The sequence below is a fragment of the Buteo buteo genome, chromosome 4, assembly GCF_964188355.1.
Source record: "Buteo buteo chromosome 4, bButBut1.hap1.1, whole genome shotgun sequence".
Classification (NCBI taxonomy): domain Eukaryota; kingdom Metazoa; phylum Chordata; class Aves; order Accipitriformes; family Accipitridae; genus Buteo; species Buteo buteo.
The window spans coordinates 5,453,786-5,597,964 of record NC_134174.1 but is presented as its reverse complement, the minus strand read 5'-3'; the positions used below and the strand labels follow the sequence as shown (position 1 = coordinate 5,597,964).

Here is a 144,179-nt window from a genome sequence, read left to right as displayed (position 1 = left end):
TCACTGTTCCATACCTGTCTACAAAATGCTGGGGGAGGAGGGGGGGAGGAATGTAATAAACTCTGTGCTTTCTCTGCAAAATTAAATTATTGCAGTGAGCTTTGGGTGATGTTAGGAAAGTGACACAGTGAGAAATATAACTTTTTTTCCCTCTATTGCCTTGAGTCGGTTGATAATTCACAGCGGTGAACAAAAGGAAGCCAGTGGATAACACATGTTAGCAAGGTCCCTGCAAAATTACCATCTGTATTAGTCTTTTTCACTGAGATCCTCTGCCAGTTCACATTAAAATTCAGAAAGCTGACAAATACATTTCTCTTAACAAGATCACCATTATTTTATTCTTTTTACCAGGCAGGAGCAGGGCAGCAACTGGTAAGCAGAGCTCCTGACACACCTGAAAGTTGTGTTTTCGGGGGAAGGATCTTATCATTTCGGGACAGCTACATCCAGCTCATGTGGCTGAAAGTCATGTAACCACCAGCATGAAGAATTCACTTGTGGTCCCTCGTACCATCAGGGAAGTGAAGGCATCATCTGATGCACTGCCCTCTTCCGTGCTCTCCTCCTTCCCATCCTCCCCCCGGCACTGCTACCCAGCACGCATCTTCCCAAACGGGGATTATGATCGTGACTTTGCACCTGGAAGTCCAAAAGGAGTTCAGGGCCCCACAGCGATGCAGATTGACCCATCTCAGAGAAGGAGTTTTGGCTTCAGCTGAACTCCATCTCCTGAGCTCTGTTCGCTGGTCACCAAAAAGGCCTAAGACAGAAAAAAGATTTTATTATCATCATCATCATCATCATCATCATTATTATTATTATTATTATTATTATTATTATTGTTATTTTTCCTTGGAAAAGCTATTGTGATGGCCTAACATGATGCTGAAGTTGCCACCAGTTGCGGCTGATTTCCTTCTGGGGAAGTTTTATAGTTTTCCTACGCCTCTATCTTGATCCTCAGCTGTTACTAAGTCACCCAGGCAATGAACTCAGATACCACACTGCGTATCTGGCTTTTACATGAAAATGTTTTGCTGTACTAGACTCAAAGTACATATTAAAAAGAAAGGTAGAGAAATCTTTATCAGGGACTCATATAGGGAATCAGCACAGAATATCAATTTTGCAAGATTGTTATAACGAGTCTCACCTTTTGATCAAAACTATCAATCACACCTCCTTTCAATAGTAAAAGTTCCAGGGAAACAATTTTCCCCTGACTTGGGGTAAGAAATCTTCCACACGTTTGCAAGCACTGGAACTGTCAAACCTGACAACCTGCGTGTACCTGCTGTAAAATCCGTGCTGATAATCAGTGTCTTGATCTTCAAAGATCTGAATGCTTTCAGCAGATCATCTAACCTCTCCAATACAAATATCTAACCTCAGATCATCTAATCAAATCCTCAAACCTCTCAAACCTTGCTAGCTATTTATGAATCACACACATGCCATCAGAGTGCCTATGCTGATAACAAATGTAATACTCCAAAACCCAAAGAGAGCATTGGTATGACAACTATCTGGACAGACACTGAGGCCCAAATTCTCCTCTTGGGGTGGCCATCATGAATTGGATATAGTAGGGAGCAATCCATGGCAGCATCTCTCACCTGCTGATACGTGGTTCAGATTTTTTTTCCCAGGCTTGCAAGCTCAGTTTTCATTTTTCATTGACAAAATCTGAAAAAAAAAAAACCACCAAAAAACCCCCAAAACACCCACCCAAAGAAACCCAGGAGAGTAAAAATACTGAATATGTGGTCACATTTTTATTCTTACTAGCTGTACTGTGCACCAGCGGGTTTTTGGTATTTTTGCTTTGTTATTTTTCTGGCATCAGGACAGTTAATGTTCGGTTATGGAAAAGGAGAAACCCAGGCTCTGCGCACACCATATTTTGTGTATCCCACAGTTAGGTATCAAACTCATGATATTTAGGTGAGAGCTAGAATTCTTTTGAGGCACCTCCAATTTTGCAGAGAAAAAGAGATTAAATTTGAACTACCGAGTCTTTTTGCAGTTTCAGTGATGGTTGGTGAGAGAAAACCTGAAACTCTTGCTTTACATTCACCGTTGGTCATACATAGTCAGGCTCCAAGTAGGTAATTAAGAGTCATTTCACTGTTTACTTAATATGATAACCATGGCTCTAATCTAGAGTTTTAAAATGTTTATTGCGAGGCAAGAGCATAAACATTCAGGGAAGTTTCTTTTGTGATTTCTCAGTGCACTAGATGGCACTAAAGCATGGCTTTTATATATAGGGGGAAAAATCCCCGCAAAAATTGATATGTAGGTTCAGTAAACCTGAACTATTTTGGTCAGGTATATTTTATGAAAGTTCTTTGATATATTATTTGTAATTTTTCATTTTAATTTTCAGATCATCAGAAACAGAGAATTAATTACACCCACTTTGATATTAAAAGAATTTCAAATTGAAAATAAATAATGCTGGAAAGTTGAAAAAAAACCCTGAAGAAACTAATTTACCCCAGGCTAGATGCAAAATTATTCTAATGTTCAAAGATTAGGGGGCTTGATGCAAGTAAAAAAAGTTCTGTACCAATTACATGGCTTTTTCATGAACTTTAGATATCAAAAACATTAAAGTCACAAAAAAATGAATAAAGTCTTCAGGTTTTCTATATAGAAAAATCATTCTTAATATACAAGCAAATAGTTAGCTCCATACTGTCTTCCAGGCATATCACGTTCAAAACAACAGGTAGAACCATCTTGTAAGAGCAGGGCACTTTTTCTCCCACATAAGTAGCAAGGAAACAAAATTAAACTTTAATTTTTCTTTACTTCTTCCCCTCCCTTCAAATGAGGAGCTATGGTTCAGCTCGTTCGAAGTTTCTCTTAATATATTCTTATGTGTTGTATACAGCACTGTTTGCTTTCTTATATGTTCATAATAAACAACAACAAAGGAAATATGAAGGGTGGATCCCTTGTAAAACTAAGCCTTCTAGACAAAACCATAAAGAAATATGTCTTAGGTCATCTTGGGTATTTTTGCCTTGTTGTAATGTTGAGGGTGCTTACAGAGGCATTTCAAGTCTTTATGATGTTTAGATGATTCCAGGGTTATTCACTGAGTATTTCTTTGAGAAAGGAAGCAGGAAGAAAAGAATGAGGAGTTAAAAAGAGAAAAAAAAAAAAGGCAATAAGGTGTGGACTGCATTTGAGTTTGCTCCAGCAGTGATCTTGCAGCGCTTTATTTCCAGCAGCTATGTAGCAAAATGGTAGTTGCTCCATTTATGCTGCAATCACAAAGGTGAGATGTGAAGTCCAGGGTCTAAATACCAACAGCCTGGGCCATATTCGGGCTGCAAATCTTATTGTTTCATGCTCGGGACTGTCACTGATTTGACATCAGTTTCTAAAGCAGTTATTTACCTGCAGGGGCTGACAGGATCGGCTCCTCCACTAAATGATGTAGCTTCATTTAGCTGGAAAGCCAGTGAAGGGTCTGATCCACCAGACATGGACACTGCCATGAGCAGCGCTGTTTTATTTTGGGAGGAGAGACCTGTGTATCTCTGTTGAGAATTTGCCCTCATGTTTATAACAGAAAGCCCATATATACGCACTATTGAATTTATTGTTTTTCTGTCAAGTGAATCAAAGCCTGCATCTCAAGAAGAAGTATTTCATGGGAAAAAGCTAAAATGCCCACATGAAACTATTAAATGCGACCCAGGAGCACACAAGTCCTTAAATTACAGTGTTTGCAGCAGTCAGTTCGTGCTATTCTGAGGGCTAATATTTTTAGCACCTCTACAGAAAATAACTTCCCTGAGAATCAGAAGTTAAACAGTCTCAGGAATACTTGTTCTTAGCTTCCCAAACACTCATTTTCCACACTTCAGATGCATAAGTGCAGAGAAGGAGAAGAGATGAAGAGAAATGCACCAATTCAACATTTATTTTTTTTTAATATATATTTGGGCGACAACTTAAAAAAAAACAAACAAAAAAGAGAAGATAGTAGAGTTGCAACCTCACTAATGTCAATTAGTAGAATTTCACTATAGAGTTGGGACTTTACTGTTTTAAATATGATAAAAGCCTTGGCTGTTTCATAGGGATACTATCGATCTAAAATGAACATCTTAAAAAAATTAATTACAGACATTATTGATAACAACTCAGGTTATTAAAAATGAAAGAATGCTAAACTTCTCAATTTACTTTTCACTGTGCTGCCTGCAATGCATTCAGTCTAGACAATTTCACTTTTTTTCTCATTTGGTTTCATTTGTTGATTCTAGTGTGATAAGTTAAGGCTGCAGCTAACAAAGGGGACTTTTTTAAAAATAAAGTTTCTTAACAAGAAAAAAAAAAAAAACCTAAAAGCAACCCACTTGTCCTGATTCTCTCTCCTCTTGCTTTTGCGATACATTTTTTGTTCACACGCAAGGGGAATTACAGCAAGTAATTATTATACACTCACAGCCTTTCAAGTGCTTGGCTCCAAAGCCACTACCTTCACTGCTTTGGTGGAAGGTTTGGACACTTCAGGTCCTCTCCCAAGCTCAACAGCGTAGGTCTTCATTCCATCTACCTTCACACACCCCACTGGGGAACCTTCCTTGGAGCAACATTCCAACTAAATATCCAACATGGGTCCACTTTACCTAATTTCCATACCTACTGAACACTGGTGGCACCTTTTTTTTTTCTCCTGCAAGCTCCCAGGGCCATCTGCAGGCTCTTCAACCAGAAGAGAGTCACCCCCAAAACCGGTTCCAGCCCCAGGGTGGGGAATATCCAGAGTAAGAGCACTGCAGACCCCTCTTCTTGAAGCTGAACCACAGGAGCTGTGGGGTCAGGAGGGCACTTGGGTTGCTGGTGGGATGAAATGTCTCTGATCCTGTTATATCCTTCTATTGACTTGGGAGCAAGGCTAGAAAATCACTTAGATAACTAACTTAAATCCCACACAGAGACTTGCCACAGAGTTAGAGGGCCTTCGGACTAGTCCCCAATTCAGCAAGTAATTAAGGATGGGATTATGATTATGAGCATGAGTATTCAAGTACATAGTGTTGATTAGTGACTATGTAAGTATGTCACATTGCTGTAGCATTTGTATAACTTCAGGCATGTACCCAGTAGATTACTTTAGTATTTCAAAACAAGATTCCTATATTTTTCCACAAAAAATATTGCCAGCTTTTTTAATCAACTAAATTAATTTTCGTAATGATTCTTCCCAAATTGTGTCTATTGAGATTTTTCCTATTTTTTCCTTCTCCAGTTCCCCTTCTTTCCTCTTTTTCAACAAGGAAGAAAACAGATAATGGAAAAGTAGAGCAAGACATTTAACCTAAACTATTAGCAAACAATGTTGCAGACTTTGGTTTCAGGTTTTAATGTTTTCCCTAGATGATTCACACACAAATAAATTATTTTATTCAAGCAGCCATGTGTTAACACAGCCAACAGCTAAGGTCTTAAATAAATATTAAAAACAGGTTTAATTTTTCATTTTAGAAATAGGTAAAACAGCATCAACGAGAAGGAGGCTGCATACTTTGAAACAAAATACTGTTCCTTTCTTTATAATTTAGGTTGGTGTTAAAAATGTGCATGTAGATTACACTGCAGGATAGAGACATCTTTTCTTTGCATTTCCATTATCTGTTGAAGGAATTAAATTCTGAAGCACCAAGTGCTATGAACAACTAATGAACACCTTCAGAGAACTAAGTTAACTGAAACAGCATCACATCAATACCGTATTCTGATACCCTTTTTTTTTCCTGTGCCAGTTGTATCCTTACCGTTGCTCTCACTACTTAGTGGGAAATGTTATTAAATAGGGAGAGCTTTTAGATCACTGATGCTGAGCCAGCCTAACTCTGTAAAGGCAGGGAGAGAAAAGAATAAAATTTAGAGAAAAATCAGTGCAGCATAGGAAGCTGTTTTATTTCAATATTTTCAGTATGCACCAGCCCAACCTCAACTGACAGGATGCAATGTAGGAATTACTGCGTGGTATTCTGTCCTGTGTTTGCAGAACATCTGGCTATATCACAACCATCCCTTCTGACCTTCGAGCCTATGAATCAATGAGGGGGAAGAGTGGTGAGCTCCGGGGAAAGAAATGGGTAGCTTGCAAATGTCAGGTTAAGGAGATTCTGCTGTGTGTGTGAGATTTTTATAGACATACATAATGTGTACGTGTGGGTCTGTATGTGTCAGAGTATATCTATCTATAAAATAAAAGTTGGTTACAATAGATGTTCTTATCTGACCTACTTAAAATTGTACATGAAAGCACAGTTAATTTCATCTCCTATCTGTCAGATTGATATAAATCTCCTGTTCATTATTAATTATTGTAAGCATGAATATTCTTCACTTTTGGGGGAGACCTGATGATTAAAGCTACTGCAGACAGAAATCCTGAACTCATTAAAATTCCCTCCCACACCCCCTCGGTGAATGTGCGTGCAACTTTTCAGACAGGATTCATCACTGCTCTGGCTGTCACACAGTCGTTTGCACCTTCGGATAAGGAGTGCAAAATGCTACCGCTGTGAAGCATTCATGTTTTTAAACTCAGTTGATGTTCATTGTGCTGTGAAGTAAGCAGGAGCAAAGCGGACTCGATTTTCATCTGAGCCTCACCTAAATGCTTGGAGCTCATTTTCCTCCTGTTTCTTTCTGCTTTTAAATCCTGTGAAGTAGCTTGACCTCAATAGCTCTTGAGGTGATGCAGGGTGTTAGTGACATTTTTGTTCTTTTCTAATGAAATAATATGTTCCTATCCAAAGCTATGTCAGTGATAAGTGTAGAAATCAGGAATTCAAAGCTAAGGTTAATTAGCCATAGAGCTGTTGGGAAAACAAATCCAGAACAAAAACTTGCTTTACATCTAGGTCTCTGTTTATGGCTTTAAATCCTATAGGATGGGGTTTCCTTCTACCTGGAGGTGTTGTCTTCTACCATGAAGGTCCTGAAGCTCCCAGGCCCTGATGCCTCCCAAGCTGATGCTTCCAAGCATCAATAGGAGTCTCACAGACTTCTGTCCCCTACTGAACAGGAAGATCTGCCTTTCATGGGGTCTGGGATCTGAACCAGAGTCAACACTTTCAAATGAGGGTGTTTGGGGAAAGGAGTAGTGAATTGTGTTTTAATGGTCAGGAGCGTGGACAGATTTTAGTTATCTGCTTTGTACCTGTTATTTTCACAGGGAGAAGTGTATTGGGATGAAGAACAGCCTCAAAGGAATAGGGGGGCTGCAGAAAAAGTGAATACAGTTTAACTCAGAAATGCTGAACTATTAACGGGTTGTTTTCATTAGACACTTTAAATTAGTGTCATGAAAAAAACCTAATCAGACACAATTGCCCCCAAACCCAAGAAAGACACATCCCAGAATAATCAATAGACTCATAATTACATGTTCAGCCAAGATGACTGAAAATCACGTTTGGGTGCCTACTCTGTCAGAGCTGAAACTAGAACTGTTTCTGACATGTTAAGTGAGTCTTACAAATGCTGGACTGCTGTGGCTATGAGAAATATTCTGAAAACAGCACTGTGAACATTGATAATTTTTTTTGTGGAATTACAGTGATTATAATTTGATTGTTTTCCTTAAAAAATTAAGTTAGGAAGTGCCTGCACAGGTCTCGCTCTAAATTCTTGGAGCCTGATTTCTCAGTGTCCCCTCAAAATTGTCTTTCCCAGGTACATGAACCCTTCCTGTAGTGCAGATAAGAAGGAGTGTCACTCCTGAGCCCTTTAGAAGATGCTGTCCAGAGAGGTTAATGTAGCCTCTAACATGAAGATGAATTGGTCATGAGAAGAAGGGCTGCACAACCAGCACTGAACAGAAATCTGCATCTGCATTTTTTCTCTGTGGTAAACTTAAAAGAAAAAAAAAAAAGAAGAAGAGGAGAGTGAGAAAGAATACATTTGCCTGTTGTGCTAAAATGAAGGAGAAAATGTGCAATTTAGACCAGGTAGTTCTAGATACCTTTGAGTGGCTTCCTCATTCTCACAGCCAGGCATCTCTGAGAAATATTTAGTAAATAGTCTCTTATGCTGTAGTCAACAATCCTCATGCCACCATTTCCAGTGGGAAAAGTACCTTTGCAGTGGCCAGCTCATAATATTTGGTTTTAAAAGTACTTGGTCAGCACAAAGCATCTTCACTGAATTAGGCATGTCTGTCAGGGTCAGATTTGAAGGTGAGATTTTGAAGGAAAAAACAGAACAGCAGATGAAGGACAACATAAACTGGTTTAATCTAGATATCCACTCCCTAATCTCACCAACATCTATGGTTTTCTTTAACTCTATGTGAACCTTTGCACAGTGTGTTTAGCTGCATAGTGCACTGTTTTTTTCAAAGCCCTTTGTTTTAAGAGGAAAAAAAGAAAGAAAGAAAAACCTCTCAGAGTCATTCTACAAGCCATTTATTCATCAGAAATAATTGTGGTCAGACATTTAGCTGAGAATGCTGGTATTTGTCCTAATGTTCTGTAAATGTTTATACCAAACTTAAATGAATGTAAATACCCCATCTCTGAGCTCTGTGGTAAATCGTTTGTTCTGCACAGAGAGTGTTTGGCGGCGAAGTTATGCTACAGCCCATTCCTACTGAAATAGTTGAGACTGATGGCAACTGGCCATCTAATCCCTGAGCTCAAATGTAAATACTTTGCTCCACAAGCAAAGCTGAAAAAACCCAAGCCACATTTTGGTCACTTTTGTTCCAGAGAGAAAATAATCTGTAGCAACCCTTTCCCTGACACAACTTATTTATCACTGCATGCTGCTGAGCTCTGCAACCTGACGTATTAAAAGTCAAGTCTAGGCTCTTCCTCTTCTCCCTCCATCTCAGAGCTCCAGTATTTGCTTGTCTCCCCATGTTTTAGCTCGTGAGTCAAAGGCATGAGTAGACAGCAAAAGTTTCAGTTTGCTTTGCGTGAAACCTTGAACATTTGTTTTCACTGCAGGGAAAACTCCCATTGATTTCAAAGGGAAGGAGGACTACAGGAGTGCGCTTCCCACTTCAGAAAATCAGAGCTCTCTGATGCAAATTTAAGACTTGCATTAGACAGGTATCAGTTCTGCTAATTAAGTCTCATTTATCTTAACCATTTCACTACTTAATCAGATAGCACAGTGATAAGACGCTATAAAAATATATGACAGATAGTCAAGGTCTAGACTTCTCTAATGTGGCAATTTTTTATATTATGATCTTTCTTTGTATATGCAGATGAACCGCTCTTTTATTAACTTCCCTTTGTAAGCATTTCACACGCAAAAAATCAGATAGGGCTTTGAAAAAAAATCCTTTCCAAAGTGATGAGAATGAATTAGCCCATAATTGGACTGATTGGTAAAAGTTCAGTACAATGCAATAAAAGTGCACCACTATCAGGATTTAAACTTACTATGGGGAAATTTTATTGCTGCTCATTTAAAAAATATCTTTGGCTGCACTCTGCAGGGACTTACCAGTGTTGAAGTACCTAAAGAAATCTGTAGGAGGAAAGGTCCCGTCATACAAATGTAGGTAGAGCAAACATTTAGCTGTTAATATTTAATATTCAAATTACATTAGTTTTCACGGGCTGTCATCTGAGGTTGAGGATTTGCATGCCGGGTGCTTTCCATGGATCTGCATAGTATTTGGTGGACAGAAATATTAAAGAAGAGTGGTCATCTATCCTCACAGAGCATCTCTGCTACAAACCTAAACAACAGTCTAAGAAAGTCAGCATGTTTCCTCCATTAACAGCATGGAGGAGTAATACACAAGAGGTCTACTCAGTGTAGCAGAGAAAGAGGTCACAAGATTTAATGCCGAGAAACTGAAGCTAGGCACCACCCTGACAAGAAACGCATCGCACATTTTTGGGTTGGAGGCAGATCAAATATACAAATGATGTGCCTGGTCTTTTGTTAAACTCTTCAGCTCCAAATGGGAAGCATTTCTCACCGTGTTGCTTTGTCTCCTTCAAATGTTGCCAGGGGAGGTGTATGGCTTCTGCTTTGCAGATAATCAGATTCCCTGTGGTTTTCATGATCCTCTGATTTTCAAACTTCTGGAATTTCCAAATGGACAGGCATCCTGTGATGAAGACTTCTGACAAGAAATTTCCTCAAGAAACTTAGTTCTCTTGGTTCCTTTTGGGGGCTCCCACAATATTCTTGTGATTTCAGTGGATGTCAAGGGCCCTTCAGGATCTTACAATTCATTAAAGGAAGTTTGCCAATTTTCAATACCCTAATTCCCTCCCAGACTCTTGGAGAAAGAGATACTCAGTGTGACTTAAAGGTTATCTCATTGGGAATATTTCAGAGAAGGGGAAAAGTAAATTCAAAGTGCATATAGTAAACATAATAACTCTTTCTTATTAATGCTCACAGAGCTCCAGTTAGCCCATAGTTGTGTCACCAAAAAAGAAGCAATATTTGGGGTAAACAAGCAAAACGTAAGGGAGCTACCGAGATGAAAATTAACATCTCGATCTTAACCTAGAAACTTTCTGGTTCTCACGGAAAAGTCTAGTGGCAAGTTAAACAAAAACAAAAAGAGTGGGCCTAAGCAAAAAAACCAAACAACCCAAGCGCAAATCATAACATGCTTAGCAGGAAAGGAAATACGCAGAATAGCCAAAAATTTAAAGGTCCTTTTTGGTGAACAGGAACTTCTACAAGCAACCGAATGGTGACGAAACTACTGAGCTACTGATCCCGCTATCAGAAGCGCATCTTTTTTTCAAGGCAAATTGCCACAGCTTCTCTGTCTGTCTCTCAGGCTGCTGAGTATGACCTTTGTGGTGGTAACAGAAGGCAAAAAAAGAGGATTGCAAGGCTTTCAAATATTTTTGCGGTAGAAAAGTACCTATGTCTTACATGGCCCTTTCAATCTTGCCCTTCAAAATTGAGATTTCTCCATTTTACAAAGGGATATCATTGACAACACGAATAGGTCTTCAGTCTGATATTGTGATATTGTAACTTTTGCTTTTCTACAAAATGGGGAGGTTATTCGCAAAAAAAATTTGCTTCAGAGAAAGGGTTTATTATTACAGTTTAAGAATTACCAGGCTACTTATTGACTTACTTCATCCTGAGCCTTGACACTGTAAATAAATGCTGTCATATAGGAGAAGGAATAACAGGGTGAAGTATCACATCTTTTTGCAAAATTAGTTTGTTAGGTAGAACAACCTGAAACTTCTGATCTGAGCTTTAAAACAAAAATCGAAATGGTTTTATTAATGTTTGTAATTTGTTCTGTAGAGTTTTAATCACTAATTGAGATTTCATGGGTGAGTGAACTATTAAGATATTAGTATCATAACTATTATTAACATTGATCCATTAGAGAATATAAAACTTCATTTTCTAATAACAATCAGAGACTGTAGCTCATCATTCCCTTTTGAGATTTGGAATACCGGGCATGGTTCATAAGTTTTCACTTACTGAATTCATATAGTTCCATAAGAATTTCAGCCTTTATGATGGTAAAGCTTTAGACCTTAGGGCTGCAATGAGAGAAATTTTTATTGCAAATGCTCAAATACAAGAAAACAAAAGAAAATGCTTAAATACAGGAAAGCACCCTAAATTTACTATCTTTCCTATTTTTAAATTTCATGATTGTGTGGTTCACCTCAAGATTTAAAGAATGAGGTGTCTTATAAATACTGAAAGAGTGAATAATTAAAATTTCAACAGCAAAGAAAGGCCTTCTTAGATCTTGATGAACTAACTCATGCTTTTTAACTGTGCTTTGTAGACTATTTTTATTAAAATTATGATGATTTATGATTAATTCACCCAAACCAGAAAAATGTAATAAAAAAATCAGAATTTCTCACACTTTTTCTTCCTCTTCTTATTTCTTGACATTTATGTCTTTAACCATGAAGTTATTTTTTCCTTGTCTGACAATCTTCTACTTATATTGGAAATATATTTGAATAGCCTATGCCTGTTTCTTTGAGATTGCATTAGGCTATTGATGACAGTTAAACCAGAATGCATTTTTAAACTGAAATTCAGAGCATGTCAGAACAGAAACTGAAGTCTCTAAGGTGTTTGAATAGATTATCAAGATGATATTTTATCAGCATTAGGGATATTATAAATGTATTTATATTGCAGGAAAATAGATTCTAAGGCATTTAACACAAAAGATACATTATATTGATTTCTACCAATCCCTCAGAAATTCCATTCAGTAATATTTTTTGTCCTGTGGTTCTAAAACAATAGAAGTTGTGAGGAGATGAGAGTCCTGCAGTTTTAATTGCCCTTTCTGAAAGGGAAATTACTCTGTAAAGCCCTTTACCTAATCGGTGTCTGAATGCTTCCAAAGCAGAAGCTTATACCGAAATAGTAAGACATCCTGAAATTGTGTTATCTTCATCTTATTAGAGAAGAGCTGGGCAGATGTGGCACAGACAACCCTTCCCCGATGCCTTATTCTTACACACTGACTAAATTACATCACCCATTTTCATCTGACCATAGATAACCAAAGAACAGAGCTGCAGCAAGACACTGTGAGAATTTCAGTTTGTTTATTTTTCTCTCCACCTTGTTCTTCTTCTGCCAACAGCTGCTCTGCCAGAAACTGAATCTTGTTCCTCGGGCTTCAACAGAGTTGGACATTGGAGGGACCTGGGAGCCAGAATCCACTGGATACATTTCCACCATTGTAAAACATAGAAACTCGTTTCCCTCCTGGTCCTGGTGTCGTTGGTGTCCATATTTCATGAAAGTTATTTTGCTCTTGGCTTCTCTTTGGGAGTGAATCTAGTCTTCTGCAGAATTAAATGCAACGGCAGTTCCAGGGACAGCAAGTGAAACACTTGTAAGGATGAAACTGCTCCAGATTTGGGTCATCTTGCCTTATGCAATCCTCCAACACTGTTCCAGTGAGCTTTCTACCCTCACACACCTCACAGCCTCTTAGCACAGGCCAGCTGGGGAACACATATTTTCAGGTTCTACTACAGAAATAATGCTTTGGTGGACTTCAGCATAGCCCTTGCATTATTTCAGAAACTTTAAAAATAAACCAGCAGCAGAAGAAGCCAATAGCTATGTTTTATGACTGCAGGGCACCCCGTGGGAAGCAAGTCTTTACAGATGGAAACGTGGCATGGCACCATGCTACAGTGGCCGTGTGGTGAGCTCCAAGCTCTGTGAAACCAGTCGCTTTGCATCATTTAGCAAGGGCTACAGAGACTACCCTCAGGTGAACGAATTTAACAACCCACATGCAGTCAGAACCTCTTCCATTTACGTTTGCGTCCTTCATAACCCGTCCTTGTTATGACCTTGTCCTGGAAGGGGAAGGAGGAGATATGGGGTTGTAGCAAAGTGACCCTGAGTACGGCCCGTGTGCTCAGCTCAAAGCCACAGGGTCCACGGAGGGAGGCGATGACTGCAATCGTTTTGCCATGAGCAGCAAACCTCCGCGTAGGCTGTTAAAAGAAAGAATTGCACCGTCCCTTCTCTTGGAGGATAGCGCAGTGACTCATAAAAGCCTTGGTATTGCTCAGCCTGAGATCGAGGAGTGGGAAGGGAAGAGCCCTCACAAATACTGAGTTTACAAATAACAGTGAATTACTGATTCTGATACTGGCTGTCATGAACTCAGAGAATGTCACTTTTTCTCTGCGTACAGTTTTGTTCCTCCCTCTGGAAGTCCCTTACAGGCCAGTGCAGGTTCTCTGGAGGATGGCATCCTCTTACATTAGGTGCTCTTAATCCATCCCGCCACAGCTTGCTTCTTCCCTAAGCACCTAACTTTAATTAAGTGCCTGACTTTAGACTGTATGGACAATCTGCCTCCTGTTTCCCGAAGTGATGCAGAAGAAAGGTGCTGTCAAATTGAAAGCGTTAGTCATTTTCAAGAAAAAAAAAGAGTTCTAAGGAATTTCAGAAAAACATTATTTCTGTTTTACAGGAGAGTAAACAGAAACCTAGAAAGATTTAAATGAACTGGGCTAAGTAACAGGCTTAGATAGGAAGGAACCTAATTTTTCTAATGTGAACCTGCTGTCTCTCACTGTCACACCACTCTCACTAGTAAATCTATCAGAGAACCACTCTTCCTTCCTCTCTCATGCTTTGCATGTCCTTTGAAATGGCAAAACATCTTCTTGATATAGACATTAGTGAAATAACTCTGTCTAAATGTTTCTGTAGGCGTCTTTTTAAAATAAGGTGGACCATTTAGCTTGGCGTGTTTGGGTCTTAACACCTTATCCACACATATAAATATTCCAGGCCTTGGAGGGACCAATTAAAAAGGAATTTCCCAAGTGTGGGTTTTAACACAAAATTGGATGAGCAGCAGCCAAGCTTCAGATTTCCTTTCATTGGCTCTTTGTCTGCTACATCTGCATGTAAAGTTATTTTATGAGCGGAGAGGAATGAACCAAAGACCAGACAAAGATCATAGCCAGGAGCTAATCTGCGCATCTTAAAAACATTTGATAATTAAACTTTGTTATACCAGTAAGGATGATTGTGACCCAAATTTAGGCAGAGAATCCTGCACCTTACTCCTCCTGTCCAGTAGGAGAAGCACCAGCACCATGCTGCTCTGCAGAGGATGCATGATGGACTGGGAGAGCATGCACAAACCTCCTGGGCTGTCCTGGGAGAACTGGGGGCTCCCGGGGCTGGAGAGCATGCACATAGGACAAAAGGCCATCTTCTCTCTTGGTGAACTTAGCAAAGCAGGAGTTCACAGTGAGTGGGTCTCCTTGCAAAGAATGGGCAAGGTCAGATATTACAAAAATTCTATCCTTGTGTGACCAAGGTAACATTTGTTTAGCACCTGCAGTCTCGCAAGATGGGCTTGCGTGGATTGGCCTCATTTGCCCTTTCCATATGGCAGAATAAAAATGCTGACCTCTGTTTGCAACCACTGATACAGATTTTTTTTAAAAAAGAAACACTATATAAAATTTTATGAACATGAAGACTCATTTAAGGATGCAGTTGGCTGATGCAGCTACGGTGCATCAAGTGCAAGGTCCCAGACTTCACCGAGCTGCTGAACACTCCCCTGGTTATATCATATCTGGACTAAGGATTTGATTCTCTGGGCTACTGCAGGGCAACTACACAATGTTCGATTGTGGCAGATACTGCAGTGTTTTCTAGTTCTCCTCTCCCTCTTGCTATGAACGCTGCAGAGAGATAAAGAGCAAAGGAAACAAATATGAGCTGATGGGCTTCCTCCTTCTCCGTCATAAAACACTAAGGTTAATTTACCAGGAGGAACTGCCACAGCTTTCATGAGATATGTAAAGCTTTAAGCCCACGTAATCACCGTTGCTGAACTAGTCTGCTCAATGGGATAAAATGTCTTCCCCATGCCCACCGGGTGGGAAATCAGTTGATTAGAGGCATTTGCAGACCCCAAAAGCTTTTTTGCACGCTGTCTCCAGGTGACCTTTTCTAAATCCCACCAAATCCTAGCTTGCTTCCCACCATGTTGCTAATAGTTTGATCTGTGGCCTGCTAATGAGGTACATATTGCTTCACCTCCAGTAAAGGTATTAGGGTGTCTACTCCGTTCTGCAGCACCACGGAGATTATAGTTGTTTGCGCCAGGAGGAAAAGGAATTTCCAGGGCATAAGTCATCATTTAGAGTTATTAACAAAAGGATTTATTATGTTGCTCTGTTTCAAACGGCGGTATACACGATGCCTAGAGCATGCCAGAGTGCAACTACCTACCACATAATGTCCTAATGAATCACCGCTCGCTGGAGGAGCTGCAGAACCTCAACATTCAATCGCGCATTTCTCCCCCACACACCAAATTGACAAATAAGGCCATAATGGCTTTGCACTTTTATCAGGTAAAACCAATCTCAGGAAGATGAGTACATTGAAACCACATTGAGAACTATGTGGGGTGGGGGGGGAAATCCACTTTTTGAAAAAAAAAATAAAAGAGAGAAAAAAAAGCGAGAAAAAGTATTGGTGCAGCAAAACAGCTCTAACACAAAGTTAAGTGCTAACCCCTAACCCCATGAGGGTCTGTGTCCGTGCCCAGGAGGTCAATGGGATTTTTAACAATGACTTCAGGGCTTGCAGAGTCAAGTCCTACTGTAAAAAGAACCTTGCTTTCCAGAGTTGTGAAGATGAGGCTGACTAAAGGCTATTGAATCCTGCTTGTTCACGCTTGCCCGCTGTGTAATTTATAGTAATTGAAGGCCAAAGGCTCTCTCCTCTAAAACAAGCAGTTAAGAAATAATTCTTCTTTTACTGAACCAGGGTCCGGTGAGGTTTAATTAAACAATGTTTAGAGTACATTTTGAGTTTTCCAGGTGGCAGGAGAGACAAATTATTATTTATTTGCTTTTGCTCATTTTATTTGCATTTTCAGGCTTAAAGGCTAAAATGACTATGTTTTGTTCTGATTTTGCTTTCAGTAAAGGTGCTATAAATTTTTGTATTTAGTCCATATGGAAGCAGACTCAATTAATATTTATTTGTCCATGGTTAATAGCTAAAATAATCTCTGAAACGCCATGGTCCTCTCTGGTTGTGTTTTGGGAGAGGTGAAAAAAAATCCCTAACGTATCATTTAGCCCTGTTTGATAACTGAAGAAATGTTGGCATTTTTCAACACTCTGTTTTAATTTCAAATTCTCACTGATGCTTTTTTAGGGACAAATCTTCCCCTTGCAAAACCTTCTTTCACCCTCATGAAAGTAAGTCACTTTATCTTGGAAGACAGACAGCCTTTAAATGAACTGAGAAACAAGTTCATCTCCCTCCATGTAGTCCCTCATCCTCTTCCTCGCTCTCTCCTCCCTCCCCTAACCACGCTCTGGGTTAAGAAGTAGGCTTGAAACAAGTCTTGTAGTCAGTCCCCTTGGCAGATTGCAGTATTTCTCCTGCCTCCATTTATTTATCCTTCCAGCTGATGGGCTTTAGGAGTGTGGACTTTTACCTTCTTGGTAAATTATTGATTCCTTTTGATAGCTTGTGGGGAATAAGGCTGATGGCATCACAAGCAATGATTTTTAGGACCATTTAGCATCTCAAAAAAAAGAGTTTCTAAGAGCGAAGAGCAGAGGTAACAGTCTATTTTTAAAGGAAAGCACTGAACTCTGTGGCACAGCTCCCAAAGCTTGTGCTAAGAGGAAGCTTGGGCTCAGGGGATGATGAAGCCAGTGATTATACAGCACATTATGCTAAAGAAAAATTAAATCAAATGCAGCTGCTTTTATATAATTCAAAGACAGAACTCGGTGTTTTCTTAAATTATTTTTGGTTCCATTTCCCCTCTCCCCTCTCCACGCACTGATTTCTTGCCTACAAAGAAAAGCTTCAAAGACCATAAGCAAATCCAACCCTTTTATTTAAGTTTTGTTTTTTTACCCCCCCTTTTTTCCGTTTAAAAAAAAAAAAAAAAAGAAAAATAAGTTTCCTCTACTTGACTCTGTTGCAAAGAAATCCTGCTTTTTAGTTCCTTTGGTGATGCCTTTGTGGTGTTAGGGACTCAAAAATGTCTTAATGGGGGACGAGGTGATGTCTGAACCTCAGCATTGGAAAAGCTCCACCATCCATTCCAGTCAAACGAGGCTGGCACTAAGTCATGTCCATTCAGAAAAACTTGTTTTCAAACAAGAAACTACATGCTGCTGGTTACTGGAGCTTAACTTGGCTAAAAGGTAGATCAGAAACCCACAGTGGGTTTGATAAAAGGTACATAAAAAGAGCTCAAAATTCAAATGTTGTTACTAAGTGGGAAAAAGTCACCAAATGAAGAGAAAAAGAGCTTTAATGCAAACAGATGCATTGCAAAGTGCAGAATATTATATCTCCTCCTAGAGGAAAGTCTTCAGCTGAAAGTATTTGAGTTTTTATTGAGTCATTAACATGATTCCACAGTTAAGGGCATTTTCTTCTCGCTGCTCAGGTGCTGATTCAGCAAACTTCTTAAGTCCTCATGAAACCTGAGCGTGTTTGTGGTTCCACTGAGTTCAGCTGGGGAACAATTGCATGAATAAAGTGAGATATGTGAGCGCCTTTCTGAATCAGGGCCTTATGCCAATGACAAAACATTCAATTCCAAGATGAACCATCAGACAATTTCCACAAGAAGCTTAATTTTTGCCTTGTTTTACTAAAAGTCAGTTGTAATCGGTTCTGCAATTGAATATAAGTAGACATTATTTTTAGCAGGTTCTTGACAACCGGTGTTTGCGGAAATAACATTGATGATATAATCCTGATAAATTTTAAGCTTTGTACACTTCTTTGTCTTACTTTACATCCCTCAAGAAAAAGCAATAACAATCACGTAAGCAAATTCCCCACAGACCTGGAAGAAAAATGTCTGTGATGTAACTGTGCTATTTTTAATTATTTGTGAGATGTTCAGAGCGGTTCTGAGAGCATCTGAACTTGTGACTAAGTAGATAATTTTACCCATATTGAGATCCAAAATTTAACACATGTATTTTTAAGAATCCAATTATTTTATTTTGTTCTGGGAGAGGAGGAGATAGAAAACTGCCAAGGGAAAAAAAAAAAAAGTAAGAATAAGAAACAACTTTTTCTGTGGAATTGTTAGGGAAATCACACACTATCAGGTTGTGTACATTTATTTTCCACATATAAAGTACTTTGTCCTAGAAGAGATGTTCATAAAAGCCTCTCAATTCAGTCATTTGACAGATGAGATCTGTTCTTGGTGTCAGTCACTGAGTTACAGGTCTTTTCCTCTATTCTGCTACTGTGATTCTTATTCTGTTTATCTTTGTGCCCACACAGTATATCAGTATAAATTTATATGTGTGTATGCATATTCTATACATACAGCCTATCTTTATTATGCAGATGATAACAGTGTTAAGCTTGCTGCAGAGGGCATCTCTTTCATATTTCAGAGGAATGTTAGGCAAGGAGATCTATTCTTGAAGCCCACAATATTAGAATAAGAATGAAACAATTTTCATAGCAATGCAGTGGGGAAAAAACAGTAAAACTCTGAGAACAATAAATGCGGGGCCTTTTTTATGAGATGCAGCAAAACAAAACCTGGTGTTGAAAACATTTAGAGCAACCTCAGCGCTCAGGAATGGAGTTACTGGGGTTGATTCACCACTGCCCTGTGCTCCTCACAGTCAGAGAGCAAAGTGGGTGGAAATCGTTACCGTCCTCCATCCCGGCACAGGCTCGTTCTACTCCCACCTTGCTTGGTGCAAATGAGTACAAAAACTACGCAGTGGAAACATATAGCCATGGCTCTGTGCAAAACAACAGATTATCTTTTTTTTTTTTAAATACCTTTCTGCTGTTTTGTTTGTTTTTAAAATGATGCTAGCGCTGCTGTTATTATTGAATTAAAACTGATACAGTCATATTATGGGTTCATGTTTCTGTTTTCTACTACACATGCAAAAGCCAAAACTATTAAGCAAGTTCTGTGACCTCTGAAACTACTGAAGCCTGTTTCTGAAGATGTTCAGTGTAGGTTTCCCACAGGTTGGACGTTCAATAACACCTGTGTCTTCCATGACTTCCCTGGCACCAAGATATACTGAGGCCTTTCCCTTAGTCCAGACTAATTGGAGTTTTCTCATTACTTAGCTGCCTATTTTTAAAGAATTCCTCAGGATTCAATATCTTCTGAACTTCTACTCTTTTGTTGAATTTTGTTTAAATCAATCAATAAGTTTAAAAAAAACCCCAAACAACCAAAACCTGTGGGGGAGGAATGGACAGCAAACAGACAATCAATCAATCAGCATGATTGACTTGTTTTTTTGACAAAAACAGATTTTTAATTATTTGTTTTGCACACAAACCAATTTTTGGACTTTTTGTTATCATCCCCAAAGGTGAGGATTCATCTGACTTGGCCCTAGCTGCCTAATAGTTAGGCATCTATCTGGAAGCTGTCATCTAGGATGAATAGACATGGATGGAGAGGGGGAGTAAGTACCACCTAGTCCCGAAATAGATACCTCAAGCAAACAGCATGACTTGACACTCCGGGGTAGTTATGTCCCTCTCCGTTTCCTACCAAGGAAACTCTTAAGTCTGGTTTACAGTAAATGTCAAACTCTTAGATGAGAATAGTTAGGTGGGGTTTATCTTTTTCCTGGACAATACCATAGGAAACCGCTGTGAGTCACAGCAAGGATATTCTGTATCTCCTGCAGTACAGATCTGATGGCTCTTCTGAGCTGATTGTTCAAGAGTCCAGTGGTGCCTCGCTCTTACTTTGGCTGGTATCAACAGTGGTACTTGGTGACCCACAAATCAAACCCACCAGCACCTTTGAGATCCCTACTGTAAACCAAACTCTTTGCTAAGTTGAATGACGACTGAACTACTTAAGTTCCATTCGACTTCACCTTAAACTCTAATAGCACACTACAGATCCCAATTACAAGATAAAGCAAAGTGCCCTGAATCCAATTATCAATCACCAGCTCCTGGGTTTGCTCATTCAGTCAGCAACTAGGCATAAGCACAAGGTGTTTCAGTAGACCTCTGAAATGGCTACTACATTCCCTAGGGTCTTGCTTTTGAGGTCTTGACCCCTGTGAGATTGGAAAAGTCAAGACAAGATTATGGTAAGTTCTTCTGAAATGGATGAAATAGAAACCACAGAAGAGCTCCCTAGACCTAGATTTTGAGGAGATTCAACCAAGTGCTACTCATATGCAGTTCATAAACTGAGTGGGACAGTTAGTGGGTCTAAGATGAGGTTACTTTGGGGGGGGGGGGGGGGTTGGTTTTTTTTCCTTCTGAAACAACTCAACAGATCAGCTACATAACAAATATATCTGTAAGAAATTACTGAGATAGAGAGGAGTCCTGTAATGTCTAGTGCTTTCTGAGGGCTGCGTCCTAATTTTACCACAGTGTCCACTCACACCTATTGAAGCATAGCTGGCTTTGGACTGGACACACCAATGTGCATAGAAAATGTTGCACAAAACTTTCCTTTGGTTCTTGCAAACCATGCACAGTCAAGTCTCAGAAAATCCAAACCACAAACAACTGCAAACTCTGGCGCTTAACAGAACAACCTTTGATTTTGATTGCACCTACAAATGCAAAAAGGGAGATGGAAAACTGGCCTTCTTACTTTTCATGGTGTTTTTTCATAAAAAAAAATAAATCTCTGTAATTAATTAACAATGCAAGAATTCCAATTTGTGAATGATAATGTGCAGAAAAGAGCTGTTGAGAAAGGATTTTAAAAGCTGTGCCACTATAAATCATTGCAGTGTAAGACTTACTTCTACATAGATAATATATCCCCAAATGCCTTTGAAATTCTGCAATAAGTGAGAGGAATATAAAATGAAGGGTATGAGATACTGTAAGCAAACTGCTTCTTAACATCTCTATCAAGGCAATACATTTTAACTTGGCGCGTTAAAAATGCAAACAAAACCTTTAACTCCTAAGATCAATTGCAAGCATAGACAGACTCTGGGTTTAGGAAGAGCATTCTGTCTTGTCAAGCTCACCTTATCATCATGGAAGAATAAACAGCGTAATTATTCTCACCTTTTTGTTTGTTTTCTAATTGGATCATTTATTACTTTCAGGAAATTCAAATCAACATCAGATTTATAGCGCAAGGCTTCTGAAATATTGCTTTGGTTATAGAAATGTCAAAGCTGGCAGGTAAGCTGTCTTGTTGCCTCAGGAGTCTTTTGCATTAGCAGAAATTATGGAAAAGGCCTTTAGAATTGAATAAGTTTAACAATTTGTTCCTGTGTTATGTGTGGTTAAAAACTCTGTTCTTTTACCGATATTTTAGCTCCATTTATCAGCTTATGGTTTATAACATTGCTGTGTTTGAATCAAATACACAAAGGATGGGATTGTAACCGTTCTGTTTTGCAGAATGTATTCTACTTCTAGGTTGGCTACAACAGGTTTTTGGATGACTGCTAGCACAATTTTTCCAGTTAGTTACCAAATATCTACCAACGTAAACCATGGATGGTCCTGAAATGGCTCCTCTGCATTCCTTGTAAGTTCTCAAGTGCTCAGAGTGTATCTTATTTACCACTGAAGGAAGGTTGCTTTCTGCTTCTCAGCAATGCATGTTTCTGCTGTTCCTTTCTCCAAAAATGCAAAGCAAGACCTAAACCATAATTATCTCAAACATGTACGTTAGGAAATCCAGTTTAACTCTCTACCTTATGATCTTGAGGAAGTATATTCACAGATTTATACCCTCATTTTGTGAGTCAAATTAATGCTTCTAGTTAGCATATAGTATCTCTTCCAGCCATGCATATACTGCCACTTATGCATTTTGTGTGTGTTAAAGGGACTGATTTTCGATGTTCAGCAAAAAACTGGAGATGAAGGAGTTTGGCATTTGATCTCAATCTCACTGAAGTCACTGGAAAAAACAGAGTTGAAATCAGCCTCCACCCTAATAACCTGTCACGACATAAAGAAAGATCTTGCCACAACTTATGACGTCACCGCGCATAAGAAACTCCCATTGACACGAAGTGTGGTGGTGCAGGGAAGTGGCTTTCCAGTTGATAAGCGTTATCTCTGCCCTAGAGAGGAAGCTGTTGGGGGAGGGACAACCGTGTGTGCATACGTACACCGCGCTGCTCACCCTGGATGCTCTTTACAACCAGCAAAGGCAAACGGGTGTTTTTAAGACTTGGTTCATCTGACTTCGTTTACAAGTTCACTTTTGAAAAACAAGATTGACTAAATGTAGAAGAGTTCATTTATCTTCATAGTCTATACTGGAAGAATAATTTGGAAGTAGGTGCCCATAGAAGATGCACCTGTGAGCTTTCAAATACTCCCTAAAACTAAGTAATGTTACATAGTGGGGGCCCAGAAGAATTGCAGGGAGATAGGGGAAAATGGAAATGAAAAGAAAGAGTATTCTGCTTTTTTTTTTTTTGCTTTTTTTTTTTTCCTGAAGAGTGATGCTTTAGAACTAGTGATAAATCAGGAAGATCAGAACTTTTTCTTTCTCTTCCTTTCTTCATACCTACATATGCAGTTCTTAAAGGCTGTGAAGTTTTACGAGATAACAGGCAAAGGAACCAAAAGAGAAAGTAACCTTTCGTGTATCTACTTCTCCTTAGAGCCTCTATTACAATTACATATTTTTAAATAGTGATTGAAAATGTAATCCAATCCTTACATATAAAGATTATTCAATGTTGCAATTTTCTCCTTTCTCAAAACAACACCAAATATTGTTCAAAAAATTGTTCAAAATTAACATTTCCAGTGGGGAGAGGAAAACATACAAAAAGCTTTACAGTTTCACTGAATTTAAGAAAAAACTTTCTGTTGTTCCTTATCACTTATGAAAACTTTCGGAAATGAGTTATTATTCAGTATATTTTGTGTGAAAATATTTTGTGTGGGGTAATGTGAAAATACTTCTCAGGCAAAATATCTCATCACTCCAAGGTATACAGGACCATTTGTAATTAAGACATTAAATGTTATTAGGCATTAGGAATGGGAATGTTATCAGTGTGTGTTACTTAAAAAAACCCACACCAATATATCAAAAATAAAAAAAAAAGAAAACAAAACAAAATGAAGAACTGTAGGAAAAGGAGCTGTAGAAAATACATTAAAAACAAGCAGACAAATTACAGATTAGCCATGGGGTTTTTTTAGAGGAAATTAAAACAAAAATGGAGAGCTTGCCTTATATTTACACAGATAGTATGGAAAGAAAAGCTGATCAGAAAAATCATAGATAAAAACATGGGATAGTATCCCAAAAGCCAGTGCTTTCATGTGCTAAGTTAAAATGTTGCAATACTCTCTGTAAGTATATATAAATGTTTTTTAAACAAAGCATGACAACAGAACTACCCGAGTGTCTGGACAGTATTGCAAGAAAGGGACAAATTATTTCTGAAGCCCTAAACCTCTGTTGCTGCAAACACAAATACATACAACAGTAAATGTGTATAAACAAATTGTCATCTCTTTAAATAACAGGATTTGAATGTTTATGCATTTGTTCTGTTATTTTGACGGATCAAGGCCAGTTTTCAGCCCTGGTCAGGAAACAGCACCTAGAATATATCCTAGCACTGACAAGATTCATTAGGGTTTTATGTCACATTTAGATCCATGATAAGAAACCCCCTAAATGTTACAAGAATGAAGATTGATTCTTAGCTTTAGCTTTTATTCAATTACTTGTCTAAATGACAACCAAGAACCCTGAGTGCAGGTGGGACCTGCTGTAGTTTAGTTATTAAAGCCTAAGATTAGTAGTCGTATCACCTTGATTTTAATCCTCATTTTTTTCTGAATCACAGTAACCTTAGGCAAAATGTATTCTTTTTCCTTTGTTCACCTGCAAAACAACAGGTTGTAATAATTCTGAGCTGCCTCTGGGTTGCTGCTTCGTAACTATTTTTTTTTTTTCTCAAGTGTAATAAATACTCTAAAAATGCTTTCAGATGAAAACTGAAAAGCACAGTAGTATGAAGTACTATCACCGTAATGACCCACAGAGCTTTGTCTAGCAACTGAACAAGCCCTTAATGACAAAGAAAGCCTGTATGTATAATATAATCTCTGACTGGTGCTGTTCTCTGATACCTACTCTTGGAAGCTAGTTTATCCCAAGTGAGGATGTGGCCCAAATCCTTTTATTCTCAGAAATTTGAGCCTGTGGTGAATCTTTAATAGCCCCAGTGGCTGTCCTGTTTATTTAACAGCTGTACACACCAGAGCATGAGACTCAGCATCGCTGGGCTGAGCCGCAATTTCTGCCCTTTCCAGCCCAACCCAAAGGGTCGGTATCTCATGAAGGTAGGATTGCATTTTGCCAGGGCATGCCAGGGTGTGGACATGGACTTTTCTGAACCCACACGGTGATCAATTCGTGATCCGAAACGCTAAAATAACTAAGTACGGCATAAAAACAGCGACCGATTTGTGGCCTGCATCTGGCAACCACGTTCTTTCCCTATGCAAATCAAACCACGCACAGTGCAAAGGCCCTTCTGGTCCACTTTATTACAGGAAGGAAAAACCCACTTTTTACCGGCATTGGTCGGAAAAAAATGAAATATTCAAATTTCATCCAAAAAAAATAATCGGCACTGTTTTTCACAGAATTTCTTTTCGCCCTTTTCAAAGTATTCCTTTAAATAGATCTTTCCTTTTCTGTACACTTTTTCCTGTATAATACTTATTTTCTTCTCTACCCTTTTCCATGCACATCTTTTGTTCTAAGCAGAGAGAAAGCAGTTCTTAAACAAAACAGACTTAGTCTTAATTCGCTTAAGGTCTTGCTCTTTCTCCTCATTACAAGCTAGTTTAAACAATATTATTAAAGCATTTTCTTTAATGTTTTTGAACTTACCTTAATTTTTCTTTTTCCCTCCACTAATGGGAAATGCTGTTACCCATTCACAGTCCATCTGCCTAATAGAAACTAGCTTCTGACAATTAAAGAGCTAGCATGTAAATTCTTGTATGCCATGCCCCTATCTGAAGATTAATTTGTGCAATTCATGACTGATGAGATGCATTATTATCTGCAAACTTATCACCTCTCTTACCCAAGTTCCAGCTCAATCTGATCTTTGTTAAGACTTAATGAGAACAAATGCAGTTCTTAAGAACAATGGAAAAAAGGTGCAAAATGCAATACATTTTGTTTAAATCATTTTTAGAGATACTGTCTGTGGGTGTTAGTATAGTTATGAATCATTTTATAACCAAACTCGAAACAAAATAAAACAAATCAAAAAGCCAGAAAGGACACTTGTTCTTAGAAAACTAGCAGTCTGTCAAAATGTTTCCCACCTTAGCACCAAAGAGGGGAAAAAATGGAGCTTCAAAGGATTCAAAACTGTAAAATTATAATTAGGGAGCATAAAGTCAAGCAAACAGTCGTTGACATTTGGAGAGGGGTTACTTTCATTTTAAAGAAAATTGATCCATTCAGTCAACCTCCTTTGGGGATTGTCATGAAAGCCTTCAACAGAAAACACCTTGTTTTCAACAGTTTCTTGTAAGAAAACCGAAGATGATGCTTTATTAGCAAAACTGATACCTTATGGGATCTTGGGGTTGGTCTGAATGACTTGCTACGGCTGCCGGGTTTTGGGAGTACGGATGCTCATACAGAGCTGACACGAAGGCTGGTCCTCAGCCCCTGTTGAAACACGGCGGTAGATTTGACAATGGTCAGGCAGAGCAGTAGAATCAAGATCATCAGTCCAGCCCTGGCTGTCATGGTCCATGGTCAACCTTACAGCCCAAGCAACACACACATCATTTAGTATTTTGTGCTTTCTGTACCAACCTTGCATTTAGCAGTGGAGGCCTCAGCTTGCAGCTGGGGGGTGTTGCATGAACATGGGGGCAGCTGAGAGATCTGAATTCCAGTTCCACATCTTCTGTGGACCTACCTTGTAGGGTGGTTATTTCATCTCCTTCTGCCTCTATTTCCCCTCCCATCCTTCATCTGCCTTGTCAATTCGAGCTGCAGTCTCTCTGAACCTTTCTATACTTTTTCAGTGTGAGGTGTTGGTTTCTAGAGAGCTTCTCAGTATTTTCACAATAAAACCAAATCACTGTGCCTGGGAGATACCAGGGATTGAAATGTGGTCTCACATGCCAACACAGTCATCTGTTGCAGTGGCATATCAAACTAGACTTGAGCTTCTCTTACTAAGCACTGTAGTAGGGTGATACTTTCTTCTGTCAAAGAACTGTTCTGGTTTGGGATGGAGCAAAACCTCCAGTTTCTGTGGTACAGACATAGTCTCAGGACACGTGATTTCTATAGCCCTTTAACCCAACCGTCTTGACCACAGAAGTGAAGAAGAATGGCTAGAATGAGCAAAAGATTAAAACAGCAGAAGGAATCTGAAGACTGCTCAGTGGGGGGTGTAGAGGACAGATCGAGGTCTTGCTGAAAAAAAAAAAACCAGGAGCCTTTACATGGGTTTCAGGGAGCTTTGGAGGAAGCCCTCAAACAACTCTGCTACTTAGTTCTGCTTTAATTCTTCCCTCGATGTGGAGAATTCCTCTGTAGCTTACAAACATTACTGCCAAGGGCAACAGTTCGTGTTTAATATCACAGGGGAGTGAAAGGGCTGGGAGGGGAAGAGAAGCCTAAAACTTCTCAAAGACTCTTGCAGTGTCTTTTCCTTCCTGCGCTGTGCATTGATCTCCTTTGCTTAGATTAAAACCTCCAGCTTCTGAAAGACACCCACAACTGACACCTATCCCACTAGACTGAAAACCATTTGAAAATGATGCTGCGCTGTGGTTTTTTTACAGCTACGCAGTGATCAGAGTGGAATAGATTTAAGACAAGGTTATTTACATAAAAAAAATTTGATTGCTTGTCTAACAGCAAAACATTGTTATATGCCATTAAATGATAAGGACCGAATACGGCACAAGGATATCTGTTCATTTCATAACACTGAACACATTTCTTATCCTTCTGACATTACAGTAATTTAACTTTGCAAAGTTATACTCAGATCCTGCTAGTTTTAAATGCTTCTGTACATGCTTATACAATTCATATTATGATATCCATTCTCAAAATAACTGTCAAGCCCTTCTGCTTTAAAGAAGACAGTATATTTCCCTGAAATGCTGTATATTGCAGCACTAGAGCAAGGAGACTATTAAAGAATTTAAAAACAATGATGTGGACTATTATTGCCTTGCATGGTAGAATCATCATTTATCAAAATCTCATTCGGAAAATTGCATTTCAAAAGAGATCCTGCCAGCACAGGATTGAGACTTTAACTTGTTTGGGAAGGGGGGAGTTTGAAGTCTTTGCCACCTTTTTTTTTTTTTTAAATTTCATGTCTAGGGACATGAGTAATATCCCTGGATATCAGAAAAATGAACACTGCGTTCAGCCCTGGTTTAGCCTGGTTGAGCGAGAAAATGCAACGCTGAATCCTAAAAAGCAGCATCGTGTTCATAATCTACTTAGTAACCCTCAGGCTGCAATTCAGCTGGCTTGGGTTTCGGCAGCCACTGAGTCACCTTGAGCAGGATCCTGGTTGCTGATGGCTCCCCCTGTAGTCAACGAGGAAAGAGAAGCTCTTACGGAGACTGACTCACATGGTGGGAGGCCTGAATCACCCTGGGGGGTGACATCCGTCCTGTGGAAGAACCCGCACCCAAGAGCACGTGAACCACCCCTTGAGCATAAAATTTGGGGACCAAAATGAATTTTGGTAGAAAAATCCTTCCTCCTCCCACCCTTTTTTAATGAGGAAATATGTTTGGTTTTGAAGGGCAAAACAGAGAAATAGTTGTTGTGCGGTGAGCAAAGACTGGGGAAATGAAGCGGATGAACTTCAGAGAGCTCTTTCATGGCAGGAAAGGGAAATGGGTTTAAGATCATACAGCAGTACTGTAGGTTTGCTCACCTTTCACTTCAAAGGCTCACTCATCTAATCTTCTATTCCTTTTTGGGTAGTAGGATGGATTTATGGGTTATGCCATTTGCTTGACTATATTTAAAATAGCTTTCCTTACACTGGACTATGCTGGCTAATGCCAGCCATGGTCTGCAACCTACTTTCTGTAGTACTCTGTGCCAAGTTTTCTTGAGATAGCACGAATATAACCCATGGTACAAAGCACAGGAAACTTCTAAGACAGCCCGAGCTAAAAACAAATGTAAAATAAAATAAGTACATTAATATCAAACCTTTTGCTTTCACTGGAAAATGCTATTGCAAGAGTGATCTAGGTCAATGAAGATCTGAATATAGTCTTCAAATACCACCTCTATTAATAGCAGTGATTCCCTGAAACTCTCAGGGTTTGGTGATCCCAGACAGCAGACCATAAGTCAAATCCTGGGGACAATTTTTTTTTCTAGTCATTTTCTGATGCACATTGACTCGAAAATTTTTTTTGAATTACTACATTCTGGCATAAATTAGAATTGGGTTAATTCATGTGTGAAGTGTGGGAATATTAATTTCTGGACTGTTTTCAGCCTCAGTGACAAAATATCAAGACAAGAAGGAAGAAGTGGTATCATACTATTGAGGTGAAGTAGCCCTGAAGATTTGTCTTCATACCTCTCAAACAGGCCAGCGTTGTTCAACAGTAGCTGAAATCCAACTGGAAAACTGATAAATTTAACAAGACTGGCCACTACTGTTTATCCTGGCCTAATGAAGAACAGTTGAGGAGTTTGATGTGAAATAGTAAATGTTACACAGTGGTGGGTGACCCAGAAATAGATCGTCAGCTGGCCACATCCTTGAACGAACCCACAACCATCTGCAAAATGTATCTGTTCTGAATGCCTACGTGAGATTACAGTTTAGTACAGCAACAGGCTCATGAAAACCAAAAGTCTGGGTGCAGGCATCACTGTAAACCTCTGTGGTTTTGTCACCTCAAGATTAGGACGCTCCATACACCTTTGGGTTAATTTTAGCAAACCTGATATAAGATGAAGGTCTTGTGATATTTTGTTTTTTCAACAAACATGGGCTAAATTCTGGGATGCATTGTGTGTGGATGGTACTTTTCAGCTGAAGAGAAAAGAAATGGGAAATAGCAATACTGTTAAGGAGAAGTCATATAATTCTGTGCAGGCCTTAAAGGTTTGATTTTCCTGGATGTATGCAGAAGATAATCCATAACTGATAACAGACCCTGGATAATTCAGGGAGAGATTTTCTGGATTCTGCCGGGGTTGGGACACGCACCCATGCTGGGTTAACAACATATATACAAAGGCCCCATTTTAAAAGTTCTTCCATTTTGAAAGTCTCTAAGATACTTTTCCCATTGCTTATTAAGATGAGCAGTTAAAGAATCTGGTAGATTCTTTTGACCCTTACTGGACATGTCAACTTCACTGACTAATTTAAAGAGTCAGGAAGAGCCCCAAATAATCAGGTGGGGGGAGAGGAAGGACAATTCTGTTTTCATTGCATGTACAGATGCTGACAAATAGAGAGACTTTGTAAACTACAGTTTTATATGGTTGACTGAAATCTAGGGTACCATCAAGTTTGCTATCCTCTATTTTTCCTGTCTAATGACTGTAATGCATTCGGGGGAAAAAAAAAAAAAAAGAGATAAACAGATAAAACAGGTCTTTTCCATCTCTGCATTCTGTTCTTTGAAGTCATGCACACAGTCACGTGGTAATTTCTTTTCAATAACGCTAGCTTTTCTGTCAAAATCGCTACCTTCATCACTGTTGACCGCAAGTGCAGCAGTATGTGGTAGCCTTGTGTTAAATACTGATAATCTACTGGGTTGCCTTTTCATTTCCAGGGTGCATCTTCTGTTAGGCAAACAAGGCAACATCAAAACGGTTAACAGGAAAACATTTTGCAGAGACCTTAATAAGCAAGGGGTTTACATATGGGTTAGAAATGTTCATGGCAGAATTGAGCTGAGCACAAGTCACTAGCCATGGTTGAGGAGCAACACACTGGGCTTTGCCAGAGAGCAGTGCCAGGGTACTGGAGTGTGCACAGTGAATTGTCAAAGACATTCTGGGAAATGTAAAAGAAAAAGACTGGATTCTGCCCCATGTACCACCAGGCCAATTAATCAGAGACTGCTTGACAAGTCATGAAAAACAGATTCTGTGACATGGAGGGAAAAAAAATATAAAATAATCAGAATCTGTCATTGTGCCAAATCAATCAGAATTTGTAGGCTGGATCCTGAAACTCATTTGGCTATATTTTTTTTAAAAAAGGGGGATAAAACTTTGGACTCTGCCAGAATGCTAATTCACTGGTCGAAACTGATAAAAATGGGTAAATCATATGAATATAAGTTGTGGCATTCAAATATGGGACTTAAGATTGAAATCTGATAGTCTGTAAATCATAAACATTGACATGCTTTAAGGTACACAAGGATTTCTTTCATATTTATCAAACACCAAAAGAATGCATTGCAATGAGCTGCTGTTATCGGACCTGTGGCTTCTGAAAATTGCTGATGTTAAGAATTTTGATCAGCCTATCTGCCTCCAGTGCAAAATAGTTATATTCCTTTCCTGGTTTTGCACAAAATCATAGAAGGCAGTAGTTTCATACTGATTTACTAGACATAAAAGAGCTTATTTGTAATTCTGTAACTATCCTAAAAAAAAAAAAGAAAAAAAAAAGAAATATCAAACACTGAGAAGCTAGAAATTCTAGCATTTTAAGTTGAATTTTCAGAATTAACTACATGTCAAAATTCAGTTTCTCTTTTTTACCACTCGTTATTGTTTGTCAGTTAATACAACAACAAGAATAATATGAACAGTAACACCTTTTACAAATTCCTGTCATGCTTCCTATTCAAATTGCTGTCATGTTAAGCTATCTCAGACTATGGGAAATATTGAAATGTTTAGGATGCATTTGTTAAGTTTCTCCTAAATTGGATGCAAATGCAGATTTCAGGCATATATGACTTTAGACCTAGTTTTCTGGTTTCTTTCAAACTTGATTTCTTTTGTAGATCTCATTGAGACTCTAGGAAAATTGTTTCAGTGTTTCCAGTCTTCCAGCTGCTTAAATTTGGCAATATATAGATTAAACTGAGATTAAGTTAATAAAAGAACCACTGTAAGAAAAAAAAAAAAAAGGAAATAAAAATTCCTTTGCATACATTTTAATAAAACTGTCTGGGAAAAATACCTATGCTTTTCATATTTCTTAAGCATTTTCCTACACATTTTGCTTAATAATGAGGCTACTACATGAAAAGCTAAGAATGGTCCCCAATTTTAAGACAGCTGTGCACACACTCAACTTTCTGTATACAACTGCAGCCGCTCGAAGCCTTCAAAAGGAATAGAACTACTCCCTAATGCACCTAGGCATGTTCACAGGTCTGTGTTTCAAGTTTTGATTGTTAATCACTTTTTATTTGTCCTAATTACATTTTTAATTGAAACATACAAGAAAAAATGTGTTGGGTTCACTCTTCAATAATTCACACTCAATCATCTTAACTTAAAAACAAAAAAATGAAAACCCAAACATTTACCTTTCAGTTGAATCCAAGCATGGATAGTTCCAGCCCCTCAAATTTATTTTGAGAAATTTATGAGTGTCTGAAAAGAAAGGGGAGGGAATAGGCTGGAACTGACTTATGAATGCCGTATTGTGTAGCTAAATCCTGTTTCCCTCTGTTATTACAGAATGTTGCTCCTTCCCTGAAGATTAACAAATAAAGAAAAATATATACTAGAAAGATTCCAGTCCTTCCAAACTATGTATTATACACACTGCTTATGATTGCTTTGATCTTTTCAATTTCAAAATTGTAAGTCTATTAAAGGTTTAGTATACTAAGAATCAGGAGCTAATCTTACATTAAAGTGATTTGACTCACAATAGTGTAAAATGTTGATACAACCATATATGCAATTTATTTAGATGCCATGCAAAGACCTCTGAAATGGTGGTCTCAATTTTCAATAACTTAGAGAGAACATACCTGAGTCTGATAGCTTCCTTCTGTAAAGAAGCCAGCGGGGTTTTGACCTGAGACATAGGCAACCTCAGATAAACGAACTTCACTGAAATGTCCATGTCCATCACTTTCACTGCAGTGAGCTTGGCCTGTTACCTAGGCAACTGTCCACAGAAAGAAAGAATAAAACAAACAAACAAAAAAACCAACCAGGGCTAACATACATTTGGAGTCGCTAGTGTTATGTTCTTGGTAAAATGAACCTGGTTTCTGTGTAGTGAAGGGGTATCCTATCACATGAGTAATGACAACTCATCGATGCTGTTTCTATAGTTCCTTGCAAAGGACAAATCAACTCTTTTGTGATCCTCAAGATGAAAATGTCTCAGACGAGGACTGCCAGGCTGTGCCCAAGATGTATTAATATGAGTGCAGAAATCACAAAACTATATAATTCACTGTGGGGGTAATTCTGCCGTTCAAGCCCTGAAGTCAGTCATTCATGTTAGCTGGACAGTGAAATAATTCCTTGGAGAGTGTGTGATTTGTTTCCTCTAATGAATGGGCAACCTAAGTGGTTTATGTCTTCTAGTCCCAAGACTTAGGATTTGATCCCACAAGATGTTGAGCAGTCTGGTTCTGATCCTATATTGACTTAAAACACACATATCAGTGCTTTTCTGGGTCATTGTTAGATTAGTCAGCACCTTCCAGGACCAAACCTTCAGCATTCTCTGAAGAAGAGGTAAAAACTTGCTCCTTTGCTCTTGCATGTCTCAGGTTCTAAACCCAACTGCTAACATGCAAGGAGTTAATCACACCAGATCAATTTCCCCCTCTTTCCTCTCATGAGTTGTATTTATTGGTGTGATAAAAAACAAAGAGAAGTCTCAGGCTTCCTAAACTCTACCTTCTCATGCAACTACAAACATTTGTACAGATGCAGAAGCCAAAGCCATCGCAGTGGGCAGCTGGGTTTGTTCCTCCCTATGCAGCAGTAACAGTGAGGGAAACCCCAGATGAATTAACACATCTCTAAACTGTTAATTCCCTTCAGCTCGGTTTCACTAAGTAGCACACAGGAAAGGACTCTTAAAAAATATTGAAAATTTAATGGTGGAGTTGTAAATATTTCGTCTTTGTGTGCTATATCCTGAAGTATATATTTGATAAAGATGGCATTTTCTAAGACTGCTTTCTTTTAACTGATGATTTTAAATACATGGATAAACTTTCAGATTTTTTTTGGTTGGTTGGTTTGGGTTTTTTTCAGTTTTAAATGTATCAGACATGCTTTGGTCCTTAGTAAACCTCTTTATGATGGCCTGCTATGTGACAAACACAGGGTATGTCATCATTATGTCATGAAGAAGCAAGTATACAATTATCAGTTTCATGTGTTTATGTAAAGAAGCCAGCGGGGTTTTGACCTGAGACATGGACAACCTCAGATAAACGAACTTCACTGAAATGTCCATGTCCACCACTTTCACTGCAGTTAGCTTAATCTATAAACTATTAATCTATAGCTTAATCTACAGCTATTAATATATAAGCATGATATGGGGTCTGAATATTTCTGAAATCCAGTAACTACAATTTTTGTTAAATAATAGAATCATTACTAAGCAACTTGATAGTGACCTTTGTTTACAGATTTGGTGTTTCAAATCATGCAGGAAAAGCAACTCCTTTGCATTTTGCCTGACTAAATAAAACCCTTCTTCATTACCTGGCTTTGTTGGTAGTCTTTCAGTGTCAGAAATAAATAAATAAATAATAACTTAATGCACCTCTGAAGGGATAGAAATGGCATGTAAGGAGTTCTTTTTCAGTTCTCAAAATGATAATAATTAGAAGTGTTGCTTTGAACCCAAACCTGAAATCCTCAGTCAAAACAAATGCTGATCACAGTGATGATGTTGTGCTGGAACAATTCATCCATTTATTTCATGTCAAGTGCTGCATGAATTTTGCTGTTGCTCAAATGAAAAAAACAAAGTTCCCTTTGCCAATATGTATTATTCGCTTTCTTCTAAAAATCAGTGTCTGAGCATCACACGCAGAGAAAAACCTTCAGAGAAACCACCCAGAGACAGAGCTGTGTAATATATATTAGTTTCAAATTGCGAACATATCTGTATAGATTTTAACCTGATCTTTTCCAAACAACTAAAAAAAGGCAAAGAATCTGTATTTAAATGGTCTGGAGGGTTGATTCTAGGCAGAATGTGAGAGTACTAGATTCATGAAGAAGGGTCCTGAAGGAATGACTTGATAGGAAGGACGAATCAGTGGTAGAAGGACTATTTTACTTTAGGATTGTTAAGAAATAGCAGAAGCATTTATGTAGCAGTAAGATCTCCTTCCTCCAGCTGCTACATAAGCAAAGTGCAGGTCCTTCCAAGGTCTCATTGAGACAAAGGCATGGTACTCTGTTGCAGTTATTTCCATGACCTAATATCATTTTATGGAAAATTACTGGAAAATAAAGAGATGGCTTTGAGAACAGAAATATTTAATTGTTATATGTTTCTAATCTACAAAATTTTTGAAAGATTAGTTTTCCACTTTCTGTTTGGTTTTATGGTTGGTGGTATTTTCATATCTTTTTTCAACATTCCAAATTATTTAATGAAAATCTTCAGCCAAACCTGTTTAGGTACCCTCCTGACTACCAAAACCATATTTTATGTTTAACGCAACACAAATTAAAAAATTGAATTCTGATTTGAAAATAAGTAAGAAAAGAATTCTAAGTTAAAAACTGATTAAAATTTGTCAGAGAGTTAAAAAAGAAGGAAGTGCCAATGTGGACATATCAAAATAAAACGTTGTGATTAATCTGTTCTTGCACTTGGGGCTGTTGCAGAGGTGAGGGGGTCTTACATGCCAATACTCTGTTCTATTTGGGTGATGCATAGGAGCCTTTGAAGATGAGTCTGTGAGTAGAGAATTTTTTCCCCTTGTTTATCTCCAGAAGGAACAAAGCCCAAGGTTTAACTCATTCTTGTGAGACTACACCTCAAGTGCTGTGTTCAGTTTTGGGCCCCTCACTACAAGAAATACATGGAGGTGCTGGAGCGTGTCCAGAGAAGGGCAACAAAGCTGGTGAAGGGTCTGGAGCACAAGTCCTATGAGGAGCGGCTGAGGGAACTGGGGTTGTTTATTCTGGAGAAAAGGAGGCTGAGGGGAGACCTGATTGCTCTCAACAGCAAAAGGAGGTTGTAGAGAGGTGGGGGTCAGTCTCTTCTCCCAAGTAAAAAGTGATAGGACAGGAGGAAATAGCCTCAAGTTGTGCCAGGGAAGGTTTAAATTGGATATTAGGAAACATTTCTTCACTGAAAGGGTAATGAAGCATTGGAACAGGCTGCCCAGGGAAGTGATGGAGTCACCATCCCTGGAGGTATTTAGAAGACATGTAGATGTGGTGCTTAGGGACATGGTTTAGTGGTGGACTTGTTAGTATTAGGTTAATGGTTGGACTTGATTTTAAGGGTCTTTTCCAACTTAAATGATTCTATCATTCTACTGTGCTATCAATTAGTGGTCCCAGAATCACATAGTTTTGTGCCTTGTTTACCTATTGGCATCATCAACCACTGGGGTAATAACTGATTAAGGGAGACTTTCAAACCTCAGCTATTTTAAGACTGTCTCATGAGATTGGCCTCTTCTGCAAAACACCTAAGGAAGAAGTGACTCTCATCTTGCCTGAGACCTTTGAAATCTGTTGAAACAACTAAGGAGAAAATACAGAGCAAGTAAAATTTGGTGAGGAACATATTTCTATGAAAATGTCAATAAGCAAAAAATAGACCTTTTATCAGCTTCTGGCTTCTGATTTGAAAAGTGGTTTAATCTGAACAGTGACTGGAAAGGTTTTTGTCTGTCTGTTTCAGAGCCATTCTGCCTTATTGAGCTCCCCTAGAGAATTAGAAGGAAGTTGATGGGATGCTTTGAATTAGAGCTCAAGGTGGAAAACTCTGATTCTTCATGGCCAGAAAGCACAGCAGGATCTCATGGAGCTGGTATTTAATTAAACAGTTTGGTTTGGTCTTCTTAATACTAATAAAAAATAGAATTCTGAAAAAAAGAAAGACAGGGACAGAAGTGGAAAATATCTTTAGCTCTGTAAAATCAGCCTCTCCTCAACAGCATGTTGCAAAGATGCCTTCTTTTTCTTCCTGAGCTTGTCTCAGAACTGGAGTAGGGAAAGCACTACTGAGCCAGATCAGGTCTTTGCAGAGTTCTGCCATATCTGCCCCTGTGCCTGAGACAGTAAGTCTCATAGAGAGGTGAAACTTATTTTTCTCTACAATGCACCTTATTAGCCTACTATACTGATTCTGGACCCCAAAGCCCCCATACTGGATTTACCAGTTTGGATTGTCACTTGCTTGGGGGCTTCTGTACTTGGCTCCTAGTCCCTTGCTAGATGTATCCAACAAAATTTTCCTCATTTAAAGCAAAGAAACAATAGCTTTATGGCTCCTCTTCACAAGGTAGGAGACAAACTTTCAGTGCTTTGTTTGTCTCTTGGGTGACTTAGGTAAATTGTAGGTGGTCATTGAAATCTGTTGAAATGCAGAATTCACAATATCCTGGAGAGGATAGAAACATGACCTTAAGAAGAACATAATTTTGCAGGACTGGCTCAGGCCTGAGGGCCATCTAAGTTCATGTTCCTACTCCTGATAGGAGATAGATCTGGTATTTCAGACAGAGAAACAATATCCCTTCCCTTGGGGCTAATTAATTCCCCCATCTAAATCGAGTAAAGCCTCAACTCCTCAGGATTACTTCTGAATTCTCATAGTAAGATGCCCTACTGCAAAAATATGTGCATACACACAAGCTAAGATTGTAAATAAGTGAGCAGGATACATTTTTAATAATGATTTCTGCAAGTGCAATTCAGATTCAAAACATTCTTTACTTCATCTAGTATGTCTGATGAGTCATTTGAGTTTAGCTTTTGGAGACAAGTACAGTTGGCATTGGAGGTGGGTTTCTGCGGTCAAGCACAGCATGTGTCTGCCGTTCTTTGCAAAAACATTGGTCCTTATGATGCTGTAGGGTCAGGCATCACTCCCAATGAGCTATATACAATACCAGCAGGAACGGTTTCTCTTCCAAATTTAAGCTTCAGTCCAGACCTACCTATACATTAAAATATAAAACTTTCTGAAATGATTGCTAAAAACAACAGGTTATGACCTAAAGATTCCACTTCTTATAAAAATAAAAAGGAAAACAGCAACAGCTGTTGTTAACAAGTTTCAGATGCCCAGCTTGCAACGCTGCAAGGGAGTGGATCTGATTTAGGATAATGGCAGCAGGTTTCCTTATAAAACATCAACATCAACAAAACTTTTCTCAGAGCCCTGGTGGGTTAGCTCAGTCACATGTCCTTGATCCTATGATATATTATCTTTTCTTTTTTTTTTCCCCAAAAGTTTAGCTACAGTTAACATTAATCAAAGAACAGCTATAACTCCAAAGAAGCCATCCTAGGTTATATATGAAATTGAGTAACTACTGAATAATGGGAATGTTATAAAACTCACACTGGAGGCTGAAGGCTTATGATGAGTGAAAAGATCAGGATAAAACATATAAATATGTCTTTGAGGTCAAACATTTCTGATCAGATTTATTTGCCAGGCTGAGTTGCGGTCTCACCCTAGGTAAGGTACTATCGTGTTACTGCTCTATCCCTATAGGCAGAAACCAATCCTGTGAGAAAACCCCTATTTCACCAGAGGTAGACCTGCTCCTGCATCTCCTTTACATGAATACTCCAATGAAACTTTCAACTTCTAAACTTGCATCTACAAAGTAGAACCAAGTAAGAAAATCCAACTCTGCTGGGCAACAAAGATAAAATAAACCAGTTCAAGAACAAACCTTTTCCCCTTCTCACTGTGTCCTTGCATGCCAAACCCTTTTCTCCCTGCTGCCCAGCTGCAGACTCTTTATTAAACCACATGGCACTTCCACCATGGCCATTACTGCTCAGATAAACCATGAAAAAACTAATCAAATATTCTATTCTATTCTGAATAGTTTTGCATTCCCTCACAGTGATGAAACCTTATGTGCCTGGATGTACCTAGTGTATTTTTAACACAGTAATGGCTGTATGAAAAAGCTTCACACAGGACGTCAACAAGGACTTAGTTCTCCAGCATCGGACACCTTGTTGACTTGTAGTGTGAAGGATTGGAGTTCAAGTTCTGCTGATTCAGGCCACGAATCTGGACCACAGGTTTTCAGAGAGCCTGTGAAGGTATGGGTGAGGTTTTTTATGTGCTTGTGATAAGACTATTCCATTTTCTGTATAATCTTTTAAGTATAACTAAGCCAGAAGAAGGGGAAAAAAAGGTGCCAAACTGACCTCAGAAGTGTAGGTTTTAGTCAAAGGGTGGCAGGTTATACAGGACAGGAACTGTGACAGCAGATTATATGGTATGATCGTTATGGCATCTTCTTACAATGTAGAAGGCTTTAGATTAAATCCTTTCTTTATGGGTACAAGTTACTCCTGGGGATATTCCGATCTGACATAAGAGGAAAATTTTTCATAATGAGAACAGTCAGCCGTTGGAATAATCTCCCCAGGGAAGTGGTGGATTCCCCAACATTGGACACTTGTAAGACTCAGCTGGACAGGGTGCTGGGCCATCTTGTCTAGACCGTGCTTTTGCCAAGAGAGGTTGGACCAGATGATCCTTGAGGTCCCTTCCAACCTGGTATGCTATGATTCTGTGATTTAAAACCAGTGTAAAACAATTTGGATCTGAACATTGCAGATCAAAGTACCTTACTCACTGTTTGTAAATCGGATACGATCTTCTTATTTCTGTTGTTGTGGATGTTGCTTTTGAATGTTGTCTGAAAAAACCCCAAAACAGAATTCATTATGGGAAAGACAAAGCCAACCATACTGGCGAGGAAAAAAATAATCCTTGCTTTCCATCTGGTTAGAAGAATTCCCTACAGTTGACCTGGATTTGCAAATACTTTAAATCAACTTACTTGCACTTTTTAATAGAAAACTGGTTTAGGTATTTCTTTCTTTCTCTCCTCTCTCTGTGTTGCCACAGTTATTAAATCACACACACAACACATTTTCTCACACATAGAAATGGAAAGAATTCTACTGTCTATCCAAAAGAGAATTATATTCTTTTGGTAGCAATTATAAATATTCTTCCCAATTCTTCCCTAGGACAAACACTGATGCGTTTCATCCAGATGATGTTGAATCCCTTAGACATTAATATAGATTCATTATATCCAAGCAGGTTACTCTATTGATTATGAATTGGAGCAAGATCAAGCACTCATGCTTTCAGAGGTTACAACTCAATGGGGTTTGGACTCGCACAAATATTAAGAGGTAGGATGTAGACTGTAGAATAACATAAGAAAATAAGTATTTCAGTGAAAAACAGAGTCACTAGAATTTTCACTTCACTTAAGCTACGCAGCAACTAGAGTTCTGCATACCCACTGTTTTGGTGAATGAAGACATTTCTGAAGGTCTGAGTCACTTTCATGCTGTGTAATGTCTGGGGGTGGCTCGCAGGCCACCGCTTCACACGTATTGCTCGGTTCAGATTAGCACCACTGAACCTGTCCCAGATAGTTTCAAAATCATTCAGAATCCCAAATCTTCAAAGCCTGAACAGTGAATGAAAGTTGAAGTCATTCAAGCACACTCATGAAAGGGAAAGTTTCATGACAATTTAGCATTTATTATTTTTCCAAAGAAAGGATGAAGCTTTCTTCTCTCCACCCTGTCTAAGACTAACACACTAAAAGAATGAATTCATTCTCTGTGCATGTGTGTGCAAAACTAAACTCCCTCTTTGGACCTTCTCCCTTTCTCTTGAGCACTTCTTTGCTCCAAATCATGCAATATGCTTCCCATGTTTTGACATTAGTCATTCTTATTTAAAGCAACTTCTAGCATCTAACACAGATCTTATTAATGGTAACATAATCCTAGCTGTGTTATATGGTCACTGGGGTCTACGTTCATCCCTCTGAACTCCAGCTGCCTGAAAGCAGCCTGAGTTACCCATCCGTGATCTCTATAGGCATGAGACAGGCACCTCCAGAATACAATTCCTCCCAGTCCGAGAAAAATTGTCCAAAATATATAGGTTGACACATCCTTGGAAATGCCTGTGCATGTGTGACAGCATTCAAATCTCTTTTCCTCAGTTAAGCCATTTTAACTCTGGAATTATTATGCTACTTTGCTTCACAAGACTGTCACTCAGATTGTTCACAAACTGCTTTGAAGGTGGAAAGTGTTGAGTTATGACTCAGAACGTGTGATTGTGGCCTCCCACTAATGACAATGGATACCAGTTTCGGTTGAGGTGCTAAATAGGAAATAAAGACATAAGTAAAAAACACAATGTGTTTGTTAGGCTGTGAAATATGAAGTGAAAGTATCCTCTGTGTTTTAGATGGGTAAATGATTCTTCAGCTCTGTGAAAGTGCAAATATTTCTACCTGAAAATAATGTACCATTTTAGCAGTGAATTTGTATGAGATAGCTGTAATCACCAATTTGTATCAGCTTTAGAATTCAAGAACAAAATTGAAATTTACATCTTTATCAAAAATGGATTTTTAATCTTGGTCTTTACACTTAAAGACAATACTTTGCTATTGAGAAGTCAAACTGTTTGTCTATTGAATTGCTTCCCCCTTTCAATTGTTAAAGGCTATTTTTAGCTCAAATTTAGAATTATGTCAAAGAAAGACAAATTCTTGGGAAAAATAGTTGCTTTCTAAGCAGTTGTAATGAAATCAAGGTGGTTTAAGGACAACTGTATCCAGTGCAGTGACAAAGTACAAGGGATGTGTATATCTCATCTTACATAGAACGAGAGGGGAAGAATTGACTTCATATGAGAGAAATACAGAGACAAAGAAAGAGAGAAAGAAAGAATAAGGAAGAAAGAAACACAGTGCTATCTCATTTAAAAACAACAAAAAAGCCCACACTAAAAGGTCATTCTTCAATATTTTTTTCTTCTTTTTTTTTTTTTCTTGTTGAAAGAGGGGTGGTTATGAAAAAAATTAAACCAGAAAATTCAAAAATCATAGAATCATAGAATGGTTTGGGTTGGAATGAACCTTCGAAGATCATCTAGTCCACCCCCCTGCCATGGGCAGGGACATCTTCAGCTAGACGAGGTTGCTCAAAGCCCCATCCAGCCTGGGCTTGAACACTTCGAATGATGGAACATCCACAGCCTCTCTGGGCAACCTGTTCCAGTGCCTCACCACCTCATCGTAAAGAACTTCTTCCTTTTGTCGAATCTAAATCTACCGTCTTTCACTTTAAAACCATTGCCCCTTGTCCTGTCACTACAGGCCTTGGTAAAAAGTCTTCCTCCATCTTTCTTATAATCCCCTGTTAGATATTGAAATGCCACAATAAGGTCTCCCCACAGCCTTTTTTACTCCAGGCTGAACAACTGATAACAACCACAACTAACTTTGATCAAAACCAATGAAAACCTGAAGAACAAAGGAAACTTAATTTAGTATTTTTGAGAGTTTCTTCACCCTTGGGAAAATTTAAATTTGTCACACATACACACACACACACACACACACACACCTTCCTCATTTTTGGTTTTTTTTTTGTTTAAAGAAAGGTTAAGGTGACAATATATGCCTGTCTTTATTTCTGTATAGACAATTCATAATAATGTGTATACATAGCAAATTCAGATTATGTGGGAATGCAAATGCCTGTTCTTACACAAAGGAGTGAGAAAATCAATTGTGTTCGGCATCAGCACTTGTAGGCAGGAGTACAGTTAGAAACAGGTGGGCGGCTTTGTGGTAAGAGTTGGGGGAAAAATCAGTTCTAAGAAATAAGAGGGTGTTAGTAGCTATCTGGAAAAAGGTGTGTTATTTTTAGACCTAAGGAACATGCTGTGCTAATATGAATGTTTAAGGCTTGAACATTGCCTTGGTGTAAAAGGTCAAGTTCTCAAATCCCGTTTTTTGGACTGATTTCTTATGTACATAAAAAGTGGTAATAATATAAAAAAGACAATATTAATACAATTTAATTTGTTGTGTAGGATTAAATTGCATTTTACTTATTATTGTAACACCATTAATTTCATATTGATGGAAAGTGTTGGATTAAGGTCTGTGGTAAATAAACAGCAGGTAAGGCAAGAAATCTATTCTTCACTGTCCATTCTTGACAGAGATGACTTTCAGGTGTCCCTAAAATTGATGTATCCTTCCAGATCATCTACCCCTGTTTTCCTGTCCAGCAGACTGGGCTGTGCCAGCCATTAATGGCACAGAGTAGAATTGCCACCTGGACAATCAGCTGCTGTAATGGAAACCCAAATGCAGTGTTCAAAACATTTAGAAATACTGTGGAGGGACAGGGGGACAGGGGAAAGAAGAAGAAAAATCTCAGTAGGCACCAGTTATAAGCTCTCTCCTCTTTCTGGACAGATGACTGATTTCCTAAAGTGCCTCTGTGGCAGACGGACAGGTTTTGGTTCAGTTTAACCACTGAGTACCATCCAACAGAACTGAAGCACAATCGCTAGGTCATATTTACAGTATTTCCATGGACACAACGTGACAACCACTCTGGGCAGACATATAGGGGAACTAAGGACCCTCAGTGCTGGAAAAAAAAATTAATTAAAAAACATCCCCACAAACAGGTACAGTTTGGGTTAATAATCCTACTCCAGGCATATCCCTGCTGTAAGAATGCATATAGTCGGTGCCTCAGTTGTAAGCAGGGGTTTGTATTCTTCAGAGGGTAACGACAACACTAAGGTGTTCCCAGTTGGTTATTGTTTGCTGACTCCAAGCTCTGCATAAAATACTACACAGACCATATGAACCCAATTGCAGGACCCCGTTGCGTTGACCAGTCTACTGAGATGGAGGTACCCAGTGCACTGCATAACATCGGAAAGTAAAAGTCTTTGGCTATAGCTCATTGAGTCGTAGGTAATATCAGTATGAACTAGATGACAGTGTTTCTCTCCCCCCCCCGAGTTCTTACCACAACACGGCAGTGTTTCTGTTTCATGTGTGGGGACATATGAGCAATTTTTTCCTATGAAATGGCATTCAGAGAGACGTGGGTGATCTAGCTGACCAAGGAGAGCTGAGTTCTTCCATTTTAACTTAAGTCATGGTTGGTGTTGAGGTTAAATGAGAGAGTCCTAGAGATATTTAACCTCATCCGAAAAAGGTAAAATTAAACATGTTCTTGAGGTGCCTTTTCCTGTCCTTTAGATTGATAGAGAGCCTATACCATTCACTTACTTACACTTGATGCCTAATTTTTGGATGTCAAAGGAAAATGAAATCTTTCCCAACTGGAATGAAAATGAGCCAATGAAGCGATTCGGCCATGGAAAAAGCAATTAGCAATTTAAGGGTGTCGCATCAGTTGTTTCTCACAGAGACAAGGAAGACAGTGCCATTTAAAAGCACACCTCAGCCTTTGTGTAGAGTAATATGGACAAGGCTGATTACGCATTTACAAGAAAATTAGTTTAAAATAGGAGAGGAAAGCTGGAAGGGGTCACAAGTCTAGGAATAAGTACAGTGGTCTACAAATATGTTTGGGAGTTGAATGCAAAAGAGAGACAATATAAACCACAATGTTATCATGAATAAGGATGATATAAATTGCCCATTAGTACATTTAGTCTGGAAATAGGGATATGATCATATGTTTTAGCAAGAGGCTGACCTATATAAAGCAGGATTCACCATCCAATTCCATGTGCCTATGATACAGGCTGTGCAATCTCCTTAGCTATTCATGTCTCATTATACATGACACATCCTTCTTGATTCACATTAGCCACAGAATGCTGGTTTTTGCTGACTGCATCTTTCTCTTAAAAGACATTAAAAGGGGTGAGGGAAGTGAGAAGAAAACCCTTAACTGTGAAAGTAGGAAAAGAAAAAAAGGAGCTTAGTGCAATGTGTGCATGTGTGTGCTCATTTGCAGATGTCCCTAACACTAAACACAGTGTAAAACGTTTAGTCAGAAATGGATTAAGACATCAGGCTGGAACTGAAATTCAATTTTTTATCTGTCTCACACTTCTTAATGGATTTGAGATTTCTTAGCTTATAAAGTATCTCAGAAAATGCGTTGAACGCTAAGACAAAACTTCTAGTCGGCCACCTCACCTTATAACAACCTTGTCTAAGAGCTGTGTCCTCAGACATATGCTAGAAGTAATTTTCCTGTTGTTTAAACACAGAACAGGTAGATGCTGGGCAAAGACTCAGAAAGAGTTCATTTGTTAGGCTCAATGGCTCCAGCTTGGGACAAGGTATTGAATTTCTAGGCCACAAAGACCGAGCACTTAGTCTTTGACCTAGTGACTAATCCAGTTACTCCTTGGAAGAACATCCCACCCAGAGGCATATCTTGAAAGGCAGAGCCCATGCTAATCAGTGCAATAGCATGACCTACATCCTACCGCAAAAATCCATGTATGTGAAATATCCCTGTGAGGCCTGGGGCACTCCAGAGGTTAAAATAAGAAACATATTTACTTAATAGTTAGCTAAAGCCTAAGAAAAGCCCTTATAATTATAAAAGCTCCCAACCTCTTTTCCATCCCCCTTTCTTCCTCCTTCCTCTGAAACTACAAAGAGAACACACACCAAAATACTGATTTAGGGCACAGAAAGGCATCCAGTCAGGTCTTTTGGGGTTATGTGATGAGATGCAATTTACTGTCTCAAGGGTCAGAAAACGTGATGAAAAATCAAGAGACCAAGAGAGAAACCAAACAAATTTCCGCAGCAGAGAATAGCAGTGACTCTTGCAGATGTGACTAAGGCAGGGTAATGATACCTTTACGGAGCAGAACAGGGGTCCAAAGCCTGTTCAGTTCACCCTGGTGACAGTGCCAAGATGTGTGCCTGAGTAAGGTGAGCAAGGGTCACACAAACAGGTATTTCTTATAGGCAAATGCCGCAAAAAGTGCTTCTGTTTATAGATATAACCAGCTCTGGTTCTCCCACAGACTGCCTTTGAATTGCATTATTTTGCTAAGCAGAGGCCAAGTTTTAGCTGCTGAACCTACAGTGGAAGCACATGGAGCACCTTTTGCTCAACAGGAATACTGTATTTTAAAAGCAATATACTTTAAAAAAAAACCAACTTCTCAAAAATCCCAGCAAGAGAATAAATTTTTGGTTTTGCCCATACATAGAAGATAGAAGTAGCTGGAGAAGGTGGATCCCTAGGACTTGCTCCAGACACCAGTGTACTCTTCTATTCTAATAATGTGCCCAGTATTCCCTGAACAAAGTACCAGCATTCCCCCTCAGTGCACCCATGGAGAGATTTCCAAGGGCTCCAGTTAACTGTGATCTAAGATATGGCTTCCCTGCCTCCAAACTTGAGCACACCCAGAACTTTATGCTTTTACCATCACTAAAAGACAGGAAGGGCAGTGTTGTTGTGATAAAATTACAAGTGGGAACCAAAGGTGCGGAGAAACTACATAAAAAATTTTCGCCAAAGTGGGGAACCCAATCCAAGTAGTCCTACAGCCAAGAATAATCTTCCTTATTCTTTTCATAGTCTTTGGTCTGTTATAATCTCAAAATATAACATAGTCCTGAAATACAGAACCTGTGTGATTGCAAACTACTGCTATGTATTTTCCACATATCCACATATATAAATAAATCTGTGTTGGGTTGACGTTGGGTGCTCACCAAGCTACTCTGTCATTCCCCTCCTCAGCAGGATGCCAGGGGAGAAAATAAGATGGAAAAAAACTTGTGGGTAAAGATAAAGGCAGTTTAATAAAGCAAAAGCTGCATGTGGAAACAAAGGAAAACAAAAGATTTATTCTCTACTTCCCATCCACTTCCCTGGAAGCAGAGCTTCAATACAGGTAGCGGTTTCTCCAGAAGACAAATGTCGTAATAACGAATGTCCCTCCCTCCTCCTCCTTTCTCTTAGCTTTTATTGCTGAGCAGCCATCACATGACAATAAAACAAGAATAAACTGATGAACTACAGAGGGGTTCAGTTCTCCCTCAGGCACCAAAATTGTGCTTTCATATAGTAAGAATTTGCATAAATTCGTTACGATTTTATATTGGGTCTGGCTGAGAAGGAGTTAATTTTCCCCACAGCAGCCCTGTGTTGAAGCTCTGCTTCCAGGGAAGTGGATGGGAAGTAGAGAATAAATCTTTTGTTAATGAAGCTGGTGTTGAGCAGAGAAGGGATAGAAACATTGATGACACTGAGAAATTAGAATCACAAGCAGAGGATATCAGCATGGGATTAAGATTGGGTAAAGGCAAGACACATAAATAATCTGTAGGGAATAGTATATATTCTAAAGAAAGTTTACTATGGACTGGAATTAGGAAAGGAAGCCAACTCCCTTTAAATCTGATCTTCATTATGAAGCCAACATTTCAAGAAGGGAAGCAATATGCAGAGAACCAAGATATCTAGTAAAAAAAAAAAAAATCCAAAGAAAACCAGCTTTTGAATATTTTCAGTGTGTCATGGGGTAAAGCAAGCAAGCAAGCAAGGAAACAAACATAAAAAAACAACAAGAAAGCTACAAGAAAAGATTTTAAAAAAGCTAAACCATTAAATTATTCACCTCTGTCATCCTTGTCTTCAACCATTTGTATGCCTCATTTTTCCCCTCACTCATTAAATACCCCTCACCTCTATCAGTTTGGCTAAGAAAACCATCTTCTCCAGGGGACATTAAAATTTAAAAACCCCAACTTTTTATGTGACTTTGCTGATCATACCTTACAATTTAAAACCTGACTTTTCTTTTCAATCAGAAGAGAGTAGAGAAGTAGAGAAAAGTCAGAGGAAAGAAAAAAAGGAGAAAAGAGAAAAGAAGAAAAATAACGGGCAAACAGATGGGCATTACCTGGCAAAGCCATCTTTTACACTGCAGTAGAACTGCTTACATGTTAAGCAGATGTTGAAGCATTTATCTGGACCAAGATCTGAAAGAAGTCAGGGTGTGATGAAAAACTCATTGGAGTCAGCAGGAAGTCTTCCCTTGATTTCAATGGCTATCAGTAAGCCCTACATTTGACATGCTATAGAACAAGAGTAGAGAGACAGAGGTACCCATACATATTTGCAGAGTTGAAGTCCATCCTATAGTTCATGTGTAGAAACTTTAAGGGTATTTCATCCACACTGATTTCTTTTGCATGCCACAGTATGAAAGACATCTGAACCTCTCCTCCCTCTTCTGAGAACAAACACATTACCCTGTGATGTTAATACATCTTCTGTCATTTGACATTATTTCAGGTGACTTCTCTGCTATTCAATCATGGGAGATAGCCAGAAAGATAAATGCATTTGGGGATAGCAAAGAACAATACAGCAGTATTTTAATCTGTGTCCTGGGTTTCTCTCTTTTTTCTTATTTTTAATTCCCCCCTTTAAAGTTTACTTGACAACTGCATTTATTTCATGTTGCAGTTGTTACAGGTTAACAATATTGTTTTATCGGGAAACATTTATCTTCAGGAAGAAAGTTATCCTAATGCAGGAGATATCTTATCCAAGGACAAATAGAAAGGGGAACATTTCCAGAGGGTAATGTTAATGTCCCTAATGCTATAAAAATAAATGAAATCTGATTAACACCACTAGGAAGAGGTAAGTCATAGCATGTATATAAAATATAGTTGCCTTGATTGGGAGCATTATTTTTTGGCAGTTTAAGGCAGTGCATTAAAAGATGTGATGGTATTAAAACTATGAAAAATATCTTAGTGCTTTGGCATTATAAATAGAGCTTGAAATCTGGGAACCTGGCGAGCTTTTGAAATCAGCTTTTCTGCAGTGAGAATGAAATAACATACCGCACATCCCCATGTCCTCAGCTTTCTGGGAATGGGATGGAAAATGACACTTGCACTGTGGGGGAAGTTGGGCTGTATGACAACGGGGACTTTGGGCACCTCTTCCTCCTGGATGGTGATTCATCAGAGGGCTCCTCCAAATGCCAGTAGAGTTTAGAGCAGTCTCTGATATGCTCCAAGACGTGTTTTTTTAAAATGACCTTACCTTATACAACTTCTGAGTGGAGTGCAAAGAAGTGAGCAGTTTGCATGTACCCTTCAGCCTCCCCATCCCTGTAGAGGGTGGAATGCCCAAAGGTGAACGCTCAGACCTGCCAGCACATCGTTAAATCAGGGTGATCTTCTAACCAGAGACAAACATCTAAGATGTGAAGCCAGCCAGGGACAGCAGGTTTGTCAGGAGAGGTGCCACCTCGGCAGCAGAGCCCAAAGGCTGTTATCATCCTGCTGATCGGAGAATGACGGGACAAAGGCAGCTGAAAGTCACAGAAGAGACTGTGCTGATCTTACTCAAGAGGCCATTTTTCAAGTGCTTGAGATAAAGAGGGTTGCATGAGGATCCTGGTGAGGCACTGCTCAGGGAGCAGACGCCTTTTCTGTCTGAGCACAGAGTGACCTTTCCTGTGAGTCTTGAGGCTGTGACAAGTAACAGCAAAAGACTTTTTGTTCAGCCTCTGCACCATTTATTCTCTCTTGTATTCTGGTAAATGCACACACAGCCGTTCATGCCCTGCATGCAGATTCACTAAGAGTTATGCTATAGGGCATATGCTCAAGAGGCTTTAAGGAACGCTCTGAAGACCCCTAAGGAATATGAGGAGGAATAGTGAGGAAAAGGTGAAAGAGCATTACTACGTGGAGTCCAGCTCTTCCAAGGAGTACTTGAAAGGGAGCCTGTATCCCAGGAGTGTGCCTGGAGGCTTCAGCCAGGGGACTCTAGAGAAGTTATGAGCACAGGACAACAAGCGATTGGATCTGCTGGTGAGTCTCTCACAATTTCATCCACTAGGATAAAATTTCAGAAAGGAAAAAATGTGTATCCAAAAGACTGAATAATAGCCATCACCAAACAGGAATGCAAGCAGCAGTTCTTCTTCAGGGCCCTGAGATCATCTATTTCTTCCTTTTTTCCCTTGCTCTTCTGTTTCATAAGAGATTCAGAGGTATATGGAAACTGTGTCACCATTAAGGATTCTGGGCATCAGCAACTTCCAGGGGTATTTGAAAGAAATTTCATCAAACACAAAACTGAAATCCTGGTGTTAGATCCAGACGCAGTTTTCAGACTCAGACACTTGCTTGAAATAAGCTGGAAGCTAGTCCACTTCTGAGCTGGAAGCATAAATGCAATCTTGTTCTTATATTAATTCCTGCTGCTAGTTGATAATCATTAGTATGAAACCTGGGTGGAATCAAACAGGAATGGATACCACATTCCCACTGTATCCTGTTATATCAATTTCAGGATACGATATTTGAAAGAAGCTGGGAGGGACCCCAGTTTGTTGAAAAGATTTGCATTGTGACTGATTTGCATTGTGTAAGTGATGTAAACACGAAAAAATCCTCTTCTTCCCTCTCCCCTTCAACAAATAAATTAACGGGCCAGATTCAGCTCTGGTTTTCAGTTTCCATGAACATTCCTGTGGCTCCTGTGGTAGAATTAAATAGAGAGTTTACAAGGTCTAAAGGTTTTGCATTGGCTGTTACGATAATACCAAAGCACTAAAGCAAATAGCAGATGGGCATGGCTACAGGGATCTAGTCAACAACTTAGACATCCACTATGGATCTAAGTTGTAAGTGTTAAGTAGAGGAAGCTTTCTTAAATACCTAAATTTCCCATATGGTCAACAGAAAGAAGTAGGTGGCTTTGAAAGCCTTCAGAGGCTTTCTGTCTTCAGAGGCAGGTCTCTTAAGGATTTTAGGTACCAAACTTAGATGGATGAGATCTCACTCTGGAGAGCTTCAGAGATTTGTAGCTCTCTACATTGCACATAGGAACATTGTAGTAGGTGCCAAAAGTGTTGATACACATAAGATATACAGTTATATGTCCCGCACTGCATGAGCATCTGCAGAACAGAAATGGAAAGCTACATTTTAAAATCATAATTACACCTGCAGGAGACTCTGGTTTTCTGCAAAATGTTGAAGTTCTCTGAAATTCATGTCATCATTAGAACTGGAAAAGATGGATTTTCGCTGAGAAGTGTCACACAAAGGAAACTGAAAATTTCCATGGAAATATATGCCTCATCTTAGAAAAGGATGGAATTTAAAATAAAGATTTTCCTTCTCCAGTAGCCTGGTGTACAGGAAATTTTAGCAGTGAAAAAAAATTAAGATTCAAGTCCCTGCTCCATGTATCCAGACCAGAGCACAGATATTGTGGGTGTCCTATCCAGTAGGTCACGGACTGTTTTGAAACAACGGCCATGAACCTCCAGTGAAAATTCTGCATATCTGGAGATTTTGTTGTTGTTGTTGTTCAGCTCAAAAGAAAATTTCATCCATGATTATTAATCTGTTGACACAAGCCATCTGTGTCAATCTGAAAACAAACGAACCAAAAGAGTTCACGTCATCTTTCTGTTTCATCTGCCCCCCCCGCCTTGTATTTCTATATTTTTACTGTATTGATCAAGTGATACAATGCTCCCTTCGTGAACACACCTTGAGTACAAAATAAAATATTTATATCAAAGATTTCATACCATAGACAGGAATGCTATCAATTTCTATACAGAAAGGGGAATAATTATAGCCATATAAGGTGCCTTTATACTGTGTTCACATGACAGCTCTTTCCTTTAAGGAATGACAGCCTAACTGATGTTAATTGAGAAATAGTTATTCCCCTGTGAAAAGAGAAAAACCTTCCTACTCTGAGTAAGACATATCGCTTCACCTTTATTTATTGCATTCATGTGCACTTAGGCACATCTTGGGGCTGCAGCACTAAGCTGAACTAAACTTCCAGGGCTGTGGGGTCAATATTTAAGTCCTTGGCTCCGGCTGGATTTTCACAGCGCTGTGAGCCAGTGGCAGACACAGCCTTAAGCTTAATAGGTGAGGTCTGCCATTGCAAGCCTGCGGCTGGACTAGTTTGAGGCACGAACCACGCGGAGAAGACTCCGACTGCTGGAAAAAGGTGAGTGTCTCCCCAGTAAATCCACGCCTGCACTCAGCTGCAGTGAGAAGGAGAGATGTGAATGGAGCCAAGAAGAAACTTTCAAAAGACAAGCTGTATGATGAGATGCTGGAACAGTTTGAGGAAAGAAGCCTGGCTCGTGTTTCACATCCATTCCTGTTGCCACAAAATACATAAGCAAAACTGTTTCTAGAAACAGGAGAGATTGAGGCCCATGTCATTTCTCACCACTGAATTCATTTACATCATTAAGAATTAAAATCTTCATATTTCCATTATTTAAAACTTCCAAGTTAGCAAAGCCTGTAAGCTTTTGCTATTAAGCTTGTCCATACTTCAACATTTACATTTGCATCTCTTTTTCTGGTACATTATTCATTAGCTTATTTATCTATCTTTTTAATTTTTATGCCCATCTGCTTAATTATCTTCTTAGAGAGATTATCAATGCTTTCCATTTTCTTTGATGTCAATTTGAAAAGGGACAATGAGTTTAGAGACAACTATCATTTCAGCCATTTTGATGACATGCCTTGCCCTTTGACCAGCTTGGCAATCATCTGACCCTCCCTCCTGACCTTTGCATAATTACCTATCCAATTTCCTTATCACCATTCTCACTTTCAGTTCCTAAATGCAGTATGGCTGTGGTCACTGTCAAAGTCACGGTGACCTTGTTAAGACTCCTTCTAAAGCCCTAACAAGATAACCGATTAATGACTTACTCCTTTATCTCAATGTCAAGTAATTTCTAAAACTCCTGTTATGTCTTCTTTTTTTCTTTGACTAAGTGTTAATTAACTTGACCAACTTTTCCTCTTTTGTATTCACCCATTATTTAAAACATAATAAAATATATCTGAATAGTTTTGTTCCTACTTTTCCTCCAAGTGTTCAGAAAGTCCAGTTATTTTCCAGACACATTTTGTTGCTCTACTATGTACTTCTTAAATAAACACAAAGTCTAAGGAAACTTTGTGGAAGCAAAGTCTGTGAAGCTCTTCCACAAATCATTCCCAAGAATAAGTATCAGGTCTTTTTCTAGATGGAATAGATGGAAAAAGTGTCAGCTTCAGCTTGTTTTCAAGATAAGGTTGGAGGATATTCTACCTGCTTTCCCCACTGATTTCCTAGGTCTTTTGAAAACTCCAGGAAAAACAGATGGACCACCCCTGGAGACCACTAGAGAAAATTATAACTAGCAAAAAAATAATTTTGCTTACAGATTTGCTCATTTGCCATCCCTAAGCTCTTTCTCTGCTTCCAAAACTTGCAGAAACCACTAAGTACATTCCAAACTTTTCAGAGGAAGCTGCCTCCATATAGAAGTTGCCCCAATTTTTATTTCTCAAAAGGCAAAACGGGGGCAGGAAAGAAATAATGGACTTACGCTGTGTTCAGCTTGAGTTAATAAGCTTTACACGCACACGCAACTGGCTCAATTAAAGTCAGCTGAGCTGTCCCTGGCCCGTATCTCCTCTCAGGTCTGATTCCAGGGGTAACTTGTGAGGAGCCAACTCAGGTGTATGCAGCCACAGGATACGCATGCCTCAGGAGAAGGTGAATCGAGGCTGAGAGTACAGGATCTGGCATGTTGTTTGAGGATATCAGGCAAGCTGGTTTTCAGAGAGGAGACAGCCATGGAAAGGAATATCTTCCAGAGGACGTCAGGTGAGACAGGCGTTCTGTAGTACTTTCATGTGAGTCCCAGACAAGCCATTACAATGAAAAATTGAAGTGAAACCTTTTGATAGATATATAATTTTTGAGGTCAAAAAGGACTATTCTGACTATTTACTCTGATCTATGAAGAGCAGTGCTGTGGGCTCTTACCACTCCACTGTTAGACTATTTGCCATCCAAGAATATTTGCCTTGAAAGAGGTGAGGTGTCATCAGCAAAATTTCTCTGCAGCAAGTGTTCTTAAGTTTGCCATGAATCCCTCCAAAACCACACATAAACAAAGTGAACAGATGTTAAATGTATGATCAATAGGCAAAGGCTGTAACTGAACAGCATTCATCTTTCCTTCAAAACTGACATATTCGTGGAGGGAATCAGTGCCAAAACACATACAAGCAAAGCAATAGCCTGGAAATACTTTAAACATATTATTTGAATTCTCAGAAGTATCATTTTTAACTTAAAGTAAACATTGGCATGCAAACCTAACAGTCTGCGTAATCCAGTCTTGAAGTGTAACTTTATTTGTTATGGGGATTTGCTCAAGGAAAGGGGGAGGGAGGGCGAGGTGGAAAAATAAAATAAAAACACCCCTCCTTCCAAAAAAAACTCCTCTTCTCCTACTACAAAGAGGAACCGGTTGTTTCTGCAACGCTGAAGACATTTTACAAGGTCATGGAAGTGTCTGTCTCAAGCTGCTTTAGCAATTTGGGAGGAAGGAGGGATTGAATTGTTATGCACTTGGATGTTCATTTGGCACACCGGGATGGGTAGTCTTTGTTGCTGTTTTAATAGGAGTCAGAGGCTGGGACATGCCAGCCAGATTTCCACCCTCGCAAGCACAGGCGCTGGGAGCTGTGGGATTGCTCTTATGTGAAGAAGGAAGGGCCATAACCCTCCTTCTTTGGGAGTCTCTTGTGTCATGCTGCAGCCCACCAGCTTTTTCTGAAACAGCGCTGGCTTCTGGCAATCTCCAAATAAAGTCTTCAATTAACAGGGAAACAAAAGCCTCTGAGGACTCTAGCCAGGAGGTGCTATTAAATGGGAGATGTTGTGAGCACCTTTTCCAGCTGTGAGAGAAATGAGGAGAAACACATCGATAATATTTTAACAAGAGACAGTTGGCAAAACAGCCCTCCCTTGCTGGGGATCAGTTTTATGCACTAGGGAAGAAACAGAAATCTTTATAATTTGTCCCATCTAAATACAAGCCAATAACCTTCATTCATTAATAAAGTAGATGAGTCTCCTTGGCTTTATATGCATCAAGTCTCCATCTCAACAGAGTTATCTGACTTTCAGGGCTCAATATTCCTTGACCAGGCTTCCCTTTGACTGTATTTTCTTTATTGCAAAACTAAAACTACCTAATTTAATACCATGCTCGTTGTTATACTGTGATACCCCATTTATACTTACACCTGAAAAATAGGTGTTGACACTGTCAAAGTTGAGCAATTTTGAAGGAAAAATGACTTTCCTCTCCCTTAACTTTATGTATCTAAAATTGAGATGTCTAGCTGAAGCTTACTACCTGGATTTTCTCTCTGGACAGAGAACTAGAAGCAATCTATGAAGAGATTCATTCTGTCCTGAGGTATTTTACTGAAATGGGTAACACAAAACACCCTCGAGAAGTATCCAGCTCTCCTCAGTGGAAGAAAGAGGGGTCCTCACAGACCAGCTTAAACTAATGTCTTGACTTCTAGTTGACTAATGGTGAGGTGGTGAACCCGACCCATACTGGCCCATTTTATGCACAAGGTCATGTTGGAACAGGTAATATTGTCATTTACCAGTGGGAAAGCACCCAGAACTGACAGCATGTATAACAGATTACATAGCCTACAATAGATTTCTGCTTTCATATACTGTTTCATATAGAAAACTAAGGGGAATTTGCCTCTACTTAATATTAAATAATTAAATATTCATTGGAACAAAGAGACAACCTGGTTAAGTAGTTAATGATTTTGTATAGATCATATGGAAGATGATATTTTAAGTCTCTGCCTTAATGATTGTTTAATTATTTATAGAAACTGGAAGCACTTCAGTAAGAAGTTCTGAGAGACATCTACCTCCATACTGTCACTGTCACAGGAACTCACAAATTCCGTGTGTTTGCGGCTCTTATCTGAGTTCTGGAACTAACAAGAGAAGGACTTGAAGTTAGATTCTTCCATTCTTGATGAGTCCCAGAAGCCATTGTACATGTCAAGACAGACATCTACAATTTTCCCCCCAAATTCAAAACAAGTGTGCCAATGTAGAATTAAGGGGGGGGGATGAAAGCCAGAAACAAAGGTTATATTCAACGTTTTCACATCTTGGGAGCTCCTGGTTTCAACTGAAAGAGCCAGCAAAGAAGTTTTTAACTTGACATTCTCAGCACTACTTTCAAACAGCAACACATTTTCATAGTGTGAATGCAGCCTCACAAACTACTGAATGACCAGACACATCTGCTCTGATTAAAAAGAAAATTATAGACATTGTTATTTAAAGAAAAGGAAAAAAAAAAGATTTAAAATCCTAACCCTTCTCTTCCGCATTCTCTTAAAAAAAAAAAAAAAAAAAGAAAGAGTAGAAAACAAAAACTCAGCATAACTGAAAGCCAACTCACCTCAGGAAAATAATTTGGCATCAGCCTTTATCGACAGCTGCACTTCAGCACCTGTGTGTATCATTTCAAGTGATGAATGATTGGGGAGGCTGTTTTGTATTAATGAAACACGTTGTGGCAAAGCATGTATTTATATTTACAGGATGAGTTTGAGTTGAACCTGTCTTATGAGACTCAGAACTTGGTGGTAAAGGTGGGATGCATTGGCTGTGTCTATATTATTAAACTTAGGAGTGCCTCCAAATTCTAAGGTCTGAGTAGATATGTTGGCCACTTCCCAACTTGGTGTTAAGGTAAGACCATCTCCGCCCTATCCCAAAGTCCTGGTTTTCATTCAAAGGTAATACAATTTCATTAGACAGAGGCAGTGCTGCTTGCCAGCTGCTCTGTGATCCTGGTGATCATTTAGCTAAAATCCCATGGCGTTTCATTTTGCACTCAAATTGTAGAAGCCCACAAGAAGAAAATCAAGATTTAGCTGTAGGAACCCACAAAAAAAAGTTAGATTCCTTTCTGCAGGGGGAGGCAGAAAGATAACCTGTATAACTGAACTTAATGCAGAAGGAACTAAAATTTTGTAACTAACTTGTGTGAGACATCAGATTACCCTAAATACTCAGACGACCTTAATGATAAGTATTGAACATGATGATTTTACTAAACTCTCAAGCATGGTGTCTATGCAAAGCATGGAAAAAATAGATGGCAAATAATAACTTGACTCAATGACAAACTTGTGCAGAAATCAAAACTATTCACGGTGTTTGATGCAAATTTAGAAATAATTTCAGCCAGGATAAAGGTGGGGAGTGGAAAGAGAACTAAAAGAAAAAGTAGTCAAAGTAAATCATGTTACTATTGTATTTCAAAATGCCATTTTCACAAAGAGATTAACTTGAATCAAGGAAGAATCTTCAAGCAAGGGTAAATAATAAACAAGGCAAACATTTCATAAGGCATTGGACAAAACACTTGTCCACTAAAACTAGAGAATTGTTTCACACACAAAAAAAGAAGAGAAATTGTTTTGGATTAATCCAAGCTGAAAATGCTTTTTCTGGAGATTTTTGTTTTTCTCATTAAATTGAAAGCTCTTCTTATTTGTACTGCTTTAAGATATTTATTTCCAGAAGCTTACTTCAAATCCAATTGAGATCAGCAAAAGACTATCAGGTGCCATTAGTGAGTGTTTATTTGAAGTCCATGAGAGTAAACTTTCCTTTTTTCTTTTTGTTTCTTTTTTTCTTTCTTCTTTAAAAACCTTATAAAAGGTCTGTGAAAGAGTGGTGTTGTCAAAATCAGGGAATGTTCTTCATCTTGTTCTTCTTTTTCTTTATTAACATTGCATTTTGGAGAGATTATGTATGTTAATTGTTTAAAGTGCCTTACAAAAATACAAAACAAACAACGCTTTCTTCTCTTCTCTCAGTGGTACTTATTTTTGGATATACTTGGCCTAACATTATCATAATGCTAGAATTATGGATTCTTGGCCAGTGAAAATTGCAACAATCTAATCAATGGATCAACATCAGTTTAGACCTCTTAAAAGTCTGCCCCACCATTTCTTCCAAGTCAGACGGTCACAGCACACAAAACAGGCTGCAGCAGACTGGAATAACGTTTACTTCATCAAGCATGAACTGATTCCAGGATACAGGAATACATTTGCTATGCATCAGTTTTGTTACCCAAGCTGTTTGCCTAGACATCAGTGTTTAGATAATGCAACATTCACGGTGGGAAAATGTGATCATTGATTGACAAGTATTTACTTTGATACTTCTGTTACTGAGGTTTTAGATTGTGAAATATAGATTTGCTCATCAGTGCAAAATCAGTACTACTCCCAATAGCTACTGTATTTTTCTCAATTCATGACTACTATTAAAAATAATCATATATTGGTTATCCAGTACTAATTAAGAAATTCTTAAAACCTAAAGTCTAGAGGGCAATGCAGTCTTTGACATGCACTAAGCTGTCTCAAACACATCTCGACCCCCACTTATCCTCCAATTTACTCAGCTGAGTTGTTTAAATGTACAACTTAGGTTGTCTGTATTAGAGTTTGCCAGTGCGCTCCTTGGGATTTGAAAACTGAAAAACTCTAGCAAAACAGTTTTAACCTCAATGGAAGCAGCTTTAGGTCCCTTCTGTCTTGCTACAAATTACCTTTAAACATGAAGCAATTAGAGTGCTTGATGACAAGAAGGATCTCAGGTTCTTGAAGTGACGATGCCCATGGTCTATCAGTGAAGTTTTGGGGTTGCATATATTCCAGGGTACCGTGTGATCCTACCTGTGGTAAACTAGCTGATATATCAGAATCAGTATAGCCACAAAGAAGAGAATACTAATTTGACCTACTAGAGCTAATTTCACAGTTAATATCTTATGCATATAAGGACATTTTTTTCTATCATTAGAATTGTTTCCCCATCTTTCTTTTTATATCCCTCAAGCATGAATATGCCCACATATTCATACACACACAGGTGTATTTAAACTGGAAATGGTGAAGATTGATGAAGGGTTTTTTTTTTAAATAGGGAAGAAATGGCTTTTTCTGAACTGGAAAGAAAAATCCTTTGGAAACATGTTTTTTAAGCTGATCAAAATTATATTTCTACACTTTATATTATACTGCATATTTACAGTACACATAATGACAAGAAATTCAAAATGAAAAGCCATTTAAAACCAGAAAAAAAATATTTTTTTTTCAGGAATGGTAAAATTCAACTGTTTATATTGTCAGAAAAACGTTTCTTTTAAAATTAATTTCTGGTGAACTTCACTCTAGTCTTTGCATTAACTTTCAGTTTAAAGAACTGCTTAAGATGGAGTTACCAAATGCAGTTGTAGCCATTGACCTAAAATTTATCTTCCTGAATAATATAGTCTAATCACAATTTTTGTCATTGTACTTTAAGCCCATATTTGAAAATTAAAATAAAATATATTCTCACTAATTATAGCAACTGTAATATTATTTTTACAAATGGTCTTTCATTTTGTCCATTTTTCAAGGTAATTCCATGTGTTACCCAAATAATTCCTTCTGAGAATGAGATGCATTTGCCTAATTACTACAGGTGTGATATTCCCAAATGAAATGAGTGCTTTAAAATGAGTCTGATGCATGCCATTGGTGTCAAGGGGATTATCTATTTGCCTAGATCTAATTATGCTGAAGGGAATCTCAAATGCAATTAGCTGTTTCTCCCTCTTTCATACGGCAAGAGAAAATTAGCTGCTTAATTAATAATGAAATCTTCTTGATTTTACCAATGGAAATTAAAAGTGTGTGTTGATACTCTAAATGAAGTTTGGTTGAAGCTTACTTGCTTGAGGAATGCTGCACTTGTTTTTATTAAAAATTTACATACAATATTTAGATGGGAGATCATCCTCCCTGACCATTAAGAGTTTAGTCCAAGCTTCTCATCAGATATAGTCTTTTGGAGTCAAGGAAGACAGGCAGGGATTCACGATGTCAGTGGCTTCTATGCTCTGTTTAGAGGACACACATGGAATAATACTTGAGTTACCTAGGAATTAAATAGGTTTGAGAAACTGAGATTCACATGACCTAACTCATGTCAAACCGTCTCTGAAAAAGATAGTGAAACCTGATAACACTCATCTACAATACGGGAGAGCGGCACAGATACAGAAGGAACCACTCAGCTCTTCTTCTTTGACTTTTTGGAAAGGGTCCATACAGGGATGGAGGGTCTGACATGCAGCATCTGCTGCATGTGGGACAGAAGGCTTGGCAAAATTATTCTGGCTGCTAACTACAGGGCCACTCACACCTTCCGCCCTTTCTGAGAAAGTAGACACAACAGTAGTGGTGGTGTAACTTTGTCCAAAAACCTAACCTATTTTGAGCAGCAGTTTTACAGGATTTTCCTCCTCTGGGTTCTTCCTTGGGACTATCGATTGCTGCAGCCCGTCTCTGTCCATCACCTTAAGAGCTTTCTCTCTGGTTTTCTCTACATATGCTTTCTCCATGTCATTCTCTTTGGAATGTACACATAGATATTATGCATTATTAACTTTTTTATTTTGCATTATTAAGTCTTTTATGCTACTTCAGAAATTTGCCCTGTTTTCAAGCTGTGATGCCAAGTCCTCATGTCACCTTTTAAATAAAAATCTTGACATGTCTCCTGAAACTTCACCACTGCTTTCAAATCTCATAAGCAGTACTTTCTCTGGGCTGCTCTTGATGAAGAGGTAAAAGGCTTTAGTGGTTGGTTACTGGCTCTCAGCCATGACTATCAATATATTTTTTTATCCAACTTAAATTTTTTTTGTCTTTTTGAAGGGTTTGGTAGATTAGTAGAAGTCACAGAACTTCCGCTGAGACCATGTCCTGTTTTCTTGTTACAGGCTTTAAGCACTAGAAAGTCAAAGATCAGTGTATGCTTTCAAGGACTCAGCCTATCAAGGACACATCTTTTTTGGAAAGAGTCCACCTTATTTCTCTAAGGTATGTCTATGTGAACAGAACCCCTTCTCTCCTGCTCTATTTCTATTAGATAACTCTAAAATTATTTTGACACTTGTATTTCAAAGGAGAGGAATTCCAGAAAAAGTACCTGTTTATTGTGGTTTTACATATATTTTACCTACAAGGAGAATATAGGAATGAAAGAGTTTCATTGCTCTGAATACAGGCTGCACATTATTCCTAGTCTTTCTCCATGAGTGTCCAAGTTTGCGTAGTAAGGAACTCATGTAGACGCAACATGGGAGACATACTTTTAATCATACACTAAACTTCACAACGTTGGATTTTGACCAACCTTTCAAAAGAGCTTTTAACATGTCCAGAGTTTACCAAATTCATACAGATTTAACATATTTTTCTCTGACTTAAGTTATATCTCTCTCTCTGTTGCCAGGAATTAATTATTTAAAACAAGAACATACCACTAACAGAATTACCAGATCTTTTAATGAAATAAATTCTATGTAAAAGCAATAGAAGAATCAGATGCAAAAAACCATCTTGATACATATATCTGGTACATATCATGTGTATATTTCTCTGTTACATTTTTTCTCTTCTGCTTCCTCTGCTTCATCCTCACTCCAATCCCTTTTGTATAAATTATCAATTTTTTTCACTCTGCATTCCCTTAGGAATCTTTCTTTGTGTCATCTTATTTATTCCTTTCTTAATAGTCTAATTATGTTGAACTTCAAGGTGTATATCTAGTCCTTCAATGGTTCCTCAAATTTTGAAGAAGACAAACATGATTGCTTGCACTTATTACAGTACCCTTATTTTACTGCTTATTTTAAGGACTTTTACTATGCTGCATAAGATATTAATCTATTAGTATTTTACTTTATAATCACATCATCTGTCAAGGCTGTTTTCTTATCCAACAGCCTAGGGAAGCTGCAAATAGGTACGACTCAAGATGGTTAAACCAGGGCATGTTCTTTGGGACACTGTAGTTGGTTAAAGAAAACTTTTAAAAAATCCTCCATACCCTGAAGGTAGAATTTGTCAAGATGCTCACGTAATTGAAATTTTCTATGGCTGTTAAGAACCAAGAGAATAGTAGTTCTTCCCTCCAAATGAAATCTCACTGCCAGATTTGTATGACATTTCATGATCCAAGCTTAATTTGTTATACATTGTTCCCAGAAGGTGAGATGAGATTACATGGAGCCATACATTAGTTAGAAGATTTATTTTACACTTACCCACTCAAAGTTCCTTTCTAGTTATTCAAACAGAATAGAGCGATCTTGATTAGTTAATCTCTCTACATCAGCGTTTTTTCCACAGAGCACTTCACAGAAATGTTTTAAATTTTCACCACAATTAAAAAAGCAATTAAAAAGGATTATCAAAATCAAAGTTGATCTTTAATTACTGCCTATATCTAGATCTTTATTCCATGATATACCAGATAAAATACTCTTAAAAATGCTTTGTTAATAGCTTTTTATTATTGAGAACATAAGAAATTTCAGTCTTTTGAGGCGCATCCCTTTTTAGACCAACTTCATTTTCAGGTTGTCATCTAAAACTTTATTTCCATCAATCTTGCTTTAGTATAGCTGAGTAAGCCATTTTTTTATCTTCTGCCCACCGTAAGAATTGGCCACCTTGCAATGGCTTGGGTAGTGTGGTCAAAGTACAGCTGTAATTTCTCCATTGAAAAATTACTCTCTATGTCCATCTTAGTGAGCAAATCTCTTCTGGCATCTGTTCAGTCAGGTCTGCCTATGTGAATGCCTGCAATTTTTGGTCATTTGGACTTCTAGATATATTCAGGGCCATCACTGCTCTTTTTCCTCACACCAGTGCTGGCATAATGGTGTGTTAAAAGGCTTCACGGTTTTGCAGTTCTTGCTGGAAAATAGCTGTTGTTGAGCAGAAGCAATAGCAAAATAGCAGAAGCTTCTCCAAGGATGATTTCAGCCTGACTAGCTGTAGTATTTGGATGAACAGTAGACAAGAGAAGCAAAAATGCTGGTACTTGGGACTGTTCTGTGTTTGAACATATTCACATTTAAGATTGTATCATCAGTAAAAAATTCTTCACCTTTTCCCTGCTCTCTTCTGCTAGGAATAATGGTGCAGGATTCATAAGGGATGTGCCTTTTAATCCATGTTGTTTAATCCACAGAAAGATGTTTTTATCCATATGGCATTAAAAAAGTATTAGAGGACACTGGTAAAAACAACCAGTACCTACGTTACAGGTTTTGTCTTTGGGCTTGACAGTGGGATTGCATCATCACAGAAAAACTCATATGCATGTCCATTTTATAGTTAAAGCACAAATGTCTGCCTGGCTATGGATGGTGTTAATGTCTTATCATTTGAGGTATTTGGGGATAGACTGTCCTAAGTAAACCTTCAAAAAGCCGAAAAAGAGACTCGTGTCAACTACAGGAAAAGACGGCCCTGTTCTTTCTCTCTAAAATTCTTCAGCGGTCTGACCTTGCAAGTCTTCACAGAACTGGATGTTTTCAGTCAAGTAGACTATTCATGTAGACAAATGCATTGTATTCCATATGTCACTGATCATATTTTGATCATGAGCAGTGACAGGGAAGACCAGCATCTAAAATGAAAGACAACCTGCATTTTGCATTTTTAAAGCATTCTTGCTGAACTTGCAGGAGGTACTTAGGCACATGAAAAATAATGAAGATATTTTGCTTATTAGGTTTTCCTTCACCGAGCCTTTTTTAGAACAGAAGAATAAATGGACAACAAAGAAGGATTTTCTGTCAGATTAGCCAGACCCCCCAATTAAGCAGAATTCAGATGAAAATAATCTAGAACTTATTATTTTAACATATTTCTGATGACCGGCATCATTATGGGACTGGTGACATCTAGGAATGGGATAGAAAAGAGAAGAAGAAAACTAATTATCTTACTTCTACCTCAGTAGAGGCTAGAGCTCCCAAGTAATATACAGGCTATGATCCTGAGCATAGAGAAGAGAAAATCATTTTGTCCTGGACAATGCTAAACTCAGCTATAAGGTCACAAAGTCTCTCACCCTGCCCAAGAAAGGATCCCCTCTACCTAATTCTTGATTGATATTTATATAGGCCTTTTTTAAAACTACCACTGATAAGGATTCCCACTGCCATTCTCCAGTACTCACTTATCCTTATATGTAGGAAGGTCCTCCTCCCCAAGATTTAGTCCAAGTCTTCTTTGCTATAATTTAAGCCCATTACCTCTGATCACAGTAGACATGAAGAGCAAGCTATTCCCTTATTCCTTTTTTTTTTTTTTTTTTTTTTTAATGAGGATCATATTTTTTTCAGAACTTGGTTTTTGGAGTAAACTGTAAGAAGAGTAATTCTTTCAATGCTTTCTCAAGAGTTATATTTCTCTTATTCCTTCTTTTGAAACACAGGTGATACTCCAGTCCTTGTTTATCCTCCATAATTTCTAAAAGGTAATTCCTCAGTTGTGGAGCTTGCTCCAACCAATTCCAGAAGTAGCTTAACAATTTGAACTTCAACGGGTCCAGTCAATTTGAAAAGATCCATGTACTGTCTAACCTGTTTTTCCTTATGTATTCTCAGTTGGTTTACACTTTGTTAGTGGTATTAATTATATTAGCTGCTTCATTACCCTTCATCATTTTAGTTTAGAGGTGAAAAATACTCTGGTGTTCTCAGCATCATCTGTCTATTGTTTTCATTCTGAATAACAGATAAACTTTCTTTAGTCTGGTTCTTGTTAGTGATCTTACAGAAGTTTGCCTTCTATTTATTCTTTATATCCCTGCTAGCAGTACCTCAGGCTGCCACTCATCTTCTCTAATTTTACCCTTACATAGTCTATCCTTTCATTCCTGTGTGTTAGAGTAGGTTTGTCCTTTAGTCCTTTTTCTTTGAGGAGTTACCAACCTTCCTCCTAACGCCCTCATTTTCCATTAGATCTTACCTCCCACTTCTTTTACTTTACTGGACCTACTTATTTCCCTCTCCTCTGCCTTCCTTCCTTCTGAAACACCGTGAACTCTGCTATGCAATGTGCACTCTCGTGCAACCTGCTGCTAGGTGCTCTGTTCTCTACGAGTTCCTTCTTCACCAGTAGTGACTGGCAAAGACCATCCCTCTAGCTGCTTTCTCAAAATTCCTTGTCAAAAACTGTCACCAGCCCATCCCATGAGATACCTGACCAATGTACTTCCTATTCTATTTCTTACTCCAGCAAGTTTAATCTAGCTATGAAAAAAAAAAAATAGATAAAAGACAAGAGGATAAACAGATACAGAGATATGAAGCTACTTTTTTCAGGAGGCTAAGTGACAAAACAAGGTCAGATTTCTTGTTGATGAGCAATTCATCTAGGATCTCGCCTTGAAATCTTACTGCACCCAAAACTTCTCATGGTCATTAACTGTATTATCATTTAAATCATTGATCACTTAAAAACAGACAATAGCCTCTTTCTTTTCTGGTTGAATGATCATACTTTTTTTTAAAACAAATACAGAAAAATCTTGAGGCATAATTTTTGAATCAACAAACTTCATGCCATATTGATGAAACTTTCATGTTTCACCATTACTTTCAGATACTCTGTATTACATAAGCAGTAAAAACATGCTAGTGAATGCTGGCAAACTTTGGACCTTCGAATCCAATCTACATTATAATGTTAGTATTTAAATTGGTTCTGTACACCTAGGTAGGGCAGAATTCAGCTCTGCATTTAGTGCATCTATATTTAGAGTTGGGATTCATTTATCATAACTTCAGCACCAAAAAGACACCTGGGCTCAATTCAGTTCCCATATGTTAGTGCACAGTGCTATTTGAGATGCCTTAAGTTATCCCACCAGGGCCACTGTTATTGCTCTAGAAAGATATCAGTCCATTATAGGTCCTGTATTATAGCTGCCATCCCCACACTGATGGGGATGAACGTTCTAGAGCATCTTAAATGACACTACATAATTTTGTATACAGAACTGGATCAAATCTTCCTATGTCTAAGCTTGTAGCTAGGCTTTTGCTATAGCAACAATACTAACACATTCTTTGTCTTGCTTTATATTCATTAATATATATGCCTTCAAATATCTGCATTTATAAATCTTACACTGGCTAAATATTTTGAGTCTTTTTTTTTCTGTGAAGCTTGATTGAAACCGGTAACCGTTTCAAAGTCTATTGGAGGGGACAGACAGATACATGCATGCCCCACTGGAGTTCATTTCCTGAGCAAATAAAACTTAAAGATCAGTAAAAGTGTTTTATCCAGATTCCTAATGTAACAGTGTTTGTACGCAAGGTCTTATAAATGTGAAGTTTATAAGGATCACATTTGCACTTTTAAATTAAAATTCTATGGACATATAGGTGTGTCTAGATAGATGAGGCTCCAGCCTCATGGGAACCGGCACATCCATCTTGCTGGAATCACACAGTGCCTCTCAGTTTGATAGCAATGGTAGACCCAACAGCCTCTCTAGATTCCCTGGTAAATCTGTGCCAGGTGCATTGAGGACAACTTTAAAAGGTACACTTTGAAATGTATTGTCTTGTCAAAGTCACTAAGTATGCAAGCAACAAAATGCGAGACAAACCTCAATTGCTCCTGATGAGAGTCTATGAGAAACAGCAAGTAATTCAAACCACTAGAATGCTAAATAAAGGAATTTTATTCTGGCTTTAGGGGTAACACTTCATGTAATATGTACCATGATGGGATAGTAGGGAGAAAACTGAAGTTTTCAAATGTGGAGAAAGTAGTTGTGGGCCCTAGTCTGGTAAGAGTTATGTTTGAGATTTAAAATGAGTTAAATATTTGCGTATATATTAAAAAATACAGAACACCCTCCGCAAAAATCACAGTACTTTTATTGCTTAGATGTCAAAGAAACTTGTGGACTTTGTGAATTTTAAAACAAGCCCTCTACAAGTGTTTCATCTGTCCTTAGGACTACTTTTATGCCAAATGATCTCAGTCATAAAATAACACACTCTTCAAATATCTTATGCTGTTCAAATTCACGGGGATCTCAAACATGGACAATAGTGGAGGTTTGTTTTTATTATTTTAGGACAGGTTATTATTTTTATATTTTTTTTTCCCACTCTAAAAGTTTGCTCTTCAGCAGAGATTGAGAAAATTGTCTATTCTGAACAAGTCTGTGTAGAATTTCTGCAATGGCTTGGAACTCCCACGGTGCTCAGTGGAACTGATGTTTCAAGAAAGGATGCATTTTCTCACAGTTCATCTTCTGACTGTCTGACAGGATGGTTGGCCTCCATGTCATCTGAATGAATGTTGGCTTCACTCCTATTAGGAATAAAAGCAAGACAGTCACTTTCAAATAAGCCTGTCTACATACTTAAGAGTATGTCTAGTGTGTAATAAAAATACATGGCTGAGTTAATGGAGCCTGATTCTTGAGTTAATGGCTCCATTATTGTGCTTTTTCATAAAACAACAAATTTGGATTTCTAATTTTGCAATACTTTCTTTTCTGGCTGTGTGCCTTCAAGATATTTTATCCTGATATTATTTAAGATATCTAAGAAACATATTTTCACTTCAGCATGGTCGTTTACATATAACATCACTATAATCATAGTATATGTATTATGTAAAAGTATGCACATACCTAAATACATACACATTTACGCACTTAATAATACATGAACATATTAAATACTCTAAAAGAGCATATATATTATACCCAAACATACCAAGTAGTCTAAAAGTGCATGTATATTATAACCAGTAGTTTATTTTCTTTTGAATATTAAAAGAAGGATTTTGTGTAAAAATGAAAAATATTAAAAACCAGGAACATATAGGTAAATATAGATATCACTGGAGTGAAATTCCTCCTTTGTTCAGTTAAAGATTATTATTGTCTGCTAACCTCAGGTTGTCAGTAAATTCTGATTTCTTAAAAAGACCCCCAGATTACATAACTCTTATGTGGAAAATAGTGAAGGTGAGGCTCAGCTCATCAAATTTCAGCAATCTAAAAACTGTGCATCTGGTCTACTCGAGCAATCTAAGGCTTTACTCACGTGCCTCAGAGTGTCAAGTGCCATCTGAGGTGCACTTGGTATCCAGTATCTACTTGGCCTCCAATAGTGTCTCCAAAGGGGCATCTCTTTCGGGTCCTGTATCCCATCTACCAGGCCCATATGAGTATCTCAGATTTATGGGAGGCTTTCAGATGGCGCTAGACACTTATTTCAGGCAACCTGAAGGCAGACTTTTTTTCCAAAATGCTCTAGAAAGTTTGCACCAAGGATGTGAATTCGTGAGTCGTTATCTAATTTGAGTATCTTAATCCGCATGACAGATCCCCTAAATTTTAGATGCCTACAGATAGGAGTGTGAATGTGAGATGAATGTCTGAGGTCAGCAAAAAGTTAGATAAATGCCAGGGAAAAGAGCAGAAACGAGGTCACCGTACAATTATAAGAATAATTATATAATGAAACTTTCCTAAAGTTCTTCAGAGTGGAAAAGACAAAGAGAGCAATTATTCTCAAATCCCCTCCCACCCATTTTGAGACACTAGAGAAAGCCCTGAATCATTACACTATACTACATCCTAATATACAGGAGATCAAAAGCTCAACTTTTGCCCTGCAGCCCTTGGAGTTTGTGGGACCCTGAACCCAACTTGTTTGGACTAGTGCAAACTGATATATCCAAATCAATAAATCCCTTGTTGCCCTCTTTAACTCCATCTGAACTCGTTCAGATCCCAACCACACTGAACCCCTACCAAGACAGTACAAGCATAAGGCAAATAACAGATCTCAGGGCCAGGTGAAGCTTTTCTGAAGTGACAGCTGAGCAAAGACTTTGTCAAAGGCTTTATTAATGTCACTCTCCTCTCCAGTAACAGTGCTAGGCCATCAGGCAGCGTTTTCAGACTCTCTCACACATGAATTTTATGCTGCAGTAAGACCTGAAATCCTAATGTTCTCAAAATCTTTCATTTTTAATATCTGGATTCTTTCCTAATTATTTTCAGATTAATTTCCAGCTAATACATAAGGATGAAATTTGGCGCATGACCTATAACCCCAAGCATGTTGTAATTCTGTTACCAATCTCCTGATTTCATGGGGGGCTTAACAAGCACCATATGTGAAGCACTGTGTTCCTCTGCATTAATACGGCCTAACGATCCAGGGAATCTCTCTGCTACTATCCTGCTTTGCCACACCATCAGCAGCTGAACAATGGCAATATCGAAGCCCGCTGAAATATTTTTTTTTCCATATCTATGTCCTTGAGCCTGCAAAGAACCCTAAGGCACCACAGGTTTGGTCTGTTTGCCTCTAGTGGTGCTTTTCCTTAGATGATGCACAAGGTAAATGCCGTTTTCCCATAACCCTTGTGATCATTATGGTCGTGCTGTTCAACTCAGGCGCAACTAACTGATGGTGTAAGAGCAGCAAAATTGCCCTGAACTGGGTTAAAATGGCTCACACTGGAGGGGAATAGGGACAGTCCTGGGGGGCAACTTGGAGGCAAGAGCCTCTCAGCTCTCCACTCTTGGCTCTGACCTAAAAGAGGAATCATTAACAGCAGTAATGAAGAGGTCAGCATGCAATATCATATCAAAGGGGAGAACACATTCGGCATGTTAGCAGTCGAGTCAGAAAAGAGACCAGCGTTCAGAGCTGAACCGTCCACTGATCCAGATGCCTCCCTGAACAAACACGCTTGACCCCAAGGCCAGAGATGTCCATGGGAGCATTTCTACCAGCTTCCGTGGGCTTTGTGGATCACACCTGGTGGGCATGACACATTTCTTGCTGCTGGAAGGAAGTTTGGTCTCATGAGGTAGAAACGGCTATTAAATCACAGGCTGTTCCCCCACTGAATGTTAAAGAAAGTGTCCCAAATAAGCTTTGCTCTCTCCTGGACCTGTTCCCTCTTTCAGTAAGGACTCCATTTCTGTGCTTGCTTCAGAGAAGGACCTGTTCCCCCTCTCCTTCTTCCCGGTTTGCCAGATGTTGTCCTCTCCTTAATCGCCTGTCCCTGACACCAACCCATAAAACTTTGCCAACCATGACTACACAATTACAATGACTACACCATTAATGCTTTCTTAAACCCATATATGAAACAGCTCTCAGAAACCGCCATGAATCTAGAGTATTGTCTGAAAATGAGCTTCAAATCTTAAGGTTTGCAGGCCTGTGGGGGAGAAAAACCATTATATTTGATAGCCCTCTGTAAATGTGGGCAATTACAGATAGAAAAATCCTCCTTAGCACTGCTGAAACTCTCTGTGATCAGCTGCATTCACGGTTTCAACCTATAGACTGTAGAACTAAAAAGGCTTCACTAATGATTTCTACATTGGACCAAATGATATCCTTGACAATAATGTAATCCCGAGAACCCTCGCTCACTTCCATTTGTCACCATTGGGGCCACAGGCTTGCACAGATCAGCCAACATGCTCCTCCAGACCTGCACTTATGTTTCAATAATAAAAGCCCAAACGCAGAATGTTTTTTCTCCCTCTCCTCCCTCCCAAATGCTACTGATCGCCCTATTACCATGGCAACCAACTCCTGCTGGCATGATCAAGAAAAAACCTGATTTGGGATTTTAATTAATTGCTTGGAAATGGAAATGTAACAGTGACTGGCAGTTCAACTAAGCACGTTTGCAAAGTGAATAAAAATAGAGTTTCTGAAATACTTGAAATTGTTTCACTGGATATAACCCACATTTTTTACGAGACACCTTAATTTATTCTGCTTCATAAAATAAATCTGCCAAATGTACTAAGCCATTTTGTCAACACAAATCATTTTGGCAAATACTTTAATCCTTCTTCTTAACAAAATGTATTGTATTAAAAAAAAAAATCTAACCCATCAGTATAAACCCATAGGTTTCATCTGAACGTATGCCTTTTTCACCAGTAGGTCATATTTATAAAAGGCTTTCATCTTGTCTTCACAAAAGAGGATGTGCTTCTTTCAATGCACGTGATCTCTCATTAACATTTATGGCAGCTACACCCCCATACTCAGCAGAGAATGGAATAGAAATGGCTTTCAGTTGATTTTTATGACCTCCAGTCTTCCTATTTTCAAAGAAAATAGTGGTCATTGTTTGCATATACCACCGCCCTCTTCTGGGTGCTGCCAGCACTGCTGAGGTGGGTGTCATAGGTCCTGTGTCGCTCAGCCAAGAAATAACTCTATAATCTCTCCTGATTTTTAGGAACAAGAGATCAGGAAGATGCCCTTGTTGTCTCTATGCAGTTCTGATTGCCCATAATTTTCAGCATCATCCTAATTTTGTAGGTCTTGTAGTTTCACACTATTCATTACATATATATATATAAAAATGTATACATGTACCACTTTTTTGTTTAAGAAATTAGGAGAGGTTGTGAAGGATTCAGAAGCCCTGCATCACACCTGAAACTGGAAGCAAACTTGATCAGCAACACCAAGAACTTCAGGTAGCTCTCCACCTTGAAATGTTGGCCTGGTGGGAAAGCTACATAGCATAAACATCGTTGTGCTGTAAACATGGCATGGACAAAGCATGATAATGCAGTGCCACATGCAGACAAAAAATTCCAAGACATTGCTCAAGGACCTCCTTATTCACAAGCAAGGGTCAGGTCACCTGGGTGGAATCAGAAGACTTTACCACCGACAGCTGCCTTACCCTCCCCCTTTGAGATTTTAGCTTTCCACCTCCTTTTATTCTTTACAGGCCAATGAACTCTCCAACAATCAAAGGTAAGTGTGAGCAATTCTACATCAACCTGCTTATTTTCACATATTTATTAATTTTCCTCCAAGCAGCTTTTGTCAGGCTTCCAGATTTAAAATGCCCTGCAGCTCCCACTGCCAGCTCAACAGTTCACATCACAGGATCGTATCGTTGACCCAGAAGATACTCAACTTCCTTACTCACTGGCTTAATTACATTTGAGAGGTGACTGTTCTTGCCAGTTTTCAGACGTTCGCAATGTTGCTCTTTAGTGCACGTTATTCACTCAGCCCCTGACCTGTACTCCAGTTCATGGTAGACAAGCTCAGTGAGCAGAGCGCCCTGAATCAAGGTTAATGCATTAGCTTTAAAGATTACATATCACAGGGTTGGAAGAAGCTCTGGAGAGGTCATCTTCTTTTCACTCTTGGGCAGTATTTATTCATCATACTCTGTTGCTTTTCTTTTCTCCCATGACATCTTTACAATGCCGGTAATAATTTCCATTACTGGAACATATTTTAGGAGCTAAACATCATTAAGCCAGTAGAAATTGTGACGCAAAATGAAAACACAAGAAATCTGGTGGTTATCTCTCTCTTCAACTCTCTATCATCTATTGGTATTTCTAAGGCAACTATCTCTGTGTTATCTAAGCACTGTAATATAATACAATCACTTGCAAGTTGTATCTAAGTGCAGTGGGTTTTACTTATTAATAACATAGCACTTATCTTCAAAGTGCTTCACAAACTAATTAATTCTCACAGCACCTTCTCCCTGTCAGGCAGGTGAGACAACTATTATTCCCATTATAAATATCATTATGATTATTACTTGAGGAAACAAGGTTAAGTTACTCATCCTATCTCCCAAAGGAGACAGAGAGTGTTAGAAAGAGCACCTGAGCTCAGATATTAGGGAGCAGGGTTTTCTGACCTGTTTTGAGACCACCTCATCATGCCTCATACCTGGGCAACATCACTGGTAACATCATAGTTATGTGCTTCATTAAACACTAGCATGGCAAATCATGATGGGATTCTTTATCTAAGATCAACTACTCTTTTATTTTAAAAAAGGACCCCAATGAACCAGCCTGCTCCATGCTGTTGCATGAGTCATCCAGATTCATCGGGCTTGTGAAATGACTGACTTGGCTGCTTCAATTTCGTGTGCTTCATTAGGTTGGCATTATTCCTTAGCCAGGCAATTGCTGCACTCAAGTTTCTGCATCTTCAAAGCAAGGAAGACACATGGGAAGGGTATTTAACTACCGTGGAAGGAAAGAAATGACAATAATAGAGCCTACTTTGTTGAACTATTCTGATTCCTTGATACTACAAAAGCATATCTGCCTCATCAGACCGTTTACAACTCTATCTCTCAAGTTTATCTGAAAGTATTGATATCTGATGCCATGTGAATATGGATTTAAGAATTAACTCCACGCCTCCCAGCTTCATTGGCTAACTTTGATTTAGGATCATGCCCAGGGATGTTGCCTAACCATTGGCAACAGCTAACAACATACATCATATGAGCTGGTTAGAAGAGGTAAACAAAGATAAAGGCATAACAGTTGCCCAAGTGATGGAGGTCTTATATTAATTAGCTGCATACTACAAAGTAGCCTTATCAAGCCGTAGGATGGCCTATAAGCTACTTAAGCTCCCACTTGTTGTGTAATGATGATACAATGGGCAGAAATTTGCCAGCTGCCTCCTTGTAGGAGAGTACCTTCTCTGGGGTACCTGCCAAAAAAACATTATGCAGCAGGATTAAAATGCATTCTAATTATTTGCTGAAGGTCAACTTGACAGTGTAGGCATTAAGTATATACACACACACATATACACATACAGACATACATAACTTTATTTCTATAGAATTAAAAACATGAGAAATTGGATATTGGCACACCTGTATTCTATAAGGATGAGGTGTGAACTTCAAAAGGTTGATTTGAGTTTCAGGAAAACACTCCAAGCCTTTGAGGTAAAATTCATCTGCCCTAACTTGGACGTCTTAAACCTAAACAACTAAGGCTGAGCTTGTCACCCCAAGCTCCCTTCATGGAGAGAAATGGACACCTCCTGAGTGTGATCCATCTTATCCCAACATAGGTGCCTGAGATAGACTGCATGACTCCCTCTCTGGAGGTCCCCACTTGTCTCTGCTGACTCTGAAGCGAACCTAGATCAGATTTAGACATTTAACTTTTTGATACGTAACATTAGGTAAGATGAATCCCACCCTTATATCCTCTACTCAGACTTCGTTCAAGCCCTTTCTCAATCAGTTGGTGCTGATAGGGAAAATGTAGAACAGGGTCAATGGGTATTTGGGGTGGGTTTGCTACTTTTCTGTCTAGGTAGGACAGAGTTTCAGAAATAAAGTGGTACAAGAATAGGGAAGGAAAAAATACATTCTTCCTCACAAGATTCAGGCAGAGTTTGTGACATTCCATAATTTAATAAAAGGGGGACTTGCTGGCAGGACACTCTCCATTTGATATTTACTGAACCACAATATACAGACCTTTATTTTAGCAGATGAGTAATGTCTTTGACTTCAGGAAGATCACACGGCCAGTGAAAGCTGAGTACATACATAAATGTTTTCAGGATCAGGCATATATAAATTAATTAGAATTACGTATTTAAATACCTTTGTGGATCTTGGCCTTTGTTCATAACCTTCCTCAGCTGAGGCTTGAGTCTGTAACCTTCACCGAACATGATACCAGACTTACTTTTTCCGTTTAGAAGAGTGATGCTGAGGCTGGAGGGGAGAGGGAAGCAAGGCAGGTTTACAGTTTTGGTTGGACAGTGTGATCATGATTTTATTGGCAAGGTTTTTAGATTGTTCCTAAAGTATTGCTATTTACGTAAAATTGCTGGAGACTATTTCAGAAAAAAACAGTGGTAAGTATTTGCCAGGGGAGGTCTGAGCTTTGAAAGGAAATGAGGGTACTCTTTGCATTTCTAAGCATTTATTTGCATAAAGACACAGAAACTGGTGGGGGGACAAAGACTTTCAGCCTATTTCTACTCAAGCTGTTAAGTCACTTGTGAATCTTCTTTAACGGTAATAAACTTTAACTGTATAGAATCAGCTTTGCGGAGACTTTTCATGTAAAGGCTACCTTTCTGTTCTGTGTTTGCAGAGCATTTAGAACAAAAAATAATAAAAACGAGAGCACAGTCACAAAAAAAAATATTTTCCGTGACTGAGTCAATGCAAAGGAGAGAACCCATAATAACGCACACACCTTCATCTCACAGACAACCATTTTCTTCACATTTCAGAAGAATGAGGTCTTGCAAAGGGTCCCCCACTACCACTTTCTTCTATCTCACTTTTAAAATGAGAACTTCAAGGTCAGTGGAAAGCAACAATAAAAAAGCAACCAATTCTTGTTAATGTAGCCTGGAATAGTGGGTGGGCTGTCTCTCAGGTGAGAAAAGGCAAGCTGCAAAGCAAATACCTGAGGTGATTTCTGCTTGTTTGAGTCTATTACCCTTAAGGCTGTGTTCTTTTGGCTAGGGATATCTGTTGATCTTACCTCTTAACAGTAATTATGCCAGACAGCTTTTTGGCTTTCAGTACTGCTCCATAGGTAACATAAATCATACAAATTATTACCACAATACTAAACTATAATTACCCACAGACCCTGACATGCCAAAAGGTGTATTAATTTGATAATATAATAAATACTTTACTGCATAAAACTGTAATTATTACTTCAAAATTGACACTTATACCAGCTTGAATACTTTTTTTTTTTTTCAGCAGGCGACTCAATTGTACATTGACCAATATTAGAAATGTTATTTAAATTCAATGAGAGACATTAAAATGTAATTTGGTAGCCTGTGGAAGGCCTTTCTTAAAGGCAAATATCACTAGAGTTAGTTTGCTTTTTGGAGATTATAATTCCATAAAGCAATAAATTACTCAGTAGTTCAAGAGGAAAAACATATCTGACAAATAGCCCAGGAAATGGGAACAATATCAACAAAATACCTGAAATACTACTAATGTGAAAATAATTCACAGATCAACATAAAAAAACCCACCCTTATTTATGTTCCTTCAGATGCTATTGGGAAAAACAAGTGAATGACACTATAGGAGAAAATTCTACTTTTTGCATGAAAGGATCGACAAACCATATCTGTGGGAAAGACTGAGGTCCCAATTCTGCAACTGCCTGGGTGTGGACAACCCCTGGCACAGCTCCCAGGTTGGTTTTATTCAGTGACTGCCTAATGCAAAACACATCATCAAGCCTGGGAACAGAGGTCGTAATCCAGCCCTGCTCCTTCTCAGCTAGGCAGCCTAAATGCTGTAAGATCAAGTCAGGCTCCCATTTCCTATTTTCTTTACATTTTTCTTCTTCCACATTGTAAATATAAACTTCTGGGAAGTGAGTCTTTTATGTACAAAGCTTCTTAAACTCAGGGAAGAAATGAGCTCATTTCTCCCTTCTTCTGAATGACCCTTTTAACTGCTGGTTACTGTGCAGAAATCAGTCATATACACCTTTGTGCTATATTGAATTGATACATACCTACTGAGTGGTCTTGTGACAGTCTCTGTTTTAGTTTGTTATTGTTATTAGTATTTTAAGAAGTGTAACTAATGACGGAAATCTTCATAAGTAGTTGTTTCCAACTTTTCTTTAACAAGCTGAATACCAGTGATTTTTCATGTTCTTGCCTCATTTTTTTCCCCCATTTGTACTTTGGCTTGCAAAAGGAGGAAAAAAAAATTATCAAAGGAAAAGGGAATATCAAATTTATTTCAAGTTTTCATTCCTGGGTGGTATTGCTATCATTTAACTTCATGTATTTACACTTAGATGTTTGAGTATGAACCAGTTGCCATAGGCATACTCTGTATTCAAAGGACAGCTATAGGCATCTTTGGAAGAAGTAGCAGCTAAATCAGAGGATCTTCCTTCTGCAGGTGCTTCCACTGGGAAAAAGGGAGACTACAATGATTAACTCAGCATTGCAGCAAATGAGTCTCATCCAGAGTTTCTGGGTTTTTTTCCATTACCAAAGCAGAAGTGAAGGGAGGGGGAGAATTGCTCAGAAAGAAGAAATGAACAACAGGGGAGAAATGAAGGGGAAAAACATTAAAATATTAATATTAAAAAACTGAAAGCTTCTTAGTTTTTCTTCTTTGATTAAAAAAAAAAAAAGATGTAAATGCTCTTGTTGAAAGAGCTTAAAATGTGTTCATTAAAGAGACTGTCATTTCTTTTAAAATACTTGAAAAAAAGAATTAACAATGAAAAGTTTATAGGGGGAAGGATAGTTTGGTATCTAAAACATTTGCCAGTGAAGTAGAAAACCTCATTTCAATACCCTTGTCTGATACAGACTTCAGTTGAGAAGGGATTTATTCTCTACCTACCTACCTGCAATAAGTATATTGTCAAATCTGAGAGATGTTGGGAAGACACATAATTTGAAGATTCCTCAATATGAAACTTGAGACCATACAAATTAGTGAAAAGTTCCTGATTCTGTTATATGAAAATATTTATTCAACATCTGTGTAAACAGTCTTAAGGAGAGTTCCTGGGTTCCCCCGAAGGGTCAGTGAGAATGGCTCTTGTACAGATTTTTCATTAGCTTTAGTAGTTGCTCTTCCACTGATCAGATTGAAAGAGAAAAACAGGTCAATGAAACCGCTTGGCAAGCACTCTTAGTCTGACCTACTAGATGTATTATATCAGGCTGTATTGATATGGTTCTCCTCAATCACCTATTAGGAATGTATTAACGGCTTTGGTAGAGCCTCGGGTGACTTTCATCCTGGTGGGACGAAGAGTGAACTGTTTCTCCCGTATGGGGAGAGCAGGAAGAGGAGTTTTCTACAAAGGCATTGTTATTTTCAGTGAAACATGAGCTGAAAAATCACTGTATTGATGCTCAGATCTGGGCAGAATCATTGGCCAAAACTGAAAAATGTGAGAAGGAAAAAAAAGAAAAAAACCCCAACATCCAAAATAACTGAGAATTTGGTGCAGAAGATGTGAAACAGGCTGTTCAAATACCTTGCCTAACTTGGAAAAAAAATAAGACCTAAACCTAGAGGTACGCAGACTACCTTAGTTAGCTTCTTAGAGAATAGCTAGTGCACACTGTCCAACAGGAGCCTAGAGGTGAATTTCCTTCTAATAATTTTAAAAATTGAGGATAGATGAATGTGCCTTTTTAACTGAATTTTTTATTCCTTCTGCTCAGAGATATTCTTGATCTCAGCAAATTGCTTGTTTGAATGCACATGATGACAGTAAATATGATAAGTTACAGAAAGTCTTAACCTATTTACCTATCTGTCTTAGGTTTTTCCTATGTAAATGATTATGGCTATCATTTTGATGTATCATGTTGTTTGATGAAAATAACAGCTGACATACACAGTTGGAATTTCCTTTTCTTCTTACAGTACTTTGGGGGAAGGAGGGAAGAAAATAAAAAGGTAGTTGTGATTACTTAAATCTTTCCTTTTAATAATGTGGCAGACAGTCAGCAATGATGATGTGATTCATTACTTGCCTATAATGTTAATTATACATTATTAGCTGTTTCACAGTGTGATAGCTGGCAATTGGTGATATGATTCATAAAGTGCTATTGTTAAGCAAATCTGCAAATCTGTTTGATTTAGGTTAAAAGAAAGGGCGATAGGTCATAAGAAGCAAAGAAAAAAAAAAAGAGAGTGAGAATAAAGAAAAAGACACCGACATAATTTGCGGTTCTATTTTTATATGAACAACAAGGTTTACAGTGAAGAGCTGTTGGATACAGTTTCGGTGAGCAAGGATTTTGCAGAGAGATTAGATCAGTTACAAATTGCTAAATCTGATGACTTAGATAAAAATTTAACCAGAGGCTTTGAAAGAGGTAGAACATGTTTCTGTGGAGAAGTGATTGCCCTGTACTTCCGAGATAGAGCTAATCAGAGAAGGCCGTACTGACTGTACCTGCAGTAAAAACTGAACAGGGAAGAAATCATTCATTTGAGAATGGAGATCACTTTCTCGTGTAACAGAGTGAAAACTACACTTCACTCTGCAGATGCACCCTATAATTTGAGGAATCCCCAGAAGCCAGTCTCACAAGTGTACTATAATGCGTTCCCTTCCAATGTAGCTTTATCAGATCTGTGTTACCAGCTGAATAAATTGAATAAAACAATTATTTCTTCCTGCATGGTCTTTGTAAGATTCCAAAACCTTTTCCCATTTCCACAAAAAAACCACCAAGCTTAACCAACCACTTAAAAAACCCAAAGACAACAGATTTTGCCCAGAGATAACAAATACTTTCAAGGTTAGACATTCATTCCAGACTGGTTCATATCTGCGCTTTATCTGAGCTAGGAAGGAGAATTGAACCTTCATCTTCCTTGCTCCAGCAAGTAGCGACTTGTTCAGAGTGGACCTCATCCTTTCACTCCTGTAAGTCAAAAGCGAGTTATAGATCTGAACTTCTGTTTCCCAATAAGGGTACTGCCCATACAGGTGTGTCTCACAAACAGATTTCAATTTTTAGGAGTAAGTACTATCTGTGTAGAAACTTTTTGTTTTAAAAAATAAAACAACAAAAAAAAATTTTAAAAAAATCAAAGTAGTAAAACAATTCAAACAAATAGTTTTTCTTTATTAGTTTTAATATACCTTTAACTCCTAGAGGAAGGACTTAAGACTGAAGTCATATCACCTTGTTCTTAAAGGGGTTTATGTCTTTTCTTCTCCCAGATAATGCTCCAAAGGAATAACATAAATGCCACCTACCACAGAGTTCTCCCATCCATTTTCTCATATACTCAGCTCTTCTGCGCAGCAACAAACCTTATCCTAATTCATTTATAGAAAGAAAGAGAAGTGCCATGTTTTCAGAACTTCAACTGCATTAAAATCCATGACCTAGAAATTCTTCATGGAAACCTTTAAGATCATTTACTGCTATGTCTTACTTCTTAAGGCAATGGTTTTGTGGGACAAAGATAGGCCTGGGAGCTAGGAATTCCTGAGTACTGTCTCCAGCACTGGTTTGACTGTCTCTTGCCTACATATCACAGTGATTGGGTGATTTATTTATAAAACATAGATTAGATTAGCTCAAACAAGATTAAATTAGATAGAACAAGTCTCTTATACTCTCACTATTTCCTCATCTGTAAAACAGCGATATCTATATTTACCTATTACACATGGTGACTGTGAGGATTACTTAATCTCCCTAAAGAATTATCATGATTATCATTAATCTGGAACACACGAAGCAAGTCCCGATAAGGAAACAAGCTTGTGAATCAGCTGAGGTGGAGTAAAGGTACCAAAGCAATTCCTCTGCTGATCTGATAGTTAAGCATTCTTGATAAAGGTTTCGGGATGGTTTCATCTTACGTTAGGCATCTAAAAATGTAATGTTTAATATAAGATAGTTGCCTAAATTCCCCCTGTAGTCAAAATGTGTGTAGATGGACATTGTGTATTAAATGAGTCAATCACCTCATGATTCTGGGATGAATCACCCTATGGATTGTCTTCATTATCTGTAGAGGGAGCCTAGACAACTAGACAAGATGTATTTTAGATAGTTAACGTTATGTGAGACCAAACTGAAGGATTTATTAACTCCCTTGAAAAACTACAGCCAGATGTCATGTCCGCACTGGAGCAGAGTAAAATAACGACCAATGCCAGTCTGCTCCCAAATGCTTGTCACCAACTTCCTACACCCTAAAAATTTACCATCCCTTTTGAATAGTCAACAAGACCACACAGCAGTTTTGGGAAATGTCATTTGAAATTTTTGTTAAGTAAGATACAACAAAGTAGCACAATATTGCCAACTATCACAGCATGGTTAAGTATTTTGTACAAGGACCCCCTATATTTGGGGGCGGTGGGGACAGAAAGGAAAAACTTAGGGTAAATCTGTGTTTCCTCACTGATCTGTTCTTTTGGGAAGGAGCAGGACTTGTTCCTGGAAGAAGTCACTCCAGTTTGGAATCTGTAGTACAACAGGTCATTAGGACTCAGTTCTTCCCTCCAGAATTTCTTTGCCACTCCACAATGGAGTCCTTTTATATGACTTTCCACCCCAGCTATTTTCTGAAGACTTATGCCCCTTTGTTCCATCCTTAGGGAAAAACTCCATTTTATTCCAGTGTTAACCTAAAGACAGAAGATCCTGCCTCTGTGAGGAGGAAGAAGGAGCATCTCCCACTTTGGCTCCTGCTCTAAAAGACAGGTAACCAAAGGACATCGGACAAAAGGTGGAGGATGTGAAGCCATGGTGGGGACAGACATGGAGTGGGGCTGGGACGAATCTTGTTTCCCGATTTGAGTCAGAGTTGGGCACAGGTTAGTGTCACATAAATTCTAATTATACCAGTGCCTGTGTATACTTTGGTATCACACACAAGTAGAGCTGCACTGTGGTACTGGTGCTGCTACATCACACGGTCCCAGGTTTGCTTAAAAAGCAAGAAGATATTTCTTCTCCAGAACACACTAACAAAACCTGATCAGGCAGCAGCTGTCCTGACGGCACATTTTTATGTACGTTGGGGTGCGAAGTGAGAAATACCTTCTTAGGGCTGCAAGGGAGGGGGCTGGAAGAAAAGAGTGAAAACAAGCAGGTGGGAACAGGCTAAGACTTACCACCCCTTAGCAGGGCTCAGCTGCAGAAAGGCTTTTAGGTTAGATCTAAAGCTTTTCTGAGTCAATAAGAAAGCTGCTATTGATGTAAATCAAAATATGTGGGTGAAGATTATTGGAAAGGAAAGTTCCTTATGAAGAAAAGAAAAAGCAAAAAGCCTACAAATATATATTTATGCAGAGAGAAGCAGTTTAAAAACTACTGTTTCTTCTTAAGAACAATGACAAAAAGAGCAATAGGATTGAGCAGACTTTTAGAAGTTTTAGAAGCCAAAACATGGCTGGCCTTTAATTTGTTATAATCTTAGAATAGGGGAGAAAAAAATCGAATCCTAAACTATCTCTTTGTTTTTCTTAGAAAAAGGAAAACTATTTCAGATAAAATAGAAACCACCCTGAACAGCCATCTGGAACTTGAAATTAATCCAGACTACCTGTGAGTAAGATCTGCAAAGAAGGGTCTGCCTTCACTTGTGTCTTGTACTGAACTAAGCATGCTGTCAGCACTTAATAAATAATGTTAATAGTAATACTTCTTTTCACACACCTCTTCACTTCTTGGTGCTGGCTGGGACTGGAAAGAGCAGAGTATTTCCAAATGGAAACAGAGAGCACTAAAAAGTACATTTTAAAAACAAAAACAAAACAAAACCAAACAAACTGAGGCTGCGCTGAAGTTTTCAGTCCTTCAGTCCAACTTTGAAAACTCATTAGGGGTAGATAGTTCAGATAAGGTATGAATCCAGATGTTTCTGTGTTTATCTTCAGCAATACTGAGTCCAAAATTTTACTAAAAAAAATGGCTAGACTCCTAAATCTGAATTTAAACATGTAAGAAAATGCCTTGATGGGTAAGAGCATGAACACATGCAGCTTTTCTTGACCTTAATGAGATGTTCAAGGTACTTAACACTTTTGAAAATCAGGCCACAATTCAGCAAAGCATTTCAACATGTGTTTAACATTAAACACATATTTAATCAGATTAAAGCATATACTTAAGCACATTCCTGAACCAAGATCAATTTAAACATGTGCTTATGATCTTTGCTAAATAAGGTTCTCACTTAAGTTTCTAAATAAGGGTTTGGGAGCCTAAATTTAGGTTTTGATTTTATAAAATCTTCAGTCTGTTTTGACTGAAATAAAAATTTAAATGACAGGGAAAACACCTAATACCCTTATTTATTTTGCTAATCACATTCATCAGTGCCTGACAACAACCAGGTAACTAAAAATTTGAGTCACTTAAGGAGAATTAAAATTATCATTGTTGAAAAATGTACATCTTTCATATGCCATCCAATTTTGAATCCTTAGAAGTGTTTTATGTCAGATATTTTGACCCAATATTATCCAAAATTAGAGATGTAAATGAAATTTCACTGTGTTTTCTCTAATTTTATCCACAGTATTTCTGTTGATAATATTGGCACAAGGAACAAAAGGATTTTTTTTCTTTCTTTAATTTTTCTTCTCCTAGTTTTTCTTTTGCTTTAATTTCTTTTCTTCTTTACTTATTTTTTTCTTGTTCTTGTAACAGAGCAAGCTACATTCTGTCCCTTTCTGTTAACACCCCTGCATACATTTGAGTTTCCATCAACCTCCCATCAATCTACCAGTTGTGCAATTACATGTGTTAAGACAAAAGCAGTGTTGAATGCCACCATTTTGATTAGGGTAATAGTGACTCATTAGGACAGCAGCAATTCAGAGCGTGTCTATGCACACATTTGCATGGATGTAAGTCAGCCAAAGCAGCGTACAGACACATAAATAAGATTGAACAAGAAGGGTGAATTTGCAGTTTGTTAGTGGTTAGACACACGTCAGGCTGGATGGTATCCACCCTCGCTCCGTCCTCTCTGTCATTCCTGCAAGGTAGAGGACTGCAGCCCAAGCTATGGGATAGTCCTTGCCCAAATATCTTCCCTCTTTCTCCAGCTCACATTGGACATATACCAAGTCTCGACTGCTTCACAGTGTTTAATAAGTGCGTGTTTTCACCCTGTGTTAAAGAGGGTAGTAATTGGAGGGAGGTTACCTCTTGATGAAAATTAAGGTTTTTGGAGAGGAAGAGCTGAGGGGTAAGTGCACTAGCAGGTACTGCTTAATCATGTGCAAGCTGTAAATTCATTTTCTAGCTTATGCCACTATAACTTGTGTGCACATTCACAGCGTTGGTTAAACTAGAGCAAATCCCTATGTGGGCACACTAATTTCAGTTTTAGAGTGGCTTATCTCAGTTTATCGTAAACTTGTTCTGAATCAGCTTATGCCAAGCTGAAATAAGCTTAATTTAAAATTGAAATAAAAGGATTAGGATAAATGAAATTGGTGTAAAATCACACCTTTATTTAAACCAATACAACTCTGTATGCAGATAAAACCCTAGGCCATGTATATTTATGTAAAAGTGAGTGTTAGAGAAAATAGAAAAAGACAATGAATGGGGTAAATATTTCCAACCCCTGTTGAGAGGATATTAGTAACAACAAAGAGTTAAAAATAATGCAATTTGAAAAGAACTGTTTTAAAATTGCCTAATCTCCATGGTTCAGAACCTCTCCCATTCAGTCACATTAGACAGCAAGACCCTGCAGGCACTTAATAATACGTTTATATAGTAGCACTTTACATCTTCAGTGTGCTGTAAAAGCATTAACTAATTAATCTTCACAACAACCATCTGAGGTTGAAAAGTAAGGACTAATATCTCTTTCTTAAAGATAGAGAAGATAAAATACCAGGCATGTCAAGGGCCCCCGTTCCTGAGTATTATGTGCTTTGCTTTGCAAGTGAGAAGGCCTCTGACACCAAATATGATGGGATAAAGTTGGACACCCAGAGCTGGAGCCTTCCTCCCTCCCATACGACAGGCTGCTGTTGAAAATTTGGCTTGAGGAGATATATTTTGCAGACTCCAAGCCAGGAAGGCCCTTAAGCCTATGCTTAGCATGAAATGCAAATAACATGGGCAAGCCAATGGTCCCCTGTGAAAAATACGTATGTAGTTCAGTGCTTTAGTGGCTCAAGCCCGGAGGGATAGATTTCTAAAGGCTTAAGTGCCTAAGGCCCACTGGGGAGATGATGAGACAAAATCCCAAACTCCGTGGCCTTGATTTCCAGAGCCTGTCTGGAAACTCAGAGGATCCTGGTTTAAATTTTAGTTTGCAGCCTTTGGACCCTCTGGACTCGCATGGGGGGAGGAGGTGTTCACAGAGGCCACCAGTCCCCTAGGAAGGCCAGGTCCTCTAAGGCAGCGGAGATGTTCTTAACCACCTTGAGGGATCCTGCTCTGAACCGTCCTCTGGTGCAAATTAATCACTCAGCCTGCCCCACAGACTCTCCAAAATACGCAGTCTCATAAAACGGTGATTTTTTTTAAGCTAGTGGCATTTCTTTATTTTTCTATCAAAATGTGTCCCTGAGCTCCCTAGAAGGGCTCATGTCGCTGCACAGTTGTGTTTCATTTAAGGGAATGGGCCAACTTCACTACCAGACTGCACCTGTCTCAAACTTGAACAGACGATGCTTTGCAACCACACCTTCTCCCTCAGCTCAGCTTTAAAACCAGGCAAATTGAATCTCCGAGCTATTATGACAGATACACCTCGCTGGCCTTTGGTCACCTAAATGCTAGGTGTTTAGTCAAACCTACTTGGTTGTGGTTCCTTTCTTGTCCTTCTCCAAGACAATTAAGCCCAACTGAAGTCACCATCTAGATAGTCAGCAACGTGCCTCTCTCTCGCTCTCTCACTCACCTGTAGAGGCACTTTGGATAGTTAGGTTAGACTAAATATCCAAGGTTAAGATAGCTAAAATTAGATCAGGCAAATGTGGGTGTGAGTGGGTTGGATATCATTCTGTATTATAGGAGGTTGAAAAAATCACTCCTGATAAACTGACAGGGTTTCTGATGTTGATTCTGGTAAGCATAAATGGTTATGTGGTGAAGTAGTTCCCAATGTCACCTGGAGTAGGACTGACATGAAATCTTGCTCTTTTTGGAAACAGGCACATATCAGCATTATATCACACAGCCTCAGTTTAATCCTCGTACACTTTTCCAGTTATTGCTCTGTGAACTTCCTCCTGAGTATTTATTTTAAAACATATTTCACTTACCAAATCCTCCTTTTTAGTATTAGTTGAATACAACAGGAGCATCTTGTCTAGCAAAGTGAAGGTGGCTGAGAAGGAGAGCTCTGATCACGTTCTAGCATGCCAAGTTGAGATTTTGGCTGGCACTAACAAATGTTGCAACATTTATTAATTCATTACTTGGGAAATTGTCTCACCCAATTTCTTCAGGCAGCACCTCACTCATTGCTACACGTTTGGAGAATAAGTTAAAGGTGCCTCATGTTATTTCAAAGTCTTAGTCACTGTTGTTTGGGTGTGGACACTCCTTAGCCTGGGCTTCAGAAATTGAAAATAAATGAGAGGTGGAGGTACAGAAACTACTCTCATCAAAACCAGGGGGAAATGAAGAAGCAGAAAGATGAACCCTCAAGTAATTTATAAAAAAAATAGTTGTCTCCTTAATTCAGAGGCCATAAAAGAACCTATATTAGATACTGAAAATACTGGATATGTGATATCCTGGGAGACCAGAAGTAGTTATTGAAATGTAAAGCAGTATAGTGCACATGGTATCTGAGGTACATCGTATTATACAATCTGATATGCCTCAGTATTTTGGCATTCTTTTCAATGTAGACCTTAGGTGCAGTGGAGACAAATGCCAACAGAAAATATATAGGTAGTTAATAAGGCAGACTAGGCCTCCAAAGTGATGTAGAGAATTTTATTTTTCTGATGTTTGTCTGGTGTGTCTTCTTCTTTTACCAGGGTCCAACAGGTCTGGGAACATTTCATTCAAGCAACTACCTCTGCCTGAAGGGCTGCAAACGTTTTTGGTGGTCCACAGCCTTGACTCACAAAAGGCAATGTCTTAGTTTAGGACAAATGTGGTGGTTCCTACCATTCTTCTCACCTCCCCATCACTCTCTGAGGATATCCCCCAGGGACCAGCCATTCATACTCCACCACAGTTCACTGCAGAGCACATTAACATAAACCAACAGAGCCTTCGTGTTCTTTTAATAAGCCAAGCCACAAACAGTGGCTCTGTAAGCAGCTGAGATCTCCCTGAAACACTGCTGAGGACAAAAAGTGACACATGGACAAGTATGAACAGTTCCAAGTCATACCCACCTGTAAGTCCAAGGACTGAGATCTTAGACAGTTAGGAGACTCAGTGTAAAAATAGCCAAGGAAAACTTAATAGCCTGAGTTCTACAGGATCTCAGACTCTTGTTCTCAGTTCTTCTTTGTCTCTTATGTTTGATGAATCTGTATTTTTTCTATGTGATTTCACAATATCAATAAGTTTTTGGGAGTCTGTTAGCAAACTAAATTGAGTACATGCAGAAATTATATCCTAGCAGTAAAAAGAACCTTAACAGGTAAAAATATAAAAATATTAAATTGGCTTTCTGTAGCCAAACAATGGAGTATGTAAATTGCAAATCTAGACTTAGGCTAGGCTAGTCCATATTAAAAATAAATGAAAAAAAATTATAGACATTGTTAATTTACCATGAAGGCAAAAACATTGCCGAAAGATTACTGTAATGGAGTATAGTTAATTCCATTCAGTTCTTTTTCATGGTTCTTAAGGATAGGTCAGAACAAATATTAAATCCACAGGAGATTTATTGCTTCCTTGGAAAATCAATATGCCATAAATCCACATTAACATGAACTTTGGACATTCTGTGTGTTTTCTTTCCTGGGAAATTTTTTCTAAGTCTGACTCTATCTGTGGAGATTTTGACCACAACTCATGAAAAACTGTATTTAACATCATGGCAGCTGATTGTGATTAATACATGGATTTAAGTAAGTTTGAGGCTTGTGAGATCTGAGAACATTCTTAAGCAAGGTGGAGAATCGAGAGCTAAGCCTTGAATGCAACTGAGCTTGGTTTAAACTGACTTGAAGTCACAGTCAACATTGTGCAAGTGACTCAGACTTCACCAACATGTTAAACACAGCCAACATTTGTAATGGAGACTGCCTCACCTGCCCAGCCTTCGCTAGTATTGCAGATAATTATATGTCATCAATATTACCACCCTCCTTTCCTGGTATCTCCTTTTTCATCTGCTCTTCTGTTGCCATCACGGATTGAAATTTTGCTTAGATGTTATTGGAATGTAGGTTGGGTTTGTGTTGAATTCCCCAGCATTTCATATAAGGTTGGTATATATTGTTAACCTGTTTGGACCAAAAGTTAGGGGATTTGGGCCATATTTCCCCTTGTGTACTACCTGCCCGACTGAAGTGTACTACTAATATTAAGTCTGGTTTTGGTTTTGCTTGGCTGTTGGGTTTTTTTGCCTGAAAAATCTAGTCTTCTGTCAGATGTCTGCTCAGCACAAGGCCTCATTAGATGTTATCCAGCTCCAGATTCAGACACCTAAATTTAGAGGTATAATTATGTGAACATAGACTTGACTCAGTTGCCCACACAGGTATTTAGTGCCATTTGAGACACCATGGCATGCCTGAGACCTGCTTGTAGGCCTTGCATATTTGACCCGGGACTTACAGGAGACCCTCAGGCCCTTCAGGCCCTTCCTGACACCCTGGGGTATCACAAATGCCAGTAAAAGCCCATGTTTTTTTGCATTTGGTCAGTTGAACCACTCTCATATGGACAAAACCAAGAGTTTAAACACCAATTGCTATAGACACCTGAATGGAGACACCTAACTTGGGTATCTGAGCCTGGAGTCAAGATATTCTTTGTCTGTTTCTTGTTCTTCTTCTTGTTTCTGTTGCTTAAATAAAAATGTCTTGAGATATGCAAGGGTATCCCACCTGATCCCCCCACTCCAGCTGATATGTCAGTCGGCTGATAGCCTCCCACAGATCCGTTCATGTATCTGCCATCCACCCTGACTACCCTAGAGCATCTCAAATAGCAGCAGATACCTGTGTTTAGGCAACAGAACCGTGTCCCTTCTGTCTTCAGGGCCCAACAGCCACCCTGCAGCTTCCCTGTCCTTCTGCCTTCCCCACCTTTTCCACATGAGATAACAGCCCATACAACACCAGTCCTTGTTTCTACACCACAAGGCTGGGCAGCTTTACAGACCACAGTTAAGACACGTGTAGCCCACAGGCTTTTTGATCATGCTGCAGGTGAGCGCTCTACAAATTGGCTCCGGTGGGAAGAGGCTGGAGCTTTGATTCTTGTTATCAGAGGTAAAGCATTGCAAACCTGCAAGCCTGATGAGGTTACTGCAATAATCTCACTGTTGTATCTTGTTATACAGAAATGAATCATGTTTAGGAACAGATTTATTTGCAGGTGGAGTGAATAAGGAGGAAGGGAGAACTGTGAGATATTTAGCTCTTCTAACTGACATCTCTTGCTCACCCACCACAACATCGATCCCACTCATGTTCCTAATCCAGTGCAGCACCAAAGCTTTCAATCCCCTCAGACAGATGCAGGGAGCTGGGAAAAAGCTTCTTATACAACAAATGCGAAGGATCTGTCAGGGGAGCTGGACTTGGAGGTTCAACTTCCCTCCAGATGATGCCTTGGCCATCCCTTCCCCACGTGAAACTCTCCCCTGTCTATATATTTTGTTTTCTGATAGTGAACCATGCCAAACTAGTTCAGGGTTAACAAACAGGTTATGAAACAGTTATCGGCTCCAACTGGAACTATGCAGGAACTATTTCAATTGCAGCTAAATACAAACTAGAATGGAATTGAAAAATGCTTTGCTAAACTCTCTCGGGCAGGGTTTACCTCTCACCACTGAAATGCAAAGTAATACAACAATTGGCCTTCCAGGTGTCTCCGCATTCCAAGTAATGGTAAAAATAATAAGTAAAATGATGCTGATGTTGCTGATGACAATACAATAATGACAATAGAAGATATGATTAGATTAATTTTTAGAAGACGCACTGCCTGAAAGTACAGAGCATGACATCCAGGTATCATTTTTCTTTTTTAATGTAATTCAACATTATTATAATTACTATTGGCTTTTCAGTTATCCGTCACCACATGGTGGGTGGAAATAACTTGGGGTGTGACTGATGGAGCTAGTTGTTCTTTTTTTTTTTTCTGCTGAATTTCTTGATGTGTATGCTTTTCCACGCAGATGGCACCTTTGGCAACAGCCTGCCTGGCAGGATTTCAGGGCACCATTAATCTATCAAAGCAATGCTAATGAAGTTGGACTCTTAACAGTTTACTCACCATCTGCTTCTAACCGTCATCCTTCTCTGTGCTGTCCCTAATGCTTCCCTTGTGGAGGATGGGAACTTTGAACAGCACTAATTAATGTTCTTTAGCCTGGTGCAGCTACTGAATTCCTGTAATGCTTTTGCTGAAAAACAATGTTAAAAAGTCAAAACCACAGCCATTGAAAAACCTTGCAGAAGCCAAAGGTCATGTTTCAAACCTTCACAATTGCCTAATTTTGTCTAACCCTGTAGACACCTAGGTTTCCATCAGTTTCTACCTTTCCTCTACACTAGTTTACTCAACAGAAGTTATTAAATTTAGAATAATCATTCTCAGTTTGTCATTTACATTAAATGTTCCCAGGTTTATTGCAAGCCTGAAAAAAGTTTGGGGGCTTATTTGCCTAAAACACTTATCTGTTTTTTCCAGTGATATTAGTTGGTCTAAACGAAAACATTGACTGTCCGCAGACCTCACCTCCCATTATATCCACAGACCAGCAGGGTTACCGCAGCTACCATTTCTTCCAGTAAAATCTCTCACACTTCTGCAGCAGTTTTCTATTGCCAAGGTGTTCCACACCTATTCTCATTCCACTGTGGATTGCATTTGCAAACTAGGTGGTTTCCCTGCCTATCTGGCCCACAGGACCTAAGCCAGAAACATTCTCAGAGCACAGAGAAATGCATCCAAGAAAATGAGATTTATAACCCTCTTGCTGAGTCCTTTTTATTCAAAAGTCTCATGGCTTCACCTGGAACAGGGCAGTCCCAGGTGCAAGTTTCTCTTGTTCCTGAGGGGATTTGAAACCACATCTCTATTTCTCTACCTCCCAGGAGAATACCCTAACCACCAAGAGATAGTCCAGGAGATTGTGGGTCTCACAATCTTTTCTAGTGAATCTGTTCCACTTTAATTAAATATTCATTGTGCTTATGGAAGAGATAATAACTCCAGACATAGACAGAATGGGAAAAGTTGGGTTCTAATCCCATATCTAACAGATACGCTCAGCATGATGCACTGGGTTTGTGAAACTAATTTTAGGAGATGCATGCCTTACTCTGCGAGTTTGCCTAGGGAGAATATAGACTCCCTTTGAAGCTGCATACGCCAGTCAGCAGCCAAAGTTAGACACTGTAGCTATGAACACTGTAGTGTTCTAGCCTTTCTGCATCTCCAGTGGCTAATACATCAGTACCTGAATTATTTCCTTTTAATTAGAAAAAGGAAATAATAACAACTCCCCAATGTCGTAACTGTAGATGCATGGTGATTTATTAATAACAATTTCTGCATATGGGCTAAGCAACTTAGGGCAGTGAGTAAAACCATTAATTATAACCGCTGCAACATTTATAAGACTAGTCAATGACAGCGACAGATTCAGCATTGCAATTTATGTGATTATCAATAAAATGGTAAGAAAAATGGTAGAATTCTGAGCCTAACTTATTTTCACCATCGAAACAGAGCAAAGCAAGGGCTTGGCAATGGGTAATGGAAATGTTTGAGGCACAGAAAAAAATGCTTATAATGAACCATAGATTAGGAAAGAAAGAGGATAAACAAACATGAGGGATGTGATAGAGATCATGAAATTGGTTGTTCCCAATTACCCCGTTTCATATTACAAGAATAATGAAACATCCTATGGAACTGGATGGCAAGACATTCAGAGAGGATAAAAGGGAAGACATTTTTTCACAATGGATAATTGACCTGTGGAACTGATTGCCACATGATAGCTGCAAGTCCAAGAGCTTAGCAGGTTTTAAAAAGGATTAAACATGTATAGGGATAATTAGTTCATCCATTATTAAACAAGATAAGTTTTATTAGTCACTAGTTACATTAAACAAGATAAAGCAAGACCTTGTAGGAAACTTTAATTCTTACCCAGTGAGAAATTCCCAAATCTCAACTTTCAATGGCATTTTCAAAAATAAATATTTTTCTATTCTTGTTCCACGGAAAATTTTGAATTTTAATTCCAAAAAAAGTTGGTATGTCTCTGCCTTCTCTTGTCTAATATAACTAGCAAATAATGTGATTTCATCTTGTCTTAAAGATGGATTAGCATTGACATGTCCTGGCTAATAATTGGTATCTGCACTGAAGTAACTCCGGCAAGATGAAATGGATATCAAGGTTTTCTGCAGAAAAGCACGCAGGAGAGCTCAGACACCTTCTCAAAGTGTTCATGACCGAGATTAATTTAAGTTTCTAGAAGACATTCTACCCTAAGAAAATCATATCCTATATACTTTTAGGGTGATTGGAAGTCTTGCATTCTAGAGTGACGGTGCTCATGTGAGCACTCCATCTATGTGCAATCAACCACCTTTCTTTCTTTCTTACTCATTGTGAAAATATTCCTTTTTCTTGGCCAAGGCTCCATCCTACGCTTGGAATTTACCAGAAGCATCTGCAGAAAAGTATTCCTCCTTAGGTTTCTAGACAATCAGTGGGGGAGAGTTGCTACATCCAGATGGCAGTTTGAAGAATCATGGGATCACAGAGAAATTTAGGTTAGAAGGGACTTTTGGAGGTCATCAGATCACAGCAGGGCTAACAGCGAACTTAGATCAGGCTTTGTAGACCTTTTTAACATCTGAATCACTCTATGGAAGCATGGGTATCTCTCTTCCTATAGAAAACTCTGTGGTGACAACAGAAGGAACTCACAAGAAGCCTAAATGAACACCTCAGTGTAAATGGGGTAAATTCTGGCCACTGCATTAAACTTCTCAGATTTGCTCCTTCTCTCCCTCATATCATATCCTTTCCACACTCCTTGCTCATACATCCAAACGTGTCATTAGCCCCTCAACTGGAAATTCCTAGTAGTTACAGCAAAAGAAGTGCCATGTCCTGAAATGGCTACCATCTGTAATACCCTCGCTCTGTCCCCTGCTAACTCTACAAATATCTTCCAGCTCATTCCTGAAATACACCTTTTCCCTTGTCTTTCTTTTCTCTCTCCCTATCACTCCGTCGGTCACACTTTTCCCCTCCCTTATCTGACACAGTCTATTGCTCACAGCTGTGGCATATTACTGAAATATGCAAAACAGGCTTGGAAACAACCTGTACCAAAAATGTTCCTTACAAGAAGTATGGTAGTACTGCGAAACGATATTTTCCTTGGTGCTTTTCCTACCAATGGAACATTTTTTCACAATTTTTCACCTAGGTAATACCTTGCTCAGAGCTCTAAGCTAAAGTGGTTGGATCGTTAGTCTGCTTAAAGCTAACACAGGTATCTCAACACTATACTTGCAACTAAAGTGTAGACATACCTTATTCACAGTTCTTGATGGCAATCCTGTCAACCATTAATGTCAGAAAAACCCCAGAATCTAGTTCCAAGAATGTGTGAGATTGACATCAAATTATTTCCTTCATTTGGCTTTTGATTCTTGCGCCCTTAGGGGTATTCAGGTACAGGCACATCATCAAGCTTCATTTCATTTGTCCTGTATTAATAATTTCTTTATGGTAGTCAAGTATGCAATAGATTATCGGAGCACTGCATGTTTTTGAACGCATTTATCTTCACATCATTCCTATGAGGAAATCAAGTACACTCATTCCCATTTCGCAGATTGGGAACTGAAGCATAGAAAGGAAAAACAACTTGCTGAAGGATCATGTCCATGGAATAGCAAGGACTTGAAAAACCAAACCCACCCTTCACTTCAGGGATTCATTCTTTCTATTGTACTGAAATCTGAGATCCTTCTATAATCACATACTTCCAGGAGCTGAGACTTTAAGACAAAACACACACTACAGCAAAAACTCCCCTGAAAACCTGAGAATCTACAGCATGTTATAGACTGAGACACTCTGTCTCTTCAATTTTCTTTTTGGTCGAACTCAGTATTTCCTTTTAAGAACTGAATGCCACACACATCTTTCCCCAAGACATCAATAACAAAAGGTAGATCTTGCTCTAAAAAATGCCTCTGTACCTCAAAGTGTCTTTCTTTCCCCAATCCTCAGAGTGGCAGCTCATTTTCCCAGACATGTACCTCTTGTTCATGCTTACCGCTTTATCCCAAAGAACCACATCACCCACCTCATTCCTCATTCCTCACACTCACTTCCCCATTCCAGTTTTGGGTTGTTTTGGGTTTTTTTTCCCCTGTATCTCTTCTTGTTGTTCTTGTTGGTTTTGTCAACTCACACTGCTGTGGGTTATTTCCCCAAGCTCTGGAAAGATCAGTCATACATTACAGGATATGTGAGCAAACTGGGCAGGTTACAGAGCAGGAGCTCCGGGTTAAATAACAATGTGTTCCCGAAACACCTGTTAGAGTGCTCCAAAACATTTCACTCGCAGCGACTTGCTGCAACACACAGAGACCTCTTAATACACACGCTTACCTGGGAACCTCCTGGTGCTGATGCTGTAGCTTGTCTAAATAATAACCAGCTCTCTGCAATGCTAAACTTTATCTCTGAATGTTTCGACAATGATGTACAGTACTAAAGAAAAAAAAAAAAAAAGACGAAAAAGCCTGAATTCTGTCATTTAGTTTTAATTTATTTTTTACTATAGATGGGTTGTGGATAGGTAGGTTAATCTGGAGATATCTTCAGGCAGTTGGTAATACCAATTTAGCATGGCTCTGTCTGCATTTTATCTCAGCTGAGATTCTAAATTAAACATGCATTTAAAAATAATGGCATTTGAACAGGGCATCTCATTCAATTTTAGCCGGCTGCAGTATTTTGTTATGTTTGCATGTTACTCTGTAAATGTTTGTGTTTCTTATCCTGATTACAGATGCAATTTTACAGCCTGTTTATTGATTTTAAAACTTTAGAATACCATTGACATCGGCCGTAAGGAATCTCATTTGTCTGGCAAGAGATTGCAGAAAGAATTTTAGACCTGATTAATTTGGTCTTGTGTTGCTTTTCCACTTGAACTTGTAATAGGAAGTCTACATATTCATTGTATTGTTTGTATTTGTAAAAAGCCAATGCATCACATTGGTGTATTTAAACACATGCGAGATTTTTTTTTCTTTCTTACTCATTTTAGTTATCTTGTATAAACAGTTTGAAATAAATAAGTGTACACATGAAAATAGATAAGAATTCACAAGGTTCTGTTAAAGAAACACACACAACTAAATATGTACTGTATTTCTCGCTGTAAATAACAAATCCAAATAATACTGCTTTTTTGATATTCAGTCATAACCACAGAAGTTAAGTCAATTTAAATTTTGCCTGAGTAAAGAGTTCATGATCTGACCTGTGAATTACCATAATATTTAGCACTAACAGCTTTAAAATAAAAAAAAAAAAAAAAAGACTTCTTCAAGGACACCTCTCAGGCTGGAGTCTAAGCCAAGAATAACAACTGATTTAGACTTCACAGCAATCCCGTGGACTAAGAATCATCCCACTTTACAGAGAAGAAAGCTAAAGCCCCATAGCTAAAAGACTCCTTAGACGACACCTATAAAATTATTGTTGCCATTGAAGGAATGAAGAATTCGCAAATGGTTTACAGGGGCCACAAAAGCAGCAAACATCACATCATGGCCAAGAAAATTGGTCCAATGTTAAATTGTCATTGAAGGGTATTCGATATGATGCGTGACAAATAAACATGCCTCTGGAAAACTTTTATGTTGCATTAATCCCATTATTCTCCAAACCACAGCTTGGACTGCAGCAATATTATAGACAGTTACAGCTGGAAATCCATGGGGGCAGGGGGTGTCTGTGAGGTGCAATATCTATTGGCTACCTAATGCTAGACAAGTTCTCCTATGGCTGAATACAGCTTTTTTCTTAGTTCAGTGCTTATCCTCCAGGAATACCATTACTGGGAAAATACATTGGATTACATATTTTTCCAACTTTCCTTAGGCAAAACTGATTGATTTTTAAAAGATTTCATATTCACCCTACGCTACTTGGACAACTGCACTTGGCCAGAGGAAGAAAAAAAGATAATATAAATTCAATTAGCATTATCATAGAAATGTTTAAAATCTTTATATTAAAATATAACAGCACTGATATGTCAGTCATTATGAAGAGAAATTAAACCTTTCTGAGGGAAGAGAGGAAAACAAGGGAGATTCTAATTATTTGAGAAGCTAAATCTGCTGTAGGAATTACTGTAAAACTTAGAAATAACTTTCTCCTTACATTTGAGAGCGTTCATAATTTCTATGATGTCATTCCAGAATTTAGTCTAAAAGGGACTGACATTTCTAAGGAAAATGAAAATATCCTTTATTACTCTGAAAAGTGAGTGTTTACTTTGATTATCACCAAGAGGTAGGATTCCATCTTAACTGGGTCTTAGAGAACTGAAAATCACCGTATTGAGCAGCAATCCAATCTGTCTGTTTTTTGAAGATGGGGTAACCAACCCATGGTTTGGCCATTTCAAGACATATTTTGAAGAACATCTTATCTGATGAATTCTGTATCCAGTGAGCCTTCCATAAAGTCCAGCTGCACAACAGAAAGGCTGAAGTGACCAGCTCTGTGCAAAGGGAGATGTGAGAATGCGGATGTCTTCTGCTTTCCAACACCTAGGTCTGTGACTTGATCTAGCAGCAAATATGTCACCATAAGGTGATTTTCTAAGCTACTTTCTTGAGTGACAGCTTTAACAAAGGGCATAATGTGAAATTTCAGGGATAGCTGGAAGCCAGTGTTCTCATTTTATCAGCAATTTTTATTTCCAGAAGAATTCAAGTATGACTTTCACCTTGAGCAAAGAAGACCCTTTTGAGTCATCTCAGAAAATCGTCAGACTGTAAACAAGAAGGGTCAGTGAGGTACTACCAGGAAAAACAGGAGAACTGACTTCAGAGGGAAAGGAGAAAGTACCACAGAGAGTGATGGGAAAGAATAAAATGATAAATAGTGGGGAGAAGGATATCCCAGTACTGAAAACTAAGCTAAAAAACTGTCTTTACTAAAGCACTGGCCAGAGTAGAGCAATAAGCAGAGGAATCCTCCATAATTTGGGGTATCTCTAGGGGCGTAGAGAAAGACAGACACCAGCAGAAAGATGGAAAAATTGGGTTAAGGTCACCCAAGGTCAAAACTCATGGTCAGAACAGATTACGGTCAAAGGGATCAGTGGTTGTGGAGTTTCCATCTTTGGAGATATTCAAAACCTGACTGGACGCAGCCCCTCAGCAATCTGCTCTGGTTGATCCTGCTCTGAGCGTGAAGTTGGACGCAGTGACCTGATAACTAGAGATGTGCCACTTTTGTTTTGTTTCCCATCAAGACCAATCTCTCCACACTGAAGACCTGCATTCCCTTTGGACTGGGATGTCCATCTGCCTTTAATTGTATGGGCAGGAGGCGTGCATTTCCTTCAAAAGACCAGGGGCTCTGGCAGCAAAATTGGGGTAGATGTACATTTTGCATGCATAAAGGCTCTGGAATTCGGTCAAGAAATTCTCCAGGCAAGCTTGGCTTCCTTCTGCTCTGTGGATTTAAAATGGTATAAGTGACACCAGTAGATAAGTATCAGGCCTGGCATGTTTTCAAACAGTCTGATAGCTATAATGAGAACACAGTATAAACCAAACCTCCTCCTGGTATAACTTCATTGAAATCAATGAGATACATAATATAGACACAATCCTGTTGGGAGGAGTCTCAAAACCTTCATGTAACTTAGTGTTCCTGACATCAGGAATTAAAAGAAATGGGTCCACTTTACCGGAGCTTCTTACGCAGAGCTCCCCCCTCGCAATCACAGAGGATGTTTCTGTGAAGGTGGGCAAGGACACGACACCCCAAAATGCTCACTTTCTGTAATCATGGTTCAGTTTGCAAATGAGACACAAAATAACGTGGCTGTCACGATGTATTTACTGTCTTGGTATTCAAACATCAGATCATTTCGAAAAGGAGATACTGCTACATTCCACATGATGGCAGGAGATCTGTTTTTCTTATTGCAAAACCAGAGCTTACAGTTTAAGATTGTCCTATTAAATATAGCAAGATAAGCAATCTCCCATATTCTCCAAGCTGTTTTATAATAATGTGTTCTCAAGACATACTCAAAAGGGACAATTCCTCTTTCTATATTAAAAAAAAAACCCCAAACATGCTGAAGTAGTTTTGCAAAGTTTACCTAAATGATAAAATAAGTGCCTTGTAAAATAATACATACAAGTAAACTGGTATTTCAGGGCAGATTTACAATGCTTACTTTGTTTTTGTGGAACATAATTAGGTTAACTTACCATAGGTTTTTTTAGAATGCAGATTTTGTTCTTTGTGCCTTCTTTTTTTAGTAGAAAGGAACTTCCAGGCACAATTTAATTTGACTGATTTTAGACTTTTCAATACAATACTTTTCTGCTTATATTTTTAACTTAAGAAATACTGTAAGCATTAGGACTGTTTTTTTCCTGGAGGTTCAGGGGCTTCAGCATGTCTTTTCTGGAGTGCTTCTGGAGCACTTTCATTGAAAAATCAAACATAGGGTTTGCTACAAACATATAACAAAGATGTTCAAGTGTTTAGTAGGCAGTGGAATACAAAGAAATATTTTTTAAATATGAATTTAAAATGTTTATCTTTCAATGCCTTCAGTTTGATTATGTTATTATTTCTTTTTATTCTCTAACAGACATCTGTTATTTGCATATATGAAAAATAAGAAAAAATCAAAACTAAAATTTTGTACTTAAGAACACGTTTCATTATTTACTCATATACTCGAACAAACAAAGCAGAAGAAAATCTCACATGATTTCTTGTTTTTCTCTTGTATGTAGCTCATCTTTAAGCAATATACATGAATCATTAAACACTTATGTAAGAGTATGTTCTGCTAAAAAGTGCACCGAGTTCATCCTGTGTTTTTCCCTACCAGGGAGTGCCCAATTCTTTTGGCAAGTTCCTCTTTATTAACTCGATTTTAGGGCCTGAAAACAATCATAATATGATATCCTGATATCACTTCAGGCTTCATTACCTGCATTGCGCTGTTTCCAAGGCTGTTATGACACAACAAAATCAGATGATGGGCAGCCATTGGCAGAAGTTATTTAGACAGTAAAGACACTAAAGAGACAGGCTAACTGCATGAATTCTATCATTTTCAGGTATGAAATCAATTTTTACGGACTTCTTTCCCCCATCTGTCTCAAAAGTCAACCCCATATATGGCTGAGCTGAAGCCGTGGGCGCAGTTTGCAGAACCGAGATGCTGGTGGTTCCCCAGCGCCTTCTGACTCAACGTGGGAGAAGAGCAAGTCCACGGCAAGTGTCCAGGTGAAACACCCAGAATTCATGTCAGCGGCTGTTCTCAGCACAGTGGGGATGGGGGTCACCCCTCCACCAGCCAAAGAACCAGGGGACAGAGCCCACCCTGGGAACCATGTTTGGCTGCGTCTTGGTCAGGAGCCGCGCGGTGGTCACCCCTTCCCTCTAGAATCGCCAGTTTTTAGGCTACGGAAATGAATACAGTCCTGGGGATTATTTGGTGCTTGGGAAAACATGGAGCCAACATGCTTAAAATTTAACTTTAATGGCTGTAAATCTATCCATTAAAAACCAACAAAAGAGGAGATATTCCCCTTTGGTTTTATAATGCAGCCAGCAGAGAGTGAAGCACGCTGCTTAAAGTATAAGTCCATCAAAGGCTGGCACCTCCTTGCTTAATAAACCTTTCTCTTTGTGTATTTGACTCATTCTTGATCATTTTAACTGCATTTTAGTACTGTTAGCTCTGGGGAGACAACTCAGCTCTTGGCTCAGAGATCAGGAACGGAACTGTAGGATAATTTTCAATTATAATATCTCTCCTATTGATGATGAATGATACTCAAGAAAGAAAACAAAAACCTGAGCATGATAACCTAGTTTTAACTTGTAACCCAAGCAGATGTGATCTGTGGACTTTGAGACTTAATAACAATGGAATGCCATATTATTATTTTCCAATACTTTCTGAAGAGGAATGTCCCTAAAAGGGTGCTGATGACAATTTAAAAAAACATTTTTGCACTGATTGGTGCTTAAAATGCAGTATCAGTTAGTAAAGCAACATTCACTTTGTAACTCTTCCTTGTTTGGTGCTCTGCAGCCTGCTTTGAGCACATCTTTTAATTTGGACAAAAACCAGAGTGATAACTTTCATTTTAGTTTCTTGTCTGTTTTATGTCCCAACACTCATGAGCTACTACAAAATTTCTGTGACTAACTTGTAAACACTTGAGGTGAATATTTAATTATGATCTTCACTTATCATCTCATGTCTTTTTTTAATGTATCTTAACTAGATTTTGCTTTTGAAAAATCAAACCAAAATACTCCCCAGCAAACCCCTGAATTTTGAGCAAAAGTAGACCCAGATATGCCCCTTTAATAAAAGTGAGGCTGAATTTTGGAGAAACTGAAGAAGCTTTTTCTTTTTTCAGTACAAATGTGATCTTGAAAATCCACAAATCAAAATGCTTATCTTGTGTTGGTGCCAGCACATAACGCATGACTCCTTGGTAGATGAATGTCTACCCGTAGAATGCATTATTAGTCTATTTAGCTTCATGTGCTGTGCTGACCTACTTTAACTTATTCTTAATAATGCACAGCACTGGAGCAATATTGACTCATATACTATGAGGCATTAATAATATATTGCATTTTTCCTTTCAAAGTGAAGATATGGTTAAATCAAATGGATCCTAATGTGAACATCAACAAATGAAACAGATTGGCTCTTGTACAAACAAAATGACATTTTGTAAGGAAGGTATTTCATTTTGCTTCCCCTGACAAATGTTTCCTTAAATATACCATTGCTATTTTTATGGTGGGCAAGGTGGGGTTTCTGGTTTTGTTAGATTTTAGTATAACATTTCACAGTAGTTTTTCTTACCTGCATCTAGGAAAAAAAAAAAAAAAAAAAAAGACTGTTGAGTATGTTTTAAAAAGCATTGATAAATCCTTCCAGAAAGAAAACCTTAGAAAAGTCCCATTAAAAGAAATATTGTTAAAAAGGAACTATATCACAAATAGGAGCAGATTCTGAGACAGTAAAAGCAAAAATCAGCATAATTCATGTAAAATGAATAAATTACTCCAAGGACTTTGACACCTCATGACTCTAATGAAACTGAGTTCCTGATGAGGGAAACTAAAGAAGACACCAATTAATATTATCATGAAAATTTTGTTGTTGTTACTTGTGGCCAATAACAGGAAAGACATTTTTCTGTATTTAAATCTTACATGTGAACTTGAACATTTGGGTGAATTATTTAAAAAAATTCCCTGCCCCCTGCAAACTGCAAAACGGTTTCCGGTTGATGACTGGACACATTGCAGTGCTGAACTGTGAGAAATCAGATACTTTCCCTTTTCCCTCTGTATCAAGATAACTTGCATCCAAAAAGCAAATGCAATATAAGCCATCAGTCCCTGGACATACAAAGCCAAATTCAGACATTGAACATATAACATTTAACTTATGATTTTTTCATTTCAAAGCAGGCTGTGCTTGTTTTCAAGAAATACACTGCAAATGTCATTAGCTGTTCTACTTGAAACTCAGACTTAAGAAACTATATTGGCATCCTTAGCTCCAATCCTTTTATTATTTTTATAATTGTGAAGCACGATTAACTCATGTGAAACAGCAGTGTCACACTATTTTCAAATAAGGGTGCATGGGATAAGAATCAACTCTGATAATCTAAATTAGTCTTGACTTATTTTAAAATATTGACTACTTTATATAATTCATTGAAGGTTATGATAGCTCTGCAGTACTGAAATAATTAACAAGCTCTGTTAAGTGTTAATAATTTGGCCTTTTTTTTAATAGATGAAACCTTCCCCAAATTTTCAGCATTAAGCTTTGGATAATACTTCAATTTGCTGTGGAGTTTCAAGAAAATTAGTTAATTAGTTTTTCAGAGATCTAATCAGTTGGATATTGGCCTTCAAAAATGTTTGTACATGTAATATCATGACTCTTAAATCTCCACCAGTTTTAAAAGCCACCAACAGTAGAAAAGAATTTTTTTTCAAATACCAGAATTAGTTGTTCTTCCTGGAAAATGGGAATATTTTGTTACTACGCAACAAGGAAACGTTTCTAGGATTACGTGAATATGTAGCTTCTCAAACAAAGGAAAAATACTTTAACAATTTTCTCCAGCACAGTACAGAGAAATATTTTGGAAAGATTTAAAAGATTTAAAAAAAAAAAACAAAACAAAACAGAAAGAACAACTGTCTTTTGGTATTTTCCTGCACTGGTCTTTAAGGTCATAGAAAATTGGTTTAGATTATTTTTAGGAATTTCCAAAGGATAGGGCAGGGTCTTTACCCATTATCTGTTTTTTTACAAGACACTGCCTCTCATTAAATGCCTGGTCACTGAAGCAATGGCACAAATATATCGACGTGCCTGTGCCTGCACATCCTTGCCAAATGCTGCGGTGTCCTCTGTAACTGGAAGGGAAGCACCCAGCTCACGGGAAGAAAAGTTTGGGTGAGTGTGCTAGAAAGCCTGCCTGTGTGTATGTGACTTGCATGTTCAGCACCTCTACAATTAGATTTTTTTCATTTTTGGTCCAAATACTGAAGCACTTTGGGTTTGCCCATATGGTTGTACTGAGGGCAAAGCCAATGAAACAACCAGGCTCTTTGAGAAAAGCCCTTTCCTTCATGAGACACGACAATACTCCCTTGCAGATCCAAGTAGAAAAACTTGGGAAACAAAAGCTCTTAGGCACTAACTTTAATGTTAATTAAGCATGATCTATCACTGGACAGTGGCAACCCACAAATTTACTTTATTCACTCATGACTTTTTTTCCCAGATACTACAAGGTAGGGTCAATTTGTGGAATAATATGTGGCATACCAGTGGTATCTGAAACTTTGTGTGGTCTCGATTTCTCACCCCTGTGCAGCAAACAGCAGGTTTAACACAGAGATTGAAAAGTCCACAAAAGAAAGCCAAAGCCTCCCAGCAATATATGTTTCCACCCTGTCACATAGTCCTCTACTGCACGGACACATCCACTGCGTACACAACGCTCAGCAGTCTTCTCGAGGTTGGACGCTGTTCTTCCAATGCCCCAACTCCCTCCCCAAATAGTGGACCCAAAAGATATCAGAAGTGTGTGAAGGTCCTTGGGACCCGGGGAAGGGCTGTCATGGGGGACTTACACCTGGGTGGGGTATGGGGATGGTCTCAATGGGATCAGGAGAGGCTGTTACAGGGCAGAAGAGGTGGATTATTTGAGAACTTTGGTCATCTTCTAACCTACCAGGCAAACTATGCCTGCCTCTATATTAATTGTGGGGTGTAACCATATATCTCGTAGGACGCTTTTAGCCATACATGCTCACAGGAGTGTGTGTACTTATACAAAGACCCTTTCCCTAATATCATATGAAAAATATCAGGAAATTACTTTTTGTGTTTTATTCCACAACAGAAGTCTTCGGTTTCTGTCACTTTTCTAAAAAGCTGTTGAAAGGCTTGTGCTTAGTGAACCTATTCTGGTTTTAGAAAACTATATCACTATGTGATTCAGAGCAGGGACTCAAACAAGTTTCTTCCCAGTTTATTGTTGTGAATAGCATGTGATCGGCATTCTCTTTGCCCTACCCCATCCTCCCTTAGACTAATAATTTCTTAGACAAAAATACCTTCTCAGAAAAAAAAACCCAACACTTGCATGAGTTGGCACTTTTTGCACAGCAAAACAGCCCATTGAAAAAATTCCTAAGCAGCTCCCCCTATAGATGCAAGTCCTATCAGTGCATGTATACAGTTTATTTCATTGTACCATTATTGACATTGACAAAGAATTTCTTATCTCTAGCTTTCAAAGATCAGCCAGACATCAACAGGATTTCTCTTCAATGAGACACGCTAGCACATGATGAAATTAGGTTGCAGCACTGAGAGTTCATTAAAGGTGCTGTTCTAAGAAAGATACGTAGCCAGGGTTTTGCCAGTTAATAAATGACCCTGGATTTTTTAGTTATTGTATATTACATTTGGAATTGCTGCATAAATTGTGAGGACCCATTTTCATAAGATTTAAGCATGTGCCCTCTTGTTCTCTATTTCTAGCAGACAATATCTCCAGGTCACACTGTATTACAGGATCTCACAGTCTCAATATTCTTTGAGATCGATATAATCTTTACTTTTCTCATTACCATGATCTGCAGTAGCAAACACAGGATTTGCTGACCCTGGGTTTTCAAAAAAAGAAATGGCATTGGGGAAGAAGGGTTTAAAGTAAAAGCTACAGGATCAGGCCCATTTTGGTTCATATGCCTGTAAATTGGTGTATTAGAGATGGATTTAACTGGATATGGGAGAACTGTCTGGTTATTCCTATACTACGTGTCCCAGAGCATACGCAGTACCTTGTTCCCCTCTCTGCAACAATACCTAAACTTGAATTTGCATAGTCTGACAAAACAAAACAAAATACTGATACTAAAAGAAGCATCCACGCTTTCATTGCTGTAATATAAAGACTGTAGAGCTTTACCTACAGCTCAATCTCACAATGATCAAGAAAATCCTCCAATTTAATAACTGAATTTTTCCTTTCTTGAACTAAATGCAGTTATTAAAGCCAGAAGAATCACTGGCAGTTTCTCCCAGCTTGCACTGTAAGCTGAAAATGGCATTCTCATCACACGATTAATTAATGTTCTTGATGCAAAGAGATATGGGATAGATTTACGTTCCACATGTTATTGAATAACTCTCACATGTAATACTGCTTTGGCACACTTTATGTTCCTGGAGCTAAAGTGCACATCAATAGCTCAATGCATTGATAACCTGAGTGTCAGTACAGCTATAAAACCTGATTCTCCTTGAATTTTGCACAGTTTTCAGTACACTGGTCTCCTGGAAATGGGTCATTGTTGATGCTATGAAAGTGGCACACAAATCAGAGGAGCTGAATGATATAATCTCGTATAAAACAGAGTTTTCCTCCCCCCCCCCCCTTTTTTTTTTTTTTTTGTTAGCCTTCTTTCATCTTGCTGAAGAGGTGCCTTGAGAAGTATTAAAAATTTTTGGACCTCTGAACACAAACACTTTGCTTGCACTTTTCCAGTGCTTGGAGTTTGTCCCCTCTTGGGTGAACCAGCCACTTTCAAACTCAACTCAAGTCACAAGTAGGCTTCATGGTTTCTCTGGAGCAAAAATGAAGACATGAATGTGCATCTAGCTCTAGTTACAAGACGATATCATCCCAGCAGAATCTCCATTCAGATATTTGAAGCTAAGTGCAGTAAAACTGGTGTGTCATCAGACTCAGTTCTACACTTAACCAGCCTGCTCTCCTGGTGAGATATAATCTAATATAATTTGAAAAGAGATAACATCAACTGGGAGGAAAGTTTGTGTCAATAAGCTTAGGATGGTTTTTTGTTTGCCTAGTAGCACATCATTTTACTTGTTATTTGATTTGTAAAATACATAGGCTATGGTATAAACTCTGCTTTTGTAACAAAACAAAAAAAAGTATAGTATTTTCCAAGTAGTGAATGTTACAGTGATAGGGCTATACTGGTATCTCCTCTTTGCATGAGATACTGAGGAATAGAAAACTAGAATATGATTCATTTCAGCAAATTTCAGGCATACATGGGCATTTTTGACATCTGTAACTGACCTTTTCTTCTCTGGCTCTCCTTACAGTTAGGGGAGAAAAGCAGGCACTTCTAGGCATGATTCATCTGACCTAATTGAGAAGAATATTTGAGAATGTGATGAATAGTGCTCTGGGCTTCACAGGATATATCAGTCAAATTTCCCCTGACTGCAAAGAGAAACAGGAATGACTTGCAAAGACATAGATGCCCTCATTGTCATCGTCTGCACTTGGTCAGATGAATCCTAGCCATTTTGAGTGACAATTCAAGAAGTTCAGGATGGAACAGCATTTCCCCTGGGTCAGTACCCTGACGACCTTTCAGAAACCTGAAAAGCAGGCTTTGTCAAATGTCCCTCCATACCTCCCAGCCTTTATCCCCAGCTATCCTACCTATCTTATGACCCTCAGTAGGAGTGATAAAAAAATAAATGCCTGCTGGCCTGCAAACTTGCATTATTAACCAGTAAAGATGCTATACCACTTAGCTGAATGCTTGAAAGACCAACAGAGCCCATTGCCGGAGTCCTTATGCTAAAAGTTGAGGGCAAAAAGAGTGTAAAACCAACTCCAGGTCATCTCATATCCTTCCTCTACATGCACCTAATCTCTGTTGGAATCAGCCTGACTCACTGTTATGCGTTCAGTCCATGGTGTGCATGAAGCAGCAGACAAGGACGTCCGAGCTGTGGCTCTTGAATCACATGTGAGTCACCTATGACAACTGTCACCTCGTGCCAGGACAGTGTCACGGCTGAGGGACAACGTTCGCATAGGACAGGAGATTCCAAGCTAAGCTAAATTCTTGGATATGGGAGGAATTTAGGCAGGGCTGCTGAGGCAGGATCAGCCAGCCCACATCTGTTGGGCAATGGCATGAATTTGACAAAAGCTGTGGCTCTCTTGGCTCTGAAACACGGCAGGAGTTCCCTCCGTCGCTGCCACCCTCTGCTCCCTACCTCTCTCCCCCGTAAAAAGATTTTGGAATGCGACCTACAGAATCAGGGAGGTAGGATGGGAACAACAGTATCCAAAGAACATGGATAATAGCTTATAATTAATACTGACAATTGCACAATCACATGTGAAAGAGTTATATTACACAATCTCTTACATAACACCTAATCTTAACCTAATTCTGTTCCACTGCATATGCCTTATACAAAACTACTGTTGTCATTTAGGAGGAAGAATATCCCCATTTAAGTAAAATTAAAAATTGGATGTTACAGCTCTTGAATTATTCAGGAATCTGATGAAAAAGCAACATTTCTGGTTTTACCAAGGTTTATTTTATTTAAGACATTTTTGCCATAATATCATTTGCTATCTTAACTCCTGGGATACTGATGTAGATTATTAAATTGTGCCTGAAGTAATTTCTAATGGTTCTAAAAGAAGGCAAAAAATGAGCTCCTTAACAGAAAATGACAGTACATTTCCCCTGTCCTAGTCTTTGATTTTCTTTTTCAGCAGGATATTCCCAATTGACTTAAAGGCATTTTATATTTCAACAGGCACTTCTGCCAGTCTCAGCAACCCCAAGGGTAATCTTATCCCGGTTATGGAATGTGCCTCACTTTTGAGTGTTTTCATGAGCCCCAAATTCTGGATCACTGAAACACAACTGAGTGCTTCAAAACAATTCAACATCTCAAAAAAAGATCAGCCTGGGACAGTTACTAGTTACTGTTATTATTATTATTCAAAGTAGCCATTAAAATACATTATTGTGCACATTTCCTAAGTACTCATCCCCTTAAGATCTGGACCCACTTATCTGTTTCTAATATGTATCATGCTTTCTAATGGAAACCAAGGTCTTCTCTGACTTTTGGTGAAAATTTATTTATAGGAGAAGATTATGAGGAAGAGAGGTAGGCTCCTTAAGAAATTGCCCATATGTCTCCCTAAAGAGGTAGCTGTTGAAAGAGATTTGTACACAGACTTAGCTGCGTTTCTGCTGGAAAGTCAGCTTGTAACTGTGATCTTGAAAGTTTTGCCCCATCTCCTGCAAAATTCAACCCAGAAGAGTCCTACAGAGTCCTCCTAAGAGTCTAAGACTCCTAAGAGTCTTCTGGTTCAGCGCTTGGAGGAATTGCTCACAGGGATATTGCGGTTTTGTAATCCAGGAACCAGGAAACAGTCCTTTCAATGCTCTTGTCACAGGACAATAAGCATGAAGGCTTGGTATGATATGGTCTCAATGTTTGTTAGGCTGGATGTTGATTGCTCTAACAAGTTAAACTTCTCTCTGGCTATCATTAGATATAATGTAGCCTGGAAGTGATGACAAGGTAGGTCTTTGTGGCTGGAGCATTCTCTTCCCTACAGTTATAGAAAGATAACACTCTCATCAGCTGAGGTCGGAAAATCTAAGGAAGTCCTAAACCAAGTAGGACTCTACCTTGGAAAAGAATCTGCTGAGGATGATTGTGATCGATGCGTTTACGAACTGTATGTTCCTTTAACATGAGGAAAATAAATCTTTTTCTTGCTACTGCAGAATTTATTGCCACAGGATGTTGTGAAGGCAAAAGGAAGAAATTAAATCAACAGAATAGTCTATTAAAGTTATCACACATTATGATCCAGATAGTTTCAACTAAAGGTGATGTAAATCACTGACTATCAAAGGATGAATTATTATTTTTCTCTTTTCCTCAATATCTTCTTCTATCATTCACTGTTAAAAACGGGATTCTGGGAAAGATTAACTTTGATCTGACCCTGGATGTTGAGCTCATGTTCCTGTGCTTCAGATCACTCTCATCATCTGAGAAGATGTCGGCAAAAAGAGAGGAGTCCTACATACTGGAGAATAAGCTAGATCACGATTATCCTTCAAGGGACAGTGCACCTCAAAATGAATACAGCACCCTTCCATTTTAGTGCCAGCCAGTATTTACCTTGAATTTAAAAAAGGGGTGTAAACCTGGAATGCTGAAATGACTTTTACTGTGAAAAAGGAGTCTTATATCAAGTGTGTCAAGTGTATATTGCCCAGCTCTTCTCAGCTGATGGTGTGCTAAAGGACTACCAACTCTTCAGAGTCCTTTGCTAGCCACCATCGCTTCTTTCATGCTTTTACAGCTGCAGCTGCCATCCTCGTAAGCATCCTACAACATCTACCACAGACCCCCACACCCCCCTGAGCTAAAAGCTGGAGCAATAAAGATTCCTGTGCCACTATTTTACCAGTAACAGATTCATCATTGCTTACGCACTGGAGGGCCGAAAATGATACTGGACATTTCTTGGTTAAATGTATGTTCTATGACTTATTGTGAATATACGTTGATTTAGTTTCATTCTGTATGAATTTATGTCACTCAATTACAGGAGTAAAACAGGCTTTGGTTAAAAAAAAAAAACATTAGGACAGCAGCTATTGAAAGACACACACGCTATCTCTGTGCCTTGTAGATTTTTCTAATGTAAAGGCGAGCTTCAATTAGCTCAGCACGATATTCAGGTCATAACTGTCATAATGAAAGAATGAATCATTTTCCATTTCAAGAGAGAGGGTAACAAAAAGTGGCTATAATTGGTGACGTAAGTTCAACTTGTTGATATATTGAGAAGGACTTTCATTTGAATTGTTTAGGTTTCAAGCTGCCTTATTACTTTATTAATCAGACTAAATCAAAGTTATTACTCTGTCTTTTTAATCACTGCAGTTCTCTTGATACCTGTTCAGGGGCCCATGTGGGAAGGAGAAAGGTGATAATTGCAATAATTTTTTTTCAGTCACAATGAGTCCTGAAATTATCCAAATCATGTTGCCAAGCACTGGAAACTTGAATGCCCGATGCTTCAAGAAATAATGGCCCTGTTTCGCTGTTGTAGGACTGTCTGAGGACACTATACCACACTGAAGTTTACACCATTTGGCAACAGAGTGATCATACACCATTTCAATTTACACAGCAGAGGGAAGGGGAACACAGTGTAACTCAGAATTAAACCCAATGTTTCCCTTTGTGAAGTCTAGCAGAAAAATCCTCTTTTTCATTATGCAGAAAAGCTCATCTTGCACTGAGGTGCTTCACCTGCCACTTGTGATTAATTTCCCATTCTGTCCAATTGCTTTGATTGATGACAGGTGCCTGCTAAATACTCTATTGCCAAACAGGCAGCAACGCTCTTGTTCAAACAGATACATGGTGGAGGGGACCAACACAGCAGGCAGATGAGCCCATATCTTCTTGGGCAAGGGCTTGAATCCAGTTCATGCTAGGATCCTTACCTCTCAGCAGAGATGTCTTTGGCAGTACTTTTGGAATGGGCTACGAATTCTTCACAATAAGCAGGAAAGACAACCATAAAAGAGCTCATCTTGAAAGTCAGCCTGTGTGGTGAAGTCCATGGAATATCAGACCAAGGAAACAGCTGATAGCCTTCTCTTCCCTCCTTGAAACACTCCAGCATTGTCACCAGTGAATAGTTAACACATGTTAATTTTCCCACCACAAAACACTGGTGGGGCCAGACACTGTAATTTTATCTCATGTTAACCAAGGTGAGGTCAACCCTCGGCTGCAGGGAAGGGAGGGGAGAAAGCTTAAAGTGCTGACCTCATTTGACTACTTTGCAGAAAAATCAACAGGTGTCTACTTTCCAATCAGATTTGACACCAAGATCATTATCACACATTAATTATATCACAATTAATAAATAAAATACATTTTAAAGGTTCCTATCCTAACACTAATCAGCATCTTACCTCTGCTTATCTCTGATGTTCATTACACTTTGTACTTTTATTTTTACAGAAGAGCCTAGGAGCCTAAACTGGGTCGTACTTAGACATTGTACAACATACACAGAGTAAACAACGTACCTGCCCCAAACAACTTGCAATCTAAAAGGCAAGATGCAACAGGTGGGTGAAGCAAAGAAGCAGGTGGGAGTGGGGAAATCGTAATGACAGGATGTGTTAACACTTGTACAGTTCACAGTTGAATCATCAAAATAGTTGAGCTAGAACTCTTTCCTTTCTGTCACATAATACAAATCTTGGAATTACCATTCAGGTTTGTCTTGGGTTTTATTCAGGCAAAAAGTCCTGTACGCTTCAAAAGTGGATTGATTTAAATGAAGTTTAAGTCTGGTCAAGGAGTGAAAAATGGAATACTTGCAATTAATCTATCCCAGTTCAAACCAAGACAATAAGCAAGTCCAAAAACAGATTTCCAGAACTGCCCAATTGATCTGCCTCCATACAAGGATTCTTACTACTAATTAATTATTCACCATTAATTTGGTAAAGAGCTATGCGTTGATCTCAAGTGGGAACCTGAAGCTATGGTGAAAACCCAAATCAGAGCAAGACTTAGAGGGGAGGGAATGTAAGTGTTCATATTTACCTGAGTATGAGCCATACCTCAATTTCATTAATTACTGCTGCTGATTACCCAGACATAGAGGAGACCAATTCAGAGTGTCCAGGAAGCAGGTAGAAGGATCACAATGAATCTAGAGGACTGAAAAACTGGTGGAATGGCAGGGGGAAGGAAGGGAAGCCTTGGCAACTGAAGGATCTCTGAGGGTGAAGGGGTACCGCTGGATTTTAAGAACCTGGATGGACTCTGACAAGGGAAGTGCTTTGGTGCCAAAATACAGCTCTGCAGAGAAACATTTGACCATATACAGGAAAGATTTGTTGGTATTATCCCATCTTTTCTCAGCACATGGAAAGAATCTCAGTGCCCTCGTCTCCCCTAGCACTAAACATTAGAATGCAGTGACCCTTGCGTGGGCAGGATGATCCTGATACCGGTACCTTTTGTAGTTACTGAGCAAATGCCTAAAAGCCAAAGCTCCCCTGTTTTTTTAACCCTGACTATAGTGTGCCACTCAGGCAGGAACATCACATCTTGCTGTAGTTCATCGCATACTGTTGTAGGGTCTCTATTGCCCAAAGTCTCTGAACCAAGATCTAAAAGGATCTAAAACAAATTTCACTTTGACATAGTTACACAGTGAATTCTCCAGCTCATGCTATGCCTGGGGTAAAATCAGTTAGTCATCAGTGAGTGGTTTTTTTCACACTTTGCAATGTAGGAAGACAATCTGTTCCCATAAAGACTAAGCTTCAATGACTCTAGTTGCAGTATCCATTAAGCAAAAGTTGATGCTTGTTTCTGTTTTTTGTTGTACAACTCTGAGTCCACAAGCAATGCCTAGCAAATAAACCTGTGTAAGAAACGCTTAATTTAAACCTTATCACATCCCAGATAAATAGTTACAGTAGGGAATGGGGAAGAATTTGGACTGGAATTAACAGGAGGACCCCCTGAGACAATAGGGTTAGCTGCAGCTCACAACAGCCCTCCCAAGCAGAGAAATCCCCATCATATCATTTAGTCAAAACCCTTTTAATTATGCTGTGGTGGATGATGTCTCTGTGGGAAGAAAATACCTCATCTTCAGGTTTTCATCTTTCATAATGAACATGTCCAGTGTGAGGAAGCTGTAGGTTTGTGAGTATGCATGCAATGAATGGTAGACAAATTAGAATTAAAAAATTAGTACCCAAAATCTCTCAGTGAACCACAGAAACACACAGATACTTTTTAATAAACAGGTCTTTTGTAGTTAGGTTTTGCCATAGAAGGAAACTACACATGTCATCAGAATTTATAAATGCAGTGTTCAGAAATGGGTTGTAAGATTTGAGATAATTTTTGCATCTCAGAGGAAAAAAAATTCTTTGAAACTAACCCACAACTTCGTCTTACCCTGATATTCATATTTTATCGAAGATCTCACTTGACGTACATGTTTTTTGCTTGGGATTTTGACAAAGATAGTTATCATTTTTGCAGCAGGCTTTGTAGACTTAGTGGGTTTAATCTTAGTTTGACATCTTGTGCATTGAGCACATCTTTCTCTTTTTGGGTCTGAATAATCACGTGTTTCGGAAGCAAAGCTCTAAACAGAGTGGATATTTTCAGGCCAAATAAAGTTGTATTAATAATTAAATGTTAACGTGAAGTACAGTTTGTCTGAAGAGTTTTAGGGAAACAAGGCAGTTAAACTCATTCACATTTTACAATGAAACTACCATCACTCTAGAAACTATTGATAAGATTTCACTGTTGCACTTCATATTTCAAGAGTTAATTTCCAAATATCTCAAAATTATGAGGCATGTTGGTAAAGCCTTGCAATGCCCCAAGGAGATAAGAAGTGTACTGGTCTCTCTTCAGAGCTGCCAAAAATATCAGTTGGGTGTCACAGACAGGAAAAACGTGAGGAGAAATCATTGTACCTGTTGTATGGGTGGGTAAAAAGAAGCAAGGAAAGCTAAAAACTTGCCAGAGTAAAGTAAGGAAAAAGTGTAAAAGTGCATGAGGAACTTATTAGTAATTAAACTGGAAAAGATGAATGTCACAATAACCTGTTATGAACATTTCACACTGCTTACTGGGAGAATCTGAAGAACTTTGTAGTTTTGCATGTGAAAAGCTCAAGTGAAACGTACTTAATTTCCCTGGGCACATCTCTGACATGCTTTTCAGAGGGAGGACAGCACCGGATCACTGACTGGTGCTGTGATAACAATCCTGGGCTGTCTGGATGTTAAACCATGCCTTGGAGAGGAGGTGGTATCCCTTCTTGCTCCAAGTCACTCCCAGTCACTCTGGAGACATTTTTCCTGGGTCTTTTCTTTTCAGGGAGGGGGATCAGGCTGCTGGGACTCAGCAATGCCTCACAGAGGTTCACAACTTGTCCTCCTTCTTTCCCACAGTTATTTACTGCAGCTATGAGTGCAGAAACCTGTAGCCCAAAGGCTGGTCCAGCTTAACTGCTACCGAAGACTGTGGCGATGGAAGGTGCTGAGCACCAGGCAGCATCTCTAAAAGTCAAGGCTACCTCTGTAATGGGGCTGAGCACAAGCAACAATCCAGAAAGACCTCCCCAGTCTGGTGCTTAAAGTATTACAGAGAATATGTAGAGTTGTTCTAAACACATCAGAGGAAATTGTTTACATTTGTTTGATATACTGAAAAGTCTAATTAAAAACTAGTAAATGCGAACCAAACTAAAAGGGGGTCTGCCTTTGAAAGCCAAACGTTCTGGCTGAAACTTGAAGAAATATTTTTTTTTTAGGAACAAAAAAATACTTTGCTTTTTCTTGTGTTGTGGGGTTTTTGTTTTGTTTTGTTTGTTGTTTTTTTAAAATAAAATAAGGTGTTTACCTATAAAGATATTACTTAATTATAAGCACATTTTTCCATCTGAGCTTTTTTTGACAGAAGAAATTTTAGCCAAGTTGCAACTTAGGAAATACTTTAGTTCATAGAGGTGTAAGTCCTAAAGCCAAAAGAGACAATTAAAATCTGAAGGCCTCACTTTTTTCAGAGCATGGCCTCTCGCCTCTCAACACTTTCATCATGACTTTTAGATGATCTCTAGCCTGGAGAGCCAATCCTTTTGACCTTTCTCTACGTCAAAATTGTCACATGGCCAAAGGCCACCGGAGGTAGGTCAGGGAGGGACAGCCAGGAGGTGACGACTGCTCCCGAGGATCCCACCTCTCCCTCCACTGTGGGCTGGTGCATCCCGGGACACCTTACACTCAACGATCTTGGCAGATCCCTCTCTCATTTGCATACCTTACCCAAAGCCCATGCATCAGAGAACATATATTTATATAAAAGGCCTGGTTTCAAGTGCATGGGTTCCAGTGCAAAGCTCATAGCAAAGACTTTCCAGAAGACAAGCATGGTTTTACTCTTTCAGTAGATTTCTATGAAATACATATCAATGAAAGAAGTACTATATAGTAGCTATTTGATTTTAAAGTAGCAGAGGATGTTTGTGGACAGGTTTATATTTTCAATGCAAAACAGCCTCCATCTATCCCGGCTACATCAGGATTAAAACTCTCAGACATAAGCTTTGTGAAGTGCAGGGAACAGCATAAATGACTGTTGATTCATATTCTTTTAGGCCTGTAAAGTTATAACTATGTAATATGAACACAGGCTCTTTAGGGTAGTTTAGAGCCAACCTGGAACCCTTCCAGCCTGCACCGAAGGATTTAATGGCATAGTTTTTATTTTCTGCTTAGTGCAGTGTACCATTAATTGAAGGTAATTGTCAAGAGGAGACTGGCTTTCAAAACCTACATAGCTCTCAACTGTTCTGGTGCAGAATGGATGCCCGGAGTTTAGGATCACATTTCCCCTGTGCTCTACATTACATTTGTCTTGTCACACAATTGTGTGATTGTATTCAACTAAATAGTTATACCATGCTATTACAGCATCTCAAAATGGGGACTCAAGTAACACTGCAGGGAAAGACAGAGAGAGAGGGAGAGGCAGGTTTGTACTGGGATGAGCACTTGTCTGCTGGAGTTAAACAAAACCCTGAAAGGTATCATAGGTCCAAAGCATTCAATGGAGCAGCTCATTTGTTTTGCTGAAGAAGAAAGCCTTGCAGAGCGAGAGAAGCAGCTTGCAGTAAAGTACGTTAAAGGGAAGAATTACCTTGTTAGCAAAGAGGTTCAGCAGTCACAAAATGTGCTGCAAGACCTGGCAGTGCTTCCCTGCTCCCAGGATGACATGTGAACATGAACCACTTCTCTGTGTCCTCTGCTTTTCTTTGCATGAGGACAGGAGAAAAATCATGGTGAGCTCCACTGTGTTCTCCAGCTTGGACAGTCAGAAGACCAGGACTGCAGGGCACTGTACCATATAGACACAAGATTGACTTGCTGACCCCATTCCTACTGCTGTGCATGAAGGAATTACCATCATTTTCCTAACTGGTATAATATTGCTATTTATTATCTCTACTGCAGTAATTACCAGGATTCTCAGACAAGATCCATGAACCACTTCATGCCAAGCACTGCACAAATAAAGAGAAAAACCCTTGCCCCAGTCTGGAGGCCATTTGTATCTCAGGGTGTAACTTGGCCCCAAACCTAGAACTTAATTAGCATTGATGTTGATGAAGTGTGAGGGAGAATGGAATCTGGTCCATCCTTCCACAGCTGCACTGGCTTTGCAATGCGAAAAACCAAGATGAGCCAAAAGTGATTAAGAAATTATTTTTGAAACTGGAGTCAGCACATGTAACCACAGTTAGACAACAAGGATCAGCAGATCTGCAATGTAAGGAGGTTTGAGTCTTACAAAGCTACTTTAAAAGTCAAGTTCACCTGTGAAAGTCCCTCCCAATTTTATCAGCAAATTTATCAGCAGCATCAGCTGAGAGGCCAAGGAGTATGACCAGCCATGGAGGAAGATCTGCTCTCTTGTCTCTTTTTTCTTAGAAATCATTTATTTGGGTTTTGTAAAAAGCATTTTGTTTCTCGGAGGCATTCTTTGGATGAATAGGAGGGTAGTCATTTGATTACAGATAGAATCAATGCACCTGTTTCTAGCAGAAATGCCACATACCATAATTTAACTAAAAAAAGTGAGTGATCCACATTATAAATCTCACTGTGTGAGCTTCATAGGTGGTCTCTGTGCTTATGCATGTACAGGTGGCTAAATCCTGAACAGGATCAAAATGGAAATTCCAGATGATGTTTTCAAATACTACATGAGTGAGTGCCCTTTACAAGTTCAAACTTCTTGAATGTATAGAGAAACAGTGTTTGTGAGTGTGTGTGTGTGTATGTCTACATATATATATATAATTAGCTTTCAAGGGACTCATATATAGATGCTGCACAGTCTGTAATTCATTAGCAAATAACTTCCCAAAGTTTCCAGCCCACTGATGATAAAAATAATACTTTACCTGGTCAGGGCTATTGGGAATGGAAAGAAAGTTCTTTTATATGTTTTTGAAAGGAAGAAAAAAATCAAGTTATGCTGGGTGAAATATAAGACTTCCCTGTGGTGGTTTTGTTGTTCCCTTCACTGGACTCATGATCTCACTCTCATTATAAAAACATCTGAAATGCTGTCCCAGGTTTCCCCAAAACCCATTACTGATCAAGTATGGAGAGCCTATGCCTGCAAAGAAAAGACTAAGGCACATTTGCAGTCACATATGTCTCCCAAACACAGGACACTCATTAGAAGGGTTTCAACTGCATTGGGTGAACCGCTGGACTCAATCGCTTTTATTTTTATTAGACCTTAATGGCCATATTCATGTGGGACGTGCCATTGCTCTCACCAGGCTTGAACACACAGGCACATGCCCCCTCACATAAGCAGAGACTGTGGGACCAGACTGAGAGTTCAGTGGAGCTGCACACAGCACAGGTCTTCTTAAAATCAGTAGGAAAGAAGATTTTTGTATGATTGCGTGTGCGCTCACAAGCATAGGAAACGATATTTTGCTTTGTGTTTATGTCTATATATTTACATATAAAACTGTCATCTCCAGTATATTTTCTAGACACATCCTGCACCATTCTGAAAACACATGGGTAAAATAGTAGCTTAAAAACTGTTCTGACCACTTGCTCCCATGATACTGAAAAGCTGTACGTGAAAACAGAAGAGCTCACCTATATAATAAATTATTTAATACAGCCTCATAAATCATCAGTGATTAGAAGATGTTGAACTAATTCTGGTATATGTTTCAATGAATAACAAAAGCAAATCTTCATTTCCTTTGGTGCCCCCCAACTAAAACAAATGGTGCCAACCAGTTGCTTTTAGTAATGTTTACAGTTGACTATCGTTTGGGCTCTTTGGGTGATTAATCGGAGATATAGAAGTAGGTAAACATAGTGCTATTAGCTTGTCTTCACTGTATTCTGATATAGACTAAGCTTTGCATAACCCAAAGGACATGAAACTCTTAAAAGTTCAGTGTTTGGGAATTTAAGTAATTGAGGAAAGTAACAGCTCTAATGCATTTTGCCACTTGCCATCTACTTTTGTGGAAAGCGTATTGATAGACTAGAAAAATCCTTAGAGGAAAAAAGATGTACAAATTTGTACTGAGGAAGAAAAAAGGACAGAAGAGAAAAGGGTTCTTTTAAAAGGATAATTATCACCATAAGCTTTTATTCCTATAATTAAGAGCAAAAAAAAATAGAGGTAAAATGATTTAGCAAAATGTTGCAATTCCATTCTGACATCCTTGTCTGTTGGTTGAAACATTTATGAGTTTATAAAAAATAGAGGTTGTGAAAATAGGAACTCTCTTGTACTTCTTTCTAGATGATTCATTTAGTCTTTCTGAAGAAACTGCAATTTATTCACAGATTATATAGTTCATTTACAGAATGTTTCCACATTTGTAACCTACCAGCCTCTTTCTCTGAAGAGCAATAATGGAAATGTAAATGTGAAAAGAACCAGTTAAAATCAGTGGAGTAGAATCAGAAAAGATGTCAGTAAAAGTATCAAAATAAGAAACAGAGAAAATGCACGTTCATCAGTTTAGCTGGAGAGAAATAAGTGTGTGTGTGTGTATATATATAAAAACATTCCTTTAATTACAGTTCTTTATGAAACAAAGAGGAGACATCTAGAGATTAGTGCTGATATCCTAGCTTTGCTGGGGTTTCCTTTTGAGCCAGTGTTACAGCACTTTATAAGTTCAAATATGGACTGAGCATCTTCCTTCCTCTTGGTGTCCGCATGATCAGGCGCTGGCAGAGCCCTGGACCAGTACGTTGAAGGACTGGGCTGTATCCTCAGCTCTGCTCCTTTGTGACCATGGAGCAGCCTCTTCAAACATCACCATCTCCTCTTTCCACGGTAAACTTTATACTCACTCTCTGATTAAACACTAAACTTTTTGGACTGTCTGTACCCATAAAGCAGAATTCAGCTTTAGTGGACTGTTATCTGGGGCCTCTGGATATCGCCTTAATGCAAATAGTACTGTACTGAAATGGGGAGAGAAAAAAGTCCTTCTTCCTCCCTTATACCCTGCATCTCTGAAATTCTATTGTCAGTGCCCCAGATAAGCATTTAAAAAAGATAAGATTTCTTTTGACATCTGCTGCAGTATATTACTAAGCAAGTCTAATTATCACAGTGGTAAGCTGAAAAGATTTAAACCATAAAAAAAAAAAAATTAAAAAAAATGAAATGGAGTTGGAGCAGAAGAGAAAATAGTGGAATAAAAACAGTATAATTCTATAAATTTTAAGTAAATAAATTAGCCTCCAGAAATTAATGGTGATCTTACTGGTCTAGGTCAGAGACTGTAGTAAATTATGCTCATACTTTAGTATTTTGCTATTTGTAGCCCAACATTCCCAATATCGTTGGTAGTGGGAATATAAGAAACAAACAGTTTCAAATGCATTGCTGAATTTGACTGAATTTAATGAAGTGTGGGGAAACTGTAGCAATGGAAAAGCTGACTCAACAACTAACAAAATCAACAAGAGAGACAAAAATAAATAAATATCTAGATGTAGGGTTTCCGTTTGCTTCATTCTCAGAAAAGACGGAACATCCGTGCTAACACAAAATTCTTTGAATTTTGACATAAGGTCTATTGTAGGGCTGATCCATAGTCAGCCAGGGTAAGTGGGAACTTTTCCATTGTTTTTCATAGGTTTTGGACAAAAACTTAAATGGTCAGGTGTGAATATAGGATGAAGTATCGCTCAGGCAAAATTTTTGGTGTCCAAGAAAAGAACTGGCAAAATGGAAAGGTTAGCAGCTAAGAAAGAGTCTAGCTAGCCAAAAAAATGTTGTATCTTGTTATGAAAAATATAATGAAAAAGGTCCCTGGAGAGTTTTTCAAGCAGCTCTAGAGAACAGTAATTAAGTCTGTGCAGAATTTCCAATGAAATATATCTTTAAAAAGAAAATAAAAAGCATCTGGTATATTTCTGATATTACAGTTATACTTGCAGAAAAATGGCTGTGAATCAGGGCCTGTTCTCAACTTAATGTGAATCTATGACTCCCATTGGTGATAAAAGGAACTTCACATGCATGCCAGAAGGAAATCAACAGCTATTCCGGCTATGAAATATGAAATGGCCCCTCTGAATCCATGCAACAGGAATAAATAAAGGGAAAAAAATTTCTCTTTCTGATACCATTAGCTCAAAAACATCTTAGTAGATTCAAAGTAAAATTTCCTGAGTTATTAATAATGACTTGATTTAGTAGAGCACCTGAAATGTGTATTTGTAAGAAAAAGTACACTGGGATAAAGAATTGAAGAGTATCATAATATCTCTTTGCACGGGGTTCATCAGTTTTTCTTCATGTACCATAACTGTTGCTAAAAATATATTTAGAAGTGTCATATAATTTATTATTTCCATCAGTGGCCACAAATATGAATTTAGCATTCCAAATCCTACATTAAACTAAGCTTTAGAAGTAACTATGTATTAAAAACTAGCATAAGGAAACAGTGATTCAATAAAGTGGGCACAGGGTGAGCTCCACAAATAGTTACTTGTTCAACACACAGGAGAAAGTTTTCATCACATGATTCATTATTACAAATACTCCTCAGTGCATTGAAAATCTAATTTTCATCTCGTGGGTAGCAATGCAAAACCGGGGTAAGACTACTAAAATAAATGGATTTATATTGGGGTGAGGATGCAATTGGATCCATCCTCCACAAATAAGCTGCCTGCCTTCCCGCCAACTTACGAGTACAAAATAACTATCTTTCTGCTCTCCAGTTTGATAAAACTAAAAGATAATTTCCAAATTTTTTCTAATTCAAGTTCAGGTTATTTTGAAGTTTCAGAAGACCGTTTAAAAAACAACCTAACAATAAAAAAAAAACACAAACAAGCCAAGAAGTTTTAGATGATCCCAGCCTGTTTAAAGACAGTAACTAAGAACCAATGGGGAAACTTTATTAAAATTGCATCTGAACCCGAACCATAACCCCAGTCTGATCTTGAACTCCAACATAAACCGGTTGTTTCCAAATACTGCTGCTTCATTTTTTCTCTGAAAAATTATACAGAACTTGTCTATTTTGTAGTTGTTTTTTCCATTCCAATACTTGCTGCAGGGGGGAAATGCAGTGCGTGTGAGCAAGAGTCAGATGAGTGTTATCAAAATATATTCTACTCATTCAAGGACTAATCTAAGCTAGAATCCAACATACTGTCTTTCATGATCTTTTTCACACACTTTTTTCTTTTTCTTTCTTTTTTTCAATAGGGACTGTGTTTTCAGACACAGCTGTGCTTTATACCCACCAGCAAAGTCTTTCCCTCACTGCTCAGTGTCTCTGCTGGGAATTCAGAAGGATGGCAAAAATCATTTCACAAGGGAAACTGCATGGAGACTTGCTGCTTGAGAACAAGGAAAGATGATCACTCATAAAACACAGGTAGGAAATGAAACAGGAAATCTATCAGATCCAGACTTCCTCCACGAATAGAGATTACCAAAACAAACACACACAGAAAAAAAAAAAAAAAAAAGGAAATCATTGACATTTGGTCAATCAGGACAGAACTGGCTGGAGTTGTTCCGGGCAGAGACTGAACTACTGTGTCTCAGACAACCAGGCAGGAAAGTTGCCAAGGGCCAAATGCCAGCAAAAACATGGGAAATGTGTTCCTCCACTAAGGTTAAAGAGACTTCTCACCCTCCCTCCCCATGGCTGCTCCCCTCTTCCTGGTGAAACTAGACTTGGGCAGTTGCAGAGCTCTTCAGATGGCTCCCACTAAAGCTCTGAACTTCCCCTCCTGCCTGCCTGTCCCTTTCCATCCCACCAGCCTTACTCCTTCTTGCAAAAAAGACACTTTTTAGATATCACATCTGCTTCCCACCGTGCCCATATGGAGGAACTCTTGCCTTATCCCCCCCTTCTCCTCAATTCCATCTACATAGCTCTATCGGCATTTCTAAGACTAATAGTACATTTTAAATTGCATTTCTAATGGTACAAATTAGTCAAAAGCGTAATAAGAGGCCAGGCCAGGGTAAGGATTTCACCTGAAGACATTAACACCCACAAAGACTATTACCATCGTTTCATCTAACTCCTGCCTGGTTCTGTCCATGGCTTTTCAACAGTGATAAGTTTACTGAGCCCCCTTGAATTGTCCTGAAACTTGAGGGTGTTTTTCACAATGGTGTTTAGTCCAGATTTTTAAAGTGCAAACGGCTGAGACTCTATTTGTCTTGATAAGCTGCAAAAATGATTAATTACTCACATTTAAAAAAATAAAATCTCTATACATGCCCTCACATGGTTTATTGGAGAAATTTTGGAGGTCAGAATCTCATCTGAGGTCATTCCAGTGTAACTCCCTTAGTCCTAAGCAACATTTGTGGATTATTTTAAATCTTTCTGTTGTAGAATTCAGTTTGTATCTCATTCATAAATTCCTTCTCAAAGGCATTGTTATTTTGATGATATAAAGTTTAAGTTCTGAGTTGTGTGACTACAGTTTTATATAATCAACACGAGGCATGGACAGATCAGTTACATTCCCACTTTCTTTACCACACGGCTTGTTTTATTAAAATTATTAATGTCTTTATAATTATACATTAACATAATAAATTAATATAATGTTTGTAATGCTTCCACAGCAGTTAGCACAGAGGAGTTACAATGGAGCCAGGATCTCAGGAAAAAACCAGAAATTTGAAGTAAAACAAATTTTGTTACCGTCACTCTGCAATATCAACTAATCTTAAGCTGGAACACTTTACAGAAACTGATTCAGATATGAAAATATGTACACCAGAGCTGGAAGGTATAAGTGTTTGATAGAAAGAGAACAGTTTTTATCTTCTCTGTAACTATGGTTTTAACATAGTCATTGACTCACACTTTCCTATATAGGCATTTAAGATCCTAATCCTTAAATGGGAATGCAACCAGAGAAGGGAATCAGGTGAAATGCATGAATTGCTATTCTGGGTATGTGTTGTGCATAAGCTTATTCATAATAAAGGGAGTATACAAGTATGTAATAGATAGATATATAGATACAGAAACAGATTAAAAAGTGGGTTGTTATTTGCAGGAGTCCTCAAATAGTTGCATTATTTAGTTCTCTTTTTATCTATTCAGATATCTATCTTCAAAGGAGAAAAAAAAAAATGCCTAGGAATTAATTTCCTTTGGGAGTTTAACTCTTCCTCAAAATTTGTCCAATGAGCTGAAATTTGCCAAAGGGTTCACAGGTTACCCTGGGCATCTCACAGATACACAGTGAAGGCTCACAGAGTTCTCATATCCTTACAAAATCAGTCTTAAAAGGTCACATTTGTAAATCTTTCTACAGAGCCGACTCAAATCAGGATCTAGCAGAGATCAAGGAGAGTTTCATGACCCAGATGGTAGCTCCGGCTTTTGAGCCTGTAGCAAGAGATACGGACATGACTGCACAGCTTTTTCTCTCTACCATTTGGATCTGACCATACGTTCTTCCTGTCTCTGGCAGTACTGGACGTTGGTTTTCTTCCCCAGATCAGAGCTCTAGGAACAAGACGTTGTATTACATGGATGCTATCATATCTGCCACACTTCTCAACCTAAAATCACAGAATCTCAGCATCAGTCAAGCTGCAAGCTACCTTAGGAGATCTCCAGTTCAATCTCCTGCTTCCGAGGTAGATCAGGTTGCTCAGAGCCTTGCCCATTAAAGTTTTAAAAATCTCTGAGAATTAAGATCCCACAGCCTCTCCAGGCAAATTGTTCCAGTGCTTAGCCACTTCCATAGTAAACAGTCCTTGGGTTTAAATGTCCCTTCTTGCAACATCAGCATTGCCCCTTGACCTTTTTTAGTACACAGTTAGCAAAAGTCTGGGTTCATCTTTCCATATCCTCCTTTAAGTAGTGGAAGATGGTCCTACCAAGCCTTCCATTCTCCTAAAGAAGACTTTTCCTCTCTTATTCCTCAATTGTGCAAGAACCCACGTGTAGAGCTACAAGATGGAAATGCATAGCCAACGTATGACACCAAATTAGGGACTTGTCTGACCATGTTCTAAGCAGCCCTGTGGTGCGCTGGTCCTGTGATACAGGAGAACGGGACATCCACCATGCTGTACTTGGGGAGTGTCCTTTCTAACAGGGATCTTCCCAGTGCAGGATCCCACTATGTGCTCTTGCACCCATTCTTGCAGCCAAGAGCCAAGCAGAGCTCATTACAGGATACTAATCAGGCTGAAATCTGTCTCACAGAGAGGGGAGACAATCACTTGTACACAAGCGTTAGATAGGCAGAGAGTCTGTGAGACTGGACAGGTTCACTTTAGAAGCATAATTACCTTGTGTAAATCAGAGTAATTCCTACACTATTGCTGCTCTTCCCAGAAGATGACCTGGCCCGTGCTGGCTGGGTCATCAATTCATGCTGTGCTCTTTGAAACAAGTGAACAAAACACGGTTAGTGCAAAGTTGTTCAGAGAGGTTCAAAGACGAAGCAATAGCTCTAGTACTCCAAAGTCATTGGTAGCACGGTGATTAGCTGATTAGCTAATCCTTTTTCTTCATTCCCCATGACCAGATCATGAGAAAATGCAATATACAAACACAAAAAATCACTCTCCCCTAATGCAACTCGTGTCACTAGAGGGGAACTGTTTGACTCTGAAGGGATGTGCAGACGTAAACACGTAAAAGCTGGGCAACTAAGTTTGAGCTGATCACTTTGAGGTCTCTTTAATATCAACAGAGGGAGAGAGAAGCATATGCAGAGGGTGATTCAGCTCATCATAAAACAGCCATCTGAGATGTGCCAGATAATTTCCCCTCTGAGAGTACCTCTTCCTTTCCACTGTGAAAGCCTGATGTGATTAAAACAAATACAGAAACCAACTTTTGGATATTTAAAGTATTTGTGAGATTCTCCTCCTATGAAGACATTCTCTACATCATGAGGAAGTTCAAGAATTCTTGAGTCAGAAGGACTGATTTCTAGGTGTCATCAGAAAGTCAGCTTTGACAGTGACAGATCCAGTCTGTCAAAAGACCACAGAAGCTTCTCCCAACACTTTGTACATTTGCTGCAGACTATTTGCTGCATGTCCTTTTTAAGCCAGATTTTGTCTCTGATAACACTCCCATACATTTCAAAAGAAGCCCATCTGTGATTCAGCATTAGCAAGAAATAAACCTGTCTATGAAAATAATAAAATAAAACAGGAAGTGTTTGAAGCAAACTCGGGGCAAAACAATTTTTATATAGCTAACCTCTATAAATATTCACAACTTGCTGAAAAGTCTGCCCTTTCTTCCTGCAGCTGGAAACAGAAAGATAATTTAAAAAAATAGGGTAGTTCTGAAAAGATGTTGAGATGGGCTTTGACTAAACAGAACCTTTGAGCATTTCAAAAAATTCCTGAAACTTGAAGGCATTGCCTGAGCCTGAATCCCTGAGCCATTTGAGGTTCATCATTCATTGAACTTCTTAGAGGTGGCTCTGCCCTAATGACGAGTCCTTGGACATAGGAGCCCAGGAGCTCCTCGAAACAACACGCATCGTATTATCGTGGTGTAGAAGAGAGCTGCAACTACTCAGAGAGCCGTGTCACCCACTGCTAAGCTGAGAAGTTTGCAAAGCAAGTTCATAAATCAGGAGGTGACAGTAAATTTTTAACAGTGTATATACTTAGGCATGAGCAAGAGCCTAGTTTATTTTACGGGCATGATGATAGCTGCGAAGAATGCTGCAGAGTGATACGGATAACATGGTGGCACACCTGTAACCTCCAGGACTGAAAGAGAGAACTGTTTGCACTTCGTCATTCCAGGAAGAAAAAAATACCCAGTCCTCCTGCCACAACACACCCTGAACGGAGCCTTACTGTCCCGAGGAAAAGAAAAAAACATAATGTTCAAAGTATACCTTGTCAATCTTATTCTCAGTGATTATGTACTTCCATGGTATGTGGAAGTTTTATAGAGCAATTACATCTATTGTGACTTTGTAATTACAGTATTAGGAGGTCACAGACAGAAGAACTTTGCCAACTCCATTGATTTTGAAGGCTAGCCCGAACAGGATATAGATTTGCACTGGACTTGTAACTTTTCGATGTGTACACAAAGTGCAGTATGCTCAGGAGACTAACATCGACAAGTGATGTGCATGCTAGCAATGGGCCACATTCTGATCCCTAGTGCTCTTTCAACATAAATCTGTATAATCACCCCAAAAAAAGAGTGTCTTTGTGGAAATAAATAATTAGGGAGGAGTCCTAGAGACTGGAGAAAATAGTTTAAAACAGTTTTTAAAAATGTGAATTTAGCAACCAAAATCAACCTTACCAGCATTGCTTGGATTGTGTCTATAGCCCTTAACTATTTACTTTTTGAACTACTCATCCTACAGCAAAAATTCAGTCCTGGACAATAATGTAACAGGAGAGCTGATCAATTTTTTTAAAATCTACAGTGCAATTTCACTAGAGAAAAAAAACTAAGAAAGAAAGAGTTTTTATCAAGTAAGTGACAAAATTGCTTGGGTTATTGAACTGAATAAGGTTGAACTGATCTTACTGAAGTAGATAAGAGCTCTGTTCACAGAGCATGGTGGATCCCTACCTCATCAGTGTTTGTGAGAATAATGGGAAATCTCAGCCATTCTACATAGCATATATTCTTTATTGTAAGTTTAGGCACAGAGCTTCTTGTCAGTTGGGGTACCTGTATAATAGACTAATTTTCTGCAAAAAGTAAAATATGATTTAAAAAAAACTTTTTTTTTGGGGGGGGGGATGTTAATGCAAAATGAAATTTTTTATTTTTTTTTTTTAAACCAAAGGAAAATGTTTTTAAAAAATCATCAGGGACTGCCTAACACTTTCCACTCATTCTGATATGATGCATTCTAGATTCATTTCAAGCATGATAAGTTTTCTTACATATGCTGTCTTTAATAAATAAACAGAAAATTTATAGGAAAAAAACCCCCTCCTCTCTGGAAACAACATTTCCATAGAAAATATTGAAATGTAGTACTATAATACTAAGCACAATTCATTTTTTTCACTTCAATGAAGAATTTGGCAAACTGTAGGTGGCACCATTAAACGTTTCGGTACAACTGACTGCTTTTTTAACTGAAAAAAAATGTTTTTGCCAAAAAATTAACTCTGTTTTACTAGACACTCCAAAATGTTAAAAAAAATCAACATAAAAATCTCATAATGTCCCAACACCTACTAAGAAACTTTTAACAACCTTGGAACAAATTCCCTTCTCAATATGCTTCTGAAAAATCTATACTTTTTTTTTTTTTTTTTTTAAAATCCGTGAAACTAGAACCAATCATCTCCCTTTAGTTTCCTATTGGCTTCCCATTCTGGCATGTGTATATTCTAGATTGATCTGAAACTTATGTCTGCCCAAAATCTGACCCAAACTGTCCCATAAAGATTAATTTTCACGTTGTTTGAAAAAGATAAATTCTTTACAAGGAACAGAAATATCATAAAAAGTATAAATGAAAGTTGCTTCTTAAAGACAGCAGTGTGGAAGGGAACCTGTAACTGACACCGTGCACAAGACTGTCATTTACTGTAGGGTCACTGAGCACTGCTCTGTATAACATAATGAGGACATTAAATAAGGGTAAGTGTAATTAACATGTAACGTTAGTAAGAGTCAATTTTCATTCTCTTCTTGAGGCCGACTGGCATTATCATTATTTTATTTTTTAATTTCCTGGTGATATAGCCTTCTTTACTAGCCTTCTTATATGACTGAGATAAGCTGTTGCACATTCTGATTTGAAAGCAAGAGGAATGGTAATTAAGTAATTTGAAAATGAAAAGAGCTTAATCAAGGGGGCTTATTCAGTATGAAACTGTGCAGAACCTCCACCTACCTTTGAGAAACACCCTTCTTCAAAATCTTTCCTGGCAAAACAACGACAATCTGATCCTAGTCTCATTTATTTCAAAAGCAAAACCTCCACTGATGCCTAACATGACCCCCCAAAATATCATTACTTCAAGGTGGTGAAAGTAATTTTTTTTAATGCATGTGTTGAGGGTGGGAATACCAAAGCAGCTCAAGTCACTTTGAATCCAAAGTGTGAATTTGCTCTACAGGGATGCCCCGACACTCCAGATTACCCGTTGAGTCGGTCACACCACTGACATCGAGTTCACTCCATGAGTGAAACGTGGAGAGATCTGAGAGGTGACTATTTACCAAGGGGATCAAGGTGCTACGTCCCTTCATGAAACAGGTAACATGTCCAATAAAAGATAGTACAATAAAGCGGACACAGGTGGAACTTGTTTTTCTTCTTGTGTCATTTGCCTTTGTTTCCTGGGACAGGAGAAACATACAAAAACAATGCATGGGAAGAGAACATAACAATGATATCAGTCTGTCTGTGTACTAATTACACGGGTCTATTCAAGGTTCATAACGCAGAAGGCTTCAGTGACTCTCTGGGTAGTTAGAGAACTCAAAACCCCCAGAGGAAACTGGATTCTGGCTCTAACACCCCAGGGTTTGCTCATCCCATTGCTTTCTCCGTAACTTGTGAAACAATAAATAAGACTGATGTGGGGACCAAAACTCAAGCCTGTTTCGTTTTATTTGAACATCATGACAGTCAGGACACAGACACATACAATTATAGGGTCCCAAGGCATGAACCCTCAACTCTGGCCTCCATGGCAAAAAAATACATTGCTTTGCTTCAGTTCTGATATAACCTGGTAGCTGGTGATTAGGCAGTGCCTGTGGACAAAAGATGATGGAAGTTTGAAGACCCTATGCACAAAGAATGACATTTGGGTCATCCACATCCTGGACAAACGATCCTGTATACATCATGCCTAGATAAGGGAGAAAAGAACCAGGTCTTGTGTTTCCTTTCCAACTAATATACATGTGTATGTGTGTATAGTGAGATACAGATTGTCATGGCCATTTTTCTATACAGATTATGGTAATGATTAAATGAGCATGAATACGGACATCTGAAAATGATAACAAGTAGGGGAAATTCCATCCTATTCTGTATCTCTATCTTCTCTGTGAACATTACTTTGTTATCTGCAATATGCAAGCCTTTTGAATAGGTGCTATTAATTTAATATGCATTTATTCTTTCTGATCTTTCTTTAATTTTAAATTAAGTGAAGTCAGTGATCAAAGAAAGGCCAGAATAATAGCCCTGTAGGTTGACTTTTTTCTTTTCTTTTGGTCCACAGAAAGCAATGAGAAGTAACACGGTCTGCTTTTTCTGGGCCAGTTCTGCAATATGTACCTGGGTGACAATGTGGCCTGCAGTAATGCTGAAGTACATGGGAGTCACCCACATAAACAGCTACCAAGTAGAACAAAGGTCTATGACTGAGCTGTAAACACCTTTATTTATCTTTTATGTTTCAGCAGTTGCTAAGAGTCACAAGCTTATTGCTCTAAGCCATCAAACTTGGAGCAGAAAGACTATCCCTGCCCCAAAGAATTTGCAGTAATAGGTTGTTTAACTCTGTATAACTTAATCTCCTTATGAGTGAAAGACATTTGCTCACACACCCAAAATCTCTTCAATGGAATATTTAACTATGCTCTTTAAGAATCATGTCCAAGATTAGAACCATCCATGAGCTACTAAGTTCTTTGTCATTCTGCAGAAAACAAAGTAATGTCTATTACAGAATCAATACCCAAATATAACTCAGGAAGAAGGGGGCTGAGAACTTACTAATTCATTTCTTATAAGCCACTGCTAAAGCAAATTGTTTTCAGACAGACCTCTTTAGCATGCCTACAGTTTTATACAGAAAGATTAGCTTTGCAGAGAGAGGACACAGCTTTTCTTAGACTAACCAGTATGGCTGAGAGGAAAAAAAAACCTAACAAAAAAAACAAGCTCTGAGGCACAATAGAGCTTCATCCAGCCAACAGGCTTGTGCATCGGAAAGGTAGGGGATTTATTTCTTCCTTTTTTCCTCAGTTAATTTCCTCACCTTTCTCTTCAAAACTTCCCTTACATCCATAGACAATGTCGGTCAGTAATTTGATGGGCTAGAGATGCCCAGCCTCAGGACACAAGTCAAGATTGAATCATCCCATTGAACTGAGGTGCCTCCTTGGTGCAAGGAGTTAGGCTCTCGACTACGGAGACCAGAAGTGAGTTTCGAAATTTCTTGGAAGTTTGCCCTACTCTTGACTTGCCATTCACCTGGCGGTTAAAGACACTAAATAGCAAGCCCTAAGGTTTGAGTTCTGCATGCTAGAACAGCTGAGGAGGCCAAAGGAACTCTTTATCCAATCTGGAGAATTTTGGGGGAAATATCATAGAGGATGTTAAAATCTTTGAACCTTTTTTCCTCCACATTTTGAGTTGTGACATGTGTTAACCAACCATGTCCCAGACCCAGTTCCAGTTTTGCTAAATTGCTCTCTTGAATGAAAAAAGAAAACTTTGTTGAATTCCTTATAGGCTTTAATGAGAAAAAGAAAGCCTAGTATCAAAAACTCTGTTTATGTTCCAGAATTGATTACTTCTGACCAACCTTTGCCACTTGACTTACATCTATGGTGGTCAGAATTAGTTGTCTCTACATTGGACCAGCCACATCTGTGTTAGCATTCAGCCCATGTCTCCTCCTGCCTACTGTAGTACCTCTACCCATACCAGCACTTTTTTTTTTTTTTAGTTAATAATGCCTGAAATAATGAGAAAATTGCGTCACAGTTGGGTTTTTTTATTTGTTATTTTCCCAAGAGGGCTTTTTTTTACCATCGTGACATTGAGGGTATAGGTTGAGTGCCTTGGAGTGTGTCATAGGGATTGTTGGTAGTGCTTCAGGGCATAGGACCTTCTCTGTTAAAGAATTGGGGAGATGGAGAGAGACCTTCCCTTTGTGTGGCCTCCTCTTCTCCCACCATACAGCACACAAGAAGAGGTCCAGGGAGTGATCCATCTGCAGAACTGAACCCAGGTCTGTGTTACACTTTAAGGACCATTACATTTTTCATGTGAGGCTGCTGAGAAGTTTAGCAGAAAATTGGATTTTGTAACAACCTAGAAGATGATTACCTCCATCTTGAAGAATAGGCAGAACTTAAGTGCTGCTGTTTTTCCAGATGTATAAATCAGTTATTGCCCTCCTCACTGAAATGCATCTATTTCTGGGGTGGGTTGTGGGAGTTGCTCATTTCACTGGTATACAATGGGTTAAGATGGGAGGCACAGACTACTTTACTGTTCACAGCCACTGGAAGGGGTGACCTGGGCAAGTACAAATTCAGGCACGAATTTCCATTTCTGGAAAGCATTATTACCATTTGGAAAACTTTGTTGGTTAAATCCCACAGGCTGTACAGATAAACATCACGTCCTGATATCAGTGGAAATTATCCCCAGTATCAACAATAAGAGTAATTAATTATGGGGAGAATCATCTCACCTAAATTTAGTTATCTACAAGTCAGGCATCTAATCTAAGCTAACCACCTAGGCTCCCTTTGTAATGAACAGACAGAAACAGGCACAGGGAAAGAAAGAGACTCGTTCTATCCCAAGATAAATGTCCTGAGATAGGCAGACTGAATCACCTTCCAGAGCTGCCTATCTCTCTTTATTGACTACAGAAGGAACGTAGATAATTAGCCATGACTAGACACCTAATTTTTAGATACCTAGGCACCTAAAATTCAGCAAGATGAATCAGAACCAAGTGATTACCACTCAGTAAACTTCCTCCTACCCATTCATCTCTGAGCGAATGTCTGACGCCTGAAACATAAAGCTTGGTTTGTTTCCAAAATCTTTTTCCTTCTTGTTTAGAATTTTTTATTCTTCGGCATACTGCTTTATCTCATATTGCCTCATTATGAGGATATTCAGGTAGGGGTTTCACTTACGCAGTTTGTTGCTATTAGACTGTAGGCAAACTGTTATTTTTATTGAAACACCTGAAACAATGTGCTTTCAGAAGGGGAAATGACAACACATGATGAATACATATTTTAAAACATTATAATAGCATCATCTGTATTTTATTTGCTTTTCTTCTAAATCTGGTGTAATTTTATGTACAGCTTCTATTTCCTACAGGATTTAAAAAATTACATCTTTTTAAGAAGATCTGTGCCTACAAATAAATCCAGCTTCATTTTATTGCAGTGCTTGATATAATTTGTATAAGTTACAGCCTAATAAAAGATAGGGGAGCAAACTTCAAGCCACATCATCTGTTTTTCCCCCCCAGTAGAGATATAAAATTATATTTGTTCTGGTTCTTTTTATGTGGTTCATCAGATTAGGGAATTTTATTAGACCTCCTACTTCGGGCTTGTAACAATAAGATCCTTCCTATGCCAATAAGTGAAGCTTAGAGAAGTTCTGATGCGCTTATAGGCAATGTGAAAAATATAGGCTGGAAAGGCATCTTCATTTATTTAAGCACATACTTAGTACAAGATTAAAGTTATTTGCTTACATGCTGTCCTTAATATGGATAGGCTTAAAGGCATTTCCATGCATTTTCCTGAATGGGAAACACATTCTAAGATGTGCAATGAATTTTCATTATTGTTTATTTGATGTTAAGAATGCGAACACTAGATGTGCTAATACGCACAAATGGAGATAGACCCTGTTAAGTAAAGTTCATAGGGTGCAATGTAGGGCCAAAGGGGTTGAACAAAAAAATCATACCTTTGGGCTGAAATTTCCATATAAAATTGTGCTCACTTTTCAAATGTGAACAACGCATAGTTGTCACTCTGGATTCTGGCACATTTTGTCTCATTCCTGTCTATACTTAGCAAAAGAGATGATTAGGGAGGGCCATGTATGTTTTTCAGAATCAAAATTTCTCTAAGATTCACTTGGTTTCATAGAAAGCCATGTGCGCTCCCAGGTGTAGACTAATGTTTTCCAAGTCTTGTGAAAGAAAGTGAGATTTTTTTAAAGGAAATATCGATAAATTAAGAGACTCAAGCAGCGATGTAGGACTTGCGCTGTGTCAGTTGGCTGCTCAACAACAGGTAGTGAGGAGTCAAGTAAAAATTTTACCAATTGCCAATATCCTCAAAATCATTTAACCCTTTGGTGTGCTTGTACATACGGACATTGAGACCCCTGGGCCAAGTCACAAAGGGAGACACTAACGGAATAACACATTTGAAATTATCACAGACCTTGGAGAGGTAGTTTCTGTTTTGCCAGCTTTGAGAACAACAGTGAAACCAAACCATGAAATCACTATGATAAAACTAGCTAAACTTTCTGTAACGGACAGGTGGGTATTATTTTCTGTTTCTGAAAGGCCTGAAACCTTTTCTTTCGCAAGAAAAAAAACCAACAACAACTGTGGTTTTGTGGTTAAGGCACTGAATTAAGACTAGGCAGTGCTGGATTCTCTTCACAGCTTTACTTTGGTGTGAAGCTGGGAAAGTCTTTCGCTTTTCAAACCTGCAGCAATACTTAGGTGCACGCCTGGAGCTAACCAAACCTAAGATCCCGTAGGTCATCCCAGTTAGTGAACTTAATTGAGATTATCTACATCTGCAGGACCAAGACCTTAATTTCTCTCTGTGTTCCGTCCAGATGTGTAAATTTAAGTATAATATGCTTCCTTCTTTTTCTGTCTCTATTTGCACTGCCTATTTAAATAAAACCTGTGAAAGAGCCCTCTGGTTGTGCTCGGCTTCATTTGAAATGCAGTTTTCAGTATTGAGGAAAATGGTTTATAAAAGAGGTGAGACAGGTGAGCATCTAGAAGACCAGCAACAAAAATGACATACTGCCGGAGAAAAGATAGCAAAACTGGGGCTTGCTTAAGGTTGACAAGGGAAGAAATATGGTATCTGTCATCTGCGATGTAAAAAAGGTCGCTGAAAAAGGTAATCTGTTCCCCTGTACAGTTGTCAGCAGGACAAGGAAGGATGGGTCGCACTGGATGACCCTCTCAATGTCCCCTCCAGCCCTCCCAGTCTGTGATTTTTAAGACCGCAAATTCTGTTTGGATACAGGATGTTATCGCAGCTGGTCCTGAGCTTCCCCCACACCTCCAGCACTACTGCAAGATGGAAAAACTGGGCGTAAACAAGCATCTTTGTGTTGCGGTTGCTTTTGGCCAGAGTTTATAAGAAGCCATCCATCAAAGAGCGAGAATGCTTACAAGTTCTGAGTTGAGAAAGTGCAGCGGCAAGCTTTTGGGGGGATTTCACAATACTGATTTCTTGGTTTGAAGCAAAATATATTTACAAGAGCATCTGCTGGTGTGAGTCTCTTAAATATGGCATATACTCCGTGTTACTGCTTCATCATCATGTATAATTGGCAATAAACCTATTTAGAATTCAAGATGCATAAAACTGAAAGTCTTTGAAGGGAATAGCTGCTGAGATTATATTTATTGTGCTTTCCCACAATATTTTTCTATGCATAATGTGATAAACCTCCAAGGTGGTTGTAGGCAAAGCTAAAATATTCACAAGTATGCAGTTATTATGAATTTAGACAGGTTGTAAGACATTTTGATATCAAACTCTTAATGAATGGCAGTAAACATATTCTACATTACTTTATTAAAATGCCTATTAAAACATACACATCCACAGAATGATCACTGGATGTGTTTACTTGCTAGTAAAAAGCCCATGAAGAAAACAGCATGGAAATAAATTTTCTTTTCCTGCACTACTATGATAAGAATTAAGGCATGCATTTAAAGTTCATATTATTTTCAGTGTGTTCACAGCACATCCAGATAATCAGATATTCAAAGGAGGATTCCCAGTCAATTCCAATATGCCACGACTCATGGTAAATCGAGTTGTGTAAATGATAGTTCCATATCCCACCATGGTTTTTGATATTCCAGAAAACCCGCTCCACTCCAAAACAACAAACACAACAAACAACAAATACACAACAAATACATTCTGATTAATTTAACATTTTTCAAATAAAATTTGTCTATTTTATTTCTATTTTTCTAAATTTTTATTAGCAAAAAAATTAAAAAAAAAGGTCATGTTAAGCTAGAGGAGCAGGGGATTTTTTTTTTCCTTTTCAACACTGCAGAGTGAATATTGACAATTTGAGGGGGGGGAAATCAAATTATGAGTTGAAAACACATGGAAATTTATTCTCTCTGAGTAAAAGTTTTATTTTCTTCACAAAGTCCTGACCAACAGTAGTGACAAACACAAAGCCAGAAGCCTCCTGCAACATCCGACAGCAGTTACATAGCTCTATACCATGCTTTTAATCTAGAGATATTGCAGATATTATGGGGGCTGAATATGCTCCATTTTCTGTAGGCAGTGGATAGTAACTGTCCTCCTGACGGAAATATCTCTGTGTGTTGCCTCCACGGGAGGCATCCATGCCCCAGCGTGAAATAAGTGTCTATTAGACCAGCAGAGAGAAAAGAGCTATTGTGCCATAAATTCACACAAAACATTGCTTTAAGGTGAAGTGTGTGCAGGACCAGCACACGGTGCCCTGTGACTGTAGAGCTGGGAGGGGAGTGAAGAAATGCACTGTGACACAGCTAATACCTCCCTTAGGATAGACTGAGCAAAAGTTAATGCCTGGAGCTTTTTGCCTGCTAACAGAAAAAAAGAGAAATTATCTTTAAATGTTGGTGTCTTCCTGATTACATGTAGCCTCTGCAGTTATTTGCCCTGAAAAAAAAAACCGGTGCAATCTGGTTGTGAAAAGCTTTGTGCGCTCACAAGCACAGCTAGCTGCTGTATACTATGGGTCTCACCACGGGACCTCTGCACTGCTCAAGGGATAAAATCGTGACCCAACAAGAACCAGCACTCATGCTCCCCTTCCCTTTGGCAATGCAACTCTCTTGCTCTTGATACTTGCATTTTGCAGTCCTCAAGAGAAGCCAGATTGCTTGGATGGGTAAACTGAGTCCCAAGAGGCTGAATTAACACAGGGAGAAGCTTGCAAAGTGGATAAGTGGATGGGTCTCCATGCCTTTTCCCTTCACCAGTAACTCCATGGAAATCAAGCAGTACCACTCTGAAAGAACAATGCTTTGCATCCTGATGGAGTTTACTGTTTTTCTTTGCCATGACTACATGATAGCTACCTGCCTGTTGGAAGTGTTTCCTCATTCAGAAATGAATTTTTGGATAATGTACAACAGCAACATACCCTACAAAACTCCTATTTATACAGCACTGCTGTTGCTATAAGTAACATACCCCACAGTGTAATACCTTTCACTTGCCTAATGTACTTTTTGACATATGATGAGAAACTGCAAGCCTTAATCCCCAAGCCTAGGTTAAAATGACTGAGCAATGTACCATCCAAATGAAAGACTGCCATTGTTCTTGCTGGAAACAGGCACACTTATTTTCACGTCTGGCAATAATATTGTTTTAAAGCAAAGTGTGAAGAAATTATGCAAGCTGAGTCAAAAGCTGGAATATGCATTTAAACATCCTATTAATAGGCCTGGAAGAGCATGCATATTTAAAAAATTTGCTTTATAAGGAACTGTTTTCCCTAAGAAAAATCTACTTGACATGTCTTTTTTTACCATTCAAGCTGTAATACACTGTTGTAACCCCTCTGATATCACTGATAAATGTATTGTGGAATGCTAGATGGACAAAGAACAGAGTAAGAATGGAGAAAGAAAAGGAAAATAAAGAAGCAATGATGTCGTGTCACTCTGACACACTGGGAATTCAGCAGGACAGCAGCCTCCCTGCCATGAGGGCTGTTCGTATTCTCATTGCATCATAAAAAAGGACATTATCAGGAAGGGTTCGAAAGAAAAAATATGTGACAACATGATTCCAGGGTGTTTCCCCCAAGCACAAAGGTGCTTGAAACAGCTGCAGAAGAAACAAGGAGAGGCTGGAAGAGATGTGTTAGCAGTGAATGGAAAGAGATAAGAGATAACCACTTGACGCAGGCTGCGCGGAGCTATGAGAAACCACCCCCCATCGTGCTCTCTGTGCCCCCCCCGGGCTGCCCCACACTCGTAGGCAGAGGTCCCAAACGCTCCGGAGCCGGGGCACGTCGGTGCTTTCACACCTGTACCGCACCTAGCACTAATGGTACAAACACAGCGACTGGTTTTAAGGATTTCTCAGAGCAGCTCAAATCCTCCCTTTATATTCTTTTAGAGCCACCACACTAGTTGTATCCTAGTGAATTTACATTAAAGCAGAAAAGTTCTTTATGCCCCAGGAATGGGGAAAAAAGAGCAAACTCTTCCAGTGTCCACATCAGTTACATATTTCCCCTCTTCTTCCCACCCTTCCCCTTCCCCCCTGTCTCCAACCCTGCTGCTCAAAGGAGAAAGTAACAGAGATATTTGAGATTATAAAGGGTTTTGGATGAGTGAACCTGGAGTGAGTAAAGCTCTTAGAAAAGAATTTAAAGGATCGCAGTGGCATGCAGTCATGTTATATAAACATATTCTGAATGGTACCATCATACGCCCAGCCCTGGCGCCACAATTGCATTAAGTGAAATTTTATACAGAAATTGTGAAAGTGCACCGGGGTTGGTTGATTATCTGCTCTTACTGTTCCCTTTCAGACGGGAAGCAAGAAGCCAAGGTGCTGGAGAAGAATGTGGACAGTGCCAAGAGGTTCTCGACCTAATCTAAGCAAAAGGTTTTCTTTCTTCTCTTTTTTTTTCTTTTTTTTTTCTTTTTTTTTTTTTCATCTTTCCCTCTCTGGTTTGGTTTCCTCCACAGAATTCAAAGCTGTCACTTCTGTCAGTAACGAACACCTGGAATTGCCTGTCACTAGGATTTAAAATTTTCAAACACCAGAGGAAAGAGAGGGAAGAAATTGGAATAAGGTCATGGCGTAAATGCTGTATGGCAACTTCCTGAAATGTCTAATGAATATTTTCCCTGTGTACCTTGACAGTTTTGAAGTATGTGTGGAGGGGGAAAAGTTACAATACTATTCAGGAATTGTTTATTCTTGGCAAAATAAGTTAATTAAAATGAGGTTCTGATTAAAATGAAAGGGTCTGGCTCATTTGAAATATTAATTTAGGCCTTGAATTCTGCAATCTGCCTGCAAGGGTCTCCCTGCAAGATCAGGGCTATGTTTGTTAAGTAGTAAAGCATTGTTGCAAGTGAAGCCAACTTTTTTGCTTTTAATGTTGTCTGATCTCTTTCCCTGAGCTAGCCCAGGTTTGTTGACCTTCAGGGCAAACTGCAAAGCCTCACTATTATTTGTACTAGTGATGAGTGTATGGTTTATGTTTGAAGGGAGGAGTTGGGAAAAATCTGTTGTGTGGGGTATGGGGTAGATTTGCTTGGAGGTGAGCTTTCCTAGTGATGCTCGTACTCAGCCCTGGTGCCACTGCGTGTAGGATGTTCCCCCACTAACTGGTGTTTCTGACAGTTACTGCACTAGCTATGAGAGAAGAGACAGTCACTATCCAGCCACATATGAACTGGACTGAAACATTTCAAATAAAGAATTTTTATATCATTTCTATGACTTCCCCCCGCCCCAAAAAAATCATTTATTTATCATCAGATAAAATTTCCAGTCCCTATGTGCAATTCTGAATTAAACCCTTTTCCTCATTTCCTACACACACACACACACACACAAACAGAAATGAAAAATAAAAAAGAAAATATGCCTCCCCTTATTTTTTCCATCAGCTCTGAGAATAAATATTAACCTATGTGCTTCTCTAGTGAAGGAATTCAATACTGTGACAGAACATATCCCAAACAACAGAAGAACCCAACAGGAAGCATCTATGTCAGGGTTAACGTCAAGACACGTTTTCCAAAACCCTTAAACAGACAGAGCCTAGGAAATCCCTTCACCTAAATCCCATACGAGGCATTATAGATAAACAGCAGAAATTGGTTCTTCTTTTGCATGAACTTAAAAACTCCAACAGCCTGTGTCAAATAACGCCTGTTTTACTACAAAATGAGCAAATACATTGCAAAAAAAAATCCATGCAAATCCTGTTATTTTACTAGTTATACTGACACTGAACTAACTAGCAGAGAACGTCTTACTTTTCTCTGGACAACCCTGGGTCATGCTGGCAGTGCAGTGGATTTCAGATCTCTGGAGGATGCCCCACTGTCGGTATCCTCACCAAACAGAATCTGCTGTTGGCAGTGCAGCACCGCAGCTCCTGATGGGAAGGGGGAAACTATCAGATTGAGCCAGTTTTCATTTTCTCTACTGTGGTTGCTGGCCCCTTGCTTCCTGTGAGCCAGAGGAAGCTAAGGTATTAAATTGTTTAATGTCACTACCATTTCTATTTGCCTCCTGATCTGGGAAACTGAGATACGGACTTTTAACTCAGGCTATAAAAAGATGCCCTGGCACAGCAGGGAAGCAGGTATCCAGGAACAGGGAATGACACACATTAAAAGCTGGTATTGCCAAAACATTCACAAAATGAGAATATTTTATCCAAACGGTCATTGGGTTAAAATATACCCACAGCAGCAAGGAGTTGCTGAAACTGTCCTCCTCCCTTCCAGCTCTGTGAGTGCCCCGTCAGAGCTTGTGTGAGGATGCCACGCAGTGTCCTTGCTCCACTGTCACTTTAGGGGTGGGAATCCCATGGGATGCCACAGTACACAAATGGAGCAGTCAGCAAACCAAGCCACCACAGAGCAGTCTCCTTGCATTTTCCACCTCCACAGCTTCTTTGTCCTTCAGCTTCTCCCTCCTTGCTGCCACCGTGCCATATTCACTGCAAGCCAGGGCAAATGTGCAGGCTGACCTTATGGCTGTAGGGAATGACATTTTCTACAGATCTGTCTCTAACTAGTAGGTATTTTTGTCCTGATTTATGGCATCGTGTTTTTTTGGTTTTGTTGGGGGTTTTTTCCCCATTGAGTGGAAGATCTTCACAAGAAGGTGTGGAGACCATGCTTCTGCTCCCCCAGGAGTGTGCAGTCTGCACAGCAGGACCTCTGCTTCCCCTTTTGGGTGGGAGAGGGCCACAGAGGGAATGGAAATAGGGCAGGACATTCACAGGAATCGATGGAGACTGAAAGGGGATCTTCCAAATCCTAAAGGACACTAACTCTACCAAGTTACTGTATTACTGCCATTATGAACAGAAAGAAGATGCCCCTCCACTTAGGATGAAGCCAGTGTGTTATGTATTAGTCAAGATATAGGTAGGACTTAGTAGCTCCCACATTGGCATTTACTGCATTTGAGAAGCCTTAGGGTACTGAGACATAAACTGAGGGTCCTGAGTGTGCCTTATGTCCTGCTGAGTATTCTTATTCATTATGGTACTGACTTCTCAGATGTGAGAAGGACACAGAAGGCAAGTGTCTTTCTATAATGACAGCTGGAGATGAGGTGGGATGCCTTGGGGCAACTGAATCAGGCCCTCAGTGTGCTCAGGGGAGCCTAGAGAGGTACTCACTTCCCCTAAAACAGACACCAAGATTTTGTTAATTGACTTGCTCTCCAGACTCCATTCAGTTATCCAGTTATCATCATCGACATCCTCGATATCCAGTTATCTACATCAAAACACTTAAATGTATGCATTTCCATCCCAGACTGAATCCCAACCCTATATTTCAGTTGACCTTAGTTATGGGTTGAGTCCTATAAGCCTGTATCAAGAGCGCAGTACATACCACTACATCATTAGAAAGTCACTACCTGGGGCCAGGTAGCATTTTCTCCAACAATTACCAGGGACAGTCTGGGATTTGGCACAGGCCAGGGACTAGCCCCAATAAACAATTTAGATGCAACTAGCCTGTTTTGAAGGGTGAGGTTCATATAACACGGATGTGAGCCATGCCATGTTCATTAGCCTCTGTGCCAAAGAAAGATCCTGAAACAGATGCTCCTACAGCTCTGACCTATGCATCATATGGTTACAGGTCAGATAAGTGGGATTTACTGGGATTACAATTTTGGATTTAGGTTCCAAAATCCCACTTTATTTATTTTCAACTCTTAGTCCCTAACCAAGAGTTAGGGACTCTAACTATTTCCCTAACTGGAAAATAAATCAGGTTTTGATAGTTGGAGAAGAAAACTTAATGTCTAACAGAAAATATTTCTCTAATTTATTTCAGGGAACATCACTTAAAAATTCCATTATATCATTTAAAAATTCAGTGAATTTCTGTTATCTGGAGACCCCATTAATAGGGGTGCTGAGGGCAATAGAGACCCCAGAGCCCACGGGAGCTGGCAGGGTTTCTTAGATCAGCTACAATATTGCTTATACGTGGGTCTGATACCCAAACATCTGTTCGGAAATGAAAATCCCCCCTGAGCTTACACTGGTGGTCATTCCAGCTCCAAGTGAATTTCCAGGGAAAGTGGTGGCTGTATCCTCCTCCTCTTGGCATCCCACGTGCAGGCGCGGAGCACGAGACAGGAAAGAGCAAAGTCCCTCTCCTGAGTCTAGCTAAGCTCACCTGCTCGGCCTCCATAAAATATGTACTCCCTTATCTATATTTCCCTTCTGAGAATGTTTATATTTATTTTCCTTATACAAAACATCCCCACTCAGTCCATACTTGCATTCCATCCCCATCGGTGTGTGGATCTTTCCTTCTATTACAGTGCAGGTATTTGGCAAAACAAGATAACAGCGGGGAGCTTTGTTACAACCCAAAGACTAAAACTGGAAAGCCTGTAAGTGGGAGTGTTTTTCTGATGGAAAGCGAGGCACCAGCTGCTTCTCAGGGGTAAAACCTTTCCCTGAACCAGTACCTCTGTACTTGTATTATGCAGTTCTTTTCCTTATATCTCTTCTAATTTTCATTTACATCAAGACTGTTTTCTTAGAGTTGTCTCACATAGCGAAGAGGAAGGAAAGCATGAATAGACTATTGACAGTTTCAGGTTCATATATAATGCATATGGCACTCTTATCTGTGGAAAATATTATCCTTATAGCAGAATATATTTAAGTGGTCAGAGCACTCCGTTTGTTTTGGCAGGGGAGAGGATTCAGGATGACTAGCCACATCGAGCAGTATCGTAAGAGTCAAGATGCTCGGGTTGTGTTTTCCCTTCTTCCTGGGTTACCTTAGGAAGTCACAGAGCTCTTCTGTGCTTGTGTAGGTTAAATATCTGCCTCCCGAGCTGTAGCAGGATATTCCTGCACTCAGAACAGCTTGTTTTCCTCTATATGAGCCCATTTTCATGCCTCTCCTCCAGTTTCACAGGAGAAAAGACAGAGGGAGTATTTACCAGCCTTGTGGCGCAGCCATTTTAAGTCAAGCTCTTAGCTCCTTCTTCCAGCCTTCCTACCAACACTTGAACCTCCTACAGCTGCCTTTCACATTGCATAGCTGCCTTTGTCCCTTCTCTTGCTGCCTTCAGCTCTAGGCTTCGTTCAGAAGCGAAAGAGAACAGGAGAGAAGGTGCCACGCTTACCTTGTAAAGGGGTTGTTCCAACGAGAAAAGGTGAGGCAGTCCCATGGTACAAGATTATGGGGGAGAGACTGGGATTATCCCCTCATCCCCAGATTTGCCTGCCTCCCAGGACACGGCGATGCTTCATGGCTTAAATTCTGTCAAATCCTTTTAAATCGTCAGATGAAAGATAAGGTGATTGCACTGTTCTGGGTTTGTGTGAATACAAAGAAGTAGGATTCTCTTCACAGAAGCCAAGTAGAGTTGTTGATTTTTTTTCCCATTTAATGGTAATTTTTTCACTCCATGGAGTAGAAACTGTTTTGCTAGTCTGCTGGGAGATATTGAACCAAACATCTCAGGAGAACACTCCTCAATACCATTACTATTTATGCTATACACACAAATACACAAGAACAAAGGCAGGTAGATGTGAGAGGAGAAAAAAACTACTCCTTCCTGCCTTCCTTGTCACATAAATTGCCATGAGAGTACCAAATGAGAGAAAAAGGGAGAAACTTTCAGAGGTCCAACTGGGACCGGAGTCCCACCGTGATAAGTAGAAGCAGTTCCTGAATGACAAAGCAATCCCTCACTTCGTTTGCAGCCTAAACCAGGAGCACCATCGTGCAGAAAGGAAACCGAGGCAGACATTTCCAGTATTACATGCTGCGTGATCTGTTGGAGGGTATGTCAGTCATAACCAAAATTGAATTTGAGTAACCCAAACCTCTGCTCAAACACGGGACTATGGCTGCTACTAGTACTGACAGAAAGATTACAGGGTGGCTGATAGAGGAAAATTACCACTCTTCGTTTCCCTTACGTGCTGATCCTTTAGATCAAACCAGTATGGTTATTGACACTAATCTGTTCAGATTCCCAGCAGATACAAACTTTCAATAAAAAGTACTGGCATAGCTACATACAGATGAGGGATAAATTCGCCGTATTTACTCACCTGATATGCAGGATATGCAATTTAGCAGGTTTGCGTACATCTTCAGTAGCTCGATGATCTTCAGCGGGGTGCTCACTTTGAAATTCTTGAACAGAGACGCAGGTATCCTATATTATTTCCTGCACAACAGGAACTTTGATACTGGCAAATGAAGGAGAGGGAAAGCACATGGCGGGAGCCATTCGAGCTCCTTCTTCAAGAGTTTCACATGCCATTTTGCACAACGTGGCGTATTCCAAGGACAAAAGCAAAAAGCTCTTCAGAAGTTTCTTCATGAGCTGGAGATAAAAGTAATCCCTGCTAGGGATGGTTTAGCAGTATGCATATATGGGGGAGGAATTTCAGAGGAAGGGAAATACCCCTCCACCCCATCCTGAGTTTTCAATACTACTTTGTAGTTCTGCCCACTTTTGAAGTAGCTTAAAAGAAATGGAAGTAGTTGGAATGTTTTTACACAAGAAATACTTCCTTTTGTATAATTAAAATTATTGTGGTTGGCTCCTAGAGTGAGAGGCTCATAAATTTGTTTCCAGTAGCAATCAGTATAGTTAATACCCATCCTATCAAACCGAGTTAACTCATGTTCATTTTGGGCCTCATCCAGAGCTCATTGATGTCAGAGGAAAGAAACTATTGACTTAAATGGGCTTTGGAGTAGACCCTACAATCTGAAAAGAACAGATAATCTGGTTATTCCTGCAACAAAGAAAAGGGACATCCAGTGAAAATAAAAAGGCAAAAGTCAAAATAAAATAATTTAAAAAAAAAAAAACAACAGACAAAAAGACACCATGATAAAGGGACAGGGTGTTTTGTATGACCCAGAGTTGTGACAGGGAGAGACAGGGAACCTCATGATTCAGAGGGTGGCCACATCAACTCTTAGAAATCAGGAGGAAACATAATGAGAAGACAATTTGCCTTTCATATCTGATACTGTAGGATTCATGTACCTTTCTCTGGATTAATACTTGACCTGTGATGCAGAAAAAGTATTACATGAGATGACCATAGGCTTTACGTGTTCTGGCCAGACCTGTGATATCAGGTGTTGAAGTTGTCCAGTTCAAAATAGAGATCAAAAAAAGATATGAGGCAAGGATCCTGAAGGACACACAAACTTAGGGAAGGTTTATAAAGAATCTAGCATGTTGAGTGGTGGTTCTGGCCGAGATGGATGAATTATCAAAAGCTACAAGGACCTCTGAAATGAGTTCAGTACTCAGCAGGTTTCCCATGGGAATAGATATCCGCAATGCAAATTTTGTACCCAAACCCTGTGGCATGATTGCCAGATCCAAACATTAAAGTCATGAATAAATCCCCTTTTCACTCCCCTTACAAATAATGAAAATATAAGAAATAAAAAATCTGAAGGTTGTTTTTTTTTTATTTGCCTCATGGTTTAAGGAATTAGAGTACCACGGGCACTTTAAAAGCTCCCCTTTCCAACTATGAGTATGAGAAATGACTTTATTGTTTAAAACAAGGATGGGGTACTCGCTTCCCTACAGATCTCCACTTGGCTCCTGCATGGCTTGTCTGCATCCCATTTCCATATTCTTTCTTTGATTTCTTTCCTCCAACATCTAGTGCCTATGTTTTCCACGGCATCCTGGAGGTGAACTTCTTCCCCACAGTGAAACCATTAGTAAAATGCTTATTGAATTCAAGAGGGACAAGTTTTTGTCAGTGACAATTGGCTTCACTTCCTACTTTGTAATTTCTTACTATAGTTAATTCATTCTGCGAAGCCCTCTGCTCTGAAAATTTAGCCAACATTAAAAGTCATGGTTTTCCTGTGGTCAGGATACCGCAGCTCCCCTGTGCAGTTCCCCCACCCAAATTCAAACAGTATTTTTGGTTAGATGACACCATCATCTCATTCTCATACCAGTTATAGCTATGATGACATTGTATGATATGGTACACATGACATCAGATATTAGTTCTTACATGTGGCTCTGTGTTTGCTTTGTTGTGTTCTTTTCATATTTTTAAGTTGTAAGTTAGGCCAAAATCATGCTTTACATATTGGCTTTGTGTTCTGCAGATTTTAAATCGATGTAGAGAACCATGCCATTTAAATAACAGTTCTAGTGACCCAAAAGATCAGCTTAAATCTCCCAGGCCAAAGAGCTGACATAAAAATCTAGTCTTCCAAAATCTTCCATAAGTCTGCAAAATACCTGTTAGGTGACCTGATAAGTCACTTGACTTTTCCAT

At 38.9% G+C, this 144,179-nt stretch overlaps 1 long non-coding RNA gene across 1 annotated transcript; it reads right to left on the bottom strand.

Moving 5' to 3' along the window:
* Positions 1–66,138: 66,138 nt before the first annotated feature.
* On the bottom strand, positions 66,139–142,257 carry LOC142030527 (uncharacterized). The gene is made up of 3 exons (XR_012650202.1): positions 141,954–142,257; positions 73,795–73,908; positions 66,139–66,693 (listed from the first exon to the last, which is right to left on the bottom strand). It is a non-coding gene; the product is annotated as an uncharacterized LOC142030527 (long non-coding RNA).
* Positions 142,258–144,179: the final 1,922 nt, after the last annotated feature.